Source organism: Lupinus angustifolius, chromosome LG18 (genome assembly GCF_001865875.1).
Source record: "Lupinus angustifolius cultivar Tanjil chromosome LG18, LupAngTanjil_v1.0, whole genome shotgun sequence".
In the NCBI taxonomy this organism is placed as follows: Eukaryota; Viridiplantae; Streptophyta; class Magnoliopsida; order Fabales; family Fabaceae; genus Lupinus; species Lupinus angustifolius.
The window spans coordinates 1,087,635-1,212,528 of NC_032026.1; the positions used below are offsets into that span (position 1 = coordinate 1,087,635).

The 124,894-nt window shown below is 30.8% G+C and overlaps 15 protein-coding genes across 25 annotated transcripts in view; 8 read left to right on the top strand and 7 right to left on the bottom strand.

Moving 5' to 3' along the window:
- Nucleotides 4,338–9,001, top strand: LOC109333160. 2 transcript variants are annotated; one of them, XM_019568482.1, is made up of 9 exons: nt 4,340–4,650; nt 4,858–6,042; nt 6,145–6,297; nt 6,409–6,567; nt 6,655–6,709; nt 7,183–7,331; nt 7,920–8,006; nt 8,356–8,484; nt 8,586–9,001. In XM_019568482.1, the coding sequence occupies exons 1-9, from the start codon at nt 4,585–4,587 to the stop codon at nt 8,670–8,672; spliced, it is 2,070 nt and encodes a 689-aa protein (XP_019424027.1). In that variant the 5' UTR covers nt 4,340–4,584; the 3' UTR covers nt 8,673–9,001. The 2 variants fall into 2 exon arrangements, with proteins under 2 accessions (XP_019424026.1, XP_019424027.1); XM_019568481.1 differs by having other exon boundaries at nt 4,338–4,650; nt 4,858–6,297.
- Nucleotides 14,989–20,667, top strand: LOC109332368 (ATP-dependent 6-phosphofructokinase 3-like). 2 transcript variants are annotated; one of them, XM_019567326.1, is made up of 14 exons: nt 14,989–15,199; nt 15,955–16,001; nt 16,118–16,157; nt 16,301–16,363; nt 16,469–16,606; nt 17,480–17,638; nt 17,717–17,770; nt 17,933–18,001; nt 18,191–18,320; nt 18,907–19,163; nt 19,689–19,737; nt 19,840–19,994; nt 20,203–20,389; nt 20,559–20,667. In XM_019567326.1, the coding sequence occupies exons 1-13, from the start codon at nt 15,098–15,100 to the stop codon at nt 20,368–20,370; spliced, it is 1,431 nt and encodes a 476-aa protein (XP_019422871.1). In that variant the 5' UTR covers nt 14,989–15,097; the 3' UTR covers nt 20,371–20,389; nt 20,559–20,667. The 2 variants fall into 2 exon arrangements, with proteins under 2 accessions (XP_019422871.1, XP_019422872.1); XM_019567327.1 differs by having other exon boundaries at nt 20,203–20,387; nt 20,573–20,667.
- Nucleotides 21,817–25,296, bottom strand: LOC109333227 (vacuolar protein sorting-associated protein 32 homolog 2-like). 5 transcript variants are annotated; one of them, XM_019568589.1, is made up of 7 exons: nt 24,983–25,296; nt 24,151–24,250; nt 23,269–23,354; nt 23,078–23,169; nt 22,750–22,864; nt 22,417–22,608; nt 21,817–22,154 (listed from the first exon to the last, which is right to left on the bottom strand). In XM_019568589.1, the coding sequence occupies exons 1-6, from the start codon at nt 25,052–25,054 to the stop codon at nt 22,417–22,419; spliced, it is 657 nt and encodes a 218-aa protein (XP_019424134.1). In that variant the 5' UTR covers nt 25,055–25,296; the 3' UTR covers nt 21,817–22,154. The 5 variants fall into 5 exon arrangements, with proteins under 5 accessions (XP_019424134.1, XP_019424132.1, XP_019424135.1 ...); XM_019568587.1 differs by having other exon boundaries at nt 22,413–22,608; XM_019568590.1 differs by having other exon boundaries at nt 21,817–22,164; nt 22,413–22,608.
- On the bottom strand, nt 26,339–29,165 carry LOC109333229. The gene is made up of 3 exons (XM_019568592.1): nt 29,021–29,165; nt 27,723–27,931; nt 26,339–26,720 (listed from the first exon to the last, which is right to left on the bottom strand). The coding sequence occupies exons 2-3, from the start codon at nt 27,902–27,904 to the stop codon at nt 26,534–26,536; spliced, it is 369 nt and encodes a 122-aa protein (XP_019424137.1). The 5' UTR covers nt 27,905–27,931; nt 29,021–29,165; the 3' UTR covers nt 26,339–26,533.
- Nucleotides 32,780–41,033, top strand: LOC109333358 (xaa-Pro dipeptidase-like). Of its 3 annotated transcripts, none has more exons than XM_019568816.1 (17): nt 32,780–32,798; nt 33,290–33,438; nt 33,523–33,572; nt 33,795–33,855; nt 33,957–34,052; nt 34,265–34,414; nt 34,696–34,827; nt 34,989–35,116; nt 35,401–35,443; nt 35,704–35,787; nt 36,000–36,041; nt 36,230–36,300; nt 36,776–36,829; nt 36,920–37,025; nt 37,169–37,237; nt 37,446–37,589; nt 38,149–38,478. In XM_019568816.1, the coding sequence occupies exons 2-17, from the start codon at nt 33,301–33,303 to the stop codon at nt 38,248–38,250; spliced, it is 1,470 nt and encodes a 489-aa protein (XP_019424361.1). In that variant the 5' UTR covers nt 32,780–32,798; nt 33,290–33,300; the 3' UTR covers nt 38,251–38,478. The 3 variants fall into 3 exon arrangements, with proteins under 3 accessions (XP_019424361.1, XP_019424363.1, XP_019424362.1); XM_019568817.1 differs by lacking the exon at nt 32,780–32,798 and adding an exon at nt 41,020–41,033 and having other exon boundaries at nt 33,238–33,438; nt 38,149–38,298; XM_019568818.1 differs by lacking the exons at nt 32,780–32,798; nt 36,776–36,829 and having other exon boundaries at nt 33,237–33,438.
- LOC109333360 (transcription factor MYB1R1-like) lies at nt 47,517–50,123 on the top strand. The gene is made up of 3 exons (XM_019568821.1): nt 47,517–47,891; nt 48,818–49,014; nt 49,719–50,123. The coding sequence occupies exons 1-3, from the start codon at nt 47,588–47,590 to the stop codon at nt 49,986–49,988; spliced, it is 771 nt and encodes a 256-aa protein (XP_019424366.1). The 5' UTR covers nt 47,517–47,587; the 3' UTR covers nt 49,989–50,123.
- On the top strand, nt 60,453–62,790 carry LOC109333359 (1-aminocyclopropane-1-carboxylate oxidase 1). The gene is made up of 3 exons (XM_019568819.1): nt 60,453–60,588; nt 60,683–60,906; nt 61,960–62,790. The coding sequence occupies exons 1-3, from the start codon at nt 60,487–60,489 to the stop codon at nt 62,546–62,548; spliced, it is 915 nt and encodes a 304-aa protein (XP_019424364.1). The 5' UTR covers nt 60,453–60,486; the 3' UTR covers nt 62,549–62,790.
- On the bottom strand, nt 63,225–65,327 carry LOC109332456 (phospholipase A2-alpha-like). Its single transcript, XM_019567438.1, has 4 exons — nt 65,223–65,327; nt 65,101–65,143; nt 64,855–64,980; nt 63,225–63,415 (listed from the first exon to the last, which is right to left on the bottom strand). The coding sequence occupies exons 1-4, from the start codon at nt 65,325–65,327 to the stop codon at nt 63,240–63,242; spliced, it is 450 nt and encodes a 149-aa protein (XP_019422983.1). The 3' UTR covers nt 63,225–63,239.
- On the top strand, nt 70,461–71,146 carry LOC109332636 (auxin-responsive protein SAUR21-like). The gene has a single exon (XM_019567647.1). It carries the CDS (start codon nt 70,515–70,517, stop codon nt 70,950–70,952), a length of 438 nt encoding a protein of 145 aa, XP_019423192.1. The 5' UTR covers nt 70,461–70,514; the 3' UTR covers nt 70,953–71,146.
- On the bottom strand, nt 79,690–80,985 carry LOC109333050. The gene is made up of 4 exons (XM_019568291.1): nt 80,581–80,985; nt 80,266–80,470; nt 80,002–80,168; nt 79,690–79,860 (listed from the first exon to the last, which is right to left on the bottom strand). Exons 1-4 carry the CDS (start codon nt 80,936–80,938, stop codon nt 79,709–79,711), a joined length of 882 nt encoding a protein of 293 aa, XP_019423836.1. The 5' UTR covers nt 80,939–80,985; the 3' UTR covers nt 79,690–79,708.
- On the top strand, nt 85,267–95,441 carry LOC109333048 (isoamylase 1, chloroplastic). The gene is made up of 18 exons (XM_019568287.1): nt 85,267–85,747; nt 86,308–86,490; nt 86,891–86,986; nt 87,072–87,224; nt 88,796–88,887; nt 89,270–89,411; nt 89,517–89,624; nt 90,011–90,096; nt 90,493–90,564; nt 90,656–90,782; nt 91,906–91,992; nt 92,941–93,033; nt 93,713–93,868; nt 94,193–94,276; nt 94,469–94,549; nt 94,637–94,719; nt 94,781–94,898; nt 95,060–95,441. Exons 1-18 carry the CDS (start codon nt 85,373–85,375, stop codon nt 95,321–95,323), a joined length of 2,400 nt encoding a protein of 799 aa, XP_019423832.1. The 5' UTR covers nt 85,267–85,372; the 3' UTR covers nt 95,324–95,441.
- LOC109333049 (ethanolamine-phosphate cytidylyltransferase-like) lies at nt 98,466–102,373 on the bottom strand. 2 transcript variants are annotated; one of them, XM_019568289.1, is made up of 10 exons: nt 102,262–102,373; nt 101,311–101,744; nt 100,705–100,940; nt 100,324–100,475; nt 99,932–100,003; nt 99,738–99,805; nt 99,519–99,639; nt 99,329–99,388; nt 99,116–99,238; nt 98,466–98,934 (listed from the first exon to the last, which is right to left on the bottom strand). In XM_019568289.1, exons 2-10 carry the CDS (start codon nt 101,664–101,666, stop codon nt 98,863–98,865), a joined length of 1,260 nt encoding a protein of 419 aa, XP_019423834.1. In that variant the 5' UTR covers nt 101,667–101,744; nt 102,262–102,373; the 3' UTR covers nt 98,466–98,862. The 2 variants fall into 2 exon arrangements, with proteins under 2 accessions (XP_019423834.1, XP_019423835.1); XM_019568290.1 differs by lacking the exon at nt 102,262–102,373 and having other exon boundaries at nt 101,311–101,886.
- On the top strand, nt 108,878–113,323 carry LOC109332097 (probable methyltransferase PMT18). The gene is made up of 6 exons (XM_019566919.1): nt 108,878–109,009; nt 109,674–110,377; nt 110,842–111,052; nt 111,404–111,701; nt 112,145–112,609; nt 112,946–113,323. Exons 2-6 carry the CDS (start codon nt 109,694–109,696, stop codon nt 113,172–113,174), a joined length of 1,887 nt encoding a protein of 628 aa, XP_019422464.1. The 5' UTR covers nt 108,878–109,009; nt 109,674–109,693; the 3' UTR covers nt 113,175–113,323.
- Nucleotides 114,131–120,606, bottom strand: LOC109333200 (serine/threonine-protein kinase HT1-like). Of its 2 annotated transcripts, XM_019568539.1 has the most exons (3): nt 120,445–120,606; nt 118,646–119,635; nt 114,131–115,015 (listed from the first exon to the last, which is right to left on the bottom strand). In XM_019568539.1, exons 2-3 carry the CDS (start codon nt 119,551–119,553, stop codon nt 114,676–114,678), a joined length of 1,248 nt encoding a protein of 415 aa, XP_019424084.1. In that variant the 5' UTR covers nt 119,554–119,635; nt 120,445–120,606; the 3' UTR covers nt 114,131–114,675. The 2 variants fall into 2 exon arrangements, with proteins under 2 accessions (XP_019424084.1, XP_019424083.1); XM_019568538.1 differs by lacking the exon at nt 120,445–120,606 and having other exon boundaries at nt 118,646–119,895.
- LOC109333199 (beta-amyrin 28-oxidase-like) overlaps nt 123,749–124,894 on the bottom strand; it is a 4,820-nt gene continuing 3,674 nt past the window's right edge. The window contains exon 4 of the mRNA XM_019568537.1: nt 123,749–124,147. Coding sequence (XP_019424082.1) covers nt 123,848–124,147 — 300 coding nt within the window. The 3' untranslated portion in view covers nt 123,749–123,847. The remainder of the gene's footprint in view (nt 124,148–124,894) is intronic.

Genomic DNA, 124,894 nt, shown 5'->3' on the forward strand with positions numbered 1-124,894 from the left:
GTTCACACCTAAGGAAATAAATGTCATCTTTAAAAAGATAATATGGATAGTGAGTGTAATCAAGTTAATAAAAATACGATATATTATGGAGACAAAATAAAATAGTATAAGAGTCAACGTCTCTTCATTATTTTTGGTTTGTTACAAAATGCATCAATAATTCTAATAAAATATTGTTTAAATTACTCTTATATTATATTATAATAAAGCAAAAATAATTAAAGTATTGACTTGGATAGTATTTGGAATTGTTACCACAATATAATATATTTTATTTAACTTAATTACACTTATCATCATTTTTTGTTTAAAAGATTATACTTATCTCTTTCACACGTGTAGTCATTGTAATCCATATATATAAATTATGGTGTTTGTGTATGTGTAAAAAAGAATAATGATTTATGTAATTTCATTTCAAAGAGAAAGTGAGTATAATTGACTCAAAAAAGTAAGTGAGGTGGTGGTGTAATTTTTTGGTAAATAATATTTGGAAATTTATTTTTAGGAAAACTAGAAAAAGTTTAATGAATAGCTTTATTGGTCATGTGCAATTTTAAATATTACAAAATTACATTGAAAGTAATTAATAAATAAAATATGACATTTAATATATAATAAATTTGAAATTAAAAAATAAGAATTAACAAATCCTAATATGATAAAATTTTCGCCTAGTCAATTCATTCAAGTTATATTAATGATTAATTTTATTATATCAAATAATTAATGCAATATTAAGCTGGTGAGACTATGTAAACTAATAATAATTGGCATGGATAAATAATATCTATTGAGTAATGTTATATTATAAAAAAATGCATATATTAATAATGTAAGAGTTTTTTACAATGTCACTATATTATTTGTTATTCATTTTTAATTATCATTAACTCTTAAATAAAAGTAATACAAATGAATGGTAAATGATACACTGATTATACATAAATCTTTATAATGACAGTACATAAGTTTTATACTCATGTTGTATTCTTCTAACAAATCAAACTAAAAATTCACAAATTGACACATGTTACTTTTACATGTTGAAATATTTTTGATAAATTTATTAGACAATGTATCATTTTTAGTATTAAAATTTATATACATTATTCTGAATTATTTATTCTAAAAAATTATTAGCCTCTAAGTAAGAATGACAGATAATTTGCTCATAGTATAAAAAATTTCACAATACAATACACACACATTAATTTCTTACCCATTTTTATGCATGATAGAGGATGTATCTTAAAAGTCAAAATTCAATCATATTTATCACTTAATTGACTCATTATAATTTGTTTTTGCTTTGAGAGTTTTGCTATATAAGTCCTAATTAATAGTCTCTCTTAAAATTGCACTGATATATTAAATAAAGGAAATATTTAATAAAAATATTAATTTCTTATTTAGTAATTATGACAAAAATTTGACCCTATTTATCTAATGAATTAGAATATTTAGAATTATTCATTCTATAATCATATAGTGTTATGACATTTTATAATAGAGAATAATGTATCTCCTCGTATAAGAAGATAAGTTATCTCCTCCAATCAATAAAAACATGACATGTGCCATATTTAATTATTCTTTACAAAAATATTTCTAAAACAACATATAACAATACACTTATCATATTTTTATTGGTTGAAGGAGATAAATTATCTCCTGGTATGAGGAAATACTTTATTCTCTATGTAACAAAGCTGGTTTCCCAAGTGGCTTGGAATATTCTACCAACCATAAGGTATTCGGTTAGAACAAGCATAAAAAAAGAGCATATGCTAAAGTGTTTTGTTATTTTTTTAAAAACTCCTAATAAATAATTTTGACAAAAAATAAACTTTTTGACTTTTAGTAAATTTGTTTCCATTATGAAGTTAATTTCTTCGTTAAATTTCTTGTTCACGCCCTGAATAAGTATATTATGTGAAATGGATGAAAATAGACATACGGTACACTTATCAATGTGATACGATTCAAAAGAGACATGTAATATAATAAGAGAATAAAATATTTTTTTATATTAGGTGATAATTTATCTTCTTAAATTTATTCATTGATTGACATGTGTTTTATTTTTCTTCTATGTAAAAATTTACATTTTAAAATATATTATAAAAAGATAAAATAAGACACATATTAAATAATAAATATATTTAAGATATAGTTATATCATTATACGATGAGATATTTTATTATCCGAATTATATGGCAGTGGCAAAAAATAACAAATGGACCAAAAGTATATTTTATCCACTATTAATATTAGTTGAAAAATTCATTGTATTTTTCATATGAAAACCATTCAAAACTGTATATAGCCTAGTAATTAAAGATAATTGATGAGAGATTTGAATTTAGAATTATATAATAAATATAAGTAATATCAATAATTAATAGTTTAGAACAAAATTTAATGTTGACAATATACATTCATTTTGGTCAAACAATATTATTCATATATTAATAAGATTGTTTTGAATAGTTTTAAGCAGTGTTGTGAAACCCGAGCCGGACGTCAAACTGGCAGAGGTCTCGTATTAGGTTTAACCGGTTTAAACTGTTAAACCGTCCGGTCTGACCGGGTGATTTCGTACATAATTAATAATTTTTATTTATAAATATATAGTTATATAATTAATAATTATGTATAATTATATTGAAATAATACTTCTTTATCTTTTTTGGACCGTAGTAAAACAAAATATTAGAACATTGTCTCATTTTATTTTTATTTTTAAGTGAGCTGTCCGGTTTACTTCCCGGGTTAATCCGGTTTAACCGGGTTTACCACGGTTGGACCGGATTTTTTCCGGTTCAAAGCGGTCCAACTCTCATTCGGTTAAGACAGCAAACCAGAACCGTTTTCAAGTCCGGTCAGCGGTCAAACCGGTCGGACTGTCCGGTCCGATCCAGTTCTAACAACACTGGGTAAGTGACTAAAGTAATGTGGTCAATCATGAAATTGGTTTATTCTTTCAAAAATATTATTCTTCACTATATATATATATATGGTAAGGAGGAGTGTATTTATGTTTTTATTCTATCGTTTAGAATTAAATTTTAATGTATTGTTAAGATTTTATTGGTTATCTTTATTTATATATATATATATTATAAACTAAACCTTTCACTTTTAACCTAATTTGATACTTCAAAATCTAGTAAGGTCTTATTGCCATAGATAACATTTCATTGATATCAATTTTTTTTATTTCACTCAATTAATATTTTTCTATCTAGTCAATAAATAAAAAATATTTTGATAACAAAATCAATCAACATGGGTAATAATATTTTTAGGTCAATGCCTAATATATATGAAATGAATTAAGTAACCACAATTATTATTATAAAAATTGAAAATAATCATATAAAAAGGACCACATTTTTATTTATAAATAGTGGTAATAATATCTTTAGGCATATGACCAAATACATGTGAACTACCATCAAACATTGATTTAGAGGTGCAAGGTTCACTCAGATCCCCAGAATAATAAAAAATTTAAGAGTTTGATTCTTGAGAGCGACAACCACTCATCTAAAAAAATTAATTCCTTACCTAAAAAGTGAGAATATATTTTTGGTAGTATAAAAATACATGTAAAATGAATCTATCCATATAATTTTTTTAATATTTAATATTCAAATATGATATAATGATCTATATAGTTACCCTAGATAAAAACTATAAATACGATAAATTTGGTCTATACAACCTATATATTTAAAATTAAAAGTAAATTATGATCAAACTATCATTTAAAAGTCATATACACTTATTTTTTAATATCTAATATTCAAATATGAGTGAATGGTCCATATTAATTATTTTTTGTTTACTATAACAATTGTTCTTACTCGATTCACTTATTCATTTCCCATTATACATTCATTTCTATTTATATATATTTTCTTATGTGTCTATTCATTTAACATAATATTATCACATCTGCTCCACAAGATTTATTATCTTGTTGACATTTTATCGCTCAACGCTATAACATAGCACATCTTATGATTGTGCACTAAACATTACCATTAAGCGAGTGACACACCTCTATAACATAACTCTCTTTATTATAAGATGTGTACCATTTCATGTAATTTTTTATTCTTATTGGTCAGAAAATATATAATTAATATATATTAAATTTATGTTTTACTTTTACCGAAAGAAATGATGCACATCTTAGGACAATAGATGTGACTCCCTCTTCCATTTTCATACACCCCACTTAAATCGTGTATTGATATCTTTAGGTTTGTCCGACTCTTGTTAAACTTACACTCGATATATCGAACCAAGAGAAATTAAGAAGGGTGAGGGAGAATTTAAATACCTTGTAAGCTGAGAGAAAAGAGACAAGAGTGAATAGAGTGTTCTTGCAGCAGAGGAAAACGTGAATATGTTTCTGTAACCGATGGAGCAAAATCACGCAATTGTTCAACCTTCAATTTACAATTCTCATTATGTGAATTGTAAATTCAATTTTTCTTCATTCCATTAACCAAAATTTTCTTCAGATCCCTTACCCTATTTCTCATTTCTCCATTTTCTACATCTCAATTATGGACCTTGTTGCTTTACCTCCATGGATTCCCGAAGATGATTTTCTCTTGAAGAACGCTGTTGAGGTAAATTACTTTTCTATCCCTCACTGCCCCAAAATTCGTTTATATTCAAACCCTATCTTTACAACATAGTCATAAAAATGTAATTTTTATAGAAGCTTCGGTCAAAATTTATGTTGGGTTGGTAATAAAATGTTTGAAAGCAATTCGAAGTAATTGAAGTTTTATCTTAGTTAATTAGTTTTTATTTTTTGATTTTAATTTGTATAGGCTGGTGCTTCTCTGGAATCACTTGCTAAAGGAGCGGTTCGATTCTCTAGGAAGTATTCTTTTACTGAATTGCGGGATCGGTGGTATTCTCTTTTGTATGATCCTGTTGTTTCGGCCGAGGCTGCTGCGAAGATGGTGAGTTTGGAGCTTGCTGGAGGGTGTGGTGGTTCTTCTTCACTCAAGGCTGGTGGAAGTGGAAGCAAGGATGTGTCAGGTGAAGGTGCCTCTTATAGGAGGGAAGTGGATAGTGTTCGAAGGCATTACAATGCCACGAAGAAAAGGTTTCGCAGGCAGGTATTCTTCGACACATTTGATAGGGCTTTGCAAGATGAAATGAATATTGAGAATGATTTTGTAAGTAATGATGAGTGTCTTGGTAGAAAGTATATGGGAGGGGGTGGTAAGGTGAGTAAACATGTTGGTGTTGAATTTGGGGGAATTGATAATGAGGTGTCTTTGGTGGAATGTAAGTTAAATAAGGATGTGAATCATATGGATAATTTAAGTTATGAGAATTACTCGGGGTTAGAAGCAGTAGGCCCGTCTCATTCAATAGGTGATGTTCCTTTATGGAAAACGATTGAGGATGTTGCTGTGCCTGCTATGCCTGTCGAAACGAGTGTTGAGAATAAAAATCACAGCACAGAAGAGGGAGTAACACTTCCACATGATTTGAAATGTGAAAGTGCCAATGAAGTTTTAAAAGCTTCTGCTGCTACGTTTGGAGAAAGTGTCAAACACCCTTCTGATTCACTCTTGAACCTGACAAGTGAGGATGAGCATATCTTTATGGATATAGATGTGAAAGATGCAACAGATAAGCCTTGTTATGATAATGTGGATTCGCTTCTGTTGAGTTCTCCCTTTGAAATTCAGGGAACTGATGCAACTGATATTCGTGAATCTCAGAAAGATACAGAGACTAAGGGGTCATCGGCCTCTGAGTTAGAGGTTGTTGCAAACCCATTAAGCTTTGAACATGGTGATCTGCATTCTACTACTAACCCTGGATATGATACTCAATCATCTGTTGCAGCACAAAGTCCTCACCCTGAGCTTAGTGAGAAATTTGTGATCTGCGCATTTAACACTGAGGACCCGAATGTCCCATCCGACGATGGCACTGACTTTTCTGTTGTAGTTCCTCTTCCAGGGACTCTGAAATCACAACCAATTGTTAAAGAGGTGGGTTTTTCTGATTTTTCCATTAATGATCAAAGAAAAAATGAACCAGTTAGAAGCTCAGAGATAGAAGACATTCCTTCACACACTTTTGCCGCTTCGCAGGTAGTTAGACCAGGGTTAGTGCCTGAAAATCCTCGAAAGAACTCTACTTCTGTGGTTTCTGGACAGGATAACAATTTCAACATCAACCCATGTCAAAGCAAGCTAGTTCGTCCAACTATGATGCTTGGCTTGGATGGACGTCCAAAACAAAAGGTTAAATATGTCAATTCCCACACACTTCAATTTGGATAAAAAACTTGTCAGGGAACTAATTAATGATTTTTTTAGTAAGGAATGTTCATTGTAGTTGTATGTTATTAACAGGAAATTGATGCTCCGGATTCAGCTAAAGTTTATGTACATCAAAAGGAAGGGGAACATAATAGTTTACCTAAATCAGAAGCAAAGCCCTTATCACTAGATCCAGATGGAGATGATGATGATGACAATGACATTCCTTACTTTTCTGATGTTGAGACATTGGTAAGTATTATATGTTGCATTGAATAGTAATAATTCTCCATAATTTGTGTTAGGTTATCTCTCATATTCCTAGCGTTGCTTGGTCAGATTCTTGAAATGGATTTATCTCCAAGTGATCAGGATACAAATGCAAATATAGAAGGTAACTCATCTTACACATAAAAGCAAATGATCAATTTTTTTTTATAAATTTTTTAATTTATAAATGCAGCCCGTTGCACAATATTAGAACTATGATCATCAGGTCATAAGGCAGTGAACCTTACTGCTGTGCCATGGCTTACCCTCTGTGTAAGGTTTTCAATTGTACTTCAAAAATTGGTAAAACTTTAAATTATAGGTCTGAACAGTTATCGTAAATGGAAATTTATTGTTTGGTTTGAAGGTTCTGATCTTTTCCTATGAGTTTGCTTGTAATTGGATAAGCATTCTTTGTATCAATAATATGCTGGTCAGTGGTCTTCACTACAGTTTCAAATGCCAACAATATGACTACAAACATATAGATCCTAAACTGTGCTCCAAAGTTTATTGCTAACACTACTCATTGAAATTATTCTCTAGGTATTTTAATGATGGTTGCTTGTCTTCTAATTGTATACTCTTTTATGGCAGTCTTAATATATCAACTTGAAGAAACTAAAAGGACCATCATGAGGTTGGAGCAATGCTTTCAGTCCTTTATGCATAGAGCCATCGCATCTCGGGGTGCAGTTGCAGTATTGTTTGGGCGCAAACTAAAGGAATATATTAAGAAAAGCGAGGTGCTTTTATAACTTTTGACCTCTTCTTTTCTCTTTAAAAACGAGAGATTAATGTTTCCCTATATTGTCTTCCTCCTATGACAGTAATAAATCTTTTGAATTTTTTCCTTTTAAACATGTAAGATCCCCTGTTAAGGCATTTTTGCATACAGTTGTTATATCCAGGCAATGATTATGCTTGATTTGGTAAATGGGCGAATAAAATAGAAACAGGCAAGGTTTAAGTGATCTTCAGCTAGTTGATTTGTATAGCCTTTCTGCAAGTATTAATGGTTGTTAGGGGTCCTATTGTTCTTATGTATTTGGGTCGTCATGCTTTATATGGCTGCCACCATCTGAGAATAATTTTTTTTAAATGAATGAAATATGTGGTGATATCTGCATCTCTGAAGAAAATACTTACCTTCATTATGGTGAGCTGTTGTGCCTTTTTAAACATTAACTATAAAATTCTGATTTTGGTGTGTTTTTTTGTAACTGGAGGTTGTTCCGTTGGTTTGTGATCTTTGTTATAGTATTGATTATTTTTCTGATATTCTTTCAGTAATGATTTATCTTATGCTTTGTGCAATCTCTTTGCACTTTCAGGTTGTTCTTGGCAGAGCAACAGTTGAAGTAAAAGTTGATATTGATTTGGGAAGAGAAGGGTGTGCTAACAAAATATCTAGAAGACAAGTAAGATTTCTTTAGAACTATGAAACTAAGGGTACACAGTTCTTGTGCATGGTTACTTTTACTGATGAATTGAAAGTCCTTTAAAGTTCATATATTTCTTTATTAAGAGAAGCGGGGAGGCTTGTTATTATTATTTGGAAAAGAAATGCGTGAAATGTTCGGTCTTAAAAAGATGTTATTCACTCATTTTTCGTTATGATGTTTTTTAGGAGTTTTTTCCCTTCCTTTTGTAATTAAATACATAGTGTTGTTATGGTATCGGGATCTGTATCATAGAGGATATCCAGAAAACTTCAATCATAGCCTTTTTAATTCTCAATAGCTTGAACCACTACTTATTGTTTGATAGGCTTTAATAAAGATGGAAGCAAATGGCTCTTTCATTATTAAAAATCTTGGCAAGGGTTCTATCTTCTTGAACGGCAAAGAAATTGCTTCAGGACAGACGCGGCTTCTTAGCGCTAGTAGTTTTATCCAGGTATATTCCTTTCGTTTACATTCGTAAATAACTTACATTACAACAATGCAATTATGTTCATTACCTTTAGAGCAACACAATTTGTGCTAAATGCCTTGCAGATTAGAGACATGTCATTCGTATTCGAGAGCTATGATAAATGTGTGAGGAAGTTCTTAGAAAATGTGGATAAAGATAGATCGATATAAGGAAGACATACTTTGGTTGCCTGAGAATGGATCTCTAAGACGAGAAATGGCATCGAAGGAGCAGTCTCATGGCAGCCAAAAATACAAGTTATAAGCTATTGTTTTATATTAATGTGTTGTCCATCAAAACTTAGAAATCAATGGGTACATATAGATGGAAGGTATAAAAGCTATATAGATATAAGATATGGCTGCTGCAATGGGGAACATTTTCTTAGTATGTTTCTTATTTTTCTGTTATAGTAGTTTTTCTAAGCAAAACTTCCCCAAGTAGAAGTGATCATCATTAATAAATAAACAATTATGGTATGGTTTCCAAAATCTTTAATTGAGTCTTTATCTCAGTTTCTTTTTGGTACATCTCTCATTTGATTTAATGTTTTTTATGCTATCTTACCTTTTATTATACACCAACCACCCCATTCATAAGTGTTATGAATGAGAAAGGTATTTCATAATGACCAAATGTGTTCTTTGAATGATTTGTGAGAAATTTCTCATTCTAAAATTCTATAAACCAAAAAATGAATAAGTTTATAGTTCATAACTTATTCTGTTCTGCCAAATCAAAGAATAAATCTGATATAGAAGATACTGTGAAGGCTACTTTTCTAACTCTTTCAAGCCTTCACAATATATAATGGAATGGAAGATATATAGTGGAAAGAAATTGCATTACTGACATTGTATTTTTTTTGGGTAAGACAAAGTGACACTATATTCACAATGTAATATTTATGCACGGTCAGTGTAAAAATTTATATACATTTACTACATCATCTACCATTCATTTGAATTAGTTTTTTTGAGGAGTTAATGATGATTAAATATGAATGACACGTGATGCAGTGACCGTATATTGATGTAATACACTTTCAGTACATACATTTTTTTTTTCTCTATTTGTTTTCAGCAAACATATTTGAACAACACGTTTCTCACTTTGTAAGCCAATGTAATGTACCTTCATATGAACATATGTCTATCATTTATATAATTCATTGATATTCATTTATCATTGCTCTATTGTAATTATGTCAATAGTTTTGTATACTTTGAGATGTTTTGATGAACTTTTATAATTTTAGCTGATTATATGTTATTCCAAATTATATATGTCATTGAAAAAGATGACCAAAATGTCATAAATTTGATTCCTAGGAGCGACACTTGTTGGGATGGACAATCACACATCCTGAAAGTGATTAACTCTTTATCCAAAAGATTAAGAGTACCAAAAAATATTATATATGTACTTAAATATAGGCTTTATCCGACCAAACAATAAAAGTTCACATTTTAGCCAGTTCATTCTCTTACTCCACCCCAATTTCAGTGATCTTGAAGTTCGTGTTGACTTTTTCATTGAGTTTTCATCTACTTAATCTCAAGCATAATAATATATTGTATTCATTGATTTTTTATTTGCATAATCATATTATGTGGCTTTAATAGTAGTTTATTTATGTTTATTTGTTATTCCCTTTATTTTCAAATTTTCTCCTTCCGATAAAAGTGTTCAAGATAAAATTAAAGTAAAAATGGAATGTTATAAATCATGGTCTTTGTGTAAAAAATTGAAAGATGACAAAAAAATACAAGGTAGCTAAGAATTAGAGCAAGAAAGTAGTATGTGAAGCTAAAGATAAAATGTATGATGAGTTATACAAGTCTCTAGGTACCAAGTGAGGAGAAAGAAGTGTCTACCGACTTTCAAAGGGAAGGGAAAAAAGACAAGAGACTTCAACGAGGGCATGATTCCTTGCATACGATGAAGCTACGAGAGAGAATAATTGAGCAGAAGTTCTTTGCGAATGATATTATCTTAGTGGGAGACCCAATAGTGAAATTAAATGAGAAGTTAGAATTGTGAAGACAAGCTTTAGAAACAAGTTAATTTCGTATAAGTCAAAGCAAGATGAGATTTATGGAGTGTAAGTTTATCAAAATGCGAACAAACTCTATTGTAGAGGTAAAGACTAGGGAGAATATCATACTAGTAGTCAATAGATTTAGGTGTCTTGGATAAATGATATAAGATGATTCAAGCGAGTTGAACAAAATGGCGAAGTGCTTCAAGTGTATTTGTGATAAAAACATACCGCTCAAGTTTAAGGAGAAATTTTACTGCACAACTATAAGACCTGCAATATTATATGAGACTGGAAGTTGAGTGATAAAATATCAACAAGATAACATACTCCATGTAGTAGAAATGTGAATGTTACGTTGAACGAGTGAACACACTGGACAAGATATGACTAGAAATGAAAGCATTGGAGATGAAGTTGGAGTAGCTCTTATTGTAGAAAAGATGGTATAATCACACCTTAAGGAGTGTAAATCAAATAGAAGCTAGTTCAATTCCTAGAGGAAGAGAGAGACCAAGAAAAACCCTAGGGAAATGATAAGAAAAGACATAAAGTTCAATGTTTATCAATGAATATGATTTATGATAGAGTATTCAAACATGATCGATCCATATAGTCGACTTCATCTAATAAAATAAATGTTTGATTATTATTGTTGTTGTATTTATATGAATGTTGTAGGTGTCCATCCGTGTTGATGTTAGTTTGAAAAAGATAGGTTTAAAAGAAAGAAAAAAGAGAATAAGATATATGAAGACATGTTTATATCAAGAAGGGAGAATAATATAGAAATTTGGTAATGAGATTTGGTCAATTTATAATTATGCCATCAAAAGCTTTGAGCGGTTATAACTATATACAAGAGAATAAAGATTTGTGTAAAACAATAACCACAAACGGGTCTGATTTGAGGGTCAAGTTTCTTCATATGTGTTTGTTTTTTTATTATATATAGTGAATGTTGCTTGGGTCGGTGTAGTGTGGGTCAGTTTCTTTTAAATGCTAATTGCTAATTGTTATATCATAAATAAATTGAAGGCATGAAATATGGAGTGACAACACAATGTCAGAGATCATATCTGTTGTTCTATCTTTTGTATCACTTTATGTATCATTACATTCGGTTGATTGAAAAAATTATTTAAATTAAAATTGTAATTATTAAATATTTTTCTTGTTAGTCATATCGTCTGATATATAGAGTGATACAAAATAGTGAGACTTAATTTCAATCAAAGTTGATATGGATTCAAAAACCAATATATAAGACTACTCCAATACTCACACTTGTCATATTTTAGTTAGTGGAATTTGGAAATTTCAAGTCTTTTTTTTCAACTTGAATGATACCCACCAAGAACTTAATCCATGTGCTTTATGAATACAAATAAAGAATAAGATAACATTAAGATAAGTTATAACTAAAAAAAAGTAAATGATAAGATAAAATAATATTGTGAGTTAGTCATGTTAGAAATTAAACTAACACCACACCTCATCATCTCTATCAACTATAAGTGTTCACACTTCAGATTGAGTCAATTTTATGATAAGAAATTATCCATATCCAACATAAAAGTCACATATGATTTAATTTGTTTCTATCATATTAAAGTATTAAACTGAATTTGATTCCATGCAGAATTTATTTTATGATTCAGTTCAACTTTTAATTTTAAATAATAAAATAGAAAAATATAGTTAATTTTCTATTATAAAATAATTTATCCAAATAAAAGAAGGTAACAATTTTTTTAATGATATATAACAAAAACACATAAAATAAGTAAATATCTAGTTTTAGAGTATGATAATTATAAGACTAGTTCATTTCATTTTTATAAGTAATTCCAAAATTTGTATGGTTCTTCATCAAATCACTCCAAAACGATATTACTTTTTTTTTTTAATTTTGATCCATTTTCGGTTTTTTATGGATTTGTGTTGTGCAAAAAGAAAGTGATGGTATAATGAAAGGACTGAGTCATGCAAGAAAATCAAGTACATGAGGCTTGATAATGATACATCATATAAACATTCACATTTTTTGTAATTTTGTGAGAAACATAACATTGAAATGTATTTTTTAATGCATACTAATATTAGGCCAAATGTTTAAAAAGCAAGTCAAGTAATTCCAGTTATTACAATAATTTACATATATTTAGTTCTCATATAAACATATATCCACTTGTTGAACATTTAAATTTGACCCCATGCCAAAATATGTATCTTCATAGGTCATACTAAAGATGTAAAGAAATTCAAGTTCTGGGATTTAGTTTCCATACAAGTGGTTCTAAAAAATGCAATGTTTAATGAAGAATTTATGATGAATCAATTAGGGTTGACAAAAGTGTTCAAACTAAATGGAGATACTTTGGGGTTAAGTATAATTCTAAAGGCAACAAGAACAATTCAAGTGCATAAAGGTAGGGAACATTGCACAATTTTAGTGAAGAAATGATGATTTTTAGTTAGAGAATGGAGGAGTGCAACAATATCAACTTGTCATAGTTAGGGTTTGACGCTTTATCGGACTTCTAGAGAGATACGACTTTAATTACTTTTCACACTAGTCCATGGACCCTTGTTAATTCAAGAGGCTATAAACATATAGGATCAAGAATAATGGATGAGTCTATGATGAAGGAGATAAAATCTTTGCTTAAGAACAAGGCATGAGATCTTGTCACATTATCTATAGATGAACATACTATTAGGTACAAGTGAGTGTACAAGAAAAAACCAACAATATAAGGGAAAAAATAGAAAAGTTTAAGACTGTCTTGTTGCAAAAGGGTACTTACAAGGGAAGGGAATAACCTATGATGAGTTTTTACTCTCATTAGTAAGGCAAGATTCTATAAGAGAAGAACTTGCATTTGTATTTTATAGATAGTGGGACATGCATTTGGAGCAAATATATGTGAATAATGCATTGCTTTATGTTAATTCGGACGAGAAAATTTATTTGCAACAACTAAAAGGGTTCAGTGAAGTTGGACAGAGTCCCTTTGAATTGTAAGTTGGAGAAGTTTATATACGAGATAAATCAATTTCTCACACAATTGTATAAGAGATTTAATACTTATATAATGACGTATTTTCCTTTTCTCTTCGAGTTGAAAGCAAACATTATTATTAGTATTACCTTTTCCATTTCTCAGATTGGGATAAACAATTTCCGATTAATGTTGTTTCTTCTCTCCCAATCTGCCTCCTTTAACACCAACAATTATATGATTTTTTTTAATAATGACTAAGTAATAAAAATCATCACATTATTAATAAATTTTTATAATGACAAAATAATAAAAATCACTACCAATAAAAAAAATTATTTATAATAATGAACAATTAATGAGGAATCAAAATAATTAATAAAAAATCTATGATAATGAATAATTAATGAGGAATTGAAATAATGAATAAATATTTTTTTAATAATGAGCATTAATTAATTAAAAAATCTCTTAATAATGAGTAATTAATATGTACTAAAATACTAATATTTGCCAATAAAAAATATTTAATAATGAATTTTTAACAACAAATTTTATTTAATAAGTAATTTTAAACTAGATCTTTGCAATAACAAATTACCTAAAGAATAAAAGGATGGTTAGGTAGTAAATGACGAATGTTGTATATTTCATTTTTTTGTTTCTCATGAGTTATTTTTGCACTAGAGACAATTTTGTCCAAATTGAGAACATTTACAGGTATGTGGAGCTAACTCTCCCAATGATATTTTTTTCACTCACAAGGCTCGAATCCGAGACTTTGCTTAAGGAAAATCAAACATGTACCACTTAAAACAACACTCGTTGATTATATATTTCACTTTAACATTTATAAGGAATAATTTTTTTTTAATGTCAACTAATATTAAGGTTAAATGAACAGTTGTGATATGTGACTACAAACCTAACTCATAAATCAACACTTTCCATGATTAGAAAAAAAAAAGTTTTCTACGTTTTATTAATAAAAATATTATAGGAACTCCATTATTTGAAAGATGATGAAAACATTAGGAGGTGTACTACAAGAAATTAGGTCTCATCAAAATCTATTTAAAATTATGTAAAATAGACCCACTTAAAAAGAGTGTAAATATATACAAAATATATGACAATATAATATGAATACTCTTAAAGCATATCCAAAATCAAACCGTTAAAGCCATACAAAATTATCTTCATCCATTACCATTATCTTTTTTACTTCCACTCCTACTTTTCATCCCAAAATTTCAACCCTACAAAAAACTTACCTATTTTTATGTATTCATTTTGTGTCTCCTTCTAAGGAAACCACCCCAACATTTTTTTGATTCATAAACATTGGTCAAATGCATTTACTATAAATATTATTCTCCTATGATCCACTCATTATTCCGTTGAATGTGTTACATTTCTCATTACCCTCTCTTTCTTCTTCTCTTAATCATAATAATCATAAACAACACACTCTTTGGTACAATTCTTCTTTCCTCCACAACACAAAATTCTTGTTTTTTTTTGTTTCTAACATTAGAAGTTGGTAGTAATGGGTTCTACTCCGAACTCCAAGCCTAAGCTTGTTCAAGGTTCCCTTGGTTATGTCCTTGAGGATGTTCCACACTTGTCTGATTTCATCCCCGATCTTCCTGTAAGTCTCATCCCTCGGATCGAATTAGGTTTTATCTCTACCTATTATCGACGGTGTAAATGTGTAATCGTATGCGATAACTTCTGACTTTATAAAACAAAATATATATGTTTTGTCTTGTTAAGCCAAAAGTTGTCGCAAAAGTTGACACATCTGATTATACATATATTGATTTTATAGCCGGACATCAAACCGGGCAGAGGTCCCGTATTAGGACCGTATGATTTCGTACATAATTAATAATTTTTATTTATAAATATATAGTTATATATAAATGTAAAACTTTATATAATTAATAATCATGTATAATTATATTGAAATAATATCTCTTTATCTTTTTTTATACCGTAGAAAACAAAATATTAGAACATTGTCCTTTTTTTTTTTTTTTAAGTGAGCCATCCGGTTTACTTCTCGGTTTAATCCAGTTTAACCGGGTTTAACACGGTCGGTCCGGATTTTCTCCGGTTCAAAGCGGTCCAACTCTCATTCGGTTAAGACGGTAAACCAGAGCCGTTTTCAAGTCCGGTCAGCGGTCGGACCGGTCGGACCGTCCGGTCCGGTCTAGTTCTAACAACACTGATATAAATATAATATGCTTGCCCATCTCTTTCTTTTCATTAAGATTTTCTTTATCATCCTTATGTAATCATAATTTTGCCTAGGTTTAGTTTCATGCATTTATGTATGATCATTTGATTTTCTTATTTGATTCAATGATATATATATAACATTTTTAATAATTTGCATGGCAGACATATTCTAATCCTTTGCAAGACAATCCTGCTTACTCAGTAGTCAAGTAAGTTTAATTTTCATTTTATTTTTCTCCTTATAATTTAGTTTGTAATTATTATTATTATTATTATTATTCGTTTGATGTATAGCTTCATTGATAAATTTCAATGTACTTGTCAGACAATATTTCGTGAACGTGGATGACAGTGTTCCTGAGAAGGTTAGTTTTTCTTTTCCTTTTTATATCTATACACTCTCGATGTAAAGATTTATACGCATTCATTATAAAATCTGAATAATCAACAATGATTAAACATGAATGATAGATAATTAGTATTGTATATTATCCATTTCCCACTACAGATTATTGCTCACAAAGATAGTGCAAGAGGGGTACATTTTCGACGTGCTGGACCTCGTCAAAGGGTAAGTGTTTTCACGTGCATGGGTTATGATAAATATATGTTGAATAATTAAGTTATAAGGAACATAATTATGGTGTTGATAATGATATAAAAAATGAATATTTAGGTGTATTTCGAATCAGATGAAGTTCAAGCAGCAATTGTAACATGTGGGGGTCTATGCCCTGGACTCAACACTGTTATTAGGGAGTTAGTATGTGGATTACATAATATGTATGGAGTCAAGACTGTTTTGGGAATCAATGTAAGTGCATCTTTTACAATTTTTATGCTTTATACTTCACTAATAAACTCATCAAAAGGAAATGAAATGAACGTAAAAAGAAGAATAAATAAAGGGTGGTGGTTCTGGTGGAAATAGACTAGACCAGATTTTGTCTTAAACAGATCGAACATATATAACATATAAGAGTTTGGGCTTGACTTATTTACATGTTTAGTTTTTTCTCAAAGGCATGGGCTAGTATGTTTTAAAGACTTATTATACTATATAGTCTTCAAATAAACTATTCTAGGTTCGTCTAACCCTAACACTTAAATTATATTTTTGTATACATTTTTATATTAAACTTTAGTCTTTTAACCCTAACAATATTTTAGATGACCTAAAGTCTAGTCTTTTAAGCTATATAAGTTTTTTTTAAAACGGTCGAGTGTGGTCTGTTCACGAAAACCTAACCGACCTAGTCTACTATAGGTCAGGTAAATAACCCTTATAGGTGGCTTGACCTATTTTCACCCTTAGGCGGTGGGGAAAGTAGTTGTATGCATTCTTATCATTACTAGCAAATCGGCTATTGAAAGGATTTGAACCCATAACCTGTAGGTCACGAGGCAATCAACCTTATCATTACACGAGGTTCACTATCTCAAGAGAGGTTGAACACGAGTTTCTCATGAAATCATCTATCCTAGTATTACTCTTGCTCAAACATACATAACTGCATAATTATAATAGGATACTATGCAATTATAAGATCAATGCCAACCTTGTATTCTTACAAAGTTAAATGCAACTTTCACTCCTTAGTTTTTTACTTTATACTTCACTTATTAGTTGCTATTTGCTTGATTGAATATTGGTCTAAATAAGTAAAGAAAATGTTGTGATATGAAGGGAGGATACAAAGGTTTCTATGCTCACAATACAATCACTTTGACTCCTAAAAATGTGAATGATATACATAAACGTGGAGGTACTATTCTTGGTTCTTCAAGAGGTGGACATGACACAACTAAGATAGTTGATAGTATTCAAGATAGAGGAATCAATCAGGTGTGTATTTCTTTCTGTTTATTACAACATCAAAATCTCATTTTTCATGCATATGAAACTGATATGAGTTAATTTCAGGTTTATATTATTGGAGGTGATGGAACTCAAAGAGGTGCAGCAAAGATTTTTGAGGTAATTTTAACAATGATGTGATGCTATTAAGGATTTGTGGGTATAGGAATATGAATCAGTCTTTTCATTTTATTTTCCAGAATCATTGTTGATATTTTTATCTGTGAAGTTTTGTTGTATCGTGGTAATTTTGTTAACAATGCATCTGCATTATCCACACAGGAAATTACAAGGCGTGGTCTTAAAGTTGCAGTTGTGGGCATTCCGAAAACCATCGATAACGACATCCCGGTACATTATTTTTCCCCTTCCATTATTGCTGCTTAGTGAACATAAGGTTACATGTTGAAATCTCGGAAACAGTCTCGTGTATTGGGCTGCCTTTTTTTTTTGTCGTGGACTGCAAAATCCACTTACTACTTATTACCTATGAGCATTACTAACCTGTAAAATTGTTTTGTGTTGTTTCTGGCCTAACAGGTTATTGATAAGTCCTTTGGATTTGACACTGCTGTTGAGGAGGCACAGCGTGCTATAAATGCAGCACATGTTGAAGCCGAAAGTATCGAAAATGGCATAGGTGTTGTCAAGCTGATGGGTCGATACAGCGGTAAGTTTCGTGAAGGCTTATAATGCTTGCACTGATCAGCTTATTCATTATGATCCTGTACTTAAATTGGCCTAAGGATAATGAAGAAGCTTATATCTTATTAGATTTGTAACATTGCATGCCAAAGTAGTCTTATAGTTGGTACTAGGGGCTGCAAGAATCCCAATTGACACATAAAAAACCCTTTCTGGTTCCAATAGAATGTGAATCATTCTTCCATTTAACAGTCTCCAAAATTAGAAGGCCATTCGGGAGGCACGGCTAACTTCAACAACGGGTGGCAGCCTAGCGCGCAAGGCTCCCATCTAGTGGGAACAGGGGATGGTAGATGTATATGCAAGCAAAGAGTCTGTTTCCGATGTTTGAACTCATGACCTTCGGGTCATAAGGCAAACAACTTTATCGTTGCGCTGAGGCTGACCCTCAGGGCTGCTAACTTCAGACAACGTGTAACAATTACCAATCATAAATTATATCATTCAAACAAACCAGACAATATTATGTAACTAATAAATTCTTTTCTTGGTGCAACTGTCAAGCCTAACATTCATTCTTATATGGTCTTTTTCTTGGATGCATGATGCAGGGTTCATTGCAATGTTTGCTACTCTCGCGAGTCGGGATGTCGACTGTTGCTTAATTCCAGAGTCACCATTTTACCTCGAAGGTCCAGGTGGACTATATGAATTTGTAGAGAGAAGACTGAAAGAAAATGGGCACATGGTTCTTGTGATTGCAGAAGGAGCAGGACAGGAACTTTTTACTGTGAGCATGCAAACCATGGATGCTTCTGGAAACAAGCTTCTTCAAGATGTTGGGTTATGGATATCCCAAAATTTGAAGGTATGAAGTGTTTCTTATTTTATTTATGTTCAATGCTTTGTTCTATTCAATGTGATTTTTGACTGTATAATCCTCTTAATTTCTTTCTTGAATACATAGTTTACTTGCTTTCTTTCTTGCAGCCATGTCCATCTAGGATATAGTTACTATATAATCTGCCTCATCCATCAACTACTATCCCTACACCACTAATTCACATGTTTCGTTTCGACGAATTTTAGAACGATTTCAGTTTTTTCTGGTTTCTATATGACACCTAGGGAATAGTAATAGTATATAGTTCATACCTGCACTAAGCATTTCCATTTTCACTTGGTTTAAAAGAATTTAAGAATTTGTGTCTGTCTTGAAGAGTCATTGATGTGTGTTGAGAGGTTTTCCATGCACAACAAAGAAGTGCTCACAATGTAGAGCATAACAAAATGTGCTTAAGTTTCCATTTACAATTTTTTCATAATTGTAGAATGGTTATGCAAATCTTTCTCTACTTCTTATATTAAGCTTTTTGAATCTTTGATCTTGCAGGATTATTTTGCCAAAGAGAAGATAATGCCCATCAATCTCAAATACATAGGTTAGTATTGGAAAATCTATATTGTGTATACACTAAGAGTAGCAATAGCTGAAAATATTAATAATTGTATTTTCTTTTTCCTCCCTTTATTGTCTTTGACAGATCCAACCTATATGATCCGAGCTGTTCCGAGTAACGCTTCGGACAACGTTTATTGCACACTTCTTGCTCAAAGTGCTGTTCATGGAGCTATGGCAGGTTACACTGGCTTTACAAGTGGCCTAGTCAATGGAAGACAAACTTACATACCCTTTTATGTAAGTTGTTTAACCATGCTTGATGTTCAATGATTCTCAAGAACAGATAAACTTTATTTAGTAAAATCAAATGAATTCAAACTTTCTTACATTTCACAATTGTTGTGATAACATGAGTTAACTTATATTCTAAGTAACTTGTACCATATTATAAGAGCATTACATTTTTGACAGAAAGGTGTTGTAATATTGGTGCTTTGTTATGCAGAGAATTGGTGAAGGACCAAACAAAGTAGTGATAACTGATAGAATGTGGGCTAGGCTTTTATCTTCAACAAATCAACCAAGCTTTTTGATTAGTAAGGGTGGCAATGAAGACAAGAGGGAAGAAGCACCATTGGACAAGTTGAATGGGCATTTTTCAGATAAGAAGTAAGTTAGCAGCATTTATCAAATGAGAGTAAAGTATCTCCTAGGAGATAACTTATCTCCCCCGCCCGTAAAAGTATGACATGCATACTATTTTGTGTAGTTTTAGAAATATTTTTACAGAAAATGATTCAATATAACACATGTCATGATTTCAGTGGTTGAATGAGATAACTTATCTCCTTATATCAGAAGATACTTTATTCTCTAAATGCTTGGTAGATATTGTTGCCACCATTTTTATAGTTACCTTATGTCATGATTGTATGTAGTATATGTGAATGTATGAGTTACCTTCTTTGCCCTTCCATGTCCATAAGATAAGATGGCTATGAGGAAGAACATATTCTATATTTTGTTGTGTTTTATGCCCATCATTTCAAAGGGTTCTGATTTATGTGAAATGAAGTTTAATTCTAATTTTTTGCCAATGGCTAGCCTAGTAGTATGAATTCAATGTTTCTGAATGCAGCAGCTTAGACAAGTCAAATACACTAATGTAATGTGGACTATATGATGAAATATCGAGAGTAGAGATGACAAAAATACTCGACCTATGGATACCGGTAAAAAATACCTACAGCTTTCCTGCAAACATTCCTTTTTAATAACTGTCATTGAGTATGATGAATGAATGATTCACATAGTCTCCATGATCACAAAATCATTTTCATACATTGAGAAGTGAAACATTTGCTATGAAGTTATTATCTTATGATTTGAATTTATCATTGTTATTAACATAGATTAAACCAATATTGTTGACTTGATGAATTTAACTTGCATAAATCTACAAGGATGGTTATTGAAGTGACAATAATGATCGTGATGGTGGTGGCCATGGCAACAATGCCAAAGTGGTGGCGACCGGTCAAAGTAGTCACAACTACAATAGTAAGAGTGAGGAAATGGTGGTGATATTGTATGGCTAGTTATGTATCAGTTGTTCTTTTATAGTCTTTTCTGTCATGTATAAAAAATTGCTACTTCACAGTGATCATGAACTTCTCTAATTATCAATATCATTTAGACACACTTAAAATGCTAAAGCTTTAATCTATAATTATCTACACTAAATCTATAACCAAACTTCATGGTGACTTTGAGGGATCTAGTATTGTGTTCTTTGTTCTTATTTTTTACTAGAATGAAATTTAATAAGGTTTCTTTGCAAGTTGATTTTTGGGAAATATTGGATAGAAATGAAAGATTATAACCATGAAATACACTTAGGGTCTGTTTGTGAGTTGATTTTTGGAAGGGAACGCTTGAAAACTATGAAATATATTTCTGAGAAGACTCTCAAGCTTTCTCTTTCCCTTCCTTCCTCTTCAAAACCAAACTCGCAAACAGACCCATATAATATGACTTTGAAGCCTTCTCTTTCTCTTATTTCCCCTCCCGGAACCCGCACAAACAAATCCTAATAAACTAACAAAAACAAATTTACTCACAACCATGGCCTGCTCTAGCTCCTAGGTCAACCAGTTTTTATTCAATCTAGTTTGAGATACGCATTGATAAATCTTTGAACTCGACTAGAACAACACAAGGAAAAGAGGGGTTTTGAACTTTCTGAAAAAACAAGACATCCAAAAGGGTGGGTGACAAATTTATCCCATAAGAAAGTACAAGTTTTGAAGAACTGATCAACTTTGTCATACCTTTATATACATCCACTGTTCTGTTCAATTGGTTTTACACAGATAAACAAGTGCGAAAAGACGGAATTCTCCATGTCACTGGTTACAATTCTATATAGAGGCCACTTGTCATTATGCACATCAATGCCTGCAAAATTATGGCCTAAACAAAGTCATCACCAGAATCAATAAGAACTGCATGAAGTGAGTTTGTCATAATATCTACTAACAAACAATCTCAAGCAGTTCATTTCATACTATGATCATACAAGTGAACTCAAATGGGCATAGGTATATACCAAACAAGAAACTGGTGTATATACAAACAATTCAAATACTAATGAAACTAAAACAAGTTAAGTCAAAGATAGCATAAATGAATAGGGTTGCAGCTGAGAAAAGGGACCTGCTCAAAGTGCCAACTCAGCCTGTAAAGCTGCCAATTCATCTTCCTCGGGAGTGGGCTTTGATGGAACAGGTCTAGTTGGTTGCAGCCCAGATGCAACATGCACGGGAGCTGCTGGAGCTGTAGTCGTGGGCTGAAGAAGCTGTTCTTCCAACTCAGCACCTTCTAGCTCTTCAAGTTCTGCTTCTAATTCATCCTGAAAAGGCAAATGATTCAGAAGGGTGCCCAGATGTATACCATAATACATAGATCAATTCTCAATAACGTTACAAGTCAATCAACAAGTGCAAAAATCTTGTTCACATAGAACCCAAAAGAAAGAAAAAATCATGATGACCTCGTCAAAATCAGCAGCTGCACCAATTGGAGCAGACAATGCTTCCTGAATCTGTTTCATGTTCTCAGTCTGCTCGTTAATCTCATCCATGGTCTTGTCAACATCATCAATATTCCTGAAATATTGTAACTCAACAACGTCATAATCGGCAGCCCATTAAGTAAGATGAAAAAGAGCATGAATCTATGGCAATTATGTGCATGAAGATATTTTTCCATATCACAAAAAGTAAACTTTTCAAGTTTTAGAACAAGAAAAACAACTGAAATGTAGAACATATTAAGTGCAGAATCACTAAATATCTTATAACATAAATAGTTCTATTTACGTTGCTTTTGACATAGCCTTCATAGCAGCAGCTCCAGTTCTCAAGGCGTCCACAGTTTCTGTGGTTGCCTTAGCACCTTCCAGCATTATCATCTATAATACAAATGACCAGCATAAGACATTAAGATGTAAATGAAGCTCAGGAAACTGAACCTTTGTCTTAACTACTGAATTCAAAAGTTGGATTCATACCTGGTCATGAATGCGCAACTGGAAATTTCCAAGCTGTTCTATTTGCTGTTCATATAGCTTCTTCCTCTTCAAACATTGTATTGCCGCTGCATGAAGCAGAAATTCAAAAGGAAAAGTGTTATACAACGTTAAATCTAATATTTTAATCAACATTCATGTTTCACATGACTAAATTAGATGTGAAGTTATTGCAAACTAGAGTTCAAGCCTACGGTGTCTACATACTGCAGATTCTCAGCACAAAAAAAACCACACAAGTCAAGATGAAAGCTTTGCGGTCCATGATCATTTGTATTTAATCATACACATGAGAGCAATGCTATGCAGTCAAAAATGAAATGAATTTTATGTTCCCTTGGCAAACCAAATTAAATAAATGGATATAATAAATTAAATTGTCCCACGAAGTGGTGGGGTTACGATGGTCGTGGGTTTGGATGTGAAGGTGATTGTGTCAGCAACAGAGTTAAAGGAATTTTTTATCATTTTAAGAAAGTACAGAGTGAAAAGGTAGTCACAATCAACCTTGATGGAATGGAATGGTCATTCCCTCGGAAAGCAGCCCCATTCAAATTTGGAGGGACTGGCAACTGTCTCAATGATGGAATGGCCTTTTATATCCCAAAATAACTGGAAAAACTTTTGGCTCATTCCTATGCTCACCAACACCATTGCACCACACCAAATGGAGCTCAGGTCACATTGGCAAGCTTGATACATGATTCTTGATAAAAAATCATTAAAAACTTAACTGAAATTTTATCAAAACATATGTTCATAATCTCCACAGTAACACAAATAAAAATGAAAGCAAGTAGAGGGGAGGTGTTGCATGTCCCAATGATATTCTCTAGATCAAGTATGCATGCGTTTTCTACATACCCCTTTTATTCTTTGCCCTAGTGAATTCTTTAGCTTTTTCAACTTCTGCTGCCACCTTTTTAACGAGCAAATTCTCCTTTTTCTCTAGCATTTCAAGTGTCTACATGATTCAACGAACAAAACATTCAAAATTGCACCAATAAACATGATCAAATGATGCTTAGAAAATAAAAACTATCGCAACAATAAAATACAAAGGCTAAAACACATGGCATAATAAGAAAAAAAATCAGATAATGAAAACATGCAAGAATACTCTGATAATGATGTTACTATATTTACTTTATAAGCTTAGCTACAGTCATGCAATATCCATAACACTAAAGGACAAAATTATAAGATGGCAAGAGGAACATAGACGTAGCATTTGGTAGACGTATCAAAACACAACGGAAGAGAGCATGCCGATTCTATTTCATGTTTTTTGTATTTTATAAATAGCATATAACAGAGCATGAAATTAAGAAGTATGACACTTTAGTTCCACTAAAATGGGTGGATTGGCACACCAAACATTCCGAAAAAAACGTGCCCTCTAACCCTTCAGAAGTATTATGCATAATCTTGTAAAAAAATTACATTTGAGAAGAAATTAAAAAGGATCAACTGAGATATAAAGCAATTGATATTCAACATCAACAACACACAGGAGCTTCCTATTCATTGTTCAAGTGTAACTTGCATCATAGTTAACGCAATTAAGGGTGTAAAATTGGAACTATATTGGAATTAGAGTATATTCAACACGTAATTCGAATACAAAATGCAGAATCCACAAAAAATCGAAAACTAGAGAAAGACGAATATCTATAGAAAATTAAATCGAGGTTACCTCGCTTAACTTGTCCAGAGTTGTTAGTGCATTGGCTTCTTGTTTAGGTTTACCGAAAATCCGAGTAAACATGATTGATTAGATATAGGAGAGGTTGAAATTTAGAATAACACCCTTGTGTGTGGAAGAAGGGAATTGAATCGAGATTGAGAATTCGAAAACCGATTTGCGTGGAAAAGCAAAGGGGTAGATCAAAATCAAAGATTTGGAATGGGAAAAGTGGAATAGTGATTGATTGAGATAAAAAAATGGAGATTTAGAAATTAGGGTTTGGAGTGAGGTTTAGGGTTGATAGATTAGTTTTTTCTTGTTTCCTATAAATTCTCCTATTAGATTTATAAAATAATAAATAACTTTCCTATGAGATGACAAATATCAATTTTTTGTACAGCATGGCCTCCCCTTTTTTTGAATACCCGATATTCAAACTTGAGGATTCCGTTAGGCCTTACACCTTTAAACACAACGCCTTGTTTGTTCAATTTTATTTATATTTGGACATCATATTTTATTTTATAATTATTGTAGATCTTCATAAATTAAGAATAATATATTTCTTCTATTGTACCAAGAGATATCATTATTATTTTTATGTTGATCATTCAATATACCATCATCTCTCATCCTTTCTATATTTAGGATCCACATTTTTTCTGATAATAATACATAATAATGTTCTTATATTAGGTGTATATAATATTTATATCATATCAAGAAAATATGAGCTTCTATCATGTTTAATGTGTCGGTATGGGTAGTGATGACAACAAAAATAATGGATCTACATCTATTATTTCACTCATTTGTGTTACTCCATGTGCCAGAAAATATCATTCATCAGAAAAATATTTAATAATTACAATTTGAACTTAAATAATTTGTTTCAACTAACCAAAAGTAATAGGACATAGAAGTGATACAGAAAATGAGACAACACATTTTTTTATATATGATAAATATAGATTCTATACTTAAAAAATAATACTCAGAATTGATACATTGAAAATTCGACTTTTAAACAATATAAATAACACATCTAGAAGTCATTAAAGAGTGTCACGACTTTTGTACAAAAGTCGTACATTAAATTCACAACTTCTAAAAAATGTCAAAACAATAATCTGTTACCATATTTTTTAATTGGCATTTTACCTTTGACCCTAACAATTATGAGTTCATGCTGTTCTCTCTTGATATTCAAGAGTGAAAGATGTTGGTTATGTGACACTTAATGTGTAAGTTCAGTTTCATGATGCATTTTCAAATCTTGACACTAAAAATATTGAAACCAAAATGCCATTATGACCATGAAATATAATAATAAAAGATTACTGTTAGCTATAGAACAAATTTTCAAGCAAAAAAAATACTCTTTCTATTATTATGCAAGTTCTATCCCGCTTTCAATATAAGGGGTTATTGAGGCTAATCAAAGTTAACCACTAGTTTCTCAGCTTTTCTCAAAATGAGGGGAAATTTTTTCAGAATAACACAAATTGGCATGTAGAATGGCCCATAATGTATATATCCTAGACCTTGAAGTGGTTATTCTCAGACATAGTAACCAGTAAAAGTGCATCCCCTTCCAATAATTTCACCAGCACAAAACCATGCAAAGCATTCTAGACCAAACAAAGCAGCAATACTTGCATCTTCAACTTTTAAGTCTTGCTTGTTCTTCCATAATTGCTTCACATAATCGACTTCCTTCCAGAAGGCTTCCCTACGGCCAGGAATACTGCATAACATTGACGATTTATATATAGTATCAGAAGCAACAACAACGAAGCTTTTATCCCACTAGGTAGGATTGGCTACATGAATCAAACGACGTCATAATGCTCTATCATAAATCTTGTTTATTGACACCATATAGTATCGGAAGCACAATTAAATTAGCATAGAACAGGATTCAACACTCCAGAGTTGATTGATAAAATTCAAGAGATACAGTTCGAGAGTTAATGATAAGGTCAGGCAAAAATATTCAACATCCAGACTCGATTGAGAAAACAAAGAATACTAGACCTAGTTTTGTTTTTAACAATAGAAGTTCAGGTCAGAAATGTTGATAAAATGTAAGAAAAAGTGGCTTGCACTATGCAGAACTTTACTTAAGCATGTTCCTTATGCTCAGATCCCAGTGGAGGGTTTGGATTTTGCAAAGGAAGCCTCTGCAAGCACTTATTCTTGGTCATTAACTTGCATCAAATTTATTGCTAAACAATCGGCTGCAGGGAAATCGAGTTAAGGTTTAGCACTAAACAAATGCTGGTATGAAGCATCATGGATCAATCAGCATACCCATGTATGGCAGAAGTTGATTCTATGCCATGTTTCACAACCAAGCTACTGATTTAAATGCTAAGGAAGGATTAATGATGATCCACTGACCCCAGACCATGTTTTAAAAATAACATGCAAAAACTAGTATTAATACTAATCTAATATAAAGTTAAGATGATTCATAACAAGACTACACATGTCTACTCTGTTTTTCTTTTCAAGTGTCGGCGCCAAACCCACATGAGTGAACAGTGGCACAAAATGAGTGAACAGTTCATTCAAAACTTGCAACCTCAGCCTCCAGAACTTCCTCCCTTCATCGACAAGTGGGAAGGAAGGGGCCCTTAGATATGACCAGAAATCATATAAAACTACAGAAATTTACACAGACAATGCAGTGAATCAAGTGATCAACATTATTTACGAAAACTAACAAGGTTGGAGAAAATATAACCTAGCAAGGCGTGTGTAAAGAAGTTGCTTTGACAGTAAGTTGCATTTCTCTACGGTAGCAGGCTCCTGAATGTATTGCTTGTTCTGCTCCAACAACTGCTTGTAGTAAGCAGTTCCATGCTTTGCTACAAATTGGGATGCTTGACATGCTTTGGTCTGAAAGTTTCTTAAACTCGATGCCATCAAATCTACAAGTTAAGCAGAACAAAAACCTGGACCAAAAGACAAAAAGGCCGATGTAGAATGAGCCATCAGCAGAAAAATATATAACAATTCTAATCCACAAAAACTAACATTCATTTCAAATACCCTATACCCTGCTACTCACTGAAAATATTCAGGAAATAAAGAAACTTGATCTTGAAAGGCTTATTCTTCAAGTAATAATTAGAACTGTAGTGAAGGCATCGAATGCCAGCTGGTAGTTAGTTAGAATACGGCTAAATTCATTATCATTCTATTATGACAGATGTAACAATATTACACAAATGACATTTACTTGTAGTTAAGATGCATCGGTATAAAAGCATCCATAATGAAGCAAAGCAAAACATAAGAAATGATCATGCCTATAAAGATTCAGATCGAATTCTCTCTTCTTCTCTCAACCCTTTCTGTGACTATAGTATCTAGTTTCGCTTTCCTTCTTTGTAATTCCCAACAGGGGGAACTCTGACTCTTCAATATTGCAATTCCGCTTTGGTTGCATTAAAATTTTTCCTTATAGTGGATCAAGAAGACTCCGCTGCAATCAAAGGGCACAAATTGCGGCATTTCATGGCTGTAGCTGAATTTGTGCCTCTGAAATTTTCATTAAATCTCAATTTTCGACATGTAGAACACAATATAGCCTTCGACATAGATTGACAATTTCCTTATCAGTGAACAACTTTGCTGATTTATGATAGAGAATTTCACTTTGCTGATTATTATTAAGGCGTCCTTCGATTCATGTAGCCGACTCCACCACCCGGAAACCAGAATTGATTGTTGTTGTGCTATTTATTTTATCATTGAGCATCCCATCAATATAAAATGAAAAATTAAAACAAAGACTTATTTATTTTTATAAAAAAACATGAATTAGCATAAACGTTTTAGTTGTTCAGTAAATCCCATTTGAGCAAACTAATCTAAACTTTAAACGGAAAATAGGGTTCTCGGTAATAACTCAAAACCCTAAAAATTCAAACTTTTCATGTTATACTAATTACAAATAAACAAACACATATTTCAGATTAATGAAAAAGAGCAGAGAATAAAAAAGAGAAGATCTGAACAAGAAAAACCTTGTTATTACCTAATTTATATAGTGAAAGAAAGAATGTAGTAATCGGAGAATTGAGATTGGGTTTCGTCGCCAACGTTGATTTGCGACGCTGCAACCACTAACAACGTTAGCTACAAAGATAGTGAAAAAACAAAACCTTGTGTTCTGATTTGTTTTTCTATTTATTTATTTTTAATAATATACTATCTATTGAGAAGTTTGGGCTGGGTTGTGTTTAGTTAAGCCCATTAGGGTTTGTTTGGAGTTGGATTTTGGAGGGGAAGAAATGGAAAGAGAAGGCTTAGAAGTCATGAAATACACTTGTGAAATGACTCTCAAGCCTTTCATTTCTCTTCCTTCCCCTCCAAAATACAACTCTCAAACAAAACAAATCCTTAATGTACCCAAAGGAAGGGCTATTGCAAGATCTTTAAGTAGTAATAGTAAATTAGCGACTATCTACAAATGTCAACTCTATTTATATTCCTTCTCAATAAAACTATCCTAATTGATAACGTGTCTTATGCATAATTTGGCTTTTTTGTATAATGGAAATAAAGACATGGGATAGATTCAATGGTTTGAGTTTCAGGTGATGGAATATCCCATAACGTAATTGTATTATGAGGGTCTAAACTGAGTTTGGTCATGTATTCACCGAACATGTTACCCTATTGGAAGATATGTTTCACTTGAACATCCCAAATTCTTTTAAGTAAAACATTGATGTTATGAAGAACTTGAGTTAGGTACTGCAAACTGGTCCTCATCCTATCAGAAATAATGTGAATAACCTCAAGACAATCACTTTCCAAATCGACAGAACGATGACCCTAATTCTAAGCCAAATGAAGACCATGTTCAATAGCTAAAAGTTCTACAAGTAAGGGACGACCAGACACCAAAATTACCATAGAAACCTGAAAGCTATTGTTTGTCCGGGTTTTGGATAGCTCTTCCACCTCTAATGATATGAGCATAAAACTCACAGCTTCCATCCACGTTTAGTTTCACTCGGCTAGGTGGTGGACGACACCAATAGATACCGGACATAGAAACTTCATGCGAAAAGGATTTAGTAGCACATGAATCTCTAAAAATCAGGATGGACATTTCTTGCAACAAATGATATGTTCCAAGGAGAAATGCCAAATATGTTATTATTATGCCAGCGCCAAATCCACCATAAACCTGCTAAAAAGAATCTACCATTTCGCATTTCTCGTATTCTCCACTAGCCAATATATAAAAGAATGATTGGTCAAGAAACTTAAATTAATAAACCCCAAACGACACCATAAGATACCATAATTTCTACAATCTCTAAAAGTATGAAGAAGATCTTCAATAACATTATTACATCGGCTGCATATAAGTGAATCTGTCAAATTTCTCCTAAAGCGGAGGCAGTTTATCGGTAAAGGTTGATGAGTAGAGAGCCAACAAAGAAACTTCACATTTTTTAGGACATGAAGCCTCCACAACCAATTCTAGTGTACGGTGGAAGGAACAACATTATCATCATTCCTTGTCCACATTGAATATGCACCGTAACATTCTGTAGCATTGGCCTCCCAAATCCAAGAGCCAAAGGTATTCGTTGAAGACATAATTAGAATAGAAGTAATAATGTCCTTCACATAATTGAGAATCAAAGTGCAAATAGAGGTAAACCCCCAAGAGCATTCCTTCCATAAATCCTTTACTTTTAACTGAGTATGACCATAATCAACCATAGCGCAAAACATTACTCTTAACTAAGCATTCCTTCCATCAATCATTCACTCTTAACCGATGTATCAAAAATATGAACATAATTAGCCATAATGCAAAACTTGTCGATATTAGACCTATTGTCTTACTAGAAGGATTGATCACCATCTCCTAACTACAAGCGGAATCCATTCCTTAGTTCCATTGTAACCTTCACAATACTCTTTCAAACGGGTGAGTCTGTCAGCTTAGTCTTAGTATCGGTGTTGTAAGAATCGAACTAGACCGGGTGTCCGATTTGTCTGGTCGCTGAGAGTATTTGAAAACGGCTATGGTTTGCAGTCTTAACTGAATGAGGGGTTGTACTACTTTGAATAAGGGTAATTTCGGTCCAACCATGTTAAACCCGATTAAACTAGAATAACCTAGAAGTGAACTAGACGATTAACTTAAAATTTTGAAAAGGGAACATCACTCTACTGTTTTGTTTTAGTCCGGTCCCAAAAAAGATGGAGAGATGTTACTTCAATATAATTATGCATAATTATTAATTATTTTTTTGCATTTAAACATAATCATATATTTATAGATAAAATCAATCAGTCCGATCAAACGGTTTAACCATTTAAACCGATTAAACCAAATACGAGACATCTTCTAGTTTGATGTTCGGTTTGAGTTTCATAATATTACTTAGCAAGCACCACACAAGAGGCCTCAAGATACTTCTCACGAAGAATCTTGCACCATAGCTTATTGTTCTCTTGAATCATGTTCCAACACAACTTTCCTAAAAGAGAAATATTGACTGAGCGAGAGTCACAAATCTCAAAGTCACCATCATTTTTATTCTTAGTTAGAATATATCTCATATAACCAGATTGAGGCTTTACTTATTAGCATCACCTCCCCAGATAAAGTTCCTTGATATCTTGTTAATGTCATTACAAATACTTTACATGAACAACATACTCTATATGGTATAAATAGGTAAAGAAATAATAACAGATTTAGCAAGATAAAACCTTCAAAAGGAGATTTAACATGCACTCTAGGTTAGTAATTAGAAACTAAGGAAGAGAACAATGCCTCACAATACAAGGTTAGTAAATAATTGATTTTTTGTTTCTTATAAATAAAATTGACGTCTTTAATTCTAATATTAGGTGTAATCTATGTCACATACATGTTTAATATGTATGTATTGACTATATAATTATTATTATTATCAATCACCATATTCGTATAAAAAAGTAACACATAAATGCTAATATATGTTTCACACTAGTCTCATTGCACACCAAAGAAAAGAGGACAAGTAGTGCGATATATTTACTTTCCCCACAAAAAGTCTTAAAAAAGAAATGATTGTGTTTATTTAAAAAACAAATCCCCAAATGAGCTACAAGGTGTTGATTAATAACATTTATTAAAAGAGATAAGTAAGTAATTGAAAAAGATTAATTCATTAATAATATGTAACCATTTGTTAAACAAAAAAACAAAAATTAATCAACACAATGGTTTTTTGACAACTTTTATCGAGTAAGGATATTCTCCATTAATGGAGAGGCAAATACTAAAAAAAACAAAGAAAACAATCACATGATAAGACATTTTTATCCTTTTATATGCAATAAAATAACACTTTTATCATTGAAAACACATGTAAAGTTATCTACTTGCCGAATCCTTATTCGTTTTTATCTGCCTTTGATTTTGTTAGCTTTTATTACTCGCCATAATTTCATGGTTTAACAGTCATAAAACTAATTGATCACGTTTTATTCAAAATCAGTTACCCTAATGCCATGCCATTTTATTGCATTTAACATCATAACGTTGCAAAATAAAAATGACTCTTCTTTCATGACAATTATAAAATACAACATAGGCTAAAACTTCAGACACTGCACAATAACAAAAAAACCAACCCTTTATTTTTTCTGCATTGCTTTTACTCTTATTATTCATTCCCTTACCTTTCCACATTGGTAAATTGTTTTTGTCTGTAGTGTTCTATTCTCTAGTGCACTAATTCAGACACATGTTATGTTAACTTGGGTCAAAAACATATCCTAGGTTGCATTAGAGGTTAACCACAATTTTTCTTTCTAAGTTTGTAACAATTATTTTTGTACTTACCATGTACCAAATTCATTATAACATTAGACTTAGTTATGTTTGCATAGAATCTATGCTCGATATTGATACTACGAACCATGTAACTATAGTCGAAACCATAAAAGGTCGTGATTGCATGTATTAAATATGAATAATCACAACCAATATTCATATCTCTTGTTTTTATCATTGATGTTAAAATGTTCTAGATTCTAAATATATACTAAGGGTCTGTTTCCGAGTTGTTTGGAGAGGAAGAAGAGAAATCGAAGAATTTAGATTCTAAATACGTATGAGATGAGTCTAAAGTCTTATTTTTTTCTCTTTTTTCGCTCTAAAAAACTCAACTAGCAAACTGACCGAAAAAGACAAGATTTCCATGGTCCTACAAGTGGATGATAAGGTCTAAAGAGTGAAATATAATCACTTTTGCATAATCACTTTTGTATCTGTTATTACAGAATCCGAAACCATGGCTTCAGGTTCATCCCTGTTGCCACCACAAGTTCCAATGGAACTGCATATCAGAAATCGTAAGAAGCTTCTAGAATCCCTTCATCAACACCTCTCTCACTCTTCTCGTCCCCTTCATGGTTTCGTTCTTCTTCAGGTTCTCTCTCACACTCACTCACTCTCTCACTCTCTTCATGCTTTGAATACTTACTCTTGAAATTCTAATCTGATTTTCCTACAGGGTGGTGAAGAACATATGCGTCATGACACTGATCACGTCGATCTCTTCAGGTTCATCATCGCTTTCAATTCTCCTAATAATTCGCATTTACAGTGTTTTAAATTACGGTTGCGATTATTGATATATCGTGTTTTACTGCAGTCGTTGTTAGACTGCAGTCGCGGTTGTTGTTATGTTGTTGTTCGGATACTAAAACCGCAATATTACGGCCGAAGTACAATTTAAAACAATGAACATTATACTTATAATGATAGCTGTTAATTAATTTGCAGACAGGAGAGTTACTTTGCATACTTGTTTGGAGTCAAAGAACCTGGTTTTTATGCAGCTATTGTTAGTTCTTTTCATCTTCAACACTATTATTTTCTTCTTATGATGCACATGAATATTAGAAATTTGCAAAATTGAGTTGTATTTGTCTTTGTTTTTTTAAGGATGTTGCAAATGGGGAAACTATCTTATTTGCTCCTAGGTTACCAGATGATTATGCTGTTTGGTTGGGAGAGATCAATCAACCTTCTTACTTTAAGGTGATTCATAGGTCCTGATATTTCAAATGTCTTTAATTAAATTCTCAGTGAATTTTTGTAATCTAAGACTCGAAAAGTCGTGTATTTCTTCGAAGTATAGGGATTTGATTAAAAATGTTTTCAGCTATAGGGACCTACCAGAAGTGATTTAACCAAAATATTGATTGGATTCATGAGAAGTATGTTTAGTTGTTCACATTTGCTCATTGCAGGAACACTACAAGGTTGATAAAGCATGCTTTACTAATGAAATTGCAAGTGTTTTGGAACAACGCTACCAGGGTTCAGGGACACCATTACTATTTCTTTTGTATGGTCTTAACACTGATAGCAATAATTTCGCTAAACCAGCAGAGTTTCAGGTTGGTAATTCTGTTGATTCCTTTTCTCGATTTTCCTAAAAGTGTTTATTTTTTCATTAGGACAATGTGTTTAGCATAGTCCATAGTTACATGTTTTCATCATTTACCTTACTTACCGGATTCCTTGTAAAAGAACTGGGTACCACCCACCGGAACCAATACTACAAATAACTACGGTTTAGTCCTTCATATATGTAGTTTTTTAACCTTATACTTATCAGTATCTTTCTTAGGAAACAGGGTTCTCAGAATCTGTATATTTATGATTGTAATTTTTGCAGGGCATTGATAAGTTTGATAAGGATTTGACGACTTTGCATCCTTTATTGACGGAATGTCGTGTCATCAAGACAGAAATGGAAATTGCTCTTATTCAATATGCGAATGATATAAGCTCTGAAGCGCATATCGAGGTAATACTTTAACTTTTGCTTATTTCTTCAGTTTTTTCTTTAAATATTCATTTGATATGTTCTATGAAGGCATATATATTGGAAACCATCTCATTTGTATTTGAATATGTTTGTGAAAATGCTTACAATGTCAGTGACAATGTACAATTACTATGAAACAGGTTATGAGGAATGTAAAAGTGGGTATGAAAGAGTATCAGCTTGAAAGCATGTTTCTTCACCACACCTACATGTATGGTGGGTGTAGGCATTGCTCATACACCTGTATTTGTCCTACTGGTGAAAATAGGTACATATTTTCTATAATATAACTGTATTTGTCGCAGTAAATGTCGTTACAAATGTCTTCAGTTCAGTTAAACTTTGATCGATGCCCAATTCTACGAGCGACTTCATATCTCAAATGAAATTATATACTGATTGGCTAATGTTTAATATGCTGCTGCCCTATCAGACTTGTTTTGGCTAAGATAGTTGAAGAATCATCTACACTTTTTAACTTAAAATGCTGTTTGTAATTTTGTAATACCGCGTATATGTGATAACCTTCATAACATGCTGGTATCAATGCAGTGCTATTCTTCATTACGGGAATGCAGCAACTCCTAATGACAAGGTACGGTATATGAGTGCTTTTTCCCTCATTAACTCATTATCATTGCAGTCATTGTCATTATAGTTTATTGGCTATCATAAGGTTGCTCGATTTTTTTCCTGCATTTTCTACATAGCCGATATGGCTAATCAAGCATTGAAAACTTACTCTATTTCCTTTAGAAAGAGACTAAAGAAGATGAAGTTATAGTCTGAAATAGATGATTAATGTATAGTTACTTTTTGAAGTGTTTAAGTATAAAAAACATGGCTCTTTTGTAGACTTTGGAAGATGGAGACATTGCACTGCTTGATATGGGAGCTGAATACCACTTCTATGGGTCTGACATAACATGTTCTTTCCCTGTGAGTCTACCCAAGTAGCAACTAAATTTGGTCCTTTTGCTACTCTTACATGCATTACCATTTTGAGAAACAACATGCCTCTGCTAAAATTGCATAGTTTGTCTGTTCATGTATTCATCATATTTCTTTAGTCATTATTAATATCTATAACTAACCAAGTCATTATTAGTATGCTAATTATCATTTATGCCAATTTTCAATTTTTTGTGCAGGTAAATGGAAAGTTTACAAGTGACCAATCTCTTATATATAATGTAAGTGTTTTCTAATAAAACCTCTTATCAAAGGAAAAACAGATTATAACTTCTTTAATTAAGGTGCACGCTGCGCAGGTTTGAACCTCTGCAGTGCAAATCCCTCACACATTATCATAGCTCAATAACTCAATGATTTATAGCAGTTATTTTATCAATACTTTATTTCTGCTTTCCTTGTTCTGCAGGCTGTCCTTGATGCTCATAATGCCGTTATATCCGAAATGAAACCTGGAGTATCCTGGGTTGATATGCATATGTATGAATGAGTACCAACATCAATTCTCTTAAGTACCTGAAATATCTCCCAAGCTTGGTTCCAAGTATCAATATTGAGTATTTAACTTCATTGTTGCGTTGGATATTAGCAGAGTCGTTGGTAACTTATTTTGGAATCATAAGTCTTTATTTAGTTGTCAGTTGTCACCAGGTTGATTAAGAAATCATTGTCATTCTAGTCGCCAATAAGGATCAATTAGACCATAGTTACATGGTTCACAGTTCCATTGCATAATATCCGGCTCTGTGATTCATCACGTTTTATATTATTTTTACGAGACTTCTTTTATATGAAACTAGTACATGATACGCCAAAGCTGGTATGCGTAAGTAGGCTAAATAAGGTTACCTTGTATTCTGATTTTGAAGCGAAGTTATGGTGAAAACCATAATGAAGGGACTTTTTGACCGAAAAAAGTATTGTGTTGTTGCTCATCTCCTTTCGAAAATTGCAGATTGGCAGAAAAAGTCATCCTGGAGTCACTAAAGAAGGGGAACATACTTGTTGGGTAACATTTACTATCTCTGTGTGGCAAACTTACATAATGATACAATCTCTATGATCTTTTGTGAAACATTTTCGTAATTTTTTGGTGCAGTGATGTTAATGACATGTTGTCTGCACGCTTGGGCGGTATTTTTATGTCGCACGGTCTGGGACATTTCCTTGGCATTGACACACATGACCCTGGTGGCTACTTGAAGGTATCAGCAGCTTATCTCATAGTTACATAATTCTCCCTCTTACCCAAAATACATCGTACCGAATTCACGATATCGTTTGTTATAAAAATGTCTTATAAATTATTGTTTGTATGAAGTCTTGGAAATTTTGTTCTCACTTTCAGGACCTTAAAAGAATAAATGAACCCGGGTTAAAATACTTGCGTACAGTCAGAGAGCTTCAGGAAGGAATGGTTAGTTACGGTTTATTTAGTTACCGGAACTTCCTATAAATAGTATAACCACTAACTACTATGGGTAGTTTATGTTTTGTATTGTGTTTTTGCACATTATAGGTGACACAATCATGTGAAGCCAAAACACTTTATGTTGTGTTGATTTTTTCTAGTATTGACTTGTGTAGTAGTTGTCTTATACTCTTATATGCTTTTACACTTATAGGTTATGACTGTGGAGCCAGGATGCTACTTTAATGATTCTTTGTTACTTCCAGCCATGAATAGTCCACAACTTTCTAAGTTCTTCAACCAGAAAGTGATTAACAGATTTCATGGTTTTGGTGGAGTCCGAATTGAGAGTGCTTTGGTATTCCATTCTCTAAACCTTGATAAAGGATAATTTATCATTTATATCTTTTCAATGATGCTATTCAAGTTAAAATTAATGATTTTTCTATCTGGGTGAGCCTTGGCGCAACGGAAAACTTACTTAGCTTATTTCTCGGAAGTCATCAGTTCAATTTCACTAGGCCCTTTTTTCTTAACTTATCATACATACGATGTGCATGGGAGCACATTTGCTATCTCACAAATTGTACAACTCTATATGACATGAGAGGGATCATATCTTCTGTCCTACAATTTATGTCACTGCATGTGTCGTCAATTGTGATTGTCCAGAAAAATGTTTAAAAATTAAATTTTTAACTTAAATACATTTTCTTAAACCAATCACAATTGATGTAAGAGCAAATGTGCTCCTTGTGAGCTGTGATAGCTTACTAGTTTAGTTATTAAACATTTTTCTAACCAGTCATAGCTCATGATACACAGAGTACTACATATTGTGAAACAAAAGATGTGCTCCCGCCGATGTGAACTGATGTTGTGGTATATAAGCATGTATTTGTTTATGATGTACTCAGGTTGTTACTGCCACTGGTTGCTACAATATGACAAAGTGTCCCAGGGAGATACATGAGGTTGAGGCAGTCATGGCAGGGGCACCATGGCCACCCAAGATATGATTGTGTTGAAAATGGATTACAAACCAAGCCTGACTCATAAGTCCTTATGTCAATAAATCTGCTTCAGCTTTTAGCTTTTTATGCTATATACCAGAAAATAAGTCCTACTCTGTCAACTTTTACTTCCTGACCCAGATGTTTGTCCTACAAAATAAGGGCAGTGAGGAAGTTGGTTGTATAAACTATAAACACATCAATAAAAGTTGAGTTTGGCTTTTATATTGAAAACTGTTGCATATTCTTGCAGAGGGTGCAGAAATTTAAAGATTGTTGCAAATTCTTCTAAATTTTTGTTTTGTTTTAGGCTTTAAGGTTTTACTTTTTAGATGAGTAACTGTAAAAGAATATATATTATGTTGATTTGTATTACTTTTATTTGGGAGTCAACGGTGGTTATTAAATTAATGGTGGATAATTTGGTACAATGTAAAAAATATTTATACTGTCAGTGTATACCTATTAAATCATTAATGATACTGGAAGTCCAAGTTGAATACCATATTTTGTAAGGGTTTTCATTTTTGGCACTACCAAAGATATCTCATTACTTTTTTGATAATGAACTAATCATTTTCAGGTCGTGTGTTTTTGCTTCATAACAAGTGTCGATCTCAAAAATTAAACACTTGACCTTACACCGCTAGACTATAACTAGGTTGATATTTTGAAACCTATATGGTAATGAAAAATCAATCAAATTTGTCCTAACCAATTTGATTGAGATTTGATATGTTCTAGAGAAAAAGAAATTCTAACTAGATTGATTCCTAAACAAAATATCTTTCATATCCATGTTAAATTAATTCTTTTCTAGAGAAAAAAATCATGAACAATTTGATTCCTAAGAAATTTGATTGAGATTTGATATTTTCAAGCTTCAAAATCAATCTAGTCATTTTTAAAAAAACATATTTCTTTCAATTTTTAAAGGGATTATAGGAATCAATTTATAATATTTATTCTCGGATGGTGGTTAGCATTCTGTAAAAAAAAATACATAAAAAATTATAAAGAAAAGTATTAAGTTACTCAGAAAGAGATTTTGAGGAGGGTTATGATATGAAGATATTTTGGTTACATCATATAATTACAAAATTTGATTAATCATTTCCTTTCCTAAGTCATTTATTTCATTATTTCATACCAAATATCAAAACTCTTTCATAATATAATTTTCAAATAAAAAAAAATACCTTTAAATGAAGAAGAATTAAACATTGGTGGCTCTTTTTTATAATCAAAATGAAGAATTAATGTAAGAAAAAAACAAAGTTCACTACCTCTTCCAGACTCAAACAGCAAAGTTAGTGCCTGAAAATAATATTTTGTGAAAATGTCCGTACAATATATCACAAGGTTAATTGATTTATTTTATAGAAGCATGAGAATCTAATATTGCATGGTTTTATTTTTATGTGAAAAGCATAACAAGAAATGAAGCCATAGAACCAAATTAAAATAGTTGGACTCATTTTCGTTTCAAAATTTAGGATAAGTCACACATATATAGGATGTATGAAGTGAGAGAGAATTTTTTATGGGTCAGGACGTTTCCGGTACTCGAGAGAAAAATACATAAAAAACAAATGGAAAAAATAACATGATATAACATTTAGATTTTCCATGTAATATGATGAAACTTTTATCTTTAAATGTAAAAGGAAAATAAATTTTGACCTTATAATCATACGATATTAAAAGTTAATTAATACTCAGTGGTTACTTAGAAAAAAATGGCACCATCATTCAAAAGTGTTAACATCATTTTCTGTTTTATATTACTAGTTTTCAGTTAGATGTAATGAAAAATATTCTCCAATTGATAGTTACATTTTCACTATATTCTCTAAAGTGAAGAGCTAAGTTTAGAGTAGCTTCTCTCTATATATTATATAAATTTATATACTAACAATGTATTAGTCTAATATTATAAGGTCTCATTAGATCTTAATGATAATAAAGATATCAAATATTTGATTAATGTAATGAAAATGACAAATATTCGATTTTACGGGAGAAGAAGTATACTTGTTAGTACAAAACAAATTTTACATGTAAGGTGTGGGAAGTGGTTACATCATTTACACACAAAAAAATGGTATTATAGAAGACAGTGACAAATTGAGTAAACAAAGAGCTGATTTTGATATTAAATCCTTGAGACATGTGAAATGTTTTGAGAACAATAAACAGATAGAAACATAATGCGTTCTATATAGTTTTTTATTGTTAATTTCAATTTCACTAGTCAATTCTAGAGAGTCCTTTTCATATTCTTCTTTGTAAAATATATCTACTAAACAATATCTAAGATGATAGTGAGAGTGTAAGGTCATACTAGATATCAGATAGATCAAAAGATTAATGATTCGATTCCTAAAAGCGAAACTTATTTGAAGGGATAAACATATATTATCTCACAAGAAATCAGTTCATTAGTCGTAGAACGAGATTATACAAAAAAAACAATATTTTAATTAACAAGAGGAATCTTCATATAAATTGTTAATTTGATAGATGAATATAAGGATAGATATATGACAAGGAAGGTTGGGACTTGTTAATTATCTACAGTGTTCTTCAATCTATCATTTGCAGTTGTCTATTTTATCTTATAGCTCCTATATGCTGTATATTTTTATTTTTATTATTTTTTTATAATTGTTACATTTTTTGTGTGGCCTACTCAAATTAGGAAGTTTCTTTATTTTGTTTAATATTCTTTATTGTCAATTTTATTTTACTTTCATTGATAACTTGATATGTAAGTTGTGTTATAAAATTCACCAACATTTTATTTTATAATTTTGGTTAATTCTACATCTATAATGCTTCAGTGTGCAAATATATATGGAAGAAAAAAAGAGTGATATGAAACTCAATTGATTCAATTGAATAATAATTTCTCACTCATATTATAATAAACTATTGAAATGATTGCAACAAGTTATGAAATTTTTATATTGTGTGCATAATACAATATCAAGTTTCCTCATCCTATGCATAATAATTATTGCTTAGTTTCCCAGTAAAAAAATGTTTACACTAATGATTGTAATTTATTTTTTTACATTGCCCCTATATTTTTCACTATTCATTGATATTAACTCTTAAATAAAAATAATACAAATTAATGGTGAATGATAGAGGTGAGCAGGACTCGGCCCTACCCGTTCACTCAATTTGGCCCGATCATGGGTTGGATCTCATCGAGTCTAAGGTTGAGTTCGGGTATGAAAATTAGATTCGACCAATATTTATGACCGAATAGAGGACAAACATGACCGGCTCGACCCGACCGATCTCATGGTTACTCAGTCGTCATGTTTGTATGTATCTATACTTAAATCTGTATGGAGTAAAGACATCTCTTTAGTCGAAAGTATAATCGATTCTCTAATTTTTCATCATATATATATGATTAACAAAATATATATATATATATATATATATATATATCATTTTATATGTCAAATTACATGTCCATAATAATAAGTAATATTAATTAAGGAAACTTTATCTAAAATGGGTATCCAATATATTTAACTGTGTGTATAGTCGGGTTCGACTCAAAGGCTGATCCAATCGACATTTAGGATCAGGTTAACTTCGATCTAGGGTTAGGTCTGAGTTCAAAAAAAATGAATCGACTAATATTTAGGATGAGGTAAGGAATAAATCTTACTCGACTCATGCTCACTCATATGATTGTATTGATTGTGAATATATTTTTACACTTATAATCCATAAATATTATACATTTTTTTGGTTTTGACTATATACCTCTTTGAAAAATTAGAAGGCCACTTTGAGGAATCCAATATTAAATAAGTGCATGATTAATTGTTCCAAATAACAAACATAAAGTATACTTGTCATGATCCTTTCCCACTACCAAGTGGTGGAACAAAATCTGTAGGGTTAACTCTACTCTTCATGCAGTATTGAGTCCATGAATATATTGTGAGTACCACTCATTAAGCTTAAATACTCCCTACAATAATTTATTATGCAATATTTTATTCTCCTCTCATTGGAGCCTTCCGCGACTCGAACCTGTGACCTCATGAATAAATAATCACTATACCAATGAGTCGCTATCATTAAGCTAGAGGGGAATAAAATACTGCAGGAAGTATTTAAGCTTAATAGGTGAAAGAAATAAAATACTGCAGACAATACTTAAGCTTAAGAGGTGACACACTCAAAATATATATATGAGTCTGGGAGGTCGTATGACATAACTGAAGTATTACACATTGTACATTCAGTGAAAAGGTTCATTTCATATATTCAACTACTGGATTTCAGTGATGCAATCTATCTTTTCAGCTTTAGAATTACAGTGTTGCTATCATTTTATCTTATAAAATATGATTGATTATCATGATAAAAATCATATATATGGAATAAAAGTTACTAATGATTTATCAGTTTTTTTGTCCTTTTACTCTTAATTTTCTTTGTATACTAATGATTTGAATTGATTAATTAGATAAATTTAACACCATCAATGTGAACACTCTTGGTGGTTCTTAGAATATATGAGGCTAATTTTCTTTGAAGTAGGGATGTTTCTTTTTCCATCATCAACTATAGTCTTAACATTGCAGTTTATCAAATGTATATAACATTATCGTGATCACATTCCATTTTAAGATTGTTGGATTTATTAAAGTGTGAAGTTTCATAATTAATATGAAAGAAAAATTGAAAGAGTTTATAAGTGGAAAAAACTCATGAAACAAATGCTTTAAGGTTTTGGTTTAAGAAGTAATGTGTCACTTTACTCTATCAATATCTCGATAACAATGAAACTCTCAAATGATTAGAGGCTCCATAATTACAGTGTGGTCAGATGTGATTGATTTTGACTGGTGAACAAAATAGCATGTTCATTACCCATATTTCTTTTGATTTCCACGTCCAATGTTTGAACATATATAGTGCTTATTTTTCCATGATGCTCAAAGACTAATTATCGGTGTATGCTATGACTTATGACCAAGTGTGTAAGATTTTTTTGGTTTTCCACATCTATTCTCATATTTGAGGCAATTCTGTCCGAGCTGGAAACATTTACATATACATGGGGTTAACTCTCTCAGTGGACATTTTTTTCATCTACAAGATTCGAACCCGATACCTTACCTAAGGGAAATCAAACATGTACCACTTGAACCAACATCTGATGGTACCAAGTGTGTAAGATGAGGCCGAGTGGGTGTATCTATCCAATTTAGAGATGTAATGTGATTGGATTATTATATAATGTTTAACACATGTTGGATTAGATATATGCTAAAGAATTATTCTCTTACTTTCACTTAAATTATACATTAGTACTATTTTTTTTTGCTTGTTAAAACTAGACATAATCCTCTCTGGTAATAGAAAATCGATAAAAATGATATTATTTTGGGCATGATCAACTTGTGGGCACATATAATGTTGTTTACTTAATGTGTCATTTTCATCATATTTTTTTGTATCAAATATAGTTTTTTACCTTCAACCCAAAATAATCTAATGATATTAGATTAATTAATTTAATACATTTTAATTTTAATTAATAAAAAATAAATATACTAGATTTAGTTATTTAATCAATCTAAACTAGATTTAGTATTTTATTGAACAACTTTAATTCAATCAACTAGATTCATAACTATAAATTTTCATATACAAACTCACCCTACTCCAAGCTCATTTCATAGCTAATTTACAAATATAAATTATAATCTCATAGTTATAAATTAGTTGACAAAATAAAAACTGCTCAAAAACTTAATTAAGAACTACTGATATTTAAAGAAACGTGGGAAGGTAAGAATGAAAAAAAAAAGTGTAAATATAAAAAATAATATAATTGGAATTAATTAACTAATCATACATTCTTATATCATTAAAAACCCCACTTTTCTGATAATTACTTGAAAAGTGATATTATACAAGAAAATCAATGATCGATTGATACTCTAAAAAATTGCATATAGACAATACATCGATATTTAACTCATAAAAATGGTAATTGTCTTAGAGTAGTGTATATATTATTATTACTCTATAGTCTATACTAAAGCTTATTACTTGAAGTATATTATGTACAAAGCTTGTTTTGAATTAAAAAAAAGAGTTTCCCTATTTTAAAATTACTTAAAGTACATTTTGTAAAATTCAACAAAAAATAAAACTAATTAAGCATGTTACTAGAATCCTTTCAAATAAAACTAATTAAGCATGTTACTAGAATCCTTTCAAGAAGATTCCTTTCCATGATAACGCCAAATATATCTCATTCAAATGACCCAATGAATGTTTATTCAGCCACATATATTGAAATACTATGCAATATTCCACAACTTGTCTTCCAAGTCAAATTGTTTTATTAATCTCATGATCCTGACAGAAATTCTTAACAACTTGGCCTAAAATCATAACTAGGTTGATATGAAGGGGATGGAACTACGATTTTCTGTCCCTAAAATTTCCTATCTTCATAATATAAAAATGTACTTTTTATTGGATTGAGACATAATGAGATACAAAATATGGAATAACTGATCTCCATTCAGGTGAATATGATGAAAATGCCCATAAATGTCTATGTTAAATTAATGTTCAACTTAATTATGTTACCCTATTGAAGAGGAATATCTTTAGCCCTTCTTTATTTAATCTCATTCTTTTATGGCAAAGGTATCCATTTGAAAAGTGATATGTATGCATGATGCTTTTTGAAACTATTAAAATCAAGTAGCAATAAAATAAAAGAATGGATATTTTATTTATTGAATATTGAATGAGTTCTATGTGAATGATTTGAGTGGAAGTTAGTTTACAATGAAAGTAAATTATAAATACATAGAAATAAAGATTAACTAACTAAAACAAACTCTAACTATAAAAGTAAATGCATTTAAACTAATTAATAGTTCAATATAATATTAATCAAAAATACCAAAATATATTCAGAAACATGCATGATATATGTTTGTTGTTGATAAAAGTTGTGTTATATCTTGTTCCTATGATTAAATATGAATAATAAGGTTTGATAATTATGTACTTCATGAGATTAGGATTAATAAATAAAATAGAAAGTAACTTATACTAATATATTATGAGTTATTATATATACCTCTAATGATGAGAGGTCCATGTAATTACATATACCCCGTCTAAGTGGGGTGGGTTAATTACACTCACCTCCCTATGAGTGTACCCAATTTAATATATATCTATATATATATATATATAAATTAAATGTGATTTTTTATAGGTACATAAAAATTGGAGGAGTATTATATATAATTTTAGAGATATCAATATAATTTACTCAAAATATATAACTAATAGAATGGAAATGATAATTAAAACCCTTTAATGTTGTAAAACTAAGTTGGTCTACAACTCTATCACATGGTTGAATAATTAGAATATATGTTATTATCATCCACAAAACAAGGATTTTATATATTCTGACTTTGAAGAGCATCTCAAGGAATATCTATTGACTTATGGCAAAAGGAATATATATTTAATTTAGATAGATTTTTTTGCCGGAATTCATGCATTTTGAAAAATTCAAAGGTAGTGTGAAAACCTGAAATTTTATTCTTTCATCCCTTTTCACGTTTTTCTTATAATCAATAACGTTTTAGATAGTTCGATGTATCTTTAGTAATTTCCATCTAAATTTTGATTGATTGACACTTCCAAACATCTTTCCCATATGATACTATTTGAGTTATTTATAAAGAAAAAAATATATACATCGATATTATAAGAGTTTTTACATTGTTATTATATTATTAATTATTTATTTTTAATTATTATTAACTTTTCAAAAAAATTAATACAAATAAAGATAAAAGATACACTAACTATATATATATAAAAATAACATAGTGTACTCTTATTTCTATAGCTCAAGATAACATTAAACCAAAAAAATAATGATATATTATTTTGTGTTTTGAATTCTCTCCTTTATGTTAATGAGATAAATTTTAATTGTGGATAGAAGAAAATAAAAGACTTTAAAATTATTTTATAAGTATATTTTATATTTCCTAACTCTTAAGTCATACAATTTTCTACTTCACCTTCAAAATTTAAATAAACAATAAAATTTAAATATTTATTTACCGGGTTAAAAAAACTCTTATAACATCGATGTATTTTAAACAAGTGACATGCATGAAGTTTACTTCTCTTTTTGAATTTTGTAATGGAGAAAATAATTATTGGGACAGTTTTATCTTCTTAATTAAAGTCTTCTGAAGGCAACATAAATTAATCAGAACCTAATACAACTTTTGGATATCTAGAGGAGTTAAAAAATTCATACATGCAAACCTACTTACCTTGCAATGATTGAATATAGGGAAAATTCCATCCATATGGCTTTAATTATATTTATATAAAAATTAAACAAATTGGAAGTGGTGTAAGGTTCCATTGGAACCCCAAAAATCGAAGGTTCGATTTCTACAAACGACACTTATTGAGAATGACAACTACAAAACTCGAAAAAGATTAGTTATTTATTAAAAAGATAAAGAGATACCCTTGGTAGTACAAAAAAATAAATTGCAAGTAATTAATTATAGAGAAAAGGTGTATATATTGACAGTGTAAGAGTTTTTTACACTGTCACTATATCATCCACCATTCATTTTCAATCATTATTAACTTTTCAAAAAAAGTAGTCTAAATAAATAGTGAAATATGCACTAATTATATATACATCTTTACAACTGTCAGTATATATATATATATATATTAAAAGTCAAATTTTATTAAAATCCAACTAATCTTAATAATTTTGGTATAACCGAGTAATAATTCTTTTCGGATTACATAACCGTCTATCTCAACAAGGAGCACTCCAATAAATTAATTATTTGACCTTTTTAATATATCTAATAATTTAATTGAGTTTTACACTATTAACCTAAAATATGTCAGTTTATCTTAATATGAATCATATAAAAAACAGTATATCTGCAGGAGTCCCTACATATTCATGAAAATTGATATATAATTTGCAGGATAAAAGTACCCTGTGTATAGTCCCATAGGACACATACACTCAATAAGATAAGGCATCTAAATCTTAATGATTTCATTTGTTAATTAAATCATAAATGGAAATTTTTGCAAAAATATCCCAATCAAATTCTCTTGGTGTGCTTCCATTTTCATTAACCCCACATCTCACTCCATCATCATATATATATATTTTTTCTGCTCTCTCTCTCTCATAAACACATACACATTTTCTTATAGTAGTGTTGGCTAAGAAAATCTTTGTTCCATATTCCAAGTGAAAATGGTTAGAAAGTGCTCACATTGTGGAAACATAGGCCACAATTCAAGGACTTGTACATCTTTTAGAGGCACTTCCTTTGTAGGACTTCGTCTCTTTGGTGTGCAACTAGATATATCATCATCATCGTCATCATCATCTTGTGTTACAATCAAGAAAAGCTTTAGCATGAACTCATTGCTCTCATCATATTCTACATCTTCTTCATTTTCTTCATCAAGAATAAGCATTGATGAATATTCTGATAAAACATTTGTTGGGTATCTATCAGATTGTCTCATAGGTCCAACCCAAGAGAGGAAGAAAGGTATATATATCTTCACATAATATATCCATACTTTGTTTCTTCATTAGGATAAATTATTAGGTGGTATATTTGGATCAAGGTCCATGACATATATGGACTCAACTGAAATAATTTTGCATATATAGTAATTATATATATATATATATAGACTCAAGCGAGAACAACTCTCGTATAAAAATTGTGAGAATAATAAATCTCGATCTTACAATCATATATTAATAGTTATGACTGAAAGTTAGTTAATGGTCAAATGATTACTTTAAAAAGTTATGTGAATATACTTTTAATCTTGACCGTTAAAATAAGATCTAATAGTTCATATTAATTGTTCTCATTTTTTGCAATAACAACAATGTTATTACATGAGTTGCTTCCTATATGTGAGTTATATGTGTGTTTTGGAGGATTGTTTTTGGACCATTCAATGATTTCTCATTTATTATTAGGAAGATAATAATTTTTAGGATGAATTCCTCTCAGTTTTATCTTCTCTATTTGTCTATTATCATGTTCATCATCTTTCTTGTTTCAATGATTCAATCTTTTCAAGAAGCTATACAAATAATAAGCACTTTCCATTACTCATTTTTTTAATCATCAAATTAATTCTTCAAAGATATAGTGATGATCAAGCTAATTTTCAAAGTAAAGGGTCTCCAAAAATAAGTTCTAGGAACCTATTTGATGATCATGTGAATCTTTTAGGCACCAAAATTCAGAAAATGTGATGACCATCTTAGACTTTTACTTACTTTTTTTCATTGTGATTATGTTTTAGTTATAATATCTAACATTTTACTATTTCCTTTCCTTGAAAATCTTGGATTATAATTATTATTATAAAGTACTATCTTTATTCATCTTATTTGCCATTTTATTTTATACATACCTTTAACCTTGTTATGCACATTTATATGAATACTTAGGAGTTCCATGGACAGAAGAGGAACATAGAGCATTCATTTTTGGACTTGAAAAATTGGGAAAAGGTGATTGGAGAGGTATCTCTAGAAACTATGTCACTACCAAAACTCCAACACAAGTTGCAAGCCATGCTCAAAAGTATTTTCTGAGATTAGCAACATTGAATAACAAAAAGAGACGTTCAAGTCTCTTTGACATGGTATATATATATATATACTATCAACAAAAACAAATTAATTACCTTATGTTATAATTTTCCTTTAAATATATCATTTTCAATATTAAGTTACTTTCTTTTTTGGTCTTTAATGAAGCCTTAAACATGACACTACTCTAGATTTTCCTTACTTTAGAGGGTTTTTAAGATTGGTTAAGGAATTTAAGATAATATGTTTTTCATTGAGAAAACTAACTCTAGACTATCAAATAAGCCACTTTACAAAAAAAAACTATATATTATTATCTTCAATTTTTAAGTAGTACTTTTAGGGAGAGAGAATATTTTTAGCTAATAAAATGTATTATTTTATGTGTTATTTGTTGTGATAGATCAAAAAATTATTAGATCTTAAACATAAATAATTTTTTAATCAATCACAACATCTAACAAGGTTTTTGACCAAAAAGTAAATGATTTTTTTTCCTGTGAGTGACACTTATCGGGAGGAACAATCACATACCCTGAAAATGATTATTTCTTTACTAATAGAAAATGAATAAATATATTTGGGTATACAAAAAAAATCACAACAATATATAAAATGACACATTTTTATATAACATTCACATAGTTAACACATTATGATTATGTAACCATATAAAGATGTGAAGTGATGTGATTCTAAAATATGTGCATAGAACATTTTTCCTAATTCTTTCCCTTATCATTAAATATTATGTCAGGTTGGTAGCAGCAAAACCAAGATGAAACAAAAATGTGAAGTTGAGAATGATGCAACATTATCATTGCTAGGGTACCTTAATAACTTTCAACATAAGCAAGAACATGAAAGTGTGCCAATTTGGCTACATACCCAGATGAATAATTCTTCAAATGTTGCAATGCCAGATTTGGAACTCACTCTTGCAGCCCCTAAGGTTAAGGCTAAGACCCTAGAACAAAATAAATCATCACCTACTCCATTCATTCTTGGGCCAATTAGCGTGACTTAGTTAACCTATATGAAATTTTATATTATATGAGTCTTAGAAATGTACTATTTATCTCTTTTCAAGTGTCAAATATCATGCAGAAGATCATTTGATAAAAGAAACACATTTCTTGGTCTTAATTAATAGCAATTGGTGTTTAGTTATGAATTCTTACATTGGATATGAGGGGATGAGTAAAAGAGTTTATAAGTGGAAAAGACTCGTGAAATTATTGTTTTAAGATTTTGATTCAAGACGTGATATCTTACTTGTGACTCTTCAGTCTTCTTATGACCGTGTCATAATCGAAGTCACCTACTCATATACTCTTCTATTACGATAGAATCCAACTATGCTATAATCAAGTCTATTCATGATACATAATAAGATTTTATTAGAAGAACTAAAACAGATATTGAGAAAATAATGGACTTAATTTTCAAATAATCAGAAAAAACTATATAACAATATCAACAAAGCAACACAATTTGTATGATGATGTTACCAAGAATTAGGTTGGTAGAGCTACATGATATAAGATATGAGTGCTCAATAAAAACAATAAAAAAAACTTTATCTATGATTTTTTTATGCAATGACTGATTTTTCATAAGCACATGATATGAGAGGATTGATATCTATCCCATATAGAAAAAAGATTAGTTCGTAGAGACAAAAAATCCAATTGGATGAACTCTACACGATTATTCTTCAAAAAAAAAAAGATTAGTTTTTTAATATCAGGTAAAAAAATATTTAACATACTATCATAGCAGTAGGTATGGTGACTATTTATTTCTGAGGTCACGGATTCAAGTCGCGGAAAGTTCCTCTTGGAGGAGAATAAAATACTGCAGGAAATATTTAAACTTAAAGGTGACATGCTCAATATATTCATGGGCATGTGAGGTCGCATGTCAGAACTAAGGTGTTACACTGGCAGTTTAATATAAAGTGTAGCCAACAAACTTGTACTCCTATATTATATTACACATATGTTTGGTCATGGACTCATGGTCTAACATAAGTCCGAAGATGGTAGAAAAAAACAACTTTCAGTAAAAACAATCGTGTACTCCTATCTTAGACGTTTGCAATATATTAGCTATTAACAGTGTTCCATTATATTTTTCAGTAAAAAAATATTCTATCTACTTGCAGAATTGGTTTGCAATATGCAAATCTTTCGATATATGGCTTGAAAGCCCATAATACTCTATCAATAATGAAACAACTAAGATATTTTATACTATCTATAAAGTGACAATATGCTTCCTCTTATAAAATTTTGAATAGTATTCATCTAACGTGACAACTCATTATATGATCCTACAAGTGATTACAACTCTTTGTTCAAACTCTCTCTAAACAATGGAAGTATTAGATAAAAGAGACATTGTCTAATTTGTAAAATCAAGAACTCTATCATGCATCAACCAAGAACAAGCACAATCTAATTGATAAAAATTTCATTTGATACAACAATGGTCCATATCTTATATCACTTATGCTTAAAGGCTACAGTAATAGAATATAGATTTATATATTCTACCATTTAATATTTACAGTTATAACATGGTTCTAGGGAATGAATCTAGATTTATTATGAAAAAATTGGACTCATTAATAAAATTTCTGGATTCTAGATGAAGGCAATTTGGTGAATTTCTCTGCTCTTCACTGTACATGTAAAGACTAAAGTATGATTACTTGCTTACACTGTATTTTCCTAAACATTGAAATATAAATCAAGGAATTTTCCCACCTAGAATTTTGCATAAATTGATGAGTTTAATTGGTTGCACTAGCATCTAATCATATTTTGACAAATAATCTTTATCATTATTTCTCTCTTTAAATACTAAAATAGCATGTTAAAATATTAGAGTGGAAGTCTAAATTGTTTTGGCTAGAATTTCCTCTCCATTTTCTCAAAGCCCAATTGTCATAGAAAATTGCCTCTTAGAGTCTAAATTATTTTAAACACAAGTAAAAGAAGAAACCTACAAAAGGGTGTGTTGGATTTATTGAAGTGTGAAGTCTCACATTGGATATGCGGGGAGGGGTGAAAGAGTTTATAAGAAGAAAAGGCCCATGGAACTAATGTCTTAAGGTTTTGGTTCAAGACGTGGTGTCTCACTTATAAAATTCTCAAAAAAAAAATGCATCAACTTCATATACATTGCTACTTAATTTTTCACCTCCTTTATATAATAAGCACACATGTCTTCTCTTCACATAGACAAACCCTTCTTAGAATAAAAACTTGTAACTTATTGCTGTCTTATGCATATGCTGTAAAACTTAAACCCTTATGTTATGTTTGTTGTTTTATGTATAATTTTTAATCAATTTTAGAAAGACTAGGAACCCTAGTAATAGTCTGCAACCGCTTCTCAGCTCGAAGAGAAAGAAAAATGTGACTCAAAAACTTTTGAATGAGCCGAGAAGCGATTGCAAAGGGGAAGGGGTAAGTGACCAATGTCTACTTTTCGACTATTAATTTTCCTTTAATTAATTTAAATAATTTCTTAGTCAAATCAAGTTAATCATATTTTACCAGAATTATGTAGTTTTGATTTCTCTATTACAACCAGGGATACGTATGAGCAAGATGAACTCTTATAAGAAACAACATAAAATTAAAAATATTTTGCTTCGATAAATAAATTTGTTTGATATAGAAGTCTATGTGATTAATGAGGGTACTGTTTTATTATGTGCGGACGGAATGTTAATATCTTCCTTGACCCATAATTGACTCTCGAGCTCAGAATATTTGTTTAAATACCATTTTATCTAATTGAGCTTAAAAGAAAGTTTTCTATGTTTTAATTGTAAAAAACTTAGTGGCAACTCTAAATGTTATAGGACAAGTTGAAATTAAATTCACCTCTTCCTAAGTTGTAGAGTCAATCTTACTCAAAATTGTGTCGTGACAATTGCTATTTAATCTAATAAGTATTTAGTATAGAAGTTTTTTTATGGTTATTTATACTTAATATCAAGTGCAGGAAAAATCAAAAGATTAGAAGAATAAAAACAACATTAAATTCAATAATAGAATTGACAAAACATATATCATTATTAATATAAATAAAAATCAAGTATTATTCATTCATCATAACTTACATTGTCACTACATATATAATATATAAATTTAAATAAAAATAAAATATAGGAATTAAACATGCATGGACACCATTGGTAACTTACATTTTTAGATATGAGAATCAAACATTCCCAAACTTTTCCATAAGAGTAAGAAAACCTTGAAATATGATAATATATTTTTCTTAACAAATGCTCAATTTTTTTTTTATAATTTTCAGTAAATACTTGCACCCCACAATTCCACTTACTCTGTCTCATGCATGCATCAAATTTTAAATTCTTATTGTTCCTTAGTCAATCAACAACACTTATCATTTTGATTCATAATTATTCAACCATATATTTAATAAGACAATAATAGTCAAACACAAAGAAAGTCCACATTTTTTAAACAAAAGTAATCCTTTTACTTATTTTTTATAATTGAGTGTCATTATTTTCTTACTTTACACGATATGTATAAGACATCTTAATTGAAACTAAATACAAAGTATCATTATAGAACAATATTATATCTTGGGTTCCAAGTAAAAAATCAAATATGATGAGGATATCCAAGAAGAGTAGAATTAGTGCAAGAGGCCCTAACATTCGTTGACAATTAGCAGTGGAATCGGGAACCATATGCATCCTACTTTACTATTTATTTTTTATGAGAATTTTTGTTCTTTTAAGAGTAGAAACTTTGTTCATAAGATTTGAACTCATAACTTCATATAGCGATTAGAGTTAAAGAATTTTTTACCTTTAGAAGCTACTCAAATGCAATATTCATTCCAAGATAGAGTTAGATGTAAGAATTGTATGGTTTAATAGTTAAAGATAAAGTTTGATCATGTTTGCTAATTTATGTAAGAAATATTTTATTGTTGTGATATAATTTCTATTTAAATAATTAAATGAAATCAAATAAATATTATTTGAAATGTGATGACTATTTAGAAAGTTATTTTACATAAAAAGTTATGTGAATATTGAATTATCATCTTGTAAAAAAGGTTATTTGAAATGACTTCACTATTTAAAAAATTATGTTTCATGAAGGAAGGTATCCCATGGAAGCACATCATTATGCCATATAAATTAAAGATGTGGTTCTCACTCTACTCAATCATGAAGTACATTATGTTCATCACTAACAGTATGTAAAGAAATTGATAAAGAGAAAAATCAACATTCCATAGATTATGAAGAAATCAATATCATATGAATAGTATATTTATTTATATGCAAAATCTCTCCTCAAATCAAGTCATGAGAACAATATGTTTTCTCATAATTATTTTTATGAAAAATATGAAGTCATGAGAACAATATGTTTTCTCTTAATTATTTTTATGAAAAATATGAAGTTCTGGACCTTGTTTATATTATATCTTGTCTAAAGTAGCTTGAGTGTAAATTTAACAAGAAAGCTAGTTGAGATATAAGTAATCAATGGTGATAAAGAAAATCTTATAAAATGAGTTTGTCTGAAAAAGTAAATGTGTTTACTTTTGAATTTGATAAAGGGGTTTATACCTACGAATCATTTGATTGATTGAATGCTTTTATAACTTCTTTTTTTTACCCAACCTGATTTATGTCTTATAAAATTCTCAAAAAAAAAATGCATCAACTTCATATACATTGCTACTTAATTTTTCACCTCCTTTATATAATAAGCACACATGTCTTCTCTTCACATAGACAAACCCTTCTTAGAATAAAAACTTGTAACTTATTGCTGTCTTATGCATATGCTGTAAAACTTAAACCCTTATGTTATGTTTGTTGTTTTATGTATAATTTTTAATCAATTTTAGAAAGACTAGGAACCCTAGTAATAGTCTGCAACCGCTTCTCAGCTCGAAGAGAAAGAAAAATGTGACTCAAAAACTTTTGAATGAGCCGAGAAGCGATTGCAAAGGGGAAGGGGTAAGTGACCAATGTCTACTTTTCGACTATTAATTTTCCTTTAATTAATTTAAATAATTTCTTAGTCAAATCAAGTTAATCATATTTTACCAGAATTATGTAGTTTTGATTTCTCTATTACAACCAGGGATACGTATGAGCAAGATGAACTCTTATAAGAAACAACATAAAATTAAAAATATTTTGCTTCGATAAATAAATTTGTTTGATATAGAAGTCTATGTGATTAATGAGGGTACTGTTTTATTATGTGCGGACGGAATGTTAATATCTTCCTTGACCCATAATTGACTCTCGAGCTCAGAATATTTGTTTAAATACCATTTTATCTAATTGAGCTTAAAAGAAAGTTTTCTATGTTTTAATTGTAAAAAACTTAGTGGCAACTCTAAATGTTATAGGACAAGTTGAAATTAAATTCACCTCTTCCTAAGTTGTAGAGTCAATCTTACTCAAAATTGTGTCGTGACAATTGCTATTTAATCTAATAAGTATTTAGTATAGAAGTTTTTTTATGGTTATTTATACTTAATATCAAGTGCAGGAAAAATCAAAAGATTAGAAGAATAAAAACAACATTAAATTCAATAATAGAATTGACAAAACATATATCATTATTAATATAAATAAAAATCAAGTATTATTCATTCATCATAACTTACATTGTCACTACATATATAATATATAAATTTAAATAAAAATAAAATATAGGAATTAAACATGCATGGACACCATTGGTAACTTACATTTTTAGATATGAGAATCAAACATTCCCAAACTTTTCCATAAGAGTAAGAAAACCTTGAAATATGATAATATATTTTTCTTAACAAATGCTCAATTTTTTTTTTATAATTTTCAGTAAATACTTGCACCCCACAATTCCACTTACTCTGTCTCATGCATGCATCAAATTTTAAATTCTTATTGTTCCTTAGTCAATCAACAACACTTATCATTTTGATTCATAATTATTCAACCATATATTTAATAAGACAATAATAGTCAAACACAAAGAAAGTCCACATTTTTTAAACAAAAGTAATCCTTTTACTTATTTTTTATAATTGAGTGTCATTATTTTCTTACTTTACACGATATGTATAAGACATCTTAATTGAAACTAAATACAAAGTATCATTATAGAACAATATTATATCTTGGGTTCCAAGTAAAAAATCAAATATGATGAGGATATCCAAGAAGAGTAGAATTAGTGCAAGAGGCCCTAACATTCGTTGACAATTAGCAGTGGAATCGGGAACCATATGCATCCTACTTTACTATTTATTTTTTATGAGAATTTTTGTTCTTTTAAGAGTAGAAACTTTGTTCATAAGATTTGAACTCATAACTTCATATAGCGATTAGAGTTAAAGAATTTTTTACCTTTAGAAGCTACTCAAATGCAATATTCATTCCAAGATAGAGTTAGATGTAAGAATTGTATGGTTTAATAGTTAAAGATAAAGTTTGATCATGTTTGCTAATTTATGTAAGAAATATTTTATTGTTGTGATATAATTTCTATTTAAATAATTAAATGAAATCAAATAAATATTATTTGAAATGTGATGACTATTTAGAAAGTTATTTTACATAAAAAGTTATGTGAATATTGAATTATCATCTTGTAAAAAAGGTTATTTGAAATGACTTCACTATTTAAAAAATTATGTTTCATGAAGGAAGGTATCCCATGGAAGCACATCATTATGCCATATAAATTAAAGATGTGGTTCTCACTCTACTCAATCATGAAGTACATTATGTTCATCACTAACAGTATGTAAAGAAATTGATAAAGAGAAAAATCAACATTCCATAGATTATGAAGAAATCAATATCATATGAATAGTATATTTATTTATATGCAAAATCTCTCCTCAAATCAAGTCATGAGAACAATATGTTTTCTCATAATTATTTTTATGAAAAATATGAAGTCATGAGAACAATATGTTTTCTCTTAATTATTTTTATGAAAAATATGAAGTTCTGGACCTTGTTTATATTATATCTTGTCTAAAGTAGCTTGAGTGTAAATTTAACAAGAAAGCTAGTTGAGATATAAGTAATCAATGGTGATAAAGAAAATCTTATAAAATGAGTTTGTCTGAAAAAGTAAATGTGTTTACTTTTGAATTTGATAAAGGGGTTTATACCTACGAATCATTTGATTGATTGAATGCTTTTATAACTTCTTTTTTTTACCCAACCTGATTTATGTCTTATCCTCTTTTGTACCAATAGTTGACGTAATATATATAGCATAAATTTTATAAAATGTGTAGATTTTCACTCTATAAATTAGGGGTGAGTATTATGTAACTCTACCTGCTCATTCGATTTGATCATATCATGATTGGATCTCTGAATAGGATCAGGTCTCATCAGGTCTATGGCAGATTCAATTTTAAAAATATCGTTCGGTCAAGATTTAGTATCAGGTAGGAGACAAGTATGACTCGGTCTGGACTCGTCTCATTTTTAGCTACTACTCATGTCTGTATACATTCCTATTTGATTATATAAAGAGTAATGACATCTTTTTGGTCAAAGAATTATTGATTCTCTAATTTTTTTAGCATATATACACCACGAACAATATATATACATATATAATTTCATATGTCAAATTACAAATCTATAATAATAAATAATATTGTGAAAACTTTATTTAAAAGTTGTATATATTATAATTTATATTTTAATCGGGTCTAGGTATAAGTCAACATTTAGGGTCGGATTATCTTCATTTCTAAATCCGAGTTCAAAAAATAATTCAGTCAACATTTAGGGTCGATAAATTACAAGCCTTAACCGGCACAACTAGTTCATGTTCACCCCTACTTTATCCTTATTTTCTTATTATATAAACAAACTCTTCTAGAATTTTTATGCAAAAGTTAGACATTTTTATTAATTCATTTTACACTAAGCTTATGGATGAAACTTTTCCTAGACAAAGCAATTTTGTTCCCAACATAAAAGAACCCTATTTTCAAGGTTCTGATTGTCCAATTTAATAAAATTAATTATTGCTTCCTATGTCCCTCTGTCCTAGACAAATTACTGCAATTTATAATTCAACTTTTTTTAATTACTTGCATAGGTTTTGTTTTATTCTGATTCCCCTTTTTTATTTGAAGTTCACTGTGCTTTGATGCAATCTTGGAAAATGGTTCTGAAATTTTCTAAGCAACATGCAGAACACTGAATAGATGCACACAGATCCAAATTTTCCTTTGTATAATTTTTTTTCTTACTTGGATCAGAAGATTATTAACGTTGTATCTTCCATTTAATTTTGATGTTTTTGACTAATTATTTTATATTTTGATTGTTACTACTAAGGAAATTTCTAATGCACCCACATGAGTAACCATCCATTAATTAAAAGTTGATTTTATGATAAATGTTTAAAAATAAAATAGCTAATAGCTAACAAAAATTTCACTTAAAATTCGTCATGTAATTAATTTTGATTATGATCATAGAGATCATCATGTACATGGATACCCATAAATAATGGATTGGTTAATTGGAAGTCTCTAATCTCAAGCCTTAACTACAATTTGAAATATTTTTTACGCCCCTAATTATATAATATAAAGTTGTACTCATGATAATGATTTATCATATCATATTATGATGCATTACGGACAACTCAATGCAACTTATATTCACTTTACTCAATCATAGATTCGCCAATAAATTTAATACTTCATCTTAATAAAAAACTTTAAGATATTCAATTCATATTCATTTGTGTTATTAACTTTGCTTTATTTCACTTGCTGTTCAATTTCTAACATCTCAAACTAAATAGCTGTTTATTAAATAGTATTGATTCAAGTAGTACATGTTTGATTTTCCTTAAGTAATATCTCGGATTCGAGTCTTATGGATGGAAAAAATACTTACTGGGAAAGTTAGCCCCACATATATATGGATATTCTCGGCTCGAACAGGATTGCGTTCAGTATAAGTGTACACGTCAGAAACCAAAAAAACTAAATACATGCTTTTGCTTCCCTTGATCATAATATGATAATTTGACATATTACATTCATTTGACCAATATTTGCATTATGTATAAAGTAAAGAGAAAAATATGTATGTATTAATTGTATGAGTTTTTTATACTGTTATAATATTATTAATCATTTATACTTAATTATTATTAACTTTCAAATATAAGTAATACAAATGAATAATGAAAGATATATTCATATAAATATTTACACTTACATCGTGTATATATATATATATTAAACCCATATAGCTAGGAAAATTGGTTTTTTTAACTGCATAACTATGTGCGTTTAACAAACTAAATTTACCTTGTTTTGTATAATTACATTTGTATGGACCAAAATTGTCAACAAATAAAAGTAAATGGTGTTTGAGTAAAATGATTGATTCATCATGTTGATGATGCAACAAGTGGTGAAATTAAAATTAGAATAGTCTTTCACTTAAATTTTCCCATTTGAAAACCAGCTTTATAACTATGTGCGCCAACTGGTTTGGAACTTTGGATTTACTCCACCTATATTCTATATCTTCCATTTGCATTTCTTTTTTATTGCAACCTTTTCTGTGCCACTGCCCCTTGTTTTGTGTTATATACTTAGAACTATTATTTATTGCAATATTTTAGTGGTCGACTAAGAGTCGGTGTAACGGTAAGGTTATTTGACTAAAATGACTTGAAAATTACGAGTTTCAGTTATACTGGAAACCTTATGCATTGTGTCATTCTTAAAAAAACCTTTTAATTGGTCATAAGTCAAATAAAAGGTAAAGATTATATTAAGCAGTTGTGTTATTCAACTTAAAAGTTTGTCGAATTTCACTTTGTTTTATAAAGATAATTTTTTTCACTCATTTGGTTATACATATGACACCCTTGTTCTTGAAAATAATTATAGTTAGTTAGGATATTTTTATGTGTGAATCATTATGGAGAACATAAAGTTATTGTTCTAGATTATCTCTCATACGTTATTATATGCCAATTAAAATATATCATATTAATTAAAAAATATAAAGCTTTATTATCATTAGTGTATGACATCGTATGAAATAGTATTTAAGAGACCAAATTTATGTTCACTAGGAGGGATAAATGAAAATTAGACTTCAAAAAAAGTGCACTAGTTTTGCTTTGAGAAATAAAAGAACCAAAATTTTGTATACAAGGGAAAATCTGTTGACTATTGGAACATAAGAATAAAAAATTGTACACAATCACATGCTAGCAATGAAATGGCTTAAGCATCATTGTCGCCATTCTTGGGGCACTAAAACAAAAATGTCCAATCATTATTATTATTAGTATTAGTTAACTATAGACTATAAAAATAATTAATTACACTCAAATTATAATATTAACATAGGTTTAAATCTTATCTAGCACTATATATACGAGTCCTATCATAAGATATCTTCACCAAACAAATACTAAGTGTATTGTTTAGATATGGAAATTCCTGTGATAGATTTCAGCAACCTCAATGGTGATAAGAGAGGTGAAACCATGGCACTATTGCATGAAGCTTGTGAAAAATGGGGTTTTTTTGTGGTATATATAATGAAATTTTGTATAGTTTAATACCACTTTTATTTTTTCCCTTTATGAATTCTCTAAAGTTTTTTATGTAACAATGGTTGTGCAGATTGAGAACCATGAAATAGATATTGAGTTGATGGAGAAAGTGAAGGAGTTGATTAATACATACTATGAGGAAAATCTGAAGGAAAAGTTTTACCAATCTGAAATAGTGAAGAAGTTGGAGAAACAGCAAAACTTGTCTGATATAGATTGGGAAAGTGCTTTCTTTATTTGGCATCATCCTACTTCTAACATTAATCAAATTCCTAATCTCTCTAAGGATCTTTGGTGAGTTATTCCAACATTTTTGGCTTCTAAAAATAGCAATGTTCTCTCTCTCTTTGTCTCTGTGACTTATGATTGTGTTAAAGATTCCATTTCGAACAATTTGATAATAAGAGGAGTAGTCTAATAAGTATTTAAATTATATATAAAAGAATGAAGTAGACGATATGTGACTTACTTTCCAACATACTACCATACGATTGAATCTTGCTGTGTGGATTTATGACATGATATTTGAGATAGACAAAACCATGCAGAGTAGTGAGATCTAAATAAAGTTCCTGTTACTGTCGTTTGGTATGAATTAGGATCCTTTGTCCGAAAACTTCTTGTATGTTCACGTTAATCATATTCCACCAAATAACATGAAAATATTATTGGATTGAAACACATTAGGACACAAAATATGGAACAGTTAATCATCATTCCTTTAGTAGTGCTTAATGCAAGAATAGAGCATGATGGAACTTGACAAAACATTGATAGAGTAGGATAAATTGGTTCCATCTTTTTTGTGGAAACAAAATGTTACTTGTTGTGTTTTGTTACTTTCTATTTTATTTACAAAATTTATTAGACATGGAACAAAACTATTTTTTGTTTTGTACATGTCTATCAACGTGATGTTTTATTATATTTACCACGTTCTTTTATATGATAGAGATTTTATAAAAAAATATATTGATTGTTTAATTCCTCGACACAACTTTCAACTTTTATAGCGTCATTTAATCTATGTATCAAACTTACCTTACCTAGTAAAAGACTAAAATTTGGTTATTATTTTATTATATTCACAAAACTAATCAATTTTATACATGTTCTGACATGTCTATCAAATGCTACTAATCCATATTCTCTTTAGTACCGTAGAGGTCGGTATTAGATAAGATGATGATATGTGTCTTTAAAAATAAAATTAACGTATATATTTTACGTTATTTTTTATAAATCATTCAACCCATTGTAGCATCACATTCTAGTATTGAATTTTCTAGTATCGAAGAGGATTCAGACCAAAGATAATATTAATTAAGTATATTGTATTAAATGCAGCAAAACAATGGATAAGTACATTGCACAACTCATTGAGCTAGCAGAGAAGTTATCACAACTCATGAGTGAAAACCTAGGTTTGGACAAGAATCACATAAAGCAACTATTTTCTGGAAGTAACAAAGGTCCAGCAATAGGAACAAAAGTGGCTAAGTACCCTCAATGTCCACACTTAGACCTAGTTAGAGGACTTAGAGAACACACTGATGCTGGTGGTATCATCTTGCTTCTTCAAGATGATCAAGTTCCTGGCTTACAATTCTTCAAAGATGGTAAATGGGTTGAGATTCCACCCTCAAAAAACAATGCTATTTTTGTCAATATTGGTGATCAAGTTGAAGTTATAAGCAATGGTTTATATAAGAGTATTGTTCATAGGGTCATGCCTGATATGAATGGAAGTAGAATCTCCATTGCTACTTTCTATAATCCAAATGGTGATGCCATTATTTCACCAGCTCCTAGGCTCTTATACCCAACAAATTTCAGTTTTGGAGACTATTTGAAGCTTTATGGAAACACTAAGTTTGGTGAAAAGGGTCCAAGATTTGAAACCATGAAGAATATGACCAATGGCCATGGGCATTAAAAATATATATTTTCATTATAGTTTTATATATCATTGTATTACATTACCCTTTGGTCTAGTTAATTTTACATGTCATGTTTTCATATCTATATGGCTCTATGCCCCAAATATTATAGCAAAGAAAGAAGAATGATACATGAGTGAGGTCCTTTCTTTAAGGATGCATTTGTTTACCCCCTCTTTGTTGTGGTTTTGGAATGGATAATAAAGAAATATATGTTCTTTAATTTGAAAAAAAAAAACATATAAATGATGTTTTTCCCCCCCTTTATTCAGCATTTTCTTTGCTTTGTTTAGATAAATTGGTACATGCAAGCAAAATCAGTCTTCTATTTCTATAGCACAAACAAACTATAGGTTTTATGATATAAGAAAATATGTCAAGTTTCCAATAAGAGAAAATGATTTGCATGAGAGTGAGACAAAAATTTTGAGTACTAATTTTTATTTTGCCATCATAATTTGCAACTGAAGGTAATTGTGATTTATCGGGGTTAGAATCTTCTCCGTTAATAGAAAGACTGGTAGTTCAAAAAACAAAGGAAAATACAATTTGTAATAACATATTTATCCTTGTAATAATAATAAAATTACATTTTTCATTAAAAACAAAGAGAAAAGCATATACTTGTCAGGATTCTCGTTCGGTTTAATTTTTATTGTTGGATTGTGTAATATATTATATATTACTCTAGGGTTTTGGGAAGACTCTTCCAAGTATCAAAACAGCTTCCATGACTTCATTGATAAGTTCAATAACATGATCCACTTTACATTTGTTTCCATTGAACGTAGGAGCTTCTGAGTTCTTAAACTCATTCATACATTTCATCATTCTTTGGCTGCACTCTTGACTTAGGTAATCATCTACATATATAACACCATAGTTATTTTGCAATTAATAACATAACCATACCTTTCTTAACACAAATTAAAACATAGGCATATACATGTGTGCATATTCACCTATCTTCTAACCTTAATAAAAAAAAGTATTTGACTTTTTTAAATGGATCAATATCAAAGCATAAAAAGTTTTTTTTTTTACCATTTTTAGGGAAAGTAGTTGAAGATGCCAAGTTTTTTATGTCTCTGATCATGGGCACTCAAATAAACAAATAGTACACTTTATGACTTTAATCAAATTTATTGAATCCCAAGATTTTATCCTTAAATTATGTTAACTTGTGAAACTCAAGATTAATCTAGAGGACACTAATTTTTTTGAGCTAAAAAATCACAACCACTCCCAATCAAACACACCAATGATCAAATCCCTTAAATTATGCTTAAGAAAGTTATCTACCAACCCATAACTCTTAAAAATGATATAACAACCCCAACTTATTTCAATTTTAAGAAACATTATTTTTTTGGGTGGTTTGTGAGATAATAAGTGGTTCTACTCTAGCTTTGAATATATTCTTAATCCATACAAATATAGAAAATTTTAATTTTAGTATCCAATTTATTTATTTTTAGTTTTTAGTCTCTAATTACATCACAGTTGGCAACATCCTCAATTAGTATAATATGTCATATGTGAGTGTTAGTCCCATTATCCGAAACTAAAACCAAAATTTTGGAATATATAAAAATCAAAACCAAATAAAATATATAGACTAAAATCAAATTTTGATAAATTTAGAAGGGTGGTGGTTTTGGTTAAATTCTACTTTTATCTATAAACAGCATGAATAAATGTGGAAACATAGCCATTATAATATGAGTGGAGATCCACGTACTCGAGTTTGTATCTTTTTTATCAATGGAGAGGCAAATGATCACTTTTGCACTTATATATAGGGATAAAAATGTCATACTAATATATTTTAAGGATAAAAGTATCAAATCATATTACATGATTTCTCTTGTTTTGGGTGTAATTGCCTCTTCGTTAATAAAGAGTATCCCAACTCCACTTACTCCGGGAGTAAGTTTAAAGACTTTATCATAGTCATCAATTCATCAATTCTATGAACATCTAATAATTTAGATCTATTCACTAATTAAAACCATTGAATTTTCCTAGAATTAATGGCTAAGATGGAGAGTAAGTGGATCTCTCCCCTAAAAATATGAAATAGATTCCTCTCCCATACTTAGAATGTGAGATGAGTTATTTTTTTAAAAATATTTAATTTAGAAAAAAACAAAATACCTAGACCATTGAAACATTATTTTTATCATATATTATAATAATCTTAAATATACATTGCCTTCTCTAATAATAACATAGAGGAGTCAGACTCTAAAAATATAAGATATGTGAATGAAGAAAGTAATTAATGATGTATAGAACTCACAGTTATTGTCTTGAACACATTGATCATGCATCATACAACATGCATCAAGATCATCACAAGGTGTTTCCCCAGGACACCCACTATATTGAATCCCACAGTACTTTCCATACTTCAACAATGGAGCCACTTCATTCCATTATCACATGTAACATTTTTTGTGTGTCACACATCATAAACAAATTAAAACCTTAATCCATCACATAAAAAAATTATGTAAGAAAAAAAAGGAATATTATTAGACTATACCTGAACAAAACCTTGACTCACATTTTCTGCTGCACTTTTTGATCTGCAAATAAAGAAATAAAAAACAAAGTATAAGCACATTTTTTCTTAACAACCTTGATTTAATGAAGCAATAATCGAACCATAGAAATAGATGTTTGAGGTCCTATGTTGAGGGAAGAGACATGAGTGGTAGAGATGCAAGAAAGGAAGAGAAGAAGATATTTGAGTGACTCTATTGAAACCATTTTAGCAAAGTGAGATTAAGTATAAGCAAACGGTTCTATATCAATGTTACTTATACATAGTTACATATAAGTTTATTTAAGTTTACACAGTTTTTATCATTTCATTATGATTAGAGTGTAATATCTATGTACTGTCAGTGCAAAGATTTATATTCGGTCAATACATCATTCATCACTCATTAATATTATTTATTTAAAGAGTTAATAATGATAAAACATGAATAGTGAATGATGTATTAACCATATATAAAACTCATGCATTGTCATTATATGTATATATACACGGTGTATTTGTTCGGTCAAATAAGCATATTTCATGTGTTACTAAAGTTTTTCTTAGTTAAAATATTATTTTGCAACATCATTGTACCCTTTAATTACTATAATTAGCCACATTAAATAACAAGAAACGGTTCCTTTTCCAGTGAAGGTTACCCAATAGAGTGTGAGATGTATATACTGATGGTGTAAAAATTTATATATATGCACTACATTATTCACCATTTATTTGGATTACTTTTTCTAAAAAGTCAACAATAATTAAAAATTAATAATAGAGGATACAACAACAGTGTATAAAACTCATACATTGTCAGTGCATACATTTTTTTCTCTACGCAATATGGAACACTCTAAGCTCTACCTAATAGCTGCATAATTCTATCGGTATGTATCTAGAGTGAGATTTTATTTTTTCGTTTCAATTTTAAAGTTAAAAGTGTAATTTCACTCTAAATAAAAATGATATAAAAATTAATTTATATTACTTTTTTCTTTGATATGTCACTATAACATACATCATATATTATATATCGAGTTCGTCATAAAAATATCTTTTAAAATAATATCTTTTAAAATACATATACCATGATAAAGATTAAGATTACTTTTCAATCCATAATAAAGACTAAATTCTTTGTTATTCAGAAAATTCATGTTATTTTTAACACAACCTAATTATAATCATAATAAACATCTTAGTGATTCATATTGCATACTAATAATGGTTTATTAGACAATACTAAATTGATTTTGATGTTTGTTGAATGCATGCTAATGAAAGACATATAGTACTTGAGAGACCAAGTTAAACACTTTGAGAGAAATGCATTAACTCATTGAATGATGTATGAATTATTTGTTCATAATTTTTACTTTGGTTATATAGCTGAGTATGATATATCTTCCTTGTGGATATCATTTATTACCTTAATAAATTGAATTCATTGTTCTAGCTTCTCCGATTATGTAGAGGTGTGATCGAGGTTTAGTTGAGTTTCATGTCATGTTCATCTTATGTTCATCTTATTGTAACTTGTACTTTTAAAAACCTAAGCATGTTTTGAAAAATTCTAGCTTGGACTTTTGTTTGGGGACAAACAAAGTTTTAAGTTTAGGAGAGTTGATAAATGCTAAAACACCATACTTGAAATGTCATTTTTATGATACTTTAACTCAGACTAGACCAATTATCGACAAATTACACTTAAACTTAACTATTCTGTGAATTGTCATATTTTACCCTTTAAAGTGTTTGTGCATGTCAAAACTGGAGAAACTGGTGCAAAAAGTCAAATTTTCACATAAAAGCATCTTGGGCCCAACGTAGAAGTCACGCCCAACAAATCTAGTAGGACTTGGAGGCCACGTTCAATACAATCCATTAGTTGAGCGAAATTGGGGAGAAATTATGGTGTAGCTACTATTCTAGAAATTGGAAAGTTTCGCTTGGCGCAACTGGCTAGGTGAAAAGTCGAGGTTGACTAGAAGAAACTTGCACCCATTGAATTTCCTGATTTGGGTGAATAATGTAAAATTCAGACTCTTTAAAAATGGATCAAATTAGGCATTAGAGACATACATCCTAGCATAACACTTTTTACTCGAAAATTCTTAGTTCCTTAGGCTAGTTTAGCTTCAATTAAGGTGTATAAGTAGGGGGAAAGATTAGAGAAGCTTATTTATGATTGTTGAGGAGATAATTTCTTTTCCTATGAGCTTTTCTTCTTCTTTTCTTTGTGTTTAGTTACCATGACAATGTGTAACTAAACTCCTTCCTTGTTGGGATTGGATGAAATATTCACTTGATGAATACATTTTGATTCAATTAATATATATTCATTATGTTTTGATTCTTATGAGTTGTTTATGTACTTAATGCTTACTTTAGGTTGATATTGTTTTTGTATGAATTTGTATTGTGAATGGATGGAGAAATCTTCATTCTAATTCTGATTATAATAGCTCATCATTTTGGTATAATTACTAGACATAAATTTATACTAATTTGCCATATTTTTACATGTGTTGATATGGTTGCTAGACGTAGAATCATATGAATACTAAAATAACTCTCAAATTTGTTAACATAGTTGCTAGACATAGAGGTATATTAATGATTTATAATTTTTTGTTTTGTTAGTATAGTTGCTAGACATATTAATATTAATGAGCTATTAATATAACCAAGACAATGACGACCATTATAATTGAGGCGATGCATTAAAATCTCAATTTCACAAACATAGTTGCTAGACATATAGATATGTTTTATGAATCATGATTCTTTATCTCGTGAGTAAAGTTGCTAGACATAGAAATTAGCATTTAGAATAATTGATATTTCATCGTTTGTGATAGAATCATGGTTGGTTAGATGAATAAGTGTTATTGTATCGAATGTGTATGAATAGTAAATAGTAAAATCTAATCTTAATATTAGTTAGTTTAATCAGATCATTTAGTTAGTTTTAGTATAATCAAATCAATCAAACTTTTTTAAGTAAATTTAGAATAATAATTTTTAGTTGAAAAACTATTATCAATTCAATAATCTTTTATAATTATTTGCAGCACACTAATTTAATAATTTATTGACTAATTTATCGGTTAACATCATCTCAACCACGACAACCATATGTGGTGGTTGTAGTAAAGGGTATCACAAGGCGATGGTGTAGAGCTTCATGTGGTGACATTGGTGATAAAATAGGCTACCAATTAAGGTGGTGGAAGACCGAGAGTGGTGGAAGTTCTCACTAAATAATAGCAATGATAAAAATACATGATAGGATGGCAAGAATAATAAGTATTGAAATAAGTTTTGAAAACTATAAACATAAAAAATTGATACTTGAATTATAAAACTGGAAAGTGGTTTTGATTTTTACAAATTTCAAAACTCAAAACTAAAAATTACTTGAAGTAATTTATATAAATTATTTATTGCTACGTAGAAAACAACAAAGTACGTTTTCTTCTGATATGTAAGATTAGGTCTAGTTGGGTTTCAGTTGGGTTGAGAGTCTTCATGAATGATGTATGAGATCTGTTTAGAAGCATTTGAGAAGGTATCTCAAAAGCTTCTCTGATGCTCAAATCAGTAAATGAAGGACGTAAGAGAATACATAATTTACTAGTAAGTGAGAGAGTTAAGATCAAGAGTAACTTCCTTATGGAGGGAGGCCTTTATTTATAGTATAGAGGTGCATGAAATATTCTCTAGCAAATGTGGTTTATCCAATCGACCATCTAGCCCTTTTGGGCCAGTTCTAGATAAGCAAGGGTTGATTTTACCTGTGTTGAACGATTCTGTCAGGTTCGTACCCGATGGATAGTTGACTTATAGTCTGTGGTAGGTCGAGTAGCCGTATTATTTGGTTGTCCTTGTCGTCTGTTAGAAAGTAGGTGTAGTGTGCACATGACATGCGATTCGCGGCAGAGGTCTGTGTTGTCTAGACGGTGTGGCAGGGGATAATAAACATGGTCCTTGTACTATTGTCCAGATCACGTTTGGTCAATAACATATCTTTCAGAATTGTTTGGTTATCCGGTCAAGATTCAAGGGTGTTATGAATGGATTTGTCTTGCCGAACATTAGGTTGGCATCTATATTTCTGGCCCGACCATGACATGTCTTTTAGACCGGGGTGGAACAATACAAAATCAACTTGGCTGTTGGAAATTTTGCTCAATCCTTTTTTATATATAGATGAAGAAAATAAAGTCATTATGTTTTTTGTTACAATAAAGTCATTAATTAGTTCATGAAGAATATTTAAAAGTAACTTACTCTTTGAAACAAAGTTACCAAATAGCTCCCAAAAAATTATTTTATAAGATAAACAATTATTGAAAATTTCTACTTTATCCAATTTCATCCCAATTTTATAGGAACTAAATATTCCACAAAAATATTGAAAGATCAGATTTTCCTAAAAAATAGAGCCAATTTGATGTTTTTTTTTCCTTTGGAGACCAAGTTGTGTCTTGTAAAAGAAATTTCAAGCTTTATATGGTTAATTTATTTTGTTCAAAGACTAAATAAAGTGGAAAAATTATTTCAAATGAGCAAACTAGACCTTTACTCAACCAGGAAAGTTCTAGTTATGAATATCATAATTCCTTTTTCATAGATGATAAAGTAAAAGTAAATTAAAAGTGAATTCCTGAAATAATGGCCCCTATTTATTTATTATTAAAAAATATGTCATTGATTTGTTAGTATTTTTTAACGGGTTTATATTTTAGCACAAAAAAAACGCATGGTTGATTTACAAAGATAAGATCCTTCTTTTTTGAATAAAAGATGAGATCCTACAAATTCGTAACACATGATTGAATTTTAAAATTCCCACAATAAATTCCCTTAAGAAATCATCTCTCCTAAAATAATTCTATCTCTATATTTCCAATCAATCAATTCTTTTTGGTACTATCAACATTGATAATGAACTGATCTCTTTTGGGCCCTTCCCAACGAGAGTATCACTTCGACAAGTGTATCGTTCCTAGAAATTCAATCATTAACTTTTTGGCATTTTAGTGATTTAATAAGGTCTTACGCTACTAGACAAACACATCGTTAATACTAACATGTGTAATTAATTCTAATCAATATAAGTATAGCAAAGACTCCAATAAATCTTATGACCAAAAAAAATTAAATAATCAACTCATGTGAGTCACGTTTATTGGAAGAGACAGATACCCTAGGAAAAAAAGATTAGTTCATTATTCGGGAGATAACTAAATAAAGGATAGAGAAGATCTCAATTCTAAACTCTCATGCTAATCTTTTTCCTAAAAATCAGACCAAAATATTGAAAACAAGATAAACTTAACTCCAATTCCAACCTTTAAATCAAAAACTCACACACTCTCTTCTCTCTCTCTCTCACTCTTTCAATGGCAGGTGATAAGATTCGCCAAATCGCGCGTCTGAAACAGCTTCTCACGCGTTGGAAACAACTCACTCTTCTTCGTAATCGTACCTTAAACGACACCGTTTCATCTCCACTTCCTCCCTCAGGTTTTCTCTTCATCTACGTTGGACCAGAACGACAGCGTTTTGTTATCCCAGCGCGTTTCCTTAACCTCCCAATCTTCGCGAGTCTCCTTAAACAATCCGAAGAAGAGTTCGGTTTCATTTTCAACGGTGGTTTGGTTCTACCATGTCAAGTAGGGTTCTTCAACAACATCGTTAACTACCTTTATAAAGATGAAAACAAATTTGGAAAATTTTCTGTTCAAGATTTTCAGAATATTATTTCTGATTTGGGTTTTGATCCTTGTAAGGAAAAGATTCTAGCTTTTACTCCTTTGTTGCAGAAAACGAAGGTTTGATTCATTTTTCAAAGTCTTGGTGTGTGAATAATGTAGCTTTTTTTTTTGTTCTAATCATCCTTGAATCCATTTCTAATAAAAAAATGGGTTACAATGAGATGTTTTAGAACTTATTCTTAAGCTTTGTTTCTTATTATGTTGATCAAATTTTAGTGATCAATGAAAATTTCTATGGTTAATGAAAATTTTAGATCTGGGTTTGGTTTCAAAAGATTAATGCATGAATAGTTATATCATTTATATACATTGTTACCGTAAATATTTACACACAATTAACATATTGTTCAATTACTTAATATAAATGATAAATAATGTTGTAATAATATTATCCATTCATTTTTGTTATATATTTGTTGAGTTTATATGTATTGTTAATATATTATTCTATTACTTTTCTCTCTCTTAACTCTTAAGAATCAAATATTATAAAATATAAATTATAAATAAAAGAATTAAATATTATAAAATATAAATCATAAATAATTTTCCCCTATTTTTTTTTATGTTTTGGCTGCATCTTTTCCATATACACTAAGTTATTCAGACTCTGGTTAATTGCCTATTTATGTTTGTATTAACTTGAAAATTATATTAATGGTACCGGGTTAAGTACATAAAACTGGAATAATAGAACTCAATTTTTATCAAAATGAAGTGAAATAGTGGAACAAAAATATTTTATACTCACTATTTATAAACTTCTGGAAACTAGAGCTATGTAGGATTTTTTAAAAGACTACTCAGCCTGATTCATTCATTATCAATTTGTCATTTTTATGCCAAAATAGGTTGAATGTTAGCAAAAGGAGTCTCATATTTTTTGTTATATTTTCTTATTTTTAGAATTATCTTTTCCACAACTTAGGTCTATTAAACATTAGCCACATATATCCCCACCCAAAATAAACACGTTAACATCAAAGCTAAGATTCCACATATGTTAACAAAATTAATTAAAGCTATTTTTTTCTTTTTGTTTGTTACTATAATAGAAAAAGTTATGTTAGCATGTGTCAATATTTGGCTTTATAGATTCCATTGATTTTTCTAGTTTAAATAAAAGTGTGTTATGCTTTTATTCCTTAACTTGAAATAAAGAGCTTTTTCATGAGGAAGGTGCTTTTATCAAATCTAAGTACCTAGGTGTAGTATCAAGTTTTGTTTTTATGAATCAAGCCATATTTTTTAAATGGTATTTTAATTTTATATTCAACATTTTTGTCATGAATCGGTATTTTTTTTAAGGGTGGTTGTAAAAATTCAATGAAAACATAAATTAAGAACAAAAACTTGTAGGTTTAGTGAGAGAGAGAAATTTGGGCCCCTAATTTAACTATATATGAAGTTTAAATATTAAAGTTCAAAAAAATTGAGACTTTAAAACAAATTGCAATGACAAATAGAATGATACATACTTTGAGATAGAAGATGTCTCATTTGCTAACACCCTTATAAATCGGCCATGATTACTAATAACCATAGATCACAATATTTTTGTCATCTTTTTTTTAGAGTTAATACATAAAATGGAGTTGAATTATTTAATAAAGTAAAGAGAGATAAATGAGATAAGAGGCCATGGCTAAATGAATTTATCATTGAAAAATTATATATCTTCTGTTACAAATTTTTGTAGGGTAATGTTATAAAGTAGATAAATATTATAAAATACATAAAGATTTAGTAGGATAATATATAATTATAAAATAGATGATATATTATTGTGCATATTTCGGTATCGGGTGGAAATCTAGAAGGTGGTAAAGAATTTGTGGCCGTACCAAAGCGTGGATGGTTGAGCTGAAATTAACACTCCGTAGCACTTTTCCGTATGCATGCGGATACTCAAAATAAAGTGCCACTTCATGGGAACATGGACCATGCTAAATAATGTATTATAATACTGAGGAGGTATTCACTTACTCCAAAATAAGTTTTTAAATTTCATTCTTATTTTAGGCATCAATTTTAAGAAAACCCAATAATTTCAATTAGTATGTAAACTATATATATCTATAAAATAAATGGCTAGAATGGAGAATAAGTAGATCTTCACTCTATAATATTTGTTTCCTTTCTTTTGTAATAGGTTATCATCTATTCAAATCTTAAAAACTATCTTCTTAGCATTACAAAATCCTAATTTTGTTACTTGGTAAGTTTATCCCTTAAACTAATAATATTAAAATTATATCGGATCTTTAAATAGAATAAAATGTTAATAATCTAATTTTTAAGAATAACAATTGTTGACGTTGATAGACACATTCCAGTTTTTTATCCACATAGTGAAGATATATACCCAAAAAAATAACTACACCACCTAAGAACATCGAGTGAATATCTGATGTTCCATAAAAGTGTACCACTCAATGTACTGCTATTTATGATTGGTCAGAAAAATATTTAATCTTTACTTTTTGAACTTAAATACGTTTTTTCAACCAATTATAAGTTGTGTCACATGGAATAACACACTTTATACTACAACAGATTGCTCAAAAAGAACACCATGATGCTCCAATTACCTTTTATACAAGGTAACTATTCCTTTAAAAAAAGCAAATAAAATAATTACTTTTCCTCATTCCCTAAGTAAATCATAATGATTCACCCCACTTGGTTTTGACGCAGATTAGTGACTTCCACTCCTCTCTAGACAAATTGATTTAATAACTCCAACTTCTATTTTCCACTATACTAATAGTAGTATAAGTATTATAATTTAAAATCAATGCACTATTAGTGTAAAGTTTTTTACACTGTCAGTACATCCACCATTAATTTGTATTACTTTTATTTGAGAGTCAGTGATTGTTAATAAATCAATGGTGAATGATTGACTGACAGTGTAAAAAACATTTATACTGTCAATGTATACATATTAAATCGTAAGTATTAACCTCACACCCTCTGAAACAATGAGAACAAAATAAATTTTATTTTCAATCATTTACACTTTACATTACTGGTCTAATAATTAGACAATGATCCTGGTATTCTCAAGTATGTTATGAATCAATCAAAATAAATTATACTAGTTAAAAATTTTTAAATATTTATTCTATTTTTATTTCATTTTGTTTCATTCATGACAAACTTAGGAACATACTTGAGGAAAAGAGATCATTGTCCCTAATAGTAATTGGTCCAAAACAAATAATATAAAGTAGGAGAAAAATAATTTGATTTCTATTATACACACCTAAAAAATACATAAACAATTATAATTAAAGGATTAATACTAGAGAAAAAGTATATATATTGACAATAATCAAAGAATTTTATACTCTTATTATATTATCTACTGTTCATATTTAACCACTCTTAAATAATTAATAATATAATCACAATATATAAAATTTTACTTTTATCAAGTTCAAAACTATTAAATTGTTAATATATAAAACTTTTTAGGTTTTAAAGTTGTAATAATACTAATATGTTCTAGAATGTTGTAGAAAAGGATTTGTAGTCATAAACTATATTTTAAATGCATATTTATTATCTTATAAGTTACAACACTGTATGTATTACTAACTTATGATTTGTTAAAAATTATATTTAAGTTAAAAATTTAATAATTAATTATTTTTCTTATTAATTATAATTAATAGTACATATAGTGGCAGACAACAGATGTACATATATTTTAAATCATGTTTCAAATCAATAAATTAAAATAAAAATAAAAAATTAATAAATATTTGATTTTTTAATTGAAATACAATATTTTTATTGACATGAGATATATTTTAAATAACAAATCCGTATACTTTTCAGCATAAATAACAGAGGTCCAGAGTGCAGAGGTTTGTGTCGGGTTAAATGTGGTTCCACTAAGTACAGTGTCAGTGAGTAGACTCTTCTACTACGCGTCATGGTTAGAAAGTTGAACCATGATATGGTGGAACAATGATCTTTTCTATTAATAAAGAAACAAATACTTATTTTACTTGTATTTTTAATTGTAAAAATGTTATTCCATTATATATAAAATGATAAGAATGTCTTAATATATTATTTTTTTTCGTATTTTTATAGTATTTGCTTCTCTATTAATAGAGAGAATATCATCCCGATCTGGTGGCATAGATTCGCGAGATGCAAACCGTGGCAGTGTTAACAGAAACATCATTAAAATATGAGCAGATCGGACGGTGGGGAATGTTTTAAGGCTCTCTTCCACTTTCCTAAGTCTGTAGTGTCCCATTTCAAAAAATAATGCTATTTAAATATTATTTTATGATAATTTCGTTCCTCCTTATTTAATTGAACCTACAATTATAATAATTGATTTTAATTATGTAACTTTAGAAGTGGATTGCGTCAACCACTAAAAAACCGTGAATCAATGTTGTGAAACAAAAACCGAATGTTAAATCGAAAGATGTCTCGTATTAGGTTTAATTGGTTTAAACGGTTAAATTGTTCGGTCTGACCTGGTGATTTTATACATAATTAATAATTTTTATCCATGAATATATAATTGTACGTAAATATAAAGTTTTATATAATTAATAATTATGTGTAATTATATTGAAGTAACATCTATTAACCTTTTTGGACCAAAAGTAAAACAAAATATTTGATTGGTGTTCTATTTTTTTTAATTTTTTAATTGAACCATCCGGTTTACTTCCTGAGTTAATATAGTTGAACCAGAATTTTCCCGGTTCAAAGTGGTTCAGCCCTCATTCGGTTAAGACTACAAACCATGGTCATTTTCAAGTTCAGTCAGCAATCAAACCTGTCAAAATATTCAGTCTAGTCCGGTTGTAATAACATTACGGTAAATTTCAATTGTTCATTTGACTTTAATGTTAGAGTTTAACCTCTATCTATTACAACACGGTAAATTTCAATTGTTCATTTGACTTTAATGTTAGAGTTTAACCTCTATCTATTACAACACGGTAAATTTCAATTGTTCATTTGACTTTAATGTTAGAGTTTAACCTCTATCTATTACAACACGGTAAATTTCAATTGTTCATTTGACTTTAATGTTAGAGTTTAACCTCTATCTATTACAACACGGTAAATTTCAATTGTTCATTTGACTTTAATGTTAGAGTTTAACCTCTATCTATTACAACACGGTAAATTTCAATTGTTCATTTGACTTTAATGTTAGAGTTTAACCTCTATCTATGGATAGAAGACTCATAGATTCATACACTATGATAATACATAAATGATAGATGTGATAGATAGTGTATGATGCTTTTTTACCCTAATAATATATGGATATGAGATATACGTGCAAGATTTATATATTGTCAATATAAAAATTTATACACAATATTCATCATTCATTTGTATTACTTTTTGAAAAGGAGTGATGATTAAATATGAACAACATATAATGTACTGACAATGTATAAAACTTTTACAAAGTCAATACATATATTTTTCTTTGCTGATATTAGCATGTGTTTGTTTAGTTATTTTTTTGTTTCTTTTTCCAATGAAATTACAAAAGGAAAGGAGTGTGAAAACATTTTTTTTAATTATTGTTTTTATTTCATAATTCATAAAACATAAGTTTCATTTCTGAAAATTCTGAAAACGAGAAAATGTCATTTTCAAGAATGAAGGAGTGAAATTTTTGTTGTTGAAATTTTTAACATTTTTCTTACTCAATTCATTTTATATTTTTTCTTCTTTCAACTTTGACATGTTATTCCAAATCTTTTGATATTTTGAAAACTCAATACATATTTATGTTGTACTTTCCAACTATACCCTAATTTATTACTCATCTTTTTTACCTCATATTTCATCATTTCTTTTTAACCTAGTTTTCAATGTGGTTATCTTAATCAATTTGTATCAAATTTTCATATCATTTAATAATTTCTTAAACTATGTGTATAACCTTAAATATAAAAAACATGACATGAAGGGAGTACGTTTTTTATTTACTCTCTTTAATAATCAACAAGATGCCAAAGTCAATCAATGAATGTGTCTCATTCACATCATCACACATATTTGTAATAGAATTTATTTCCTTCTCAATCCAACAACTTTTTTTCATCTCTTAATGATATTGCTGAAATAGTTCAATGACGAGTGTGATAATATATGATTTTGGGATGAAAATTCATACCCCCTAAAGTTACTACAACTTGAATTAAATAATAGAATACTTATATGTTAGTAATTTATTTTTACTTTAACTATTATGGAGAGCATTTATAATTGCATGATGTTCATTATTACCTTTACACGTCTTCATGGATGACTAAACTATGTTTGATTTACGAAAGGAAAGTTGAGGAAAGAAAATTTGGCTATGTTTGGTTGGGTTAAAAAACAAAGGAATGAAAAGGAGGGGGAATAGTACGTTCGATTGTTTGGTTTACATTCTATTGTTTGGAGATCCATGTATCTTTCAAGAAGCTATAAATAGCCAGGAGAAAGAAAAATGAATGAGTATCTTGATAGAGGAGATGAAGTCTTTACACAATAACCAAACTTGAGAGCTTGTCCCATTGTCGCGAAAGAAACATGTAGTTGGGTGTAAGTGATTGTACAAGAGGAAGCCAATAATATCAGAAAAAGAAGAGAAAAAGTTAATGGGCACTTTTATATAGGGTAGTGCTTGCTTTGATAGTCAACCACGACATGCACTTAGAACAAATGAATGTGAAGACTACCTTTCTCCATGATGAATTAGAGGGGGGGGGGGAATTTATGACACAAACAGAAGGATTTAGTGCATCTATATAGATCACTTGATATGCAAGTTGAAAAAATCTCTAAATGAGTTGAACCAATCTCCCAAACAATAATATACGTGATTTGACACTTATATGTTAAAATTGGGTTATAAGCGTTGTGAGTATGGTTGTCGTGTTTATGTGAGAAGCTTTGATGATGTCTTTTTTTTTTCTTTTTCTCCTACTTTATGTGGACAATATGTTGATTGCTGCTAACATTTGAGTGATATCAATGAACTGAAAGTCATGCTTGACAATGATTTTGACATGTAACATTTAGGGGTTGTTAGGAATATTCTTAGGATGAAGATTCACCGAGACGAAGGAGGCAAAAAATTATGGCTCTCACATCATAGCTATGTTGAAAAGATCTTAGAGAGAATTGATATGAGCAATGCTAAAGTAGTAAGCACTCCGTTGGAAAATCACTTCAAGATTTCCCTATATGAGTTCCCAAAGACAAATAAAGAGAATAAGTACATGTCAAAAGGCTCCACATGTTAGTGCAGTGAGTTGCTTGATGTATGTTATGGTTTGCACTATATCGAACTTAGTACAAACAGTTAGTCAAGTGTGCAAGTACACGTTGAAACCCGAGAAGCAACATCGGGAAACAGTTAAATGAATTTTCAGATAGTCGAATTGAACTATAGGCCTCATATCATATTTGGCATCCAAAAGAGTAAGTCTTCAATTGTTAGTTATGTTGTTTCAAAACATGTAGGAGACTTAGATGATGGAAGCTCCACAATACGAATTGTCTTCATCATGTGGAGATAACCAGTTCAATATATTGTTACTATATCCACAACTAAAGTAAAATACAAGGCAATTGGTGAAACTTCTAAGGAATCTCTATGACTTATGGGGATGATAAATGAATTAAACATTCAGCAATGTGGAGTTCCGATGTATTGTGACAACCAGAGTGCTATCTTTTTGAAAAAAATACCAGGTGCTTCATGCTAGAACCAAAGATATTGATGTGAGATTTCACAAGATTGGAGAGTTGGTGGCTTATGGGCAAATACTATTGCAGAAGTTTCGCACTTCAAAAAATGCAGCTGAGATATTAACCAAGTCGGTTACTATAGACACGTTCATTCATTGTCTAAGTTTGTTGAACATTCACCAATGCTAGATTGTGGAGCGTCCCCAACCCAATGGCAGAAGATGAAAATGGACGATATTCTCTAAGGTGGAAATTGTTGTGTAATAGTTCATATTCTACTAGATTGGGCCCTTTTTTCTAGATAATAACAATACAAGTTATGAGTTTAGACTGATGTAAATGGATTGAGGTATAGGACTAGATATATGTGTTATGTAAACCTAATGATAAGAATAACTATAGGCACAAACACAAATCTTTATTCTCTAATACATTGGGGTAGCCTCTCAATGCTCTGGAGTTCATAGACATAATTGTCCGAACTTTGATATCAAATTCATTGTGCTATTCTCTCTTTTCTTCATTCTATTTTACTATTTGATTGTTCGCTTATTCTGAACACTTCTCTTGTTATTCATGAAGTAAATATTGCTCATAATTCATCATATTTTTTTTGTTATTCTTGAACAAATATTGATCATATTTTATCATATTCAAGATTCCTCTCATTCTTTAGCCACTATGATATTATTGAGCAATAATATTATTTGATCTTTTTGACCTTCTTTCGATTATGTTAGTTCTTGATGGACAATATCATTACTTTCAATTTCACCCATTTTCTTATAAGAATTCTTCTATTTCTTTTATTAATTCTCTCAGCCAGTGTTATTAAACTCGGACCGGTCATTGACTCGGTCAGGCTATCGGGTTAATGAGTTACTGGTCGGACCGGTGAGTCATTGGTTGAACCGGTTGACTCGGTTTTCGTCAATAAATTTAAAATAATATTAATACCTAATATAATATTGTAAAGAATATTTGTCATAAAGGCAACCTTTACATAAAAATTCATTACCAATTATCTAACATTTCAATAGTAAAATAATGAAGATGCAATAATTTTAAGTTTTTCATCATATCCAAGGAGACAAAGTTGCTTCCAAGTTAGGCATCCCTTCTTCAACAAATAAATCAGAATCTTCTACAGCATTACTTTCATTTTGATTCGAATTTTCCATGGTATTGTCTTGTCTATCATCATCATCATCATCCAAATTTAATTGAACTGTAACAAAAACAACATTTTAATATAATATAGCAATTAACATTAACATAAAGTGATATCAAATATGTACCCAAATAAAGTGATATCAAATATCAAATAATAAATCATAATTCATAATCATAATATAATCAAGGTACATACCATTATCATCATAAATTGGTTCAATTGTCATATTAGCAAGATCATTACGCAATGCCTCAACCTCCTCAATGGTTAAGAAAGGTGGTGACTCCTCCATTACCCAATTAGAATGGTCATCAACTACTTCAAAATTGATGGGATCATAACTTTGATTTCTTAGTCGGTTCCTAAGTTTAGTAAGTTGATATTTTGACAACATATCAATATAATAAAATCAAAGCAAATTTAATTATATATAGAAGCAAGTAATCATAATTATTGTACCTTTGTTGAAGCCTCAAGTTGTAACGAACATATACAAGATCATTTAACTTTTGATGCTCTAACCTATTTCTTTTATTTGAGTGAATATGCTCAAAGACACTCCAATTTCGTTCACAACCAGAAGCACTACATGTTTGACTTAAAATACGGATTGCCAATTGTTGCAAATTTGGTGCACCGCATCCATATGATTCCCACCATTGATCTAAAATAAAAAATATAATAAGTTTAATACATATACTCATATTCATAATATATTGAAGTAGAATTATAGAATTATTAGAATATAAATTAACTATCAATCACTAATTTTACCTGGTCTCACTGTAGTTCTTTCACGAATAGCAACTTGTCTTCCAAAATCTAATTCAGAATCTTTAAATATTCTCATCTCGCTTGTCAATTTAGTATTCAAATTAGGATCTCCATAAGAACACCTTTCAATGACATCCAAAAGGCCAGATATTGTGGATTTATGTTTTTCAAATTCTACGAAGTTGAATCGGCAAGCTGGATTTAACCAATAGCCCGCAGCATGAAGATTCTTACGAAGTTGAGAATCCCAGCGACTATCTATGATGTTCAAGTAAGGTTCCACTTTCTTTTTATTTCTTTGGAACCTTTTCACCATCTCTTCTCTTGCTTTATAAAAAGCTTGATAAAGAAAACCCATGGCAGGTTTATCTTCACTATCAACAAGACGTAACAAACAAACTAGTGGCTCAGACGTAACAAACACACTCTTTAGTGTAGGTTGAGCTCCTACAGTTGTTCTCGGCATAAAAAACTCACCAATGCGTCCAATGCTTTTCCCCCTTTGAGATCCAGAAGGTAATGTTATGGCAACATCTTCCACTCTATAATCACTTGGATTACTTTCCTCGTACTCTTCTTGAGTTTTTCTTTTCTTGTTTCTGCATTCATCAATATTTTGTTTCATTTGAAATTTCACATCCGCAGGAACTTTCTTACATTGCTCAACTTGCCCCCTTTCTCCAGCCAAATGGCTCTTGAGCCTATTAATTCCACCACCTCTGATAATCTTTTTACAATAGAGGCATGATAAAACAGTTTTTCCATTACCTTCAATAGCTTGTGTACAATGCGCCCAAGCTAAATCTGATTTCTGTCTAACATATCTTTGAGAGGAATTTTGTATTGATGCTTGTGAAGAAGGTGGTTCTATTTCGCGTTCATTAGATTGATTAGAAGACATCTATAACAAAAGCATAACAAATAACAATAACAAATCATCATATGGAATAACTTAACAATATAGAAAACTTATAAATATTACTATATTGACAAAAACTTATTAACTATTAACTTATTATTATATTATCCTATATTCCTATTACAGTATTAGTAATCAAAATTGAAGTCGTTGAACAGTGGCAAATTGAATTCGTGAATTTTGTATTACTGTTATTTATAATTATTATTAGTTTATTACTTATCAAAATTGAAGTCGTGAAAGTGTGAAACAGTGGCAAATTCATTCAAGATTTTGAAGTCAAAACACTGCACTATTTCATTCAAGAATGCATCATGTTTAAAGATGAAGTCATGAAACAGTGGCAAATAATTGAATTTAATGAACTTCAATAACAATGGCATACACATGGTAATGACAGTACAGTGACGACAACATATAGTAATATAAGATAATTATTATGGATAATGACACGTAAAGCATAGGTTATTGATAATCAAAAGTGAAAAATACTTACACTCACGACAGATTGCAGATGACACTATGGCAGTTTCACAGGTTTATGACAGCAAAGATGAAAAGAGGCAATTCAAAATTAGTCACTTGTATGCCACTATTCAATAATTCTAAAATTAGGGTATTAGTTATAGCCCAAAACGACGTCGTTTTGGGCTTTTTTTCTCTTAAAAATATACCTCACAAAACGACGTCGTTTTGAGATTAGCGGTTTTTTAAATAAAGGTGACTCTCCGGTTCAACCAAGAACCGACCGAGTCACCGGTTTTTATATAACCCGACCGAGTCAAGCCGGTTCTTCCCGGTTCATGTGCATAAACGATATGATATGTGGCTCGGACCGGTTTGGAGGCCGGTTCCCGGTTCAACCGGTTGAACCGGCCGGTCCGAGCCGGTTTTTACAACTATGCTCTCAGCACAACCTCGCTAGTTTCATGTGCTATATTTTGAAGAATTCTTCTATCTTTTGAAATCTCTTCCATTCAAAAGTCTTCTTTAAATGTAATTCTATAATATCTTGCTTCAAAGTTTTTGAACATGGATCTTGTTGCTTATGATAATATTTGGCAAGAATTCCATACAACACCATCCATTTTTCAAGTTGTCTCACAACAATTAATTCAGCTATTCTGATAGTATAAAAGAGTTTAACTTAAATGATAATAAATTTAGTTCTGCATTCCCTTCAATGATAAAAAAAATATTATACAGAATTTGAAGTTACAGATCTTCTAACAAAGGTTTTGGAGCCTTTTCCCTTCAATCAACTTTTATATAAGATGAGAGTTGTCAACATCCACTCTCCATCTTGAGGGGGTGTGTTGAAATATATTTTAATATTTTAATTCATATTGTATTGAGCTAATAATTAGTTTAAACTCACTTACCTTTGCCTAACATGAAATTATTATAAATTTAATCTGCATGTTTAAAATGAATGTAAAATAGATTAGCTAGTTAGAAGTTAAGAAGAATCAAGTCTCTTGTATTTTCTTCATAATAGATTAATTAATTTCTTTTTTAATTCTTTCAAATCTTTCATTCATCATTGATATACACAATCATCTTTTTTATTATTTCTAATACTCCACTCAAGTTGTATCTTGTTATACACTTGCTTCTTATAACTGAAATCTTATTTAAAGTTGGCATAATTTTTGAAAGAAAAAATAATAGAATATACACATTTTTAAAGGAGAAATAGAAGATATACTTAAATCTAATGTAATTTACTAATTTCCCACACAAACAACAAATACATTATGTATTGTGAGTTTCTTTTTCTAGTAGATAAGCTTTCTTGTGATTCATGAATTCTTAATTAGTTATATTTTTTTGTGTCCAAGAAGAAGCAGAGGCCACACATATACTTCCATGAAGTGATTCCATGTATAGTTGAAATGGGCCTCTCCTTTGAATTGGTTTGGCCTAGAAACTATACCGGGTGAACTTAGAGCGAAAAACTTATATGAAGACATATATAACACCTCATATTTAGAAATAAATAATGATGTAAAAACTGTACCGTATCAGCTGGAAAACCGGACCCCTAACCGGTACGGTATAGATGTTGAACCAATCAAGTATCAAAATCGGTCAAAACTGATCAAAACCAGTGAACCAACCGATATTTGACTAAACCGACCGATTTATACACAAATGTTTTTTAAAAAAAACTTAAAAACTCATTACAAGGTAATTCATCTTTCCAACCATTCTTCAACACTTTAACGCACATGTTTCCAAGGTATACTTAGATTACGCATTTTGGTTTCTAACATTTGTGTGTAATCTTAATATCTCAACGACATTTGTGTAATCTTGGAGTAATATATGAAGATAGGATTTGGGACAAAAATATAATCTCAATATAAGACAACTTTGACTCATTGATGTTAAATGTTAAAACTTCAAATTTATTTGTTTTGTAGAGTGAGTTGTAAACTTGTGTCATTTATTTATTTATATTTTGCGGTTGTTAAGTGATATTTTTGGATTGATATAAGTTTTGTAATTTAGACTTTGAATTTGTTAAAGACTTAAAGTTGTTTGTTTATGTGAATTTTGACTAGATTATGAATATGAATTATAAATTTGAATATCTACCTATTTCAATTTTTTGTTGTTATAGGTTTATAAATATAAGTAAATATGTCTGGTTTAACTGGTCTGCAGTTTAATTACTAAACCATCGGTTGAACTACTATATCAGTACTTTGACCGGTACAATTTTAACAATACTAAAAATAAATATATTTATAATTTTTAGTACTATTATTTATAACTAAATTATAATTATAATTAAAGTTTTAATTTATTGTCAAAATTTTATTGATATTTATGCAACACAATCATGGAACATTCGGAAGGAAAAAATCTGATGAAGTGAAATAATAGCAAGTCAAGTACACAGTAAATCCAATGTGCATTGATCGAAGAGTTTAATTACTGTGTTGCAATCTAATGGCTGATACGCATTTATTGCAGAATCACCTTTTTCTCCATTTAAATGGGTTTTCTTTTCATCTAGAGGTTTTAGATAATTTAAATGAGTCTTTGGTAGTATTTATATATTTAATGTAAAATTTTATATATTATTTAACAATTGTTTATATTAATTATATTTAAAAATTAATAATAATTAAATATATAAGTGAATAATGTATTGATAATATAACATTGATGAAACAACTCACATTTAAATGGAGACCATTTAAAATAATTGGACTATAAAAAAGTATGAGACTATTTACATTCCATAATATTTATCTAAGATAAAAGATTAAAATTCATCTTAGTAAAATGCAATGGAAGTCTTATGATGGCATAAAGTTTCTTTCTATATTGTATATTCTTATAATAATATTTAATAGATGAATTAATAATTTATGATAATTACTCCACCATTACATGACTTTTTATCATTTAAGAATGAATTTAGATGTTAGAACTTTTTTTACCAATTAGATGCAATATATAGTTACTATTTTTATAAATGTATTTATATTATACACTTTTTAATATCACTGTACACTTGTGATTGGTTGAAAAAAAGTATATTTAAATTAAATTTTAGTAATTACATATTTTTCTTATAAATCAGGAGCAATAACACATTAACATTAAGTAATATGCTTTTTGAGACAAAAAATATCGACCGATCTTACCGCACATGCCACGTGTACTTGAAAGTAAAGTTTACATTAAAAAAAATAATTTGTTTTATATTTTAGGGGGTAGATATTTTTAGTTGAAACATATATCATCAACATGTGTATGTTTTTTGAGGATGCGTATGATTGAAGAAATGATGATGAGAAAGTGAGTTCCTATAGTCCACACATTCCAAACTAAACTGCACTCTTTCTGTTTGATGAAATGCCAATTCCAATTATGGGTTTCTTCAGTTTCACCCTCACTCACAATGCACCTTCTTCAACTTCCCTTTTTTTCTCCCAAAACTTGCTTCACTCTCATTCTCAATCTGGACCCAACTTTACTAATCTCAACAAAAGGGTTTCACACTACCATAACACCATAAAAATCAAAACTTTAGCTTCTGGGAATGAAATTCACACTGAAACAGTGGTTATGGTGGAGAAATCACAATTGGAGAGTTGCTTCCAAGTTTCAAGGGGATACCCTTCTCCATTTGGTGCCACTTTAAGAGATGGTGGGGTCAATTTCGCCATTTACTCTCTCAATGCACTCTCAGCTACTCTATGCTTGATCACTCTTTCTGATTTTCAAGATGTGAGTTGTTTAGTTTTATTAGTTAGTTAACAAGCTTATATTTGATAAAAGAGATGCTAGTAGTCTTTTTTGGTAAGGGAGAATTAAAAAACAATAAACTCGGCCTTTCGTGCCTGATCCATTTCATGGTGCATGATTGTCCCTCCCAACAATTGTCGCACACATGAATGGAACCCTTGACATTTTGGTCTTTCGCCCCTAATTTGATAAGTCAATTGGAGTGACTTATATGCTAGAGAATTTTAAGTCATCTACACTTATCAATTAACTAATAAGCTAACATTACCAAACACTTCCAATTCAATCTGCTAGCTTATCTGTCATGACTTTTCAGACTTCAATTAGTTTTTCAGTCTTTACCTGGTTTTTTAGCTTTTGAGTTACTTGTGCTAAACTGATTCTATGAACCGTGTTGGAATACATTGCAACAACTAAAACCAGTCACACTTTGTTTATCAATGAATTTATTGTACATACAAATCTTGAAAACTTTTGGTAAATTTTACAGATTTTGAACTTAGTTTGTTGGTACTAAGAATTTCAATTTTCTATTGTTGCAGAATGTTGTGACAGAGTACATTCCTCTTGATCCGTTGATTAATAAGACTGGTGATGTGTGGCATGTATTTCTAAAAGGAGATTTTAAAGATATGCTGTATGGATACAAATTTGGTGGCAAGTTTTCTCCTGAAGAGGGACACTACTATGACTCTTCTCGTATATTGTTGGACCCTTATGCAAAAGTTAGTGCTTCTGCACCCTTTTCTTCAATTTTGATACAGTGCCATTGTAAAGCTTTTTACCTTGTCAACCAATCTCATTGTGGCGTGTAATCATAAGAGTCAAATATGGTAATGCTACTTATATACACATATCTCCTTATATGTACATTGTTTTTACCATCTGATCATAATTGGTTCCACCTTGTTTCTTGCGCACCTATACTATGATTCAGTTCCTAAACAAGTTTGAGAGATTTGAGAGTAAGGCATTAAGGACGTGCGTGTAGAATTTTGCTTTCCTATAATATAAATCAGAAAACTAGTGAAGAGAAATACAAGAAAATCATTCGTACATTATGTTTTTAAAAATTAAAATAATCAATTTAAACAGACCCTACTAATATACTACTAATTTGTCTAGGCAGTTATAAGCAGAGGAGAGTTTGGGGCTATAGGACCTGATGCCAACTGTTGGCCTCAGATGGCTGGAATGGTTCCTTCTTCTTTTGATGATGAGGTGCTTTATTTATTTTTGAGGTTGTTTACTCAAACCTTTTCGAAGTTTTATTTCACTGTTTAACCTTGCTATGCATCTTGTTTAGTATGACTGGGAAGGAGATTTGCCTCTGAAGTATCCACAAAAGGATCTTATCATATATGAAATGCATGTGCGGGGGTTCACAAAGCATGAGTCAAGCAAGACCAAGTTCCCTGGTACATATATTGGTGTAGTAGAGAAGCTTGACCACTTAAAGGTGAAGTTCCTGATCATTTCTGAAGTATTTTAAAGTGTTCTTTGGGACATTTCTTTATGCTAGTGCATATTACATGAAAACAGTCCAGTGTCTCTCCTGTTAAAACTTGAAAGTTATAGCAACAGTAATGATTTAGTTCCTCTGCTGGAATTTTTTATTTTATTTTAATATATATTATAGAACATTATGGCATCATGTGATCCATGTACATGACCCCACCTAGTGGGAAAGGGTTGGCTGTTGTTCTATATATCTTATTGTAAAAAAAGGGCGGCCTAGTGCACGAGGCTCCCACTTAGTGGGGTCTGAGGAGGGTAGATGTACACAGTCTTACCTTCGCAAGCAGAGAGGTTGTTTCCGGTATTTGAATCTATGACCTCATGGTCACTAAGCAACAACCTTATCTTGCGCCAAACTCATCCTCTTTATATTTGTTATTGTATAAAAAGAAATTAACCAAAAGTGGAAAATTACATAGAAGAAGCTAAGATGTCCTCTAAAAGAAGTAATATTTGTTAGATATGTAAAACCATTGATGTGCCTTCACCCAACCGCTTAAGCTTTTGGGAGAGTTGGTTCTTGACATGGTGCCAGCGCCTCTATGATCAAGTGGTCAACACTTCGATCCTTGTCGTCCCCACTCTTCTAAATAAATAAAATTTAATTTTCAGCACAAGGTATGGTGGGCCTCTGCATAGCTCATGCTTGGCATGTGAGATACATAAAATCATTCTTCTGCCTCACCCAACACCTTAACCTTTCGGGAGAGATTCTTGACTTGGTATCAAAACCTCTAGGACCAAGTGGTTAGGAGTTCGATCATTTCCTTCCCTACTTATCTAAATAAACAAAAGTTAATTTTCAACACAAGGTATGGTGGGCTTATGCATAGTCAACGCTTCAATCCCGAAGGGCTATGTCGTGAGGGAGCTTGTTAGACACATAAAACCATTCATCTGACTTCCCCCAAACAACTTAAGCTTTTGTAAAGTTAGTTCTTGACAATATTAAATCAAATAGGCAGTGCCTGTCAATCTGTCCTTAAGGGGTAACCTTGACAAACAGCTTTGAACCAAAGGCCAATAATGAAGCCATAATGTTCATTTTCATTCAGAAGTTACAGGGATGAACCTGAATCTAAAAACTTCTAGCTTCTCCCTCATGACAACACATTACATTCTAAAAAATATTGTACACTTCTGAATCTAACTGTAATGAAATCCCCAATGGTAGAAGGAAAGATCCATATTGTTTTTTTCCAGTTAGCCATCATAATGCATGATAGTAAGTGGATTTTCTTATGGAATTAGAAGAAGACTTCGGGCTTCATCATACTCTCATCAATATGTTCAGAATATTGAGTCTCATGTACTATAAATTTAAGGTCTGTACAATTGTTCATCACCGACACATTTCTCCCATGCTGTTTAATAAGATGTTTGCTTTTCATGAACTTGGATTTGCATTATTTGTTTGGCCATTGTATTGCATTATTGCATAAAAGATATGAAGGCATGAACTGTTAGCTAATCCATGACGAAACTGTTTTCATTTGTCATTTTTCATTGCAGGAACTTGGAGTGAATTGTATAGAATTAATGCCATGTCATGAGTTCAATGAGTTGGAATACTTCAGTTACAATTCTGTGCTTGGGGACTATAAGTAAGAGTGTCCTTCAGTGAATCACATGGCAGTCCATGATTATAATTTTCTTGAGTATCCTGCTGACGAACAAACATCAGACTTTGTATTTTCTTATCAAACCATTACCATTTTATTTTTTACTATTGGCTCTGTTGGAATCTTAAAGTCAGATGCTAGTCATATTTTGCCCTTTTAGATAGATTTTTTACCCTCTATGCTCTTCCATAGTGCAAAGTATCATGTCAAACTCTTACTCCAAAATCCAAATCTTATAGCTTAACTTGACAAACTCATGGTCTCATTGGTTGGTATTCTACATTTGTGTCTCTGTACAATTCTTACTTGTACCTTTAATTTTATTTTGAAGTGTATGATAATATTGTATCTTTCTTTCATTTAGGGTCAACTTTTGGGGGTATTCAACGGTCAATTACTTTTCACCAATGATCAGATACTCTTCCGCTGGTATAAAAAATTGTGGCCGAGATGGGGTTAATGAATTTAAGTTTCTGATTAAAGAGGCACACAAACGAGGAATAGAGGTGAGCAAGATAACATATGATTTCATTCTGTCAATTGTCTTGGGTTTCTTTTTTAGTTTTATTTTTTAATTAGATTGTCTTTTCATCACTATATTACTTGAGCAGGTTATCATGGATGTCGTTTTCAATCATACAGCTGAAGGGAATGAGGATGGTCCCGTTATTTCTTTCAGAGGTGTTGATAATAGTGTCTATTACATGGTAGCTCCCAAGGTACCTCAACAATTTTGCTCTCATTTTCAAACTTCCTTGAAAAGAGAAAGTAATTAGAATGGTGCCTGAATGCAATATTTTATTTATTGCTGAAGTTAGTAATTTTTGCTTTTTAGCACGACGACAGCTCAGGACCAGTATTAGGTGTCATCCAGTAAACCAGAAGTATTTCTCCTCACAACGAGGGTTTATGCCATGACTATACAAAAATACAAATAGAAAACCCATTTTATTAAAATCTGCATCTTTACTTCTTTACTTTAGGCTTGTAGTTATTGTGCACTTTGGGTGTATGGTTCTGTTACTATATTTTTATTTATACACGTAAGTTTTGTTACTTCTAAATCATGCATAATGTCAACTAGACCTATTTTCACCTTTTTCAGGGGGAGTTCTATAACTATTCTGGATGTGGGAACACATTCAATTGCAACCATCCAGTTGTACGGCAATTTATAGTGGACTGCTTAAGGTGTGCTCACTGTGATAGCAGTGGTATTATTTTATGAAGTTTTTTTCTCATGGAACTTTCTAATTGTTTTAAACTTTTTTTGGAATATTATTAGTTTTAGTCATTAAAAGATTGTCGACTTTTGTGCTTATGGGCATTTACATGCTCGTGTGCCGATGGTGTACATGCATGCAGTTTTACATAGAAAACTTCAGATATATAGAGCATGAACAATTTCTTAAATCCGTCACAGAATATCTAAAATCTAAATCCCACATTAATGATTCAGTTTCAAGTCTCTTGTCACATAACTAGCATATCACTTCGAATATAATTTACCTTAACAATAGCCTTTCACATATATACATTTCTTTTATATTGGATTGATGGTCTTACTGTTTTTCCCTCGTGCAACAGATATTGGGTTTCAGAAATGCATGTAGATGGTTTTCGCTTTGATCTTGCTTCTATTATGACTAGGGGTAGCAGGTTATATATCATATAGTGCATTATTACTCAGATTTTGCTGGAGATCGATGCATCTTACTGTTCTTTGTTTCCTTTCTTTGTCTGTCATTAGTCTCTGGGATGGAGTTAATGTATTAAGTGCTCCAGCAGAAGATGACATTTTGACAATTGGAACCCCTCTAGGCAACCCACCACTGATTGACTTGATCAGTAATGATCCAATACTTCGAGGAGTGAAGGTTTTTCAACAACTTAAATTATTCTTTTCTTTCAATTATGAAGCTTGATTTGTTTTCAGTTTGAGGATATTCATTGTATCCATGTTGAGATAGGTTTATACTTTCCAATCATTTTAAGAATATATTGAAGTAAATTTTGGAATGAATGAATCTTTTATATGACAACTTTCATGAAACTAAGCTGATATCAGCTAGACAATAGTGCAAACTGTGTTGTAATATTCTGTAACCTAATCAGGATGGTACATGTAATCTGTCTACACATAGGGTAAGTTTGGTGTCTTGATGTGGGCTTGCAATTGGCAAGGTTAGAATGGTGGTGCTGTTTCCATTATTCTCTTATCTAAAAAGAGAGATGAGTGCCGACATTTCTGTCTAAAGAAAGTAGTCGAAGGAAAGATTGGTTTGAATGGGCTAACTGGTCATGCCATGGCTTTTTATGGTTAAATCATATACAATTAGTACAAAATTGTTTTCAATGAAACCAATGAAAAGAGTGGCATTGTAAGGGGAGTTGATGGCATAAGGAATATGGGTGATGAAAGAAAAGAAGTATGATAAATAGCAGAATCCTTATGAATCTGAAAGAAATTTATGAAGTGACCCAAAACACTAGTTAAATACAATTTAATTTCATGAGTTGCTTAAAGATTCCATTGGTCTAAATAGGCGTATATGGCTAATTAAGTAATTTAAAAAGATGGGCTAAAACAGGTCATAAAAATATTTAGGTAATAAAGTTGTTATTTGCAATAGATGCATACTGTTAGTGGCTATTACCTTCCATCGCCTTCTGGAACTTGCATAATCGCAAGTAAAAGGCAGTCTTTCCTTCTAGGTGTTGTTTACTCTCTGTTAAAGTATTAAATCCTCATATAGCTTAATAATATGAGCTAGATTTTTCGGTGGAGTTAGGGTCAATTTAACTAATCATTTTAACACATTATTCTAACATGCTCTTACATCACCTAGATGGAGTGCCTAGTGCAAGTTGCCAGGTTGTGTTGGACTCTTAAAATATTTTGATTGGTCATTGTAATCATTATCTGGCTTTTAGATTAGTTTTCGTTCTTTTGGAAGCAGTTAGCTAACATGGAAACTTTCTTAATTTCTTTATTTATAGCTTATAGCTGAAGCATGGGATGCTGCAGGCCTCTACCAAGTTGGCACATTCCCTCACTGGGGTACTTGGTCAGAATGGAATGGGAAGGTCAGTGCTGATATAACTTTTTGGATTCATATGTTCATATAATGCTGTGACTGGAAAATAAGAGTATGTTGTAGGACAGCTTCAAATGAAGCTCTCAAGTATGTTATAGAAAAAGAGAACTTGTTAATACAACGCCATGTGGAATATAATAACTGCATCAGTTCTAGGGATGTGTCTTGACTAACCGTTGGCCTGTTTAAGTGAAATTGTAAGAATAATTGCACCCGGTTTCATTTTTTATTGAGACTAACCTCATTTTAAATTAAATGAACTGGGAACACTGGAATGCTGTTAAGCTTTGAATGCAGTTTCTTTTGCCTTCATTATTCTTCTTTCCAAAATTATAACTAATGGTAGGATCTACTATTTATGATAGAATGTTATGACATCATCGATCTATATAATCGACCCCACCTAGTGAGATTAAGGCCTGGTTGCTGTTGGTAGGATCTGCTATTTAAATAGTGGATTACTATAAACTACATATAAATGACTCCCCTTTCTCAAATGTTCAATCTTAAAGCAAATTGCTGGACGATTGACACTGCATAAAAATAGTCAATTAATTTGTATGAATAAATTAGAATGATTTTTCTCCTTTCCTAGACCAGTCTACAATATGTATAATTACTACTTACTAGGACAACTGGAAAAGTGGTCATATCTAGACATTTAGCCATAATCTTCTTGATTCCCTTACTGCAAACTAAGATGCTGACAATTTGACCGGAGACTTCCGAGTTTCAACTAAACACATTATTTTCCTCAGCATGCCCCCTATGTTAGTTGTTTGCTTTAACGTAAGCAATTCTCTTTAAACTAGATGATTGGCTGTTGCATTACTTGCTAACTTTCTAAAGAATGCATGATATACAAATTGTATTACCATAACATGCATTCGTGGTGATGTTTATTAACCTTTTACTGTGCAATTCTTCCATTTTGCAGTATAGAGATACAGTGCGCCAATTTATCAAGGGTACAGATGGCTTTGCTGGAGCTTTTGCTGAATGCCTTTGTGGAAGTCCTAATATATATCAGGTTTATCTGTTGTCTCTTGTGACAGTAGTAGTTAATTCGTATTATTAGAATATATGAAAGTATTTTAGAATATCTTAAATTATATGTTAGAAAATATTAGATAATACTTAGATATAGAGAGAATATATCATATTATGGTGATTATATCATGCATTTGTTTATAGTATCTTAGAAGATCTCTTAGGGTTGAGATTACTTTACTTTATCTTTAATGATTTATTTCCTTATTTAATTAGGAGTTTAATATTAGTATAAATAGGGTTAGTATTTTGTCTTTTGTATCACAATATCATCACATCACCATTGACAATACTATCATTACAACTTACTAATTTGATCATTCATTTTTCTCCTACCATATCTAAATCCTATCATTTCAACCTGGTATCATCCATGATATCCGCCTTGAAGGAAGCTTAGGCTTGTGATCCTTTTGCCAGTTGGCTTTTCAGTTATCACCTTTTTTCCCACTTGCTCTTAGTCGTTGTTGTCATCCTACTTTCAAGGCTTGAATTGGAAACGATGTATTAAACATCCTATTGGGCTGGCTTCAAACTTGTTCAGTATATTATTCGCATGGGATCAATTTTAATGCTTTAGGCTTTCTGTTGCTACCTTCTTTTCTTCTGCTTTGTGCTTTTGTGCGGTGGGCGTTAATTACTCGATCTCTTTGCCACAGGGAGTAGGAAGACCCTGGAGTAGTATCAACTTTGTATGTGCTCATGATGGCTTCACTCTAGCAGACCTGGTGACCTATAACAACAAGCATAACCTGCCGAATGGAGAGGACAACCATGATGGAGAAAATCATAATAATAGCTGGAACTGCGGACAGGTAAATGTTAAGAAACTGCTTCAATGTTACATTAATGTTACTGTCTTCTACTTTTCTTTCTAATGCATGGTAATGTATTGTAGATTGGTGTACTTCAGATTAGAATCTTCTCCACATATTTTCATGTTTTTTCTTTCCACTTTCTCCATAAGTTGTATGTATCTTCTATGTTTGAGCTTATCATGGGGTCACATAGCACTTTCTGTTTCTTAGTCCTTAAAATATTGTACTCAATGTACTAGAATCAAGTCGTATACATTAACGTTTAATGAGTTAATATGACTTTCGTAGTAAGTGTTAATTTCATTTCCCAAACTAATGTAGGAGGGGGAGTTTGCCAGTATCTCGGTGAAGAGATTGAGGAAACGGCAAATGCGAAATTTCTTTCTCTCTCTCATGGTTTCCCAGGTAAGGCCCAGTTTGACAGCAAAGTTATAGTTCTTTTCCATGTGTTTGTACTTGAAGGATTTCGTTACGTTCTATATAAGCTAATAACTAGTCATGCCCCAAAAAGTTGTGTAGGTCTCTATTTGGTGTATTATTTGATTGAATTACTTTTGCCAAAAACTCTTCTTTACTGACTTTAGTTTATCTTATCAGGGCATTCCAATGATATATATGGGCGATGAATATGGACACACAAAAGGGGGAAACAACAATACCTATTGCCATGATAACTACGTGATTCTCTTTCTCGAGTCGAAATTTCCAATGAACATCCTGCCATGTTGTTAATTCTAATGACTTAATCTTCAACCTTTTTTGCAGCTTAATTACTTCCAATGGGACAAAAAGGAAGAATCCTTATCAGACTTCTTCAGATTTTGCCGCCTCGTGATTAAATTCCGCCAGTAAGTACCTTTTGCTGGACTCTTGCAATTTCTCAAATTCTGACGACACGTAATCCTGCAGGGAATGTGAGTCCCTGGGCTTAGATGACTTCCCTACATCAGATAGACTGCAATGGCATGGTCATTTTCCTGGAAAGCCAGACTGGTCCGAAACTAGCCGATTTGTGGCTTATACCATGGTACAGTCCTTTTGTTCCCCATATTCAATGTCACACGGATATCATTATATTGGACCGAAAATACTAGCCTTTGAACATATTTATCCTCTTCGGTCCTTTGCTCAGATACTCTAAAAATGACTAATTTTTTTTGCCTTACTTGGTATTAAAAATGAATCCAGGTAGACTCAGTGAAGAGAGAACTTTACATTGCTTTCAATACAAGTCATTTACCTTCCACGATTACCTTGCCGGAGCGTCCCGGATACAGGTGGGAACCCCTTGTAGATACCAGCAAGCCTGCGCCGTATGATTTTCTTACTCCTGACCTTCCTGGAAGAGATATTGTAATACAGCAATATGCTCATTTTCTTGATGCTAATATGTATCCCATGCTTAGTTACTCTTCCATCATCCTTTTGTGTACTCCAGATGAAAATGATTAGCCTGGAGAATCCTGCTTCCTTGTAATCAGCAATATATAATCTTATTCCTTGTATACTGGAACCATAAACCAATCTGTTGACCCGTAAATAAAGTATTGAAAATTTTCATTTCCTCTTATATAGGAAAGGAAACTTTAAGGAATCGTTTGCGAGTTGAGTTTTGGAGGGGGAAGAAGGGAAATGAAAGGTTTCAGAGCTATGAAATACATTTGTGAGATGACTTTAAAGCATTCCCTTTCCGTTTTCCCTCTCCAAAACCCAACTCATAAACGAACCTTAAAGGGAGGAAGAAACTGTATTTAGTATAGAGTTCTATGAAAAACGGACACTTCGAAGTAGTTATGTCCAATGTCGTGCCCATGTTGAAACGTATGCATATCAGACACTTCATGGACACCTTTGGATGCTTTCAACTATATTTTATACCGTCATAAATAGATATGTCATACTAATTATATAATGTTATGTTATTATTTACCATCTTTACAATTACTCATACTAACTTCCTAGATAGAATGGTGATTGAAGAGTGGACAAGTTGGATTTGTATCAATTTACATGTTTTGCAATGCTTTTATTAATATATGTGAATGACCCTTCATAAATATTAACATTTTTTTTGGGAAATTAAAATATGGCATGTAGCACATATTTAAATCAAGCACTTATTAAATTAAATCTTTTGATAATTGTCACATATCCATTGACAGAAGACTATTTTATATAAGAATGCATGTGGATATTAATGGTATATAACATCCAAATACAAAAGTAATCAACATAATGTGAGATAGAGTAATTTTCTTTACAAAGAAATAGATCACAAAACAGTAATAGCAAATGAATTAGTGTAAATAGAAAAGAATCATTCCTTTGAAACTGCTTTTTCCTTTTGCACTTAAATTAAAGAATAAAAATATCATATCATTATATTTAAGAGATTAAAGTATCATATTATTCTATTATTTCGTGTTGTTGTTTGTGATGTAGTTGTCTCTTTTAAAAAGATTCTAACTCATTCTAAATATGTAGATATTGTAGTTAAGGAATGGAGAGAAGATAGGCTCTACTATTAACTATTTTGCTTCTTCCACACTTTTCTCATTTTTCATTATAAATAACCATAATTCTCATTTATGTTATGATTTCAAATATACTAACATAATATGTTAAGGCCTCTATATTTGTTCCCTTAGGCAGATTGTTTTTGGTATTACCAACTAATTTTTGTTGGGGTTCGTGGCTGCTACTTCCAACAAATTCGCTCTCAAGAATTGAACTCTCGACTTTGGACATGTTTGCTAGTTAGTTTTATAGGTAAATGAATTTAAAATAAAATAAAATATTGTATATCCAATTATAAATAAAATATTAAAATAAATATTTGGAAATTTTGATTTTAAAATATTTATGTACTTTTTTACTTCAAATATTAGTTATATAAATTAATAAATAACTATATAAATATTGTAAGTATTTATTGTGAATTTTCAAATTTCAGCTAGTTATAAAACTAGTTTTATTGATCAATAAGACTCTAGAGGGTATAATTGGATGGAAATATTTGTATTACTTATGGAGTGATGACTCCAACTCTTCTTGAATAAAAAGAAAAAAATAAGGTGGTGGGTTGAACTTAATTTCAAACCAATATAATTACAACTCAATTGGTTGATTTAGTTAATAAATAAAATTTCATTAAATTTTCTTTGATTATGCTTCCCAAAATTAATTGGTTGATTTATATATTTTATTATTATAGATTATGAAAGAAGTTCCTACATATATATCAAGAAGCCCTCATGGGTCTTCTGACTATCTTACTGTTTATATTTGTAAATTGTATTTATAAGGAAATAAAAAAAATTATTATTAAGAGGATAAGGGCTACCTAAGTTAAAGTGGAAATATAAACAATTATATTATTTAGATAAATTTTGAAAAATAGCCGAATTACAGAAATGAATCTTTTTCAAAGTAATGTTTTTTTGTTATATTTGCATTCACTAATAATTAATATTATATCATTGTAAAAATATAAAATGAATATAACAAAAAGGGATAACCACTTTCATTCTATATTGACAAATAATTTACAAATATAAAGAAAACAAATAATTTCTTGTATAATTTATTCTTTATTATATATTATTTGTAAGATACAATGAATCCTTCTCAACACCCCATCCCACAAAATTTTAAATTATAAAATGAAAATAATCTCTATTGTTGAGTATATATTAAAGGAAGAACCAAATCTATTAATTTGAATTGTGAATATCACTCTCCCAATGAAAATATTTTATATGGTGGAACTAATTTTTATAAAAAAAGATTGAAGTTTAAGATTTTTATAAAAAAAGTATTCAATCCTTAAAATAATATTTGCTAGTTATTTGTGTTATTAGGAGATTGCAAGAATCTACGATAGCTAGTGATTTCAATATAAAATTATGTTGTAAAATCTCCATAGAATGATTATTTCCTGTTTTATAATTTAGATTGTAAGTGATATTCTCACTAACATCATTTGTTTCCTTTTAAATAATTTCTGAATCATCTTATTTTCTTTTTGCATAGAAGAATTATTATTTTTATCCTTAATATTAATAAGAATTATTATTTTGATCCTTAATACTAATAACAATTCTACATTCCTCATCAATCACAAAGTGTTCAAGCCCTTAGCTAAGATGATTGCTTTGTCAATGATGGCAACCCATTGGAATATGGTAGTTTAGTTTCCTTCCGATATGCAAATACCTTCCCCTGCCCGTTATCGGTTATGAAATTGACCTACATTTAATTTTGTAAGAGAATATATTATTATAGTGGTAGCGGCGACAAGAACATATTTTGTTGTGAATATGCTTGTTTAAATTATTAAAGATGTCAGGTCATGTTACATATACAACTATAATTCCTTAACCTAACTTTTGCTCACTTGTTTGTTTTCTTTTATTTCCCAAACATGTAAAAAATTCATCTAAAAATCAAATGACTAATAAAAACTGTCACAAATTAATGTTGGCATGAATGAGAACCCTAAAAAGATTATATTAATTACAAGGTACATAAAGAAATTTAAAGAACATATAGAATCAGATATTTAATTTTTTAGTGGAATGTTTAATCAATAAAGTTTTTAATGTTTACAAATTAAATTAAGACACCAACAAGGCATTGGTCTAGTGGTGTAAAGCTCCACTGGATCCTCAAGGTTGAGAGTTCGATTCTTGGGAACGACACATGACTTATTAGAAGAGATAATCACGAACTTCGAAAATGATTAGTTCCTTCCTCAAATTATTATTTTCTTTGCATAATCCACAATTCAATTACCAGCATTTGGCTTGCTTGATTTCATTACAGTGCTCTTCAATGTCATTACCTCTACTCTTCTTCATCCATAAAGTATGTATATATTCCTTCTATATGCAACATCTTCGCCACCGAGCTAAACTCGAAGAACATTCGCTAACTAAGCTGCATCAATACTATAACGAATTTAATATATATATACTGACAATGTAGATATGCTATTCTCCAGAGACATATATTTTCTCTTCATAGTATCGCTGCTCACTAAGAGTCTTCTTAGCATTGCGTTTCTGCATTAGACGAAAAAAATCGATGAGGACGCAACTATGTCACCTCTGAAACTGAAAGATAAGCTTAGGCAAATTTGATGTTGGTCACATACATTAGAATACAAATAGAAATTCTGAAGGTTGGATATTCCGAAAGCCGAAAAGGAAAGGAAAAAAGAAATAAATGTGATATAGAAATTACCATGTAAGCTTCATGATTAGCCATTATCCTTTGTGCTACTGAAGTGGTAGTAATATCTTTAGGGCTTTGAAGCAAGTGGAATATTCCCATGCTTATTGGAACCTCATATGGATCACTTTCACTCTGCACAAGATAACTTCTTCACCGATAGGCCGAAAAGGGAAATGATATTGTATTCGAGGTGGATAAAACAATTGCGACGAGCAAACTTACATGTAACGACTTCTCAGCAACTGTCCCGTGTACAACCGCGGAGATATTGAAAGTTGTGATCTGTTTGATTCCAAATAATAAACCTCATGATAAGAAAAGTAGTTAATATGAGGCACACACCGAGAAAAACTCGAATAAAATGTAACAGATACTTTAATGAAATCCAGCAAATCTAGAATTGGATGCATACCATGTCCTTTGTAATTTGCCAAGGTGCGCCAATAATGACTTCATCAACATGACGACAAGCAAGCACACTAAGGCTACGCTCGTGCAGATGCATGATTGGATACCGATTCCCTCGATGTTCACTGCAGGGAAGTTGTTAGTTTCATATTCATGGTTCACACGAATATATAGACTACGCCCCTAAAGTCAACTTCGCACGATTTAAACAAATATTACACACCTTACTGTCTTGTCTGAGTGGATACCGATTAGAAGAAAATCTCCAAGCTCCCTAGCCCTCTTAAGTATCTGAAAGAACATTGAGTAATGGATAAAATACAACAAATTTAGTTCAAATGGTGCCTCTTGGATCATGAACTTTAGCATTTGACTAAGAGTATAACAAATTACACCTTATATGAAACTTATGTGTACCTCAACATGCCCGGCATGGAAGAGATCAAATGCCCCATCTATGTACACAACACGAGCATTCGGTCCGGGTGCCTAAAATAGGATGAGATAACAATGGATTATCATATGAAATAGTTCCTCAAACTATGATAAAAACAACCAATTTCCTCTGCCCATTTTTAACTTGAAACAACTTATTGTGACATAAATATGAAATCAATATTTGTTGCATTAATTAAATCCATATAGTTATTAATATATATTGATGCTTTTTAGCATACCTCTAAAAGAAACAACAGAAATGTATCAAACTAAACATTCACCTAAAGAAACTCATTAATTGGTTTGTAGAGTTATGAACAAAATATACAGTATTTCTTTGAAAGAGTCGACCGTGCAAGCAACTGTAATACCTTGCCATCTGAAAACTGGACAATGCGTCGGGAAGTTGGTAGGAATTGGGATATGTGAGAACTTTTTGACCGGTTCTCTGCTTGAGGTTTCTCGTCAGTACCATTATGGTCTTCACAAACTTTCGGATCTCGTAAAGAAGTCATTATTCTTCCTGCATTGAAGCATAGTTAGAACAGATACATACGATTAGCCTCACAATGATTAAATGAAGCCTAACTGCATATATACAGACACACATTACAAAAGCTATTTTCCGGTCATTCGATTCTTCTCGGCAAAACACTTAGAACAAGAAAATATTCCATCAACGACGCAAAAGATGTAGTCACGGTTCACAAAACTTATGGCTTTCCTCTGATATAAATAATGAAACTTAGTACCTACGATATCTGTACTGGAAACTCCTTCTGTACGCTTAATTTGCTTGTAACGGCCGGCTCTCTTGGCTGCAGCATAAGCATCTGTTCCATCCGGAAGCAGGCAAGGATCATCTCCGTGTATGACATAGTCAATTTTGTATTCATGAAAAAGACGATTCAAGAATTCCTCGGTAATTGCATATGGAGCCTCAGTTATGACCTCATCTACCCACTTCAATCCACTGACGAGGGCCAGCCTGAAAGATAAACGACGTTTTCAATTAAGAACTTTTAATGCAGCTTTAAAAATTACCACCAGAAAAAGGGCGGCCCAATGCACGAGGCTCTCATAAGGCTATACATGATTTACAATTAATAAGACTACAATCTTACTTTCTGGAATCAATTACATGATTCTGTAAGTTTCACTCATATAACTCTACAAATCGAAAAAAAATCATGTTATGTAACTTCTATTCTTACACTTAAACTGAATAGTAGTTTCAGCTAAGAGAAAAAAAATCAAAGGCTTAAAGAAGAAAGTGAAGCATCTCACAGGGTACAAGACTCTAAAATGTTCGATGCATTTATATCGAAAATTAAAAACACAAACACAAACATTTATACCTCTCCTCCATGGACAAAACAGGTGGACCTTTATTTGCCAAGATCTCCTCATCACTAACAAGGCCAACAACCAATTCATCTCCAAGAGCTTTCGCTTGTCTGAGTGCATTGGCATGACCATAATGCATCAAATCAAAACAACCATCCATGTAAACCCGAACTCGCCTCTTGCCGGATTTCTTCTTGTGGAAAATCCCAAAATTAGACAAGGAGCATGGCAACGGCAGATGAACACCAATCCCGCCGAAGAAGCTGGTTGATAAGCCTAGCAATGCTGCTGTGACCATAAAACAACCAAACACATAGGGGTAATAGTATACCCTCTCCCAAATCCAATTGTTATTTTCATAATCCATATGGTACTTTTCTTATTTTGTAAACTTTTATCTCAGAAGCTAAATTCCTAATGCTATTATATATGAGGAGGCACAGACCTGAAATCAAATATCATAGCAAAGGGGAATTAAATGCATTTTATTCTCTCCAAAATTATATACATATTCCATTGTTTTCAACCTTAATTCATACAAACATAACTAGGGAAAAAACTCAAAACAAGAAAATCATGCTTCAGCTTCACATATTGAAGGAAAATATTGACCAGCCACCACAAGGAACCGTAAGCGATCATGAGTTCAAATTCCGGAAACAGATTAGGTACCCTTTTGTTTATGTAAAATCTATATTCAAATAAATAAAAAATAGCAATTGGGGTATCCTTATATTTCTGAGCTAGCTCATAAAACACATAAAAAATGCAGCTTTATTTGGAGGGAAAAAACCAGAAACAAAAAATGAAAAGAAACACAAATCCTAAAGAGAAACAAAAAAATGAGAATTGATATGTAAACAAGTGCAAGAATAATTGAATCTGGTAAAATGAGAAATTCATTTTATAGCATGCAAATTGCAAAATATAACATGAAAAAAAGATTGTCATAGAATCTGAACCTTTATTTTTCTGGTTTTTTGTGTGTCTATGTCTCCTCTTTTCTCTTTCTCTTCTATCCCTTTGGATTCTTACGTAAGAAAACTCCTCAAACTTTGTTTGTGGAAATAACAAAGCTTTGTCTGAACATAAGATTATGAATTTTATATATTATCACTTAGTCATTTATCATTCATATTTAACATATTTAATGATCATTATCTATTCAGAAAAAATAACACAAATGAATTACTATATACAAATATTTAGTCAGTACATGTAATACAGTCATATTAATGTTATTAAATATATTGGAGACAATGAGAATGTACAAATAATATATTTATTTTAACTATGTGAATATACAAGTAATATATGTCTTTTTATCAACGTGAATATGCGAGTAATATGTGTGTTTTTAATAATGTAAATGCACAGTTAACATGTGTGTTCTTAGTAATATTATGAATGTACGGATAACATGAGTGTTTTTAACCATGCGAATATATGAGTAATATATGTACTTAACATCACGAATGTACATGTAACAATATGTGTTCTTAATCATACGAATGCATGGGTAACATATATATTTTTAATAATATAATACTATATGTGTTCTTAACCATGTAGTAAAAAATTATCATCCCATATAGATGCACGGTAACTTACTAGTTCTAATAAGAAAGTTTTTGACCAACATTCTGGCAGTATGAAGAATGGACCCACCTTTGATAGCAATAAGGAGAAATCACATGTTTTGTACTAGTACTAAAAAGTATCCCTTATTCGTGATTGATGTAAAAATATATTTAAGTTAAAAATTTAATAATTAAGTATTTTATCCGATCAGAAGTTATGGCACATGAAGTAACACACTCTTTGGATAAAAGATGTCATCCCTATTCAATAGGGCACCCACACCAGACTTGGGTATTTTTCAAGAAAAAGACTTGTGTAAAGATGTATGTATGTAGATACAATTAATAAAATCTTAATAACATACTAAAAATTTAATTCTAATTAAAATTTAGTCATAAACAATAACACTAAAAAATATAAATACATTTATCTTCAAATGTCGTATATATCTACATATTTTTTATTACAATATTTATATATCATTTTCATTATGATTTAATAGTCCAATTAGGATGGCGTTTTTTGTATAGTTCAAGAATAGAACAATACTGGATGCTTTCTTTATGTAGATTTTCATGGCCAGAATCGAATTGAACTAGTCATGAGTGCTTTGGTTCGATTTAATTTATTGATTCATTTTTAAATCAAATATGTTAAATTTTGTCATATATCTCTAGGTTTTTTCATTGTGTTATCTTTCCTCTAAAGTCTTGTCTTTACTCAAATGTTATAAAACATTTTTAGATACCTTTTGACTATATGAATTTACGACATAGTGGATCATGCTACTTTGTATCAAATACCACCTAATTGTTAAATTTTCATTGATTTCACGAGTTTAGTTGTGTTCTTGCAATTATGTACACTATGGAATTGTCAATCGTACCGATTACAAATATTTTCTTATAAAATTAAATGAATTAAATAACATTTTTGGTTTGATTTAGTTCAAGTTCATCGGTTTCACGATTCAATCTGAAATCAATTATATCCATAATTTCACCGCTAAATATTTATAATTTTTAGCGTTCACTCACAATTTTTTTTGATAGAAGTAACTTTAGTTTTATACAATCTCCTCAAATAAGAATGAATGTTTATGTAGTTCTATATGAGAAGGTTAGAGAATATGCATATTGATATGAGTTTCTACTCTCTACAATCTAAAAACAATTTAGTTTAAAATCTATGTGCCGTCAGTGTAAAGTTTTTACACTATCGGCACATCATCTACCGTTGATTTGTATTACTTTTGTATGAGAATCAATGGTAGTTAACATATGAATGGTGGATGATTGACTAACAATGTAAAAAACACTTACATTGTTAGTATATACATATTAAATCCATCACAATTTATATTTGAATGTACATAAATATCAATATCTAAATCAATTTAGATTTCTTAGGTGTATAAGTCCTCTTCAAATATCTACAATTAATCTACACAATTCTTGAGCATTTAGATATATTTTCAAATATCTTTATATGATATTATCGACTAATATAAATTATTTAGGATCACAAATAATACCATCTTATTTAATTACCATATTTTGAAAATATCAAAACCTAAAACAAAAAACTTCGGGTCTAATATGTAAGTTTTTATTGGGCTTGGATTTGTACTTTTTTCAAAGGTTAAACGACGCAGTCTCATTGTCGTTTTACATCAAACCAACAACACCATATAACCCATAATTAGGGTTTTCCATCACCACGAAGGAGAGAGAAAATTTCGAAGCAATGGCATCAAGAATTTCTCTGAAGGCGAAAGGGAAGAACTCAAAGGGATCAAAGGGAAAAGAGGATCGAACAATTTCTGAAAGTGTGAAGGAATGGAGCACTTGGGCTTTGAGAAAAGCGAAGGTTATTACTCATTACGGTTTCATCCCTCTTGTTATCATTGTTGGTATGAATTCCGATCCAAAACCCCAAATTTCTCAGCTTCTAAGCCCCGTTTGATATGATAGAATCTTTATCTATCATGGGTTTTGGTTTTAATATGATGTAGAAGAATCAAGGATTCTGTTATTGCAATAATTTGTAGTTGTTTTCTTTGGATTGTGATTGTGATTCATGCTTTTTAATGCATTGGATATTGGGTTTTTGTAATTATGATGAATGTTTAAGGCTAATGGTTCTTCTCATATTAGACGCCTATTTTGGTTTTCAAATGATTTTCATATACAGATCAATTAAGCACAAAAATCGCTTAAGGTTAAGGTTAATGGTTCTTCATAGATTACAATAATGGGTTTTTTATTCTGAAAAAAAGCTTTAATTTTTAATATACAAATCGCTTTGACATTCATATATTTGTTTGGTCTTTCTTTTACAAAAAGAAAAGCTGAAATTCCTCTTCACAAAAGGTTTCTGCTAAAAGTGCTTATGGATTATCAATATTTTTGAAGCGGTGAGGCCTAAACAAATAGGGCTTAATTTGCTCATGAACAAATATAATTATATGCTAATTTGTTGACATCAAAGTAGTCCAGAATTATCAACAAGATGTTGATCTAGTAGTGTAAGCCTTTAAGGCCTCATTAGATCGGTAGATAGATCTAAATGTTAATGGTTCTATTCGAGTGACACTTGTTGGGAGCGGAGCATGCACCTCGAAATGATTAGTTCAGACTTACAATTTCCAGGTGGAAATTGTTTTCACAGAAAAAAATCATTATTTGTGGACCAATTTGATGTCACTAATCCCTTTAATGTTCCAAATATCTTTCCTTGCTTAGGTTGTTACTGAAAAAGTGAAAATGGTATAGAAGTTACTGTTTGATCTTCTATGGTTAGAATGAAAGTGAAAATGGTATAGATAGTTATGAGTTTTCCTATGATCTGGGCTGTGCCAGAAAGATACATTTTTAGATTGTGAAAGATTCTTGGAGAGGAAGTTGTAAGAGCATGGGTTAATCATCCGAGCTTTTCTTCCTTGTTTTATGAAATATGAGACCACTGCATTTCCTCATGTGTATTTGACATTATGTTAAACATAAATGTTAATTTGGTTTGATTAATTGTTCTTGTTCGGACTATATTTGTCATACTTTGGTTTTCCATAGACAGGCTAATGTTTAGAGTAAATCAGATGAAGGATAGCAAGAAAACTATAGGCAAAAGCCGAAAGCGTAAAAAAAAAGGATTCTGATGTAAACAATTTGTCTTAATTCATATTTACGATAGAGTGTTATGGCATTGTTTAATATGAAAAAGGTTTGGTTGTTGATATTGTAGACGTTATCGGATAGGAGTGTGCGGATTTGGTTTAGTCAGTCAGGATATTTTGTATTTTGATGTATAAAGAGGAATGAACTTTGAACCTAGGGAAATATAGAGCTATCAAGTGAGTGACCACATGCCAAAGGGCTGCGTTTTCCAATCTGATTTGAATAGTTTAAAGCTGGGAATACCAAAATATTTTGAGTAAATACTCATTTTAGTCTTTTATGTTTTTCGATCTTATTAGTTTAGTCCTTCAAAAGAAAAAAAGACCTAAAATGGTCTCCAAAAATCTCAAATGTGAGTCAAATTAGTCCATATCAAGTAATGTAAAACATGCTAAAAATGACTAATTTGACCCACGTTTAAAAATTTTAGCGACCATTTTAGGTTTTTTTTGAAGGACTAAATTGGTAATTGCTAAAAATACGTATTTACTTTGTCCAGAAACTCATTAAAGTACCCATCTTTGTACGCAACACATAAGTCTTGAACATTTATCAACCATTAATTAAGGATATAATACTTTTTGGAACGAAAAACTAGTAATTTTTTATGCCAAATGATCACCCAACATACTAGGGTTGAGCAGGACCCAGCCTTGCCCGCTCACCCAGCATGATCCGAATAGGGTTAGGTCTAGGGTCGGGTTCGAGTTCCAAAAATAGGCCCAGTCAATATTTAGGGTCGGGTAGGGATCTCGCTCATCATGTTTGTATATGTTTCTACTCAAATGTATATAGAGTAATGATACCCTTTTGGTCGAAAGTATCATTTTTATTCTTTAATTTTTTTATAATATATACAAGATTAATAATAATATATACATATATTATTTTATATATCAAATTACATTCATAATAATAAATAATACTGAGAAGTCTTTATCTAAAACGAGTATGCATTATATTTAATCAGGTCTAGGGCTGGGTCGGGTTAACTTCGGGTCTAGGTTCGAGTTCAAAAAAATAACCTGACCAATATTTTGGGGCCGGGTAAGGACAAGCTTTAACCCGGCCCATGTTCACCCCTACAACAAACATATACTCACAAGTAATGTAATGATTCTCGAATTAAATATCAAATTGGAAGAGGTCTCGTATAAGTTTTAATTGGTTAGACCATTCGATTATATCAGGCTTCCTCATATATAATATATAATTAAAATATACATTTGAATTCTAAGTTATTGATGGATAATGGTGAAAATGAGTTTCACAATTGATTTAACACATTTGTTCCTCTTTTTTTGTTTTTCTAATGAGCATAATCACTAGTCCAACCATCCGATTTAAACCAGCTTAAAGTGGTTTGACCAGGTTTGTAGTTGTTTAATGTTGACCGACTAAGTGGGCAGTTTTCTGACTTGTACAAAGCCATTGCAAGTTAAATGTCGAATGTTGGACTTGTCAGATTGTTCGGTCTAGTTCAAACAACATTGCCCACAGTCCATAATGAAATATATGATTCATGTAAGTTGAATCACTTGGGTCCATTCGGGACAGTAATAATCTCACAACTTAGAAATTTTGTATACTATTATACAAATCCCAATTCACCTTATCATAGGATGAGTTGAAGTGGTTAACGACTAACTAGGCAACTTTTATACACAACATGTCAAAACAACTAACTAAATCAAATTAACTCATGTAACTCTCTTTATCTATCTAATTTATTTTGGAAAATGAATTTGAAAATTGAATTCTGCCTAAATTACTATTGATTTTGAACCATAAAATAAATTTTATGATTGGATAGTAAAAAACTAGGGTGTGAATTGATGTAACAAAATTTAATTGGAATTTGTTGAGATTTAAGTCATTTAACACTAGATAATTCATCATATTTTTTATATGCTTTATGTGTGGGGTTCATCATATATTTGGTGGGGTGAGTTGGGTCTCAAAAGTTCACCAAAGATATTATAGGTCGCACAATTCCTTCAACAATTATAACTTATTATCTACCATCGAGGTTCTTATGTTTATAGTTAGGATCAGGATTTAAACTCACAACTTTATGAACCTCGAGTTATTTGACAAAGACTCTAGCGAGCTTATTATATGGAGTCATTGACTCATATTATTAAATTTTATTTTAAACTAAAAATAAAAAATTGAACCAATTGCAACCACAAATAAAATTTTAGATTGATCTAAATAGAATTTGATATTTCAATCAACCAAATCCAACGGTATTTATTTTAGTCAAAGCCCATTGAAAATAAACCTTGAACACACATAAATTTTTACCAATGTTTTACCAGTTTTGAAAAAACTAAATGTTTCATATTTTTATTTCAAGACAAACTATTAAGTTTTATAATGGTGAAACATCATAACTATATTTCCAATTTTTTAGTGGGCCAATAGAATATAATAAACATTAAACACCACATAAGATAAGAGTTTATTCCATTCACATTTTTATTTTTTTTGACCTATTGTTGACATTGAATGGACTACATCTTATGTACTAAAAAGTATACCGCTTCAGATGATTAATTGAAAAAATATTATTTCAATCGAAAACTTGATTATTTTCGTATTATTATGTGATAATCTATTATGTTGGGTACATGCAATGTGACACCATTAAGAAACAAACTACTTGCATCATTTTAGAATGGGAGAAAGTATTAATTTGAGGCTATGAAATCTCCTATTATTTATCATTCTCTGCCATCTATACAAATAGTTTTTATTTTTGACTAAATCCAACTTAGGCTACAACTTCCTTCATGTATGTATGGATGAACTAAAAGTTAGGGACAAAAAAAGATGCAAAATCTAGAAACAAATAAACCACACACTTTCTATTTTTTTATCTACTTATTTTGTAACCCTTTTTTGTTCTTGATCACATTCTTCTACTTCACTTAGTAGTTACCACCTCCTGGTAAGTTAAGGAGATTTCACTTTCTTTTTCATTGTTTGTTGTCATTTTTAGTGTTCACTCTTTGCTTTTTTTTATCTATGATTCTCATGTGTGGATAATGCAAATAGAAAAGTAATAGAAACCCAATTATTTGAAGGAAGATATATAAGCAATGAAAACTCTAAAAGAGGAACTATCAATATATCTAGAATCTAACACTCCTTACCTTTTTCTTCTTTAACTTTAGGTTATATACTTTTCTTAAATAAAGTAAAATTCAATATAATGACCACTTATCAACAAGACCAACTAGGTAGATAGTTGTTGAAGTTCTTAAGCATGATTCTATCATGTGTAAGAAAAAAGTTTTATTAGTAGAGATTATACTAATTCGATAATACCTCTTTCTCAAAATGGATTAATGTTCGATTATCGGTTAGAAAAACTTTTCTGTGTATAGACAACAACATAAAAAAAAGTCACTTTTTTTTTCACTGTTTAAGGTTTTGTAATCTAATCATTTTTGGAGTGCGTGACTACCTGTTCTAGGAATTGAATCCTTAACCTTTTGGTGATTCTAGGTATCTGGATATAACATGATTTTATATTACTATACTAACGTCTTGTTGGTTATGTGAAGTGACACTAATGTTAATATTAATATCTTTTATGAAATTTTGTTCAGAGCTCCAAAGAAAAAAGAAAATGGGCAAGGATGGATCTCCAAAACATTATAATCAGTTTGATTCAAAGAGAAATAGATTAACTTGGATATTTGGTGTTAGTGGGTTATGTATTTTATCATATATAATGGGTTCATGGAAGAATGCACCATACACAAGCAATAACCAATCTGATACATATTCAAAAGTTGGTTGTGATGTTGCATCAACAAGCCAATCTTCTTCATCAGAAACTCTATCATCTCCTTCAACTCTAGACTTTTCAAGTCACCATCATATTGAAATAAATAACCCTAGTGCCATGCAAGATTTTCCACCATGTGACATGAAATTTAGTGAATATACACCATGCCAAGATCAAGTTAGAGGAAGAAGATTTGATAGGAACATGTTGAAATATAGAGAGAGACATTGTCCTACAAAGGATGAACTTATATATTGTTTAATACCAGCTCCACCAAAGTATAAGACACCTTTTAAATGGCCTCAAAGTAGAGATTATGCATGGTATGATAATATTCCACATAAGGAACTTAGTATTGAGAAAGCTATACAAAATTGGATTCAAGTTGAAGGTGATAAGTTCAGATTTCCTGGTGGAGGTACCATGTTTCCTAGAGGAGCTGATGCATATATTGATGATATTAATGAACTTATTCCACTCAAGAGTGGTAATATCAGAACTGCAATTGATACAGGATGTGGTGTAAGTTAATCTATACTCTATTCATGTTTTTTTGTCTACACCAATTTGTATCTATCTATCTATCTATCTATTGTAACCTTGTGTTTGGAACTTATATTATAGGACTAAACTAGAATGTTAGCCTCTCAAGTCATAAGGACTAGTTACATTAGTAGTAGCTGAATTTAAGAAACTATTATTCTAGTCACTAAATTTGTAAATATTAGTCATATTAACCGCTTAGAGTCTGTTTGTGAGTTGAATTTTGGAGGGGAAAAGAAACATTAGGAGTCATTAAATACATTGGTGAGATGGCTCCAAAACCCTTTCCTTCTCGATCTTCCTCGATAAAACTCAACTCGCAAACAAACCCTAACTCAACTCGAACTTTTGACCTTTTGGTCGATCTGAGTAGGGCCTCACAGAACTAAACCAACACATTGTTGCTAACAAAGTTTTTGCTAAATTTGGATTTCATTGTAAAGGTAGCAAGTTGGGGTGCTTACCTATTGAAAAGGGACATCATAGCAATGTCATTTGCACCAAGAGATACACATGAAGCTCAAGTCCAGTTTGCATTGGAGAGAGGAGTTCCAGCTATGATTGGCATCATGGGTTCTCAGAGGATTCCATACCCAGCAAGGGCATTTGATATGGCTCATTGTTCTCGCTGCCTCATACCTTGGGGAAAATTGGGTATTCATATTTCTTACACTTCATGCTCCACTATTGTTTTTACTATACAACTATACAAGTCAGAAACTTCCAACAAAAGTAAACAAAAAAAGGCTTCCAAGCTCCCACTTAATCGAGTCTGGGGAGGATGGATATACGTAACCTTACTCCTTCAAGCGGAGAGACTATTTCCAGGATTTGAACCTGTAACCTCGTGATCATTAAACAACAACCTTGCTGTTGCGCTAAACTCACCATCTTACAACTTCAAACAAAATATTTTGAAATAATGAAAAACTAAGCATAAAATTGGTTTATTAAGTATTCTTAGAGTTTTACTAGTGACTAAGTTCTGAAATTTGATCCTATCAGATGGAATGTATTTGATTGAGGTGGATAGAGTGTTGAAGCCAGGTGGTTATTGGATTCTTTCTGGGCCACCAATTAGATGGAAGACATATTGGAGAGGATGGGAAAGGACTGAAGAAGATTTAAAGCAAGAGCAAGATGAAATAGAAGAAGTAGCTAAGAGTATTTGTTGGAAGAAAGTTATTGAGAAAGGTGACCTTGCAATATGGCAAAAGCCTTTGAATCACAAGGAATGTATACAAAGTAGAAGGGTCATTAAAACACCACATATATGCCAATCAGACAATCATGACATGGCTTGGTAATTCTTTACCTCACTTTTCTCAGGGCTTGTTTGCGAGTTCGGTTTCAGAGGTGAAGGAAGACGAAATGAAGACTTCAGAGCTGTAAAATACACTTTTAAGATGGCTCTGAAACCTTCTATTTCACCTCCAAAATCTAACTAGCAAATGGACAATTAAGGTTTTTATAGAAGGATAGGGAAAACAAATCACTTAATAGTTTCTTAACCAATCATATGAGTAAGGTATGAGAGATACACAACAAATATTATCCCATTTACACACACATCACTTGATTTCTACACAACTTTTATCATCTAATTACACTTTGTCCTACCTTAGTATTTTTACACATTAGGAAATGTTGAGAGTGGTATTTTCCTTTCCACTATTAGTAGGTTACTTCAGATCATTAAAATTTGGTAGTTGCATAACATTTTCTCTGTTTCATTGCATTGAAAAGGTACACAGATATGGAAAAGTGCATAACACCATTACCAGAAGTTAGCAGTTCAGATCAAGTAGCTGGAGGAGCACTCGAAAAATGGCCTAGCCGCGCATTTGCCACCCCTCCAAGAATCAGTAGTGGTTCAATACCAACCATAACTCCAGAGATCTTTCAAAAGGACAATGACCTTTGGAGGGACAGAGTAGCACATTACAAACATGTTCTTCCTCTTCAACAAGGGAAATATAGGAATGTAATGGACATGAATGCTCACCTCGGTGGATTTGCAGCAGCGTTGTTAAAGTATCCAGTGTGGGTTATGAATGTTGTTTCTCCAAATTCAGACCATGATACTCTAGGTGCAATTTATGAACGTGGTTTTATTGGAACATATCATGATTGGTGTGAAGCTTTCTCAACTTATCCAAGAACCTATGATCTCATACATGCTGGTGGTGTATTTAACATATATCAGGATAGGTATGTAAAAATAACATTATCTACCTCTTTATTGTATCTGTTATTTACTGCAATTGCGGACAAAAAAAGACAGTCTAATACACGATGTTCGGGTTTAGAAGGATAGATGTATGCAGCCTTACTTCCGCAAGCAAAAGGACTGTTTGTAGGATTTGAACTCGTGACAATGTGGTCACTAAGCAATAACCTTCTTGTTGCGCCAAGCTTACGAGAAAGCGAGAAAACTTGGCTGCAATTGCTAACATGATGTGATTGCAAAGGCTAGTGTAATTTAAAACCTTGGTATAGTGTCATATTACATGTTTTCTGATGGCATGATTTCTTTGTATGTTGAAGGTGCAACATTACTCTTATACTGTTGGAGATGGACAGAATTTTGAGGCCAGAAGGTAGTGCTATATTCAGAGAACCAGTAGAACTTCTTCTGAAGATTAAAAGCATTACTGAAGCAATGAAATGGAACAGCAAGATAATAGATCATGAAAGTGGACCTTTTAACCCAGAGAAGATTCTTGTTGCAGACAAAACTTACTGGACTGGACAAGCTACACCTGATAAAAACTAAATAGATGCTGTTCTGAATTCTCAATACAATTTTGTTCTGTTATACTTGGATCTTTTTGTTTTTCTTTTCCTCTTAGAAATTAAAATGAAATTAGATGTTTGCTTTACTTACCTTACATTTCTATCTTGTCATGTTCTTATTTTTATTCCATCATTAAAATGCATTTATTAACACCTCAGAAATTATTATCTAATATTATTACTCTTTCATTCTTTTCTTTTTTAAAGTTAAGGATTTTATTAGTTCATTAACAATAAACTAATGTTAATATTACTAGTCAAATAAGAAAATACTATGGTTTTATCTTGATTATAAATTATAATTAAGTATTGTTCTCAAATCATTTAATTAATATTTGAATAAAAAAGTATATTGTGAATGTATGGGTTTTAATTGAATTCTACATGAATGTTTCATGTATCACAAAATGAACAAAAAATTACAAAACAGAGATTATACTGTCAATTTAACATAGAAAAAATGGGCACTGCATCAGACTAAGAAAAATTAGGAGATACAAACATATATTATCCAAGGAAACTAGTTGGAGGAATTTCAAGGGACAAAAAGAATATCTAACAAATTTAACTTCTACCTAGTGGTTAACAATGTTGATTTTAAAGTAAGTCACAACTATACCATAATAAATAAATTACCTAAAAAGAGGGTAAAACAAAAATATAAAATCTGTAATTCAATCAAAAAAACTAGAATTACTGCAGAATATAACTTTCATTTTTGGAATTTTCCAAATCCACCCCTTTGTTGACTAAAACTAGTAACCAAAACATTATCGGATAAGATCAACTACATGGATTGAACGACATCATAATACTCTATTATAAATTATAAAAAAACTAAATTAGTCACATGTATGTACTACAGTGAACAGTAGAACAGCTTGAAGTAACCACTGATAAATCAACTACCATAATTCTTCCTAATAATACCCAATATTTAAGATTTTTCTTTTCTTTAGGGCTGAAATCAAAATATGCATCACTATGAACATTTTCTAGAAGTATGTTGGAAGCTTTTTTTGCTACCACCCTCCTTTTTCTGGAAACATGTCTCTAGAAGTGGTTCTTCAATGAAGTAACTTTGCAACATTTCTGAAAACATGTTTATGAAATAATCACTTCCAGAAACATGTTTCTAGACAAAGCAAAAGTTTTAGCTGTGGTAGTAAAAAAAATATACAGCAAAAGTTTTAGTCCATGAACACATTCCATCTTGGCTTTAAGAAGCTATACATAACTGTAGCGCATGCATGTATTACATAGACAATCTCCTCTTCAGTAATTCAGAATAGACATCAACAAAAACCAAATAAATAAGTAAAAGGTATCCAGATAAGATTTTCATTCCTTTTCTCCTGAAAAATAAAAGTGAACAGACATACACAAAACTATTATATAATCATCCACTACAAACGGAGTCTCATCCCCCTAAATTTTGCAGTTTGTTTTTATGACTTCTTTTTTTCATTTGTTTAACAGGATTAGTCAGCAGTCATTGGTTGAGTGATGCAACACCTGAAACGAGCCTTCCGAACTGTTGTCAAGATCTCGGTCTCCGCACGCTCTAGCATTCCTACAATATCAGTAAATGGTGGCCTAACATCAGGGTTGGGATCCCAGCATCTTGTCATGATCTCACGGAGAATAGGCAAGCAATCATTCGGTACGACTGGGCGAACATTTTTGTTGACAACGGCGAATGCTGCCTGTACTGCTGTCATGTTCTGAAATGGAAGCATTCCGGTGATGAGTTCCCATAGAACAATCCCAAAGCTATATACATCCACTTTTTGAGTGTAGGGCCTATGCTGGATCATCTCCCTGCACCAGATCAGTAGGCAACACGTTTAAGTATCACATTAAAATGATTTCAGATAAAAAGTATATGAAACAGTTAAAACCAGAAAGAGGCCATAAAACAATCCTACAAGCCACATTTAATCATAAATTTTATTCACCACCCTTCTCCTAAACCGACCATGTTTTTCTTTTTTCATAGTCCTTCGGCAAAACATCAAATCAGCTCCAAGTTTGTATCATTCCTACATCTAAATCCCTTAAATTTTAGCCCTTCAATAAAATCATATTTTTGTTCATATTAATCTTTAGTGTTCAACATCCTTGACAACAAGTACAGGCAAGTTTCCTTAATTTGTTTTGCATTGAATATATGCCATGTCAGAACAACCTCTTAAAAACAACAATAAACACAAGCCTTAATCCCAAGTACTTCGAAAAAATCTTAAAAACCATGTCATCAAATATTACAAGCATGTATAACAGACATGCAATCATACCAAATCTATATTAAAATATAAAGGTCCAAACCAAAATTTTTTACCAGAAACAATGCCAAACCAAAAAACAATCAGTGGTTAAAGACACAAGGCGACAATTTAACGTCTACAACAGTGGATATTTGACCTCATCATGCAACAACTGTTACCAGTGCATACTACGTATGTGCAATCAATTTTGAACCTCTATTAAAATACAAAGGTCCAGATATTTAACATCATCATGCAACATGAGTTACCCATCAAGACAAGATAGTATCTAGAACACAATATCATATATGCATATAAATATACAGATATGCAACAGGATACCCATAGTCAAATATTACCAGTACACATAATGGGCCTTTATTAAATTACAAAAATAGAAACTAAAAAAATAATATTACTGGGACCTATTCCAAACCCAAAAAACAAAACGATGGTTTGCAAAACACGATGACATATCAAGCATCTATAGTACAGAAACCAGACATATTGTCATGCGACAATTGTTACCCATCAAGACAAGATAGTATCTAAAACATGATAAGCATATGAAAATGATTTTGTAATTTGTATGCTGTAAACTGAAGTTTTTGCCATGGGCATGAATATATTGCTATATATTGAAAAGGGCAGCCCAATGCTTGAGGCTCCCACCATTGAGTATCACACAACCATAATGATATGCCCATAAATGGAGGGTTGATTTCCATGACTAGAACCCGTAACCATTAGGCCACAAAGCAGCAACGTTAAAGGTCTGTACATCCATTGCATCACAGATGGATGATTTGAGTGAAATTGTGCTAATCAAGTCTGTTAGAGTGTTAGACAGTGATCAGCAAGCAAAAAAAAAAAAGAATAGAGCAAATAAGACTCATATTCAATAGCTGATAAATATTTGACTCCTTTAATTAATACTTTCTCCTTTGCCCAAGAAAAAGGAGTGCACGGTATCAAAACTTTGTAACTTTCTTTTTATTGACCATGCATTCAATCAGGGAAAATTTTCAACAATTTCAGCATTTTGGTTCAGTTACATAGATAATGAAGTTAAACAAAAAATAACAAAATGAATACAATTGGTAACCAATAATTTATTTGTAAAATGATTTTTTCTAATTTCACAGCTCTACTAACTTCCTGAGATAATCTGAAAATGCTAATAGAAATGGTAAAGTAGTAAAATTCTGCCCCCTCATATTTGTGACATAATTATGAAAATCTGAGGGTGAGCATCAGCGCAACGGGAAGGTTACTGCCTTGTGACCTCCATAGGTCATGGGTTTATGCTGGAAACATGCTATATGCTTTGTAGAGGTAAGTCTATATACATATACCCTTCTCAAACTCCACTTGGTTGAAGCCTCATGCACTAGGACCATTTTATAATTGTTAAAATATAAAGAATCTCACATTTCCACCCTATTAAATCAGCTTTTTGATTAAAGAGTTGAAACATAAGCTGTTTTCGGGGGCAGTATAGGCCAGCAGCTGGATAAAGGGAAAAAACATGATGGTCTTTTTTCCTATCCAAAAAAATGGTAGAACCTTGCCTTAGGCAGTTTGGACAAGGGTGGAGGAGATCATTAGAAGCCCTAGTAAGGAGAGTATATCAAATAGATATTAGTCCAATTGCTAGAGACAAAGGGAGGCTAAGAAAAAACATAGGCGAAACGATTAGGAATAATTTAGGAATGAATGCTTTGTCAATGGGCATGATTTATGATAGAACATTATGGCATCAATGGATCCATGTAGTTAACCCCACCTAGTGGGGCTAAGGCTTGGTTGTCGTTGGTATTTTTTTTAACCCCAAACTCTCCTTAACTTTAACCAAACACTAAAAAAGGATGGCTCAGTGCATGAGCCTCCCACTTAGTGGGGTCTGGAGATGGTAGATGTATGCAGCCTTACCCCTGCAAGCGGAGAGACTATTTCGAGGATTTGAACTCATGACCTCATGGTCACTAAGCAACAACCTTACCGTTGCGCCAAGCTCACCCTCTAACTTTAACCAAACACTACCCAAGACAAAAGTTTTCTTCTTACACCAATCCATAAAACTTTAGGCCCACTCTCTAAAAACCAAGCTGTGGAAAAACACTTCTGGAGCCAAAACTCATTACTCATTTCAGTCACATGTCCTTTCTGATTCAAAAAATTTCCGGTGGACATAGATTAGTAATTAGGAATTTTTTTTATTGGATCGGTAGATTTTAAGCGTAGCTTCAGGTTACCCAATACTTATTGTTCATTAACAGCTATAAATATCCTAAGCTTGCACAACAATCTTCTAATCAGGATTCCCTAACTCAATTACTGAAATCTTAGCATGATTGGAGTTAGCTGCTAGCCATCAGTTTGTAACGCATCTATCCAGAAAATATTAAGTGACTGAAAACACATGAAAAGTACATTTTTCACACATGGGATTCAAAAATTATTCCAACCAAATTTTTTTAATGACCAAATGTATGGTTGTTATCCAGCATGGATGAAAATACATCTACTATTTTCCAAGTTAGGAAAGTAGGGTGGGAGAGGGGGACACAACAGACAATAAATGCGAAAAATATTGATGGCACCATCATTAAAAAAAACCTTATAAGCACTCAACCTAGGATGTGTACAAGTCAAAAGAATACAAGCAATCAGTAGGATCCAAAAACAAGATCAGCACTTTTAAACAATTGTTCCGACAGTAGCTCCATTGATGGCAAGTGAGACATGAGAATGTGATTAAAAGAAATCTATGCCACGGTTATAGTACAGCAACAAATATTTAGTTTAAAAATAATATGATAAAACAAAAGAAGAAGATTTACTGTACATAAGGTCTAGAGCAAACAAAAATCTATACACGAAAAATATAAGCTGACAAGGAAATAGCACAATTCCCATTCCAACAGTATGAGCCACTTCAGTACAGGATCACAAAGGATCAACAATTAATAAAGAGAACATGATGTTGACCCCTACAATAAAAGTATTTCCATTTTTATAGGAAAATTAGAAATTTTACCGATCTTTAGTTCAGTGAACATCTGTCTTTGTAAAGAAGGTTAAAATGATATAGGAATTTATACTAGACATAATTTCAAAAACACAAAGCTAGAATGCATATTAAAACTAATATGAAAAAACACAGAACACTAAATAATCTTACGGAGCCATCCAACGGTATGTTCCAGTCTCAGGTGTCATTCCTTCAGTTTGCACCTCAATCCGGGCAACTCCAAAGTCAGCAATTTTAATTGATTTGTCACCAAAAATCAAAAGATTATCAGATTTCAAGTCCCTGTGTATCAATCCAAGGCCATGAACATATGTCATTCCTCTTGCAACATCCAATGCTTGTTTCACTGCCAATTTGAGGGGAACTGATCGGTTTTGACGCTTCATTAAAAACTGTCTAACTGAACCACCTTTGGCATACTCAGTTACAATGCACCATACCATTGGCTTACGGCATGCACCAATGAAACGGACTATGTTAGGATGCTTTAGCGTAGCCAGCATCATGACCTCTGCCTGAAACTGTTGTTCCATGAATTGAGCCTTTGACGGATCATTTTCTGGCCTCTCCAAGATTTTGATAGCAACATCTTCATTATTGTAAGTACCCCTATAGAGTTTCCCAAAAGCTCCTTGAGCAAAAGCCTCACCCATATTAAGCTTCCTCAAATCAATTGTCCAATCATGAAAATTGTCAAGCCCCTCAGTCGGAGAACTACTGTCCATAAGAGCTTGAGCCAAAGCATCACCACTTAAAGCATGTGTGACTCTTCCTCGATGATTGACACTGTGTACAACAGAGTAGTTATCATTGGCACGTCTTTTTAACCCTTGGTGGTCCAACATGCGGGTATGGGAATCATTGGACCCAACACTGCTATTATCAACAGACATTGCAACAGATCCTCCACCGTTACTTGTTTGCAAGCTCCCAACGCTATCAATTGACATATTGGTACCCTCCCCGAGCTTACGGTAGAAACCTTGAGAGATATCATAATAGTTATTATGTTCGTTAAGGTCTATCATTCCATGGAATTTTGCTGTACTGTCCAACATTCTTCACACAGACGAGAAAAGCCTTTCAAGCCTCGTTATATCTTCAGCATCAGAAATTGTAAATTAAACCACCCATAAAACCCTAAACCAAAAGAAACCCACAAAATGAATTTACAAACATCAATCACAGAAAATGATCTGGTTAACCTCCCCCACTCAAATATCAGCATTCAATTGCACAAGTACACCAAAAAATGAAATTTCAGAGCTTCCAAATAAAATCTCTGGATTTGTGACAGCACACACAAAATATGGTCAACATCACAAGATATGAACCACTTCAAGTATCCAGAATCATCATTTCATGCAAAAATGTGAATTAAATGCATGACACAAGCTGTTTGCAAGAGAGAGAGAGAGAGAGAAACAATCAAAAGTTCAAAACAAACATAACACTTTCTAAAAATAACTTGCACTAATAAACCTTCAAAGACCAGATTTAAGAGCATCTCATTATGAAAATCAAGGTATATCAAGACTTCTCTTGAACATAACCATTTTCCAATAGAACAAGAAAAAATTAATCCAGCAAAATCACCTTAAGAGTATCACCCAAAAAGTAAAACTCAGTGATTAGATACCATAAACTCCACTAGCTACATAAAAACATGCGAAAATCAGTGAAATTCATGCAAAAACAACACCAAAGAGTTAAATACCAACATGAAACAAACAAAGTGGATGATTAAAATTTTACCACAAATAATTATGAAAAAAATTCTCAGTCCACAAACTAACTAACTTCTCAATCAAATCCCAACAGTATATTAACCAAGTGGCAAGTCCTAATTGATCTTACAAAGAAATATTAAAAACGAAAATTTGAAGGAACCCTAAAATCTGTAGAACAAAAAAAGAAGGTGAATAAGAGAGAGAGAGAGTGAAACATACCTCGGTGAAAAAGGGATTTAATTTAACTACAATAAAGATAAGATATTTGAAGGTGAAAGAGAAAAAAATGAAGAGATCTAAGAAAAATGAAAATGGAAATTGAGAAAATTGAGTTGTTAAGACAAAAGACCAAAGAAGAGATTAAATCAATTGAAATGGATGACTTTCCTTTTACTTTGTTTTTTTTCTTCTTCTTCTTCATTTTATTATTACATTTTCTTTTTTTTATTTTATTTTAAGTGTGTTTATGACTCTATGGCCTAGTATTTTTCTACTTCAACTTCTAACATTCTCAAAGTCTTCATTTCATTTTTTTAATGTTTTTTTGAATGAGTAGTTATGTGAGGAATATATGGATACTAAGAAATTTAAAAAAAATATATTTAAAGAAAACATTTGTGAATTATTTATGCAAGTGTACATTTGTTTGATTTAATTCTATATGGTCATTTAGGCAATGAAAACATTTTAAGGGAATAAGTGTATTAGCATATGATATTATGATTTACCATTCATTATATATATATATATATATATATTAAGGAAATATGGTTATTGATGTGTGTATAGGAATTTAGGATTTGAGAGTCTGAGTACCTCATTATTGAGATCCCTATTATCTAGAATCACTCATTTCAATAATAAACTTTAAGATTTCAAACCTCAATTATCAATATATTCAAAATAGTAGACTTATATCCGACCTGTTGTTATATGTATTACATGTTGGTCCAAACTACTCATTGTCATTCTTAGATCTAATATATGATATGCTATTTTAAAAAAAAATTGAGAATAGAAATTATGACAGTGAAAATTTTAATATATGATATGCTATTTCTTTTGTTGGTGAATATATGATTTATGTTATTGATTATGTGTTACAACAACATTTTTATCACATATATTTTAAAGTAATGTTATAAAACTTGGCTCGAACTGGCCGGTCCGATTGGTTCAACCGTGAACTAAATATATGACCGGTCCAAGCCTTTCATCTATCTAGTTTTGCATCAAACTCATATTGATTCAGCCTAAAATCAGTTACTCGAATGGTTAGACCGATCGAGTCAATCAAAAATATATATATTTTTTTAAAACAACTAACATGATGTCGTTTTGAGATGAAAAAATCAAATACTTTTAACTTATTTTTAGTTATAGTTATCATTTGTTAACTTATGATATAACAAAATTTTCGTTGTTTAATTACATTTTAAACTTACGTGCATTTTTGTTGCAATTAAATCATAATACATATATTGTTTGACGATGTTTTCAACTTATTTATGACATTTGAATATTCTTTTTTGATTATTTAATTATATATAATAATTTTTTAAATTTGAAATATAGATTATTAAATAATGTTAACTAATATTACAATTTTTTTAGATTTGTTAATGTAAATCGAGTCAACTGGTCCAACCATTGATCCACTGATCCAACCAGTAACTCATTAACTTAATGCACTGACTGAGTCATTGATCGATTCGAGTTTAAGAACACTATTTTAAAGTGAATATAATTTTATTTTAGTACATACAAAAGTTGAGAAAGTAAACTCATTTAAAGTAAGTCTATCTAAAATAAGGGTGTTTTCACGATTTGATTTTAGGTATAAAAAACTCAATGCAATGCGAAATAATTTTATTTTCTCACTTTAAAAGCTTAAGGTAAATTGCCATTGTTAGGGTAAATTCATCAAAAGTGAGTATCTCTTCTCATTATTCCACATTTAAATAACAGTACATACGAATTTAGAATGAAAAAGAGTGGGAGGGCAAAATAAAAAAAAAATTGAGGACAAGAGTATATACTTTCTTATTTGTTGGTCAACCATTGATTGAATCAGCATTTTTAAATCCGAGTTCACCAACTATGATGCTATGTATCTAACTAAAATGTTCCTTCATATGTAAAAAGCATTGTTTAAGGATTGTAATTTAAGAATTCATACAATTCTAAAAAAATTAATTTCACAATTGAGGTACTTTGAAAAAAGATATGTTATCCCAAATCATGTTCCATATCAATAAAAATATGTCATGTCAATTAAATTTTTTAAACATTTATTATTATTTCTATTTTTACTTCATTATCATTGGTGCAAGACAATATTATATGAGATATTTTTGTAATACACTTTGGTCTATTCTCCTTTTCACAAAAGCCAAGATTGGGAGTTATAGTGAAAGAGGTACCTCATAGGCTCATACAATATTTTCCAAATTATAATACTCATACTTCTTAATAACTCTCCTTTTATCTCTTAACTATAGGTTTCCTGAATGGTACTTTAAGTTAATTCCTCTATATTACTTCCTCTAATCTATAACTTAGATGTTGAAGCATTTATAGGAAGTCTTTAAAAACCCAAAAGTTATTTCTGGAAGTTACGAGAGAAACGAAATTAAAAACATCAAATAGCTAAGAAGGGGAGGAAGGGAAGAGGATCGGAAGGTATTCTTTTTGGGAGTAAGAAATTTTGATGGAGAGGGTAAACTAATGATAATGTAAGAATATTTTTTATTTCAAAATGTAATTAATAATAAGAGATGAACAATAATATATAATTATACTAACAATATTTAGATATTTTGACATTTTGTCTATAGAAAAACCCCAATTTGGGGAATTATAAAAACAGACACATGAAGAGTTTTGGAGGGTTTGAGAAATCTTCAAAAACCTTTCTATCTCCTTCATTCAACTCCCAATTACAAAGTCATCTCTTCTCTTCCCTCGACCTTCGAACCCACACTCGAAAACAAGTAGTTAAAATTTCTAGAGTAATGCTAAATCGTTGTGGCTTACCAATTTTATTCATCAACTTGGGGTGACTATTAGTTGCATCTCTTCCTCAAATTCTATGCCAATAACATGTTACACTTTAGAATGAAACATATTTGTAATGTCTAAGCTTATAAATTCCCACTCTATAGTTAGAGTACTCTCTATAAGTATCTTGTAAATCAACTCAACAAATTTCACACCATGTTTGTATCAATTTCTCTATATCATTATCACATTCATTGAATCAAATGGTGTTCTAATTAATATATAGCTATGTTGATTTTGTGATACCCTAATTAGCTAGGAAGTTGGTAATGGTTAAGAAATATTATTTTCTTTGAATTGTAGCAAAATAAATCATTCAATATGGGATATATGTATTACAACATGATCTTTCACTTTTCTTTTAAAAATTTGAACTTCAAATATATTTTGTATAGGACTATTTAAGTTTTAAGTCTCCTAGAAACAAAATAAAAGATGACAAAATAACAAAGAAAAGGAGAGAAAATAATATTTAGGATACATATGTATATAGTTATAATAAATTGTGTCTATAATTTGGTCCTATACCCATGATTTATGGAAGAGTTTGATGAACTATTATTCATGCATTATGAGGAAAAAGCTGAATTGGAAGATTTTTAGAAGGTGTGGGTAGAGGATTAATGATAATCTTCTCATCTGGAATCAACTTTTTCCACTTGAATCTTTTTACCAAATTGTGCATAAAAACCAATATTTCCAACCTAGCATACTCTTTTCCAGGGCACATTCTTGGTCCTCCACCAAATGGCACAAAAGTATAAGGAATTGGTCCATTTCCTTCAAATCTTGTTGGGTCAAATTTCTCTGCTTCTGGGAAGTATTCTTCATTCTTATGGGTTGAATTTGCACTCCAATATAACTACATGCACACACATAAATATTTAAATCTAATGACCTTAAAATAGTGTTTATAAACTTGACCAAACTAATAGATTGAAAACATTTAAACTATGATCTGGTCATTTAATTAATTCTGGGGTATGTGATTGCTCCTATCAAAATTTGGGAGCAACGCTTATAGTGAGAGACAGTTAAACACTCTGAAATGATTAATTCTTTGCCCATAAGATGAGGGTATACCCTTAGTTATATGAAAAAAACTTCAATAAATTGAACCAATTGAATCATAGTGCATAAGTCTAACCAATTCAATCTCTTACAATTTTTACAATATTAGATATTAGTAAGGTTCTTCAAAATTTATGCATGTTGATCCACAAAAAATTAAAAACTCAAATTAGTACACAAAGGTCATGAATGTGAGTCGTGATATAATCCTTGTCAAAAGTTATAAAAATTCTAAAACTAACTAATTTGACTTACTTTGATATTTTTAGGACCATTTTTGGTATTTTCAATTTTACTTAAATCAAATTAGTACATGCAAATTTTTTGAATAACGGTCTTCACTCTTAAAACCTCAAAACAACACCCCTAATTTCTTACAATGTAATAACATTTTCATAGCAAACATAGAGCTCTTTAACTAAAAATTTAGAAATATAAACAATAATTATCTAGATAGAAATAAACATGTATGCATGTGGTTAACCATAAGTTTATCAAAAGAAAAGGATAAATCATCATGAGTATATATATATATATA

Coding starts and splice junctions, on each gene's coding strand:
- LOC109333160 (XM_019568481.1), top strand. CDS start 4,585: ATGGACCTTGTTGCTTTACCTCCATGGATTCCCGAAGATGATTTTCTC. Junction 7,332..7,919: donor AATATATTAAGAAAAGCGAG/GTGCTTTTATAA, acceptor TTGCACTTTCAG/GTTGTTCTTGGCAGAGCAAC. Junction 8,007..8,355: donor ACAAAATATCTAGAAGACAA/GTAAGATTTCTT, acceptor ATTGTTTGATAG/GCTTTAATAAAGATGGAAGC.
- LOC109332368 (XM_019567326.1), top strand. CDS start 15,098: ATGGGTTCTACTCCGAACTCCAAGCCTAAGCTTGTTCAAGGTTCCCTT. Junction 16,002..16,117: donor CCTGCTTACTCAGTAGTCAA/GTAAGTTTAATT, acceptor TGTACTTGTCAG/ACAATATTTCGTGAACGTGG. Junction 18,002..18,190: donor CCATCGATAACGACATCCCG/GTACATTATTTT, acceptor CTGGCCTAACAG/GTTATTGATAAGTCCTTTGG.
- LOC109333227 (XM_019568589.1), bottom strand. CDS start 25,054: ATGTTTACTCGGATTTTCGGTAAACCTAAACAAGAAGCCAATGCACTA. Junction 24,251..24,982: donor CTCTGGACAAGTTAAGCGAG/GTAACCTCGATT, acceptor TGAATCATGTAG/ACACTTGAAATGCTAGAGAA. Junction 22,865..23,077: donor AAGGCTATGTCAAAAGCAAC/GTAAATAGAACT, acceptor ACAATATTTCAG/GAATATTGATGATGTTGACA.
- LOC109333229 (XM_019568592.1), bottom strand. CDS start 27,904: ATGGCATCGAGTTTAAGAAACTTTCAGACCAAAGCATGTCAAGCATCC. Junction 26,721..27,722: donor CTTTACACACGCCTTGCTAG/GTTATATTTTCT, acceptor AATGTTATGCAG/TATTCCTGGCCGTAGGGAAG.
- LOC109333358 (XM_019568816.1), top strand. CDS start 33,301: ATGGCTTCAGGTTCATCCCTGTTGCCACCACAAGTTCCAATGGAACTG. Junction 33,856..33,956: donor CTGGTTTTTATGCAGCTATT/GTTAGTTCTTTT, acceptor TGTTTTTTTAAG/GATGTTGCAAATGGGGAAAC. Junction 35,444..35,703: donor CAGCAACTCCTAATGACAAG/GTACGGTATATG, acceptor GCTCTTTTGTAG/ACTTTGGAAGATGGAGACAT.
- LOC109333360 (XM_019568821.1), top strand. CDS start 47,588: ATGGTTAGAAAGTGCTCACATTGTGGAAACATAGGCCACAATTCAAGG. Junction 47,892..48,817: donor AACCCAAGAGAGGAAGAAAG/GTATATATATCT, acceptor ATGAATACTTAG/GAGTTCCATGGACAGAAGAG. Junction 49,015..49,718: donor GTTCAAGTCTCTTTGACATG/GTATATATATAT, acceptor ATATTATGTCAG/GTTGGTAGCAGCAAAACCAA.
- LOC109333359 (XM_019568819.1), top strand. CDS start 60,487: ATGGAAATTCCTGTGATAGATTTCAGCAACCTCAATGGTGATAAGAGA. Junction 60,589..60,682: donor AAAAATGGGGTTTTTTTGTG/GTATATATAATG, acceptor ATGGTTGTGCAG/ATTGAGAACCATGAAATAGA. Junction 60,907..61,959: donor AATCTCTCTAAGGATCTTTG/GTGAGTTATTCC, acceptor TATTAAATGCAG/CAAAACAATGGATAAGTACA.
- LOC109332456 (XM_019567438.1), bottom strand. CDS start 65,327: ATGGTTTCAATAGAGTCACTCAAATATCTTCTTCTCTTCCTTTCTTGC. Junction 65,144..65,222: donor CTCAAACATCTATTTCTATG/GTTCGATTATTG, acceptor CTTTATTTGCAG/ATCAAAAAGTGCAGCAGAAA. Junction 64,981..65,100: donor TGAGTCAAGGTTTTGTTCAG/GTATAGTCTAAT, acceptor AATGGAATGAAG/TGGCTCCATTGTTGAAGTAT.
- LOC109332636 (XM_019567647.1), top strand. CDS start 70,515: ATGGCAGGTGATAAGATTCGCCAAATCGCGCGTCTGAAACAGCTTCTC.
- LOC109333050 (XM_019568291.1), bottom strand. CDS start 80,938: ATGGGTTTTCTTTATCAAGCTTTTTATAAAGCAAGAGAAGAGATGGTG. Junction 80,471..80,580: donor AAGAACTACAGTGAGACCAG/GTAAAATTAGTG, acceptor TTTTTATTTTAG/ATCAATGGTGGGAATCATAT. Junction 79,861..80,001: donor ACCAATTTATGATGATAATG/GTATGTACCTTG, acceptor TTTTTGTTACAG/TTCAATTAAATTTGGATGAT.
- LOC109333048 (XM_019568287.1), top strand. CDS start 85,373: ATGCCAATTCCAATTATGGGTTTCTTCAGTTTCACCCTCACTCACAAT. Junction 89,625..90,010: donor ATTACATGGTAGCTCCCAAG/GTACCTCAACAA, acceptor CACCTTTTTCAG/GGGGAGTTCTATAACTATTC. Junction 94,899..95,059: donor GATTTGTGGCTTATACCATG/GTACAGTCCTTT, acceptor AAATGAATCCAG/GTAGACTCAGTGAAGAGAGA.
- LOC109333049 (XM_019568289.1), bottom strand. CDS start 101,666: ATGGATTATGAAAATAACAATTGGATTTGGGAGAGGGTATACTATTAC. Junction 100,476..100,704: donor TTCCAGTACAGATATCGTAG/GTACTAAGTTTC, acceptor GCTTCAATGCAG/GAAGAATAATGACTTCTTTA. Junction 99,806..99,931: donor TCCATGCCGGGCATGTTGAG/GTACACATAAGT, acceptor ATGTTCTTTCAG/ATACTTAAGAGGGCTAGGGA.
- LOC109332097 (XM_019566919.1), top strand. CDS start 109,694: ATGGGCAAGGATGGATCTCCAAAACATTATAATCAGTTTGATTCAAAG. Junction 110,378..110,841: donor CAATTGATACAGGATGTGGT/GTAAGTTAATCT, acceptor TTCATTGTAAAG/GTAGCAAGTTGGGGTGCTTA. Junction 111,702..112,144: donor GACAATCATGACATGGCTTG/GTAATTCTTTAC, acceptor TGCATTGAAAAG/GTACACAGATATGGAAAAGT.
- LOC109333200 (XM_019568539.1), bottom strand. CDS start 119,553: ATGTTGGACAGTACAGCAAAATTCCATGGAATGATAGACCTTAACGAA. Junction 115,016..118,645: donor ACATACCGTTGGATGGCTCC/GTAAGATTATTT, acceptor GATCTGGTGCAG/GGAGATGATCCAGCATAGGC.